The 144,179-nt window shown below is 44.1% G+C and overlaps 1 protein-coding gene across 1 annotated transcript; it reads left to right on the plus strand.

Moving 5' to 3' along the window:
- Positions 1-51,941: 51,941 nt before the first annotated feature.
- On the plus strand, positions 51,942-118,138 carry ELOVL5 (ELOVL fatty acid elongase 5). The gene is made up of 8 exons (XM_043449412.1): positions 51,942-52,213; positions 91,644-91,709; positions 94,561-94,748; positions 109,685-109,762; positions 110,527-110,698; positions 112,538-112,662; positions 114,847-114,981; positions 116,252-118,138. The coding sequence occupies exons 2-8, from the start codon at positions 91,652-91,654 to the stop codon at positions 116,393-116,395; spliced, it is 900 nt and encodes a 299-aa protein (XP_043305347.1). The 5' UTR covers positions 51,942-52,213; positions 91,644-91,651; the 3' UTR covers positions 116,396-118,138.
- The last annotated feature ends 26,041 nt before the right edge of the window (positions 118,139-144,179 follow it).

Here is a 144,179-nt window from a genome sequence, read left to right on the forward strand (position 1 = left end):
ATTGTTATATTTAAAACGGATAAGCAACCAGGACGTACTGTGTAGCACACAGAACTCTGCTCAATGCTATGTGGAAGCCTGGATGAGAGGAAGTTTGGGGGAAGATTGATACACGCATATGTATGGCTGAGTCCCTTTGCTATCTACCTGAAACTACCAAAATGTTGTTAATCTCCAATACAAAATTAATAGTCTAATAAAAAAATAAATTTAAAAAATTATAATTCACCAATTACTATTTAATACCGTGCTGCTCACTTTGGGTTTAAGTGCAAAGCTTCAAGACAAAATGGAACCTCAAACTTATTTTGCAAAGGAGATAAATGACAGAAGACATGTGAATTTTTAAGAACCTAGAAGGCTCATTTCTATTACTCCTAATTCAACTCTCATACTTCACCTGGTGGTGTTCAAGACATTTCTATAAAGAGAAAATATCTCACCATCTTCAGAGACTTCAATATTCTTTTATTCCAGAGAAACCAAAATACTTTCTATTTTTATTAATTGGACATACCTTCCCATTAGCTTATTGTTTGTTTCTGTCTTTGTTTTTCACTGATTGATTTATTGAAACTGGTTTCATAAAATCCTCTGAGCAATAGCCCCAAAATGCAGTGTTGTGTTTAATATATTTCTATGACAAAGTAAACTGCTTTCCTTCATATTTCAAGTGTAAATGTTTTCTTATTGTCTTTATCCCCCATATTCATTTCTGGGATGTTATTACTCATGAAAGCTCTTTCTCATTACAGAAAATGAGAAGCACAAACATCTTGGATCTCCTAAAGTAGAATCATGAGAATGTTCCAGAGTACGTGTGGTTAGATTACAGATAAGTCTTCTACGTGTAAACATACATATTATAAGAAACTGGAATGGGGCTTGAATTTTATTTTCTTCCAGAATTTGTGATCCCATTCTCTGCATTCTTCTATTTCAGAATTTAGAATACTGAGGGAGACCACTCAGTCAGAAACTGAAGGGTTAGAGACTTTACCATATTTGCAAGCTAACTAGTAAGGCTGCTCAGAGAAGGCAATGGCACCCCACTCCAGTACTCTTGCCTGGAAAATCCTGTGGACGGAGGAGCCTAGTAGGCTGCAGTCCACGGGGTCATGAAGAGTTGGACACAACTGAGTGACTTCACTTTCACCTTTCACTTTCATGCATTGGAGAAGGAAATGGCAACCCACTCCAGTGTTCTTGCCTGGAGAATCCCAGGGACAGAGGAGCCTGGTGGCCTGCCATCTATGGGGTTGCACAGAGTCGGACACAACTAGCAGCAGCAGCAGTAAGGCTGCTATGTACGGTTTTATATACAAAGAAAGATAGAGGAGCATACACCCTTTGGACACAGACAAAACTCTTTATTAATAAGAAAGAACGTAAGAAAATGAACATCCAAAGCAATATCTTGCATCAGTTCCTAAAGCCCCAGTCCCCACAAGGTGATACAGTGGGGACCAGGTGTCACATAGGCAGTCACTGGAGTGCATCACAAGAGAGAAATCCCCAAATTAGGAAAAACTGATTTTTTTTTTACTATTTTATTTCTTTTTTAATAACTCGATGGTATTCTTTACTATCTTTACAAAAACAAAAATCTCCAGCAGGAAAAACTGATTTATATAAGGCTTCTGCCGACCTGCCCATTGTCCCCTTCAGAGGAAGAAAGAGGTTTTAGTTTTCCTCTGGAATGTAAGCAAATCACTCCAAGGGGAGGAAGACTTTTTACTAACCTGGAAAGGATCTGGGGAAGGAGACATTTCTAAGCTTTCTTATCTCTAACTTCCAAGGTCATTTGCTCTTCAAACATCCTTGAACAGATGGTCCAAAAAGTATGGGAAATACCACAAAGAACTGCCTTCCAAAACAGACAGGACTGGGGAAAGAAGTAAATATTGCCTCAAGAAAGCAATTCACCCCCAGGAAAGCCCCCAAGTCTCAGGACTCTCTCCCAGAACAGCCCACACCTGCAGGCTCTGGACTCTAGGCTGCAAGTTCACATCCCAACACCAAATCAGGGAGAAGCCAAATCCCAAAACCTGATGGACTTAACAGCTGAAAACCAGAAAAGATCTGGCAGAGAGGGGGAAAATCTAAATACAAAATCAACAGGACAGAAATTAGAAAAAAATCAAATAGTAAGTGGTACTTGGGAGAGAATGGTTATCAGATAATTTTCTAAGCTGATCTGAATGTCTCATTACTTTCTTATAGGAGATGCATGGCCTCAGACAAGGCAGGGATAAAGTGGTTTAAAGTGCCTATCAGTTTAGACAATATCCCTAGAGTATAGAGATTGCTCAAAGAGCCTTCAGGTAAAGCCAAAGGAGAAATAATATTATCCAAGATGGATTCAGAGTGGAAGAGAATTTATCCTGTAGTGTGCCTGTCCACAGACCGTACGGTCAGACTCCTTATTATGTAGACAGATCTTCTGCCAAAAGGAGCTCGCATCAGCAGGCCCCTCCCCAGCACAATTATGATCAACTAAGACACTTCATTAGCATATCTTCATTTCTCAGGGTGAAAAACTGGTCTGAGATGGGACAAGCTATCATTGACACCCCAACGTACCAATCCACGGATTGCTTAGAAACATCAAAGTGGTTCTCTGACAAGAATAGCTTTGAAACTGGGCTATGGTTTCGGCAACAAATCACCGAGTGTTCCTGAAAAATTAAAAGCGCTTGTCTGGGGAAGAGGTATGACTTCTATTTTCTAACTAAGGTATTTTCTGGCGTTCTGGGGGGGCAAACAGCCAAGATGCAGTCTCTTCAGGCTTTCATTTGCTGAGAAAAATGGCCCTTCAGACTCCTTGTGATATTTTGGGAACATTAAGCTGAGTAAAATTTGGGGTCATCTAACAGGTTAATGATCCAAATCATTAAACTGACTACACTAATCTCCCTTCCCATAAGAACAATGTCAGTCGCTTGACTTCTTAAAATGAGGACACTGGGAAAGAGAAGCTGAGATGGGAAAACTGTGGGCAGCTAGTATGCTCTTTAAAGTTCACATACTAATTTAAGAAGAAGAAAGTTTACAGGGGTCTTCTCTCTTCATGCAAGCTACACATTTTTATATCACACATTTTAAAAATTATATATATATATATATGTTTCAGCATAAATATGTATAATTTATAATTTCTGCATAAATTATATATATATATGCAGAAATATATATATATATATATATATATACACACATACATACACACAGTTATATCTGAGTCTTTGCAACCCCATGGACTGTAGCCTGTCAGGCTCCTCTGTCCATGGAATTTTTCAGACAAGAATACTGGAATGGTTATCATTTTCTTCTCCAGGGGATCTTCCAGACCCAGAGATCAAACCTGCATTCCTTGCATCTCCTGCACTGGCAGGCAGATTCTTTACCACTGAGCCACCAGGGAAGCCCCCATACTACACTTGATCTTAGCCAAAAGGTCCAGAAGCTACATATAGATATACAAAACTTTTTGCTTTGCTTTTAGAACACTAGGGCTATAAATTAAGCATCAACTGCTTGGTTTATTGTCCACCTCTCTTGTAGTTAAATTATGCTTTATAGACTCTGATTACATTAAGCTCCCTTGGTAAACCAGCCATTATACCTGTGTTTGTATATCTTTGCTACATACAATGCTGTATTCACAATCTTCCCAGTCTTCTAACCTTTAGAAGTATTTACTGAGCCTTTATATTATTCAGACTCAGGTTTTTCCATGGGTATTGTTCAATCCCGGAGAAGGCAATGGCACCCCGCTCCAGTACTCTTACCTGGAAAATCCCATGGACAGAGGAGCCTGGTAGGCTGTGGTCCATGGGGTTGCTAAGAGTCGGACACGACTGAGCGACCTCACTTTCACTTTTCACTTTCATGCATTGGAGAAAGCAATGGCAACCCACTCCAGTACTCTTGCCTGGAAAATCCCACGGATGGAGGAGCCTGGTGGGCTGAAGTCCATGGGGTCGCATAGAGTCGGACACGACTGAAGCGACTTAGCAGCAGAAGCATTGTTCAATCTTTGAGATCTGGGACAAGGTTAAAAGTGTTAGAAACAATGCTTCTAAGTCCTTACCTTTCCCTATTTCCTATGTGTGTTCAAACCATTAACTCTTAAGAAAATATTTCTCCACTAAAAATAAGATTTCCCCAGATAAGTTCTGATGGTTATTCAAGGTGGACAAACCCAGAGTAGCCACAAGCAGGTCAGTCTTAACACAAAGGACATACCACAAATGAGTGGTGATTCTACCCTGGAAAATAAATTTCTACCAAGAGCAGTGGTACTCAAGCATCATCCAATATTATAAAAGAAGGAAATCCTGTCTCTCTTAAATAAAATCCAGAACCTCTAAAGTTCATAGCTGGGAAGTAAAAATCCAGATAGGAAAGGTCTCGGGGAAAGGGACTTGTGTTATTCCTACTATGTGGTAGGCAGAATCCTAAGATGACCCCTGAACAGTGTGTAATCCCCTCTCCTTGGAGTATGGTAGAATCTGTGAATACGATGAGATATTACTCCTGGGATAAGGTTATATTATATGGCACAGTGGACTTTTTAAAATTATATTACATAAAATTTACCATCTTAACAATTTTCAAGTGAACAGTCCAGTAATGTTAAGTATATAAATGTTGCTGTGCAACAGATCTCCAAAACTTTTTCTTTTGTGTTTCTTTAATATCTATTTATTTGACTGCATTGAGTCTTAGTTGTGGCACGTGAACTTCTCTCCAGGTGTGGCATGCCAGCCCTAGAGCACAGGGCTTAGCTGCCTTAAGGCGTGTGGAGCCTAAGTTCCCTGACCAGGGATCGAACCCATGTCCCCTGCACTGGATGGTGGATTCCTCTGGTGGGCTACCAGAGGAGTCCCCAGTCATCAGCCATCTTGATTTCAACTTCATGAGACCCTCAGCAGAGGACTCAGTCAAAACTTTTCAGACTGCTGACATACAGAAATGGCAAGATAATACATTTTTGCTATTTTGAGCTGCTAAATTCATGATATTTACTACACAGCAAGAGAAAACTAATACACCTTGATCACACCCTCCTCTTTCAATGAGGTCATTCTAATCACTGAGGCCATTAGCCGACTGGACCTCATGGCTCCTTTGTCCTGTCCAAAGTTGAGACTGAATGAAACATTTTTCTCTTTTTCTCTTTTTTTAAATTGCATTTATTTCTTTATTTCTGGCTGCGCTGGGGTCTTTGTTGCTGAACATGGGCTTTCTCTAGTTTCAGCAAGCGGGAGCTACTCTCTAGTTGCAGTGCAGGGGCTTCTCACTGCAGTGACTTCTCTTTTTGTGGAGCACAGTCTCTAAAGCACTCGGGCTTCAGGAGCTGCGGCACATGGGCTCAGCAGTTGTGGCTCACACGTGCTAGAGGGCAGGCTCAGCAGTTGTGGCCCATGTGCTTGGTCTCCCCACCATGTGGAATCTCCCCAGACCAGGGATCAAACCCATGTCCTCCGCATGGACAGGTAGATTCTTAACCACTGGACCACCAGGGGAGTCCTCTCTCTTTACTTATCTTTAGGGAGGAACTTTTAAATCAATCTATAAAGTTTGTGATAGGTAATACGTATACATGGTTCACAAATCAAACTATGTAACAGCACATGTACATCTCTCTCTGCCACTGTTACCCCTCATCGCCCTTTGCAGGTGGTCATCTGCAAACCCTCTCCCCAGGGAGCCATTGCTACTAGTTTCTTAACATCCCTCCTGAGTTATTTTAAATGTACATATGTGACCAAAAAAACTGTTAATTACTCCCAATATCAATTCTGTTCTTCTCAGATAGCAGTAGAATTTTTATTGGAGCAAATGAGTGCCAGGAATAAAAACTACACTGCCCAGGGTTCCATGTAGCTAGGTGTGCCCAGGTGTGGCAGGTTCCAGGAATCTTCTTTGCCCATTGTCCCTTCTTCTTCTCATCTTCCATCCCACTGCCTGAAAGGGGATGCTCCCTTGGACCAAGGACAAGGCCATGCCCCAAGAATGGAGGGCAGGTGAGCTAGAAGGAAACTAGCCCAATGAGTGTATCAAGTAACAGGGCCCTGTCTCCATTCTGGAATACCTTCCTCCAGATATTTACAAGGAGAAATGATTTTTTATCTTTTTTTTTTTTGCCACACTGCAAGGCAAGTGGGATCTTAGTTTCCCAGCCAAGGATCGAAACTGCACCCTCTGCATTGAAAGCACAGAGTCTTAACCACTGGACCACCAGTCCCTCAAATTTTATCTTTTTTAAGCCACTGTTCTTTTTGAGTATTATCACTTGAAGCCAAATCTGCTGCTGCTAAGTTGCTTCAGTCATGTCCGACTCTGTGATCCCATAGACAGCAGCCTACCAGGCTCCCCCGTCCCTGGGATTCTCCAGGCAAGAACACTGGAGTGGGTTGCCATTTCCTTCTCCAATGTGTGAAAGTGAAGTCGCTCAGTCGTGTCCAACTCTTAGCGACCCCATGAACCGCAGCCCACCAGGCTCCTCCATCCATGGGATTTTCCAGGCAAGAGTACTGGAGTGGGGTGCCATTGCCTTAATTCCTAGCTAATACAATATTTTTAAAACTATGAAGATTAAGTCTCCCTTACCCTTTCTGTTACCAAAATAATAGATTACATAATTCAATATCACATTGTTCCGTATTTTGCTTCTTTGACTTAAGGACTTATCTTGTAGGTCTTTCCATTTTGTACTGCCAGGAAAGACAAGAAGTAGATGGAACACTACGAACAGGTGTTTAGGGAAAAATAACAGCACTGTTTATAAAGATTTGGGCAGGCTCGGAGAAGGCAACGGCAACCCACTCCAGGACTCTTGCCTGGAAAATCCCATGGACGGAGGAGCCTGGTAGGCTGCAGTCCATGGGGTCGCAAAGAGTCGGACACCACTGAAGCGACTTAGCAGCAGTAGTAGCAGCAGCAGGAGAAATCAATAAGGGAAGAGGAAGCCATGGTGGGAAGCCACTAGTCAGCTTAGGCCTGAAAAGACAAGTCAAAGGACTGGTTGTAAGAACTCAGATTTATTGCTACAGGACAGGGCTACCCAACAGAAGTATGGCTTTTGATTAAAAAAATAGTTGCTTCCAACCTTCACCTCAGCAGGGAGGGAGCCTGAGGAATATCCTAATTGCTTTCTTCCTATTCTCCAATCTCCTGCTGGTGCCTCCTATTTCCTGAATCCAAGCAAAGCTAGAGGGCCTGGAAGCTTGGTTGATGGGTTTCACAGAGTTCACCGCCCTGGAGCCCAGAGCAATATGGAGAAAGTCAGAGTGCATCAGGAGGGAAAAACAGGAAATATACAGTGCTACTCACCCATGTTACTCCTCAGCAGTGTCTTTTGTTTAGAAGAGAAAAACTGTCCCCAACACGGGGAACATACAAAGTCCCCTCAGCTACCATGTGTTCATAAGGTAATATTATTCAGTCATATTTTAATACATTAAACTTCAGCCACTACATTGCTCTCCTAAATGAGCAATTTAAATAATCCACGGGGTGATCAATGAATTCAATGCAATCTCTATCAAAATTTCAACTGCTTTTTTTTTTTGCAGAAATGGGCATGTTGATCCTGAAGTTCATATGAAAATGCCAAGGATCCCAAAGAGGAAAGAAAACCACTGAAAAAGAAGACTAAAGTTGAAGGACTCACATCTCTTGATTTTAAAACTCATTACCAAGCAATAGTTATCAAAATACTATGCTACTTTCATAAAGACAGGTATATAGACCATATATAGGTCAATGGGATATTAATAGATCAAAAGTCCAGAAATAAACCATACATTTATATTCAATCAATTTTTAACAAAAGTACTAAGACCACTGAATAGGAAAAGAATAGTCTTTTCAAAATGTGATCCTGAGTCAAGTAACTATCCACATGGAAAAAATGAATTTAGACTTTTCCATCACACCATATACAAAAACTAACTCAAAATAGAAAAAAGACCTAAACAAAACAGTTGAACCTATAAAACTCTTAGAATCCTTTTTGTAAATCTCTGAGACTCTGGAGTAAGCCACAGCTTCTTAGATATGACACTAAAAGCACCAGTTTTAGAAAAAATAGATAAATTGAACTTTATCAAAATTTAATTTTGCTGTGTGGCAAACGATACCATCAAGAAACTGGAAAACAAATTCATAGAATGGGAAGCAAGATCTGCAGATCATATTTCAGATAAGGGTCTAGAATCTAAAATACATAAAGAACTCTAATGATACAACAACAAAAAAAACCCAAAAATTCCATTAAAAAAACTGGTAAGAGTGTGAATAGACAATTCAAAGAAGATATACAAGTGGTCAATAAGCACATGGAAAGATGCTCAACAATAGTCATTAGACAGGAAATTTCCTGGTAGTCCGGTGGTTAAGACTTTCACTGTAGCAGGGCCTGGGTATCATCCCTGGTAGAGGAACTAAGATGCTGCATGCCCCACAGCCCAGCCACACACACACACACACACACACACACACAGTATGCAATTCAATGGTTTTTAGTATATTCATGTATTGTACAACCATCACCACTATCTAATTCCAGAACATTTCTATTATCTCAAAAAGAAATCCCATACCTGCTAGCAGTTTCTTCCAATTTCTCCTTTTCCCCAAGCTTTGTCAATCACTACTTTTCATGTAGACAACCCACCTCTATTAATTTGCCTATTCTGGACATTTATATTCATATAAAAGCAATCATATAATATGTGGCCTTTTATGTCTGCCTTATTTTACTTAGAATAACATTTTTAAGGTTCATCCCTGTTGCAGCATGTATCAATATTTCATTCCATTTTAAAGCTGAATAATATTCCATCGCATGACTATACCACATTTTGCTTATCAGTTAATCAATTGATTAAAATTCATATGTTGAAATTCTAAGCTCCAGGGTGACCATCTTGGGAGATGGAGCCTTTAGGAGGTGATTAGGTCACAAGGTGATGAGTACCTTCATAAAAAAGGCACCACAGCGATCTTTCATCCCTTCAACCATGTGAGGACAAAGCAAAAACACTGTGTATGAACCAGAAAGTGGGCCCTCACCAACCTCTGAATATGCTGAGGCCATGATCTTGGCCTTCCTGGCCCCCTAAACTGTGAAAACTAAGCATTCATTGTACAAGCCATCTAGTTCATGGTATTTTTGCTATAGGAGATATAATCTCCTAGCCAAACCTCATTCCTATAGTACTTTGGTCTTTGGGGGTTTTATTTTGATTGACCGCTCAAGTGAATACCCTGGATTTCAAATAGAGTCTCCCTCATCTCCACTGTGTGGCAGCAAACGGCATTCTCATTATTAATTGAGAGTCATCTCCCCAGACAGCAGAGTCACCTCTTCTCTGTCTTTTTGAAATCAAGACATAGCCCAGTTTGACTTTCAAGTAGCCCCATTTGATTATAAACAGGCATAGGGAACATATGTGAATAACAGTAAACAGAAATCAAAAAAATCAAGCATAGACTTTGAATGAAAATCTGTATATTCATTGGAAATTATAGCTGTAACCATTGAGTTGGCTTATTTATTTGATGTTTTGAAAATTCCAGTAATTATTTCTGCAATGAATATGGATACTACATAGAACTTTAGTACTTTGATGTTACCTGGTTTTCTTTTTACTTTTGCAGAATTTATATTTTAATGTGAAACTCTATATAACAGAAGAAAGAGTGCTAATCTCAGTGGCTTTCGTGATTTGCCATGGAGGTAAAATCTTATAAGAAACCCATTTTATTTTCTTTTCCATTTATTTTTATTAGTTGGAGGTTAATTACTTTACAATATTGTAGTGGTTTTTGCCATACATTGACATGAATCAGCCATGAATTTACATGTATTTCCCATCCCAATCCCCTCTCCTGCCTCCCTCCCCACCCCATCCCTCTGGGTCTTCCCAGTGCACCAGCCCCGAGCACTTGTCTCATGCATCCAACCTGGGCTGGTGATCTGTTTCACCCTTGATAATATACATGAAGAAACCCAATTTTAAAAGCAATGTATAAGGACACAAATGAACATATCTATGAAACAGAAACCGACTCACAGACATGAAGAACTGACTTGCGGGCATTTGAGTCAATCCGAATGAGGTGCTTGAACCTACAGCCTATTATTCAGAGTGAAGTAAGAAAGAGAAAAACAAATATTGTATATTGATGCTTATATATGGAATCTAGAAAGATGGTACTGATGAACCCATCTGCGGGGCAGCAATGGAGATGCAAACATAGAGACCAGACTTGTGGACATAATGGGGGAGGGAGAGTGTGGGACAATTTGAGAGAGTAGCATGGAAACATATATATTACCATGTGTAAAACAGATAGCCAGTGGGAATTTGCTGCATGACACAGGGAGCTCAAACCTGGTACTCTGTGACACCCTAGAAGGTTGGGATGGGGTGGGAGGGAGTTTCAAGAGGGAAAGGACATATGTATATCTACAGTTGATTTATGTTGATGTATGACAGAAACCAACACAATATTGTAAAACAATTACCCTCCAATTGAAAATTAATAAATTAAAGAAAAAGGACTGACTTGTGGTCACCAAGTGGGTAAGGGGTAGGAGAGGAAAGTATTGGGAGTCCAGGGTTAGTAGATGTAAATTGGTATATATAGGATGGATAAACAACAAAGTCCTACTGTATAGCACAGGGAACTATATTCAATGTCCTATGATAAGCCATAATGGAAAAGAATATGAAAAAGAGTATATATATATATATATATATATATATATGTATAACTGAGTCACTATATTGTACAGCAGAAATTAACACATTGTAACTGAAATATGCTTCAATAATTTTTTTATAAGCTGAAAACAATGTTTAGTTTTCATGAAAAATTGGAAAAAAATATGCACAGTTTTCATGGTCAAGTAAGATTTATCTCAGGAACCCAAGGTAGATTTAGCACTCAAACATCAATCAATATAGCTAGCATTTCATGATGTTTTCTGTTTTTAAAAAATAAAGTTTTTTGGTTCATTCAGTGAATGATTTATTGAAATTAAAAAAAAAAACCAAACAAAAAACAAAACAGGAGCCAAAAATGGGCCAGAGCGAGGAGGTCTCCATTTTCAGTTTAACAAGACTGCCTGACTATGTGACCTAGAAAAGCATTTCTTCCTCGGATACCTAGGCCTCCAAAATCCTGAGTCTAAGGTTACAGAGATAGAGAAAATTTTGAAAGTGAGTTCTAAGGAATAATGAGAGAGGCCATTTCTATGTCTACCCTTTGGTTCTTTGAGCCCTAGTTTCTGACTATAACGCAGACACCACAGTGGAGTGGTCCCTGGGTCAAGGCGAGTATTCCATACAGCACCTCAACTTTCAGTAGAACTTCTACCATTCTTTCAAGCTATCTGCTCTGGGTGATAGACCACATAAGACCAGCACATTCTGAGAGCATTAGCCCAGTGGGTCACATCTTTGTCTTAAGATGTGACTCAGGTCAGGGTCAGTGCTGAATCAGTACTATGATAACTGATAAAATCTCCTTTCAGCCAAACAAATGCCAGGAGAAGGATTGTGAAAACAGAAAGTAAATCCATAACCTGAATATGTATCTGTTCATTAGGAACAGATTGCTGCCCTCTCTGTGATGAAAGGAGTCTCACGTAATCAGCCTGTACCAGATACCTAGCTGACCCCTCGGGAATGGACCATGTGAGGCGCTCACCTTGGTGTCCGCTATCAAGAGGTTGAGCACTCCAGCCATAGTGACCACGTCACCTGGGTGGGCAACGTCCCCGCTGCCACGGTGGTGTTGTACACTACCCCCTTGAGCAAGAACAGGAGTGACTGGGGAAGGGCGGGTGACAGACCTGCAGAGCAATGAGCATCTCGTCCCCCGGATTATTGAGAAACTCCTCTGCAATGCACGACCTTTGCACAGCTTTCCCTCGGGTCAAAAATAATTTCACATTCTGTGTCCACTCACCCCAGATAACTCTTCCCCTGGATTTCTTTGTCCCCAGTCTTGTTCTTTTTTTTTTTTTTTTAAATTTTTATTTTTTTTTTTTTATTCTTTGAATCAGCCATGGATTTACATGTATTCCCAATCCCGATCCCCCCTCCCACCCCAGTCTTGTTCTTTCCCTGAAAAGCAGACCCATACATTAACCATTGCCTGTAAACTAGGATTGATACAAACCTCAGATCATTTCTCCTCCTGCACCAAGTGGACAACCAAACGTCCACCTGATGTTCCTGTCCACTGGGAAAATTTGCCCTGAGCACACTTTCAGGGCTACCTCTAACCGAGGCTGAGAGAGCAGTGTCTGAATCTGCCGATGTCAGCACACCATGCAGGCCCAGATGTGAAGCCGGCCCGTGTCTTTACTCCTCTGTTCACTGTTCCTAGGGAATCCCCAGGTGGCCTAAGGTATAAGCTGAGTGGGAGCTAGCAACACACTAGTCCAGGCATCGTGGGAGTCTGAGCTGCCTTCCAGACCTCCTCCACCTGGTCTTCCCTATTCCACTCACATTTAACATTGGAAGACTGCTGCACACGTCCAATCTTGTGATTTTGTGGCTCTGACAACAAGCAATCCATGGTAGGTAATCTGGGACACAGTTATCTGCCACAATCAGATAGTCATCCAATCTTTACTAAGACCCAGGAAAAATCCAGGAGCTGCTTCTCAAAGAGGGAACAGTTGTCCAAAGGGACCACACCCCAACCCTGTCACTCTAGGGACCTGGGTTGTGATGCTTTCCCTGGTCCTACCAGAGGCTCACTGCAGTGTCCCCATCTGCCACAGACACTTCCAAAGCCACCAGGTCTGCTGGGTTATAAGGCTCAAGTGGCAGGGCATTGTACACCATAGCCTCGACTTGCTCAAGTCTTCTCATTGAGCGCCACACAAAACTGACCCAGTGTCTAGGTCAGAGCATCACACCCAAAGGTGATAGATGTTGCCTCCAAAATCAACAGGCCCTCAAAGCATGGTGTGAAATTCAAAGTGAAGCAACTTTTCTCTCTCTTTAAGGGGGTTATCTGAGCATGCACCGGTCCCCGGGATGTCCACAGGAGCATCAAGCCCCTTGCTGCATTTATTTCCCATCCTCTGACATGCATGTTCTTTAAAGTGGCATCTAGGGTCCTGGCTAGTGCCTAGATCACCATGTCCAATTAATATAACTTTATCAATATAGCTAACCAGTAAGATGATCAAGTTCTTCCTGGACTGTGTCATGACAGAAACAGAATGGACACAGTCCCTTGGGTAAAACAGTTAAGGCACTAACCTCCCTGCTCCAAGAAGACAAACTATACTCAATTATCTTTGGTGACAGCCATGTGCAAAACATCTATGATAAATATATAGCAAAATAATGGTACTGGGTGGTAAGGTGCTCACCTGTGCCAGGAAAGATGCCATATCCAGAACCTCAACTGAGATTGGCACTACTCCCGAATAAACAACCTACATTCTCCCAGACTCTCTGGCTTTTGTATTGCTCAAACAGGTGAGTTATGTGCAAGATGGTAGGAATTACTCATTCCGTGTTTTTTCAAGTTTTTGATTGAGTTACTCTCCCTCCCCTAGGGATGTGGTACTGCTTTTCAGTTGCTGTCTTCGGTTGGAGGTCAGGATGGGGAGTTCTAGGAGCTTTTATTTGACCCCTTTCTACCTAACGGCCTTCACTCTGTGGGTCAGGGATCCAATATGAGGGTCCATCAATTTTGCCAAATATATCTGTAACCACTCTACCACCTGGGACAAAAGAAATGAGCACAGGATGGGTCCAGGATGCCACTGGGCCCACTTTGCAATGTGTTTGGAACAAGATTTCATTGATCACTGAGACTCTGTAGGTCTCTTCTCAACAGGGGGATCACAATGACATTTTCAGTCTCCAGAAATTAGCCTCATGTTAGAGCCAGTATTTAGTAACCCCAGGAAGGTCTGGGCATAAGCTTTTTCTGTTGCATCATCATCCAATAAATGACTGCAGGTTTCTCCATGGAAGGTTTGTGGCCACATTTCTGAGTCCTTCTGTAATAGGTTTTAGGTCCTTCTCAATCAAGCGGCTCCAAAGCCTGTGGATTGTCTTAGATCTGGAAACTGAACAAAAGACCAGGGCAGATGTCTGCCTACCTTTTCAAGGATTTTTTTTTTTTTATGCACATCAGGTCAAGCAGTACCTTAGAAGTCTGTCCATCTATTTCATTCCTAAGGGTATCACAATTGGCCACTATCACAGATCCCTAGAGGTCCTTATTTCCTGTAAAGAGCCCTCCTGGCTTGTTGTTGTAATGTACCCTCCTTGTCTGTTGTTGCCCCCTTGCCTTCCATGTTCCCAGATTCCATTATCCTCACCGCAACATCTTCTACCCTCATTTCCAGTCCACGGAGAATAGCCGCCTCAGGACTTTTCAGAGATGCTGGTGCTCCTTTCACTAAGAATGTACTTCCTAAAGTCTTAGGAAACAAGCCTTCTGGAGCTCCGGCTGCCTGTGGCTGTGTTTCTCACCCAAAGACCATAGCTCCTACTGGGTAGTGTTCTGGCAACCTTGCCCCCCACCCAGGTCCAGTTGTAGAGGAAGCTGTAAATTTCCTGGGGTATATGATTAACAGGGAGATTCCCGGTTGGCTCAGCAGTAAAGAATCCACCTGTAATGCAGGAGATGCTGGTTCAATCCCTGGGTTGGGAAGATCCCCTAGAGAAGGGCATGGCAACCCACCCCAGTATTTGTGCCTGGAGAATCCCAAGGACTAAACACCCTGGCAAGCTACAGTCCACAGGGCCACAAAGAGTCAGACACAACTGAAGCGGCTGATGAAGCACACATCATTAACAGGTGGCTTTGTAGATTGCACATAAACAATCCATGGAAGCATTTCTCTCTCCGTAAGCCTTGGGGCTCTCTGTACAGAATTCCACAGAAGTTACAACATCTCATTCTCAGTGACTGCGTGTTGTTGATGAGCCTAGACTTCAATAAATGATCACCACACCCCAACGAGGGACGGTGCAGAACACCAAGGCTGGTGACAGTGAGAAGCTTCCTCTACAACTGGACCTGGGAGGGGGGCAATGTTGCCAGAACCCTACCCAGTAAGAGCTATGGTTTTGGGGAGAGGAACACTGCCACTGGCAACCAGAGCTCTAGGGAAGAGAGAGCCAAGGAACTAACGCCTGCTGATAATTCCCCTGGGCCTCAACAACGGAGGGAAAGGGCAATGGGGCCCAGTAGATCCATTCCAAAAAAGGCAGCCTTCCAGGGACCAAAACGAGGCAGAGAGGGTGAATAGTGAATTTGGAGAGGAAAATAGACAATATTGAGTACATGTGTCAATGTACAAAGAACTTCCTTTTTAACAGCTGCATAGAATCTCACTGTAAGAATATACCAGGGAGCTACATGTGGCCAGTCCTCTGCTGATGGATATTTAGGTTGTTTCCAATCTTGTTATTATAAACAATACTGTTATGGATACTGTACCGTAATGTGATGAAACATAAATAGTGGATAATATCATGAGTAACCTTGCACATAGGATTTTTTATTGTGGTAGAATATACCCAACATAAAATTACATTTTAAGTGTATGATTCAGTGACATTAAGTACACTGACATTATTGTGCAACCATTACCACCACCCGTCTCCAGACTGTTTCATTAGCCCAAACTGAAACTCTATACTCATTAAACAGTAACTCCTCATTCCTTCCTCCCCAACAGGCCCTAGTAACCATTATTCTACTTTCCGTCTCTATATACTTGACTACTCTAGGTACCTGATATAATGCTTGTCCTTTTGAACTGTGCCATTTCACTTAGCCATTTATTTACAAGCTGTGTATGTGCATATGCTTAGTCACTCAGCGTGTCCGACTCTTTGCAACCCCATGGACTGTAGCCCGCCAGGCTCCTCTGTCCATGGGATTCTCCAGGCAAAAACACTGGAGTGAGTTGCCATGCCCTTCTCCAGGGGATCTTCCCAACCCAGGGATTAAAACCAGGTCTCCCACATTGCAGGCAGAATCTTTGCCAGCTGAGCTGCCAGGGTAGCCCATTTATAAACTAGTTATGGCTAATGTCACTTACTTCATTGAGCCAGGGTTCATCCATGTCGTAGCATATATCAGAACTTCATTTCTTTTTAAGGCTGAATAGCATTTCATTGTGTATATGAATATGTGATATTTGGCATATATGTTAACAGGCAAATGATAGAACTGAAATGACTGGATTCAAGGATATATACAATCATAATTTTTATATTTATTGCTGAATTACACCCTCCCCCACAATCCACTGAAGAATTTGGACCAATTTATACTCTCATCAGCAATGTAAAAGAGTATCTTATTCCCATATTCTTGCCAACATAGTGTGTTGACTTTTGGATACTTGTTAACTAGATAGATGAAAGAAAATAAAAGATAAAAAGATGGTATTAGAAGTCTCTTACTATCAGTGAAGTTGAGGATGGTATGTTTTAGGTGGGCAGTGGGGGGAACTTTCAAGTACTAAATATTTACCAAATATTAAATAATGCCTAAAGGAAATTAGAAGAGGGCAATAAATATTTTAAAAATTCACCTTAGAGAGCAAAGATTTTATATGCTCCATTTGCAGGCCTCTGATTGTCCTATACTCCAACCCAAAAGGACTGGCACAACCCACAAGGCTTTCACACTGGTCCCTGATGTTCTACGTGGGGGCCTGTCAACAGTGGCAAGTGCCTTCTAGGTGGCCCCCACCAGGAATCCCTCTTTTAGATATCTGACCTTTCTAAGGGAGAATGAGTCTGCTGCTCCTTCCTAAAGCCTTCTGTCATGACTTTGGTTTCTGATCTGAAAAGCACACCATGACCAGGTAATTGATGCCATCAGCCTTCGAGGGAGAGGAGGGGAGTGGTTGGCAGCAGCTTCTGTCACCCCAAGACCACAAGGGTGATACTGCCGATCTAGCTGATAAGATGCTATCATCTTTCTCAGGGCTGCTCACAAATCTGTCCAAAGCTGGGCACGAACTTAGATGCAAGGGGTTAACAGGGTAACCGTGTCTTAGCTGGAATCACAGATAACCCTGGCAGAGCAGTAATTTCATATCCTGTGTTTCCCAAACTTGCTTGATAATGAGAATCACTTGGGACATTTGTTAAAAATCCAGCTTGCCAGCCCCCTTCCTTGCAGATTCTGTTTTAGTAGGTCAGAAAGTGTGAACAGCATGTCCAGGTCACGTGACTGGTGAGTGGCAGGGCCAGGATGCCATGATTCCAAAACCCCACTCTTACACACTCTTACTATCTACATTTACTAACCTATCATTTGTTGTTGTTCAATCACTCAGGGTGTCTGACTCTTTGCAGCCCCATGGACTGCAACATACCAGGCTTCCATGTCCTTCACCATCTCCTGGAGCTTGCTCAAACTCACATCCATTGAGTTGGTGATGCCATCCAATCATCTCATCCTCTGGTCTATCATAGATATCTGCTATCATAGACAGTAATTAGGTAGATAACAAAGTCTATTACTTGCCCAATTACTATCTACATGTGGGCAAGACACTAATAATAACAGCCATTTACAGAGAGCATTATATTTCATGAAACAACTTCACACCCATTATTACTTAATACTTACAACCCTATGAAATTGATAAAATTATTCCCACTTTATAGAGGCTCAGAAAAGTCAGGTGATTGGCTAAAGCAGGGGTCACATATTCAAATGCCTCTAGAGACCAGGCAATTTCATCCAGTTTTTTAATTATTGATTATTTATTCATCTCTTTAGCAAGGAAACATTCACTCATTTATCCATTTAAAAAGTACTTACAGAGTACTGATGACTGGGCACACAGCGGTGAACAGTTTAAAATCTCTGCCCTCATGAAGCTTACATTTTAGGAGTAAAAACAAACAGTAAGCAATAAAGAACAAATAATAGGCTCATTTTAGATTGTGGTAAGTGCTACGAAAGCAATAAAACAGGGCTTTTGAGTTGGAAGGTGGCAGAGGCTTTGCATAGGGTGGTCCGATATAGTTGCCACTAGCTTGTATGTGTCTATTGAGCATTTGAAATATGGCTCAGACATATTAAGATAAGTCATAAGTCAAGATGCACACTGGATTTTGAAGACTTAGTACCAAAAGAGAATGTAACGTATCCTAATCACAATGTTTATCTTGATTACAAGTTTAAGGGATATTTTAGACATACTGGATGAAGTAAAATAGGTTATTAAAATCAATTTGACCTGTTACTTTTGACATTGTTTATATGGCAAGAGAAAAACTTAGAATTACATTTGTGGCTCCCGTCGTAGGTCTTTGGTGCTGACTAGAGGAACCAAGGGAAGCAGCAACACTTGAGCCAAGACCTCTGTGAGGAGGCAGCTGTAAGAACTGAGAGAGGAATCTCTGCAGGGGAAGCTGGTGAAGTCCAGGGGCAAATCTGTAACAACAGGGAGTGAAGGAGTGCAGACAGAGGAGAAAGTGTGTACACCACAGCTGTTCCAACTCAAACTGTGAGACACTGTGACGGACACCAAGGGAGTGGCTGAGTTATTTTCTCCCTGGGCCAGCCTGGTGTTTTTGCTGTTCAGTTGCTAAGTCATGTCCAGCTCTTTTCGAACCCATGGACCACAGCATGCCAGGCTTCCCTGTCCTTCACTATTTCCCAGAGTTTGCTCAAACTCATGTCCATTGATGCCATCCAACCATCTCATCTTCTGTCATCCCCTTCTCCTCTTGCCTTCAGTCTTTCCCAGCATCAGGGTCTTTTCCAATGAGTCAGCTCTTTGCATCAGGTGGCCAAAGTATTGGAACTTCAGCTTTAGCATCAGTCCTTCCAATGGATATTCAGGGTTGATTTCCTTTAGGATTGACTGGTTTGATCTCCTCACAAGCCAAGGGATTCTCAAGAGTCTTCTCCAGCACCACAATTTGAAAGCATCAATTCCTTGGCCTGGAGAATTCTGTGGACAGAGAAGCCTGGTGGGCTACAGTTCATAGGCTCACAAGAAGTCAGACATGACTGAGCCTGGTGTAGGTCATACCTTTCCCATCCTTAAGAGGAGGGAACCAGATCAGCAGGACCAACTCAGTCCACTCTGCTGAGGAGATGGGCAGCAGTCTCCCTCAACTCCATCACTCAGCCAGGAAAGATTTGGGTGGTTTTCTTTTCCTTCCAGATCCCATATTCTTTCCACTTAATCTATTTGGGACAATAGATCCCTTTGAGAATCTGATGAAACCATGGTCCATGTCTTGGAACTATCATGGCACCTGTGGGTGTGTCATTTAGCTTGCTAATGTGTTACAACAAGCATATATTGAGGTTCAGGGTCTTGTGGAAGTTGACATTCAGCCTAAAGCAGTTTTGTCAGGGTTGGAAATCAGTGGTGGGCACCAACATCATTTGAATGACAAGTTTGGTGAGAGTGGAGGGCTAAGGATCACAAAGAAGCAAAGGGAGCGCTGAGACTAGTCTAGATGGTTAGAGAGTCAGTAACCCAAGGAATCAGGTTTCCTGGGTGGTTCAGTAGGTAAAGAATCCACCTGCAATGCAGGAGTTGCAGGGATGTGGGTTTGATCCCTGGGCTGGGAAGATCCCCTGGAGGAGGGCAAGGCAACCCACTCCAATATTCTTGCCTGGAGAATCACATGGACAGAGAAGCCTGGTGGGCTACAGTCCATAAGATCATAAAGAGTCAAACACAACTGAAGTGACTACACATGCAGGCAGGCAATCCAGGGAATCACCTTCTCTGGGTTTAGTCACAGATGGTTAAGTTGCCATTCTTAGTTGCAATGGCCTCTTCTCCAACTTGGCCAAGGAAAGGCTCTGTCCAGTGCAACAAGGGGACTGTGTGCAAACCCCAAAAGACTTTTGTGCATCAGGAAGAGGGGAGTTTAAAAACACTGAATTAGCGTAGCTGGGCTCATCCACATGCCACTTCTGTGTGAGACCCTTGGAACACAAAGGACTTGAATCACTTTGAGGATGAGGGTGGAGGTAGAGATGCACTTTTTTTTTTAACTTTTCAGGGTTTTATGTTATCTTTGGGGGGGGGGGCATTGTGCATATGTTTTTTTGTTGTTCCTCCCCTAGTCTGCCTGGCTAAGACCACAACCTGAAAATTGTGGTCTTGACATTCTCACTGACCCGACAATACAATCTGTAGTTATCTATAAACACTCCTCTGAGCACTTTCCCAAATCCCTGAGTCCTTCCAATCAATTTACTTCTGAGATATCTCTAAACACCTTAGAAGTGTTACTTCATTTCCAGAGATTTCCTAATTCAGATCTCCAGCAACACACACCATAGCCATCAACCTCCAAAGTTTCTTCGTTGTTTCCAGCTCTCCTCTCCATCCAATGTGTCATTCACTTTCTATCAGAATCACCTAAGACACAGATCTGATCTTATCACATCCCCAGTGAAAATCCCTCAGGGTCTCCCCATTTTTTAACTGATAAAGTACTCCAAACCCTCAGCACAGAGGCACAGTCTGCCCCAAGACCTTCTTCTGCCTCCTTCCCTCTCTGGCCGAAGTTCCTGTCCCGCCTTTGAGATGCCAGAGAGTTGTCATGTGTCAACTGTTCTCAGCACTTTTGTTGTTCCATATGGTTATTTGTATGGTTCCCTCTGCATTATGCCTTCAATCCTTACACCTCCATGTCTGACCAGCACTCTTTGCATACTTTCAACTTGAGCTTAACTGCCCCTTCCTCCAGAAACCACGGCAACTTTTCGAGACAAAATAAATCCTTCCCTCTAGTCTGTTCCCTAGGCCCATCCCTCTACCATAATTCACATTGCTTTGGTCTTTATTGAACACTGTAAAGATATCATTTGCTTAAATAGTCATCTGTCCATAGAATTCTCCAGGTGAGAATACTGGAGTGGGTAGCCTTTCCCTTCTCCAGAGGATCTTCTCGACCCAGGGATCAAACCTAGGTCTCCTGCATTACAGGCAGATTCTTTACCATCTAAACCACCAGGAACGCCCTTTATGAGATTATAAAATCCTAATTATGAAGTTACACATATAATTCGACACATAATAATGTACTGCCTCAAACTATTTCCCTTTTTCTTATATCTTCTCCTTCCATCTTAGATTGTAACCTTAAGGAATCAAGTCCTTCTATTCCTCCTTAACTTTTGCAGCTTTTGTGATGAACCTAAGTTATCCTTTTATTTGTAAAGGATTGATTAGATCACCTAATGGGTCCTGTATCTTGATATAACATTTGATCATTCTAAAAACAAACAGGAGGAACCCAAGAAATACTTCATACTGATTATACAAGGGCTGCTTAGGTGGTGTTTATATTTAGGAATTGAATAGTAATTACCTTTTTTAGGCAGGAAAGGGGCATAGAATCAATGAAGATCCTCCTCCTGCATGCTCCTGGTTACCGATGACCTACTAAGTGCCCGACACTGATCTAGGCACCAGGGATACAATAGAAAACAAAGCCACATGAAGGCCTGCCTTCTGTGGAGCCTGCAGTCCAAGTGAGGAGACAGCAAACAAAGATGTATATGGTACCATCAAGTGGCAGTGATGCTAAGAACCAAAGTACCACAGTCCCACAGTAACAATAACAGTGATGATATAAAGCTGGTTAAGGAGCTACAGGGTGATGAAAGACAGTGATATTTAGGAACGACAGTCAGAGAGACCTCTCTAAGGGGTTGTTAATGTGTGCAGGAAACACTGCTGGGGGTCCCCAAGACCATCCTCACCACAGTCTTAAGAGGAAAACTCTACAGTATATGTAGTTAGAGCTCAGAGTATGGCCAAGGACAGGCAGACGAGATTGTATGTCTGATAAAGGGAAAACAGCTAAGAAGGTCAGTGGAGGGAATTCCCTGACTGTCCAGTGGTTAGGACGCTATGCTTGCACTTCAGGGGTACGGGATGAATCTTAACCACTAAGAAGCGAGAGATGTGCGTGCAAGTTTACCACTAGTGCCATCTGGGAAGCCCTCAAGGACTGGAAAGAAAACTCCCCCAATTTTGTCTCTCCTGCAGACGACTCAGAGGCCCAGCTCCTCCCTCCCTCTCCCTTCCCTTCCCTCCTCATCCTCCAGCCTCAGTGCCAACCCAACCACCAGCTGAGTCCCTTTGCACTTTATTACGAAAGATCAGCCAGTGAGAACTGCTGTGTTGCTTCACAATTTTCCTGGCCTTACCCACCCTTTACACCTCACCCTCAAGTCCTGGGAACTGCAATTCCAAATAAAGAGTCAGCACTTTTTTTTTTGCCTCTGACTGCTTTCTAGAGGATCTGGGATAAAATGTATCTTAAAACAAAAAAACAAGCCTTTTTTAAAAAAATAAAACAATTGCCCTGTAAGGTGGTTTTAGGAAGAATTATCAGAAATAGATAAGGTCCTGTGTGTGTATGTGCATGTGTGTGTACATGTATGTGTACACATGCTCACAACACATGAGTGCAACATCAAATTTAATACCTATTTTTCATTAAAAAATAATAAATGCTGGTTATCATTGTTTAAGCAATAAAAGAATCAAGGCTGTAAAAAAAAACCCTTGTACAAACATACGTACATGCACACCTTTCCTTTTGCAGACATATATGTAATTATATACATAATTTTGTGCATGAAATATCCAGAGGATATTAATAGTGAAAATAGTGGGTCAAGAGATAATGCATGTTAGATAAGTGTTACAATAAAAACATGCATATATCTCTTGACCCAATATTTATTTATCCTCTGGGTATTTCCTTGTAGTTCAACTGATAAAGAATCCGCTTGCAATGCAGAAGACCTGGGTTCGATCCCTGGGTTGGGAAGATCCCCTGGAGAAGGGAATAGCTACCCACTCCAGTATTCTGACCTGGAGAATTCCATGGACTGTGTAGTCCATGGGGTCACAAAGAGTCAGACATGACTGAGCGACTTTCACTTCACTCACTATTTCAAAACGTGCACCACCACTCTCACCACTACTATTCAACATAGTGTTGGAAGTTTTGGCCACAGCAATCAGAGCAGAAAAAGAAGTAAAAGGAATCCAGATAGGAAAAGAAGAAGTGAAACTCTTGCTGTTTGCAGATGACATGATCCTCTACATAGAAAACCCTAAAGACTCTACCAGAGAAAATTACTAGAGCTAATCAATGAATATAGTAAAGTTGCAGGATATAAAATTAACACACAGAAATCCCTTGCATTCCTATACACTAACAATGAGAAAACAGAAAGAGAAATTAAGGAAACAGTACCATTCACCATTGCAACAAAAAGAATAAAATACTTAGGAGTATATCTACCTAAAGAAACAAAAGACCTATACATAGAAAACTATAAAACACTGATGAAAGAAATCAAAGAGGACACAAACAGATGGAGAAACATACCGTGTTCATGGATTGGAAGAATCAATATTGTCAAAATGACTATACTACCCAAAGTACCCTATAGATTCAACGCAATCCCTATCAAGCTACCAACGGTATTTTTCACAGAACTAGAACAAATAATTTCACAATTTGTATGGAAATACAAAAAACCTCGAATAGCCAAAGTAATCTTGAGAAAGAAGAATGGAACTGGAGGAATCAGGCTGCCTGACTTCAGACTCTACTACAAAGCCACAGTCATCAAGACAGTATGGTACTGGCACAAAGACAGAAATATAGATCAATGGAACAGACTAGAAAGCCCAGAGATAAATCCATGAACCTATGGACACCTCATCTTTGACAAAGGAGGCAAGAATACACAATGGAAAAAAGACAACCTCTTTAACAAGTGGTGCTGGGAAAACTGGTCAACCACTTGTAAAAGAATGAAGCTAGAACACTTTCTAACACCATACACAAAAATAAACTCAAAATGGATTAATGATCTAAATGTAAGACCAGAGACTATAAAACTCCTAGAGGAAAACATAGACAAACACTCTCCGACATAAATCACAGCAGGATCCTCTATGAGCCACCTCCCAGAATATTAGAAACAAAAGCAAAAATAAACAAATGGGACCTAATGAAACTTAAAAGCTTTTGCACAGCAAAGGAAACTATAAGCAAGGTGAAAAGACAGACCTCAGATTGGGAGAAAATAATAGCAAACGAAGCAACAAAGGATTAATTTCAAAAATATACAAGCAACTCCTGCAGCTCAATTCCAGAAAAATAAATGACCCAATCAAAAAATGGGTCAAAGAACTAAACAGACATTTCTCCAAAGAAGACATACAGATGGCTAACAAACACATGAAAAGATGCTCAACATCACTCATTATCAGAGAAATGCAAATCAAAACCACAATGAGGTACCATTACACGCCAGTCAGGATGGCTGCTATCCAAAAGTCTACAAGCAATAAATGCTGGAGAGGGTGTGGAGAAAAGGGAACCCTCTTACACTGTTGGTGGGAATGCAAACTAGTACAGCCGCTATGGAGAACAGTGTGGAGATTCCTTAAAAAACTGGAAATAGAACTGCCATATGACCCAGCAATCCCACCGCTAGGCATACACACTGAGGAAACCAGATCTGAAAGAGACACATGCACCCCAATGTTCATCACAGCACTGTTTATAATAGGCAGGACATGGAAGCAACCTAGATGCCCATCAGCAGACGAATGGATAAGAAAGCTGTGGTACATATACACCATGGAATATTACTCAACCGTTAAAAAGAATTCATTTGAATCAGTTCTAATGAGATGGGTGAAACTGGAGCCCATTATACAGAGTGAAGTAAGCCAGAAAGATAAAGACCAATACAGTATACTAATGCATATATATGGAATTTAGAAAGATGGTAATGATAACCCTATATGCAAAACAGAAAAAGAGACACAGAAATACAGAGCAGACTTTTGGACTCTGTGGGAGAAGGCGAGGGTGGGATGTTCTGAGAGAACAGCATCGAAACATGTATATTATCAAGGGTGAAACAGATCACCAGCCCAGGTTGGATGCATGAGACAAGTGCTCAGGGCTGGTGCACTGGGAAGACCCAGAGGGATGGGGTGGGGGAGAGAGGTGGGAGGGGGGATTGGGATGGGGAACACATGTAAATCCATGGCTGATTCATGTCAATGTATGACAAAAACCACTACAATATTGTAAAGTAATTAGCCTCCAACTAATAAAAATAAATGAAAAAAATAAATAAATAAAAAATTTAAAACAAATAAACAGGGAAATGAAGTAGATATCCCTTTAAAAAAAAAATAAAATAAAATAAAATACACATCCAAGCTTTTCTGCCTAAATTAGCTATAAGAGTATTTAATGCCTACAACTGACAATTGAATTGACATCGGGTTGGGGGGTGGCTATGGATTTGGCAATTGTGGTAGTTGACATCAGAGTTAATTTCAGCTAATCAGGCTATTCTTTACAGGACAAAAAAAAAAGTCTTTTCTGAAATTTCAGACACTTGTCTTTAATTTTTGACCCACCTTACTTAGTGAATTCCACAGATGTCAGTAAAGTTTAGAAATGATTTTTCCCTCTTCCCAGCTGACTCTGATAAGAACCTATCAGAGTGGCCACTTATATATGGTTTTCTAGAAACACAATTGAAGTTGTAGGTCTGGGTTTCACTGACATGGCCACAAGCAATGTTTCAAAAAAGAAAGAAGGTGAAAGAGATGGTGGGTGATTCACTCTTTTAATTTCCTACTCCCTGAATGCACTAGTCTTTACTCCTAGCTGCAGCCAATCTTGAACCCTAGAAACAGCTGGTTTTATATGAATACGACTGCAGCAACTAGAGATTCTGAGCATTTGACCAAGTGAGGATAAATTCTGTGAAAGTAATTTTTAAGGCCTGCGTAGACCACTGCATGGGTATATTTAATGGGAGGGCCCCAGGTGGGTCCAAGTCTTTTATGAAACAGCTTCTGGCACAACTTAGAATCGCTCATTTCTATCCAGTCTTGCATTAGAATAATCAAACTATACACTAGACTATTGAAATGAATGTATATGCACTAGGATACTCTAGACAAAATTGGAAAAGTGGCATAATTCTCCCTCCTAGGCATCCGCTGTACTTAATGAAATGGGGCCAAAGGTCCCATGCTGACCAGACGCTAGGGTTCTTGTATCAAGTAAATGTGTAACAGAGGGAAACGCAGGCAACTCCAAAGTACAAGGCATTTATTGTTTAAACATTAAAAAAACACAAAATTTGCTGAGCAAAATTACAAAATTACAGTGAAAATTTACTATGTTTTATATTTATAAACATACATACATGGGCTTCCTCAGCAGTAAAGAATTTGCCTGCAATGCAGGAGACCTGAGTTTGATCCCTGGGTTGGGAAGAGCCCCTGGAGAAGGGCATGGCAACTCACTCCAGTAGTCTTGTCTGGGAAATCCCATGGACAGAGGAATCTGGCGGGCTACAGTCCATGGACTTGCAAAGAGTTAGACATGACTGAAGCAACTAAGTATGCATGCATATATATATATATACTTATATATATGTATATATACATACTAAAGTAAATGTGTATAAATTATGTTTTTATAAACAAAAGAAAAAAGACAGGAAGTCAATACAATAAAACATTAATAGTGAATTGTGATAGCATGGGTAGGTTGGGTTATTTTCTTCAAACTTTAACATTCTACAATTCTAGTTTTCTACAATGAATCTGCATTACTTTTATAAACAGATACATACAAAAAGAAAGTAGAACTTTTTTTAAACTTCGATTCTTAAGCCAAAGAGTTGGAACCAGCGTATATTTAAAAGAAAACTCTTATACGCTCTTGATGGGAGTGTAAATTGGTGCAGCCACTATGGAAAAGACAGTAGGGAGTGTCCTCAGAAAGTTAAAAATAGAACTAGCATATCATCTAGCAACCCCACTTCTGGGTATTTATCCCAAGAATACACAAACACTAATTTGAAAATGTATATCACCCCTATGTTCACAGCACCACTATTTGCAATAGCTAAGATATAGAAACAACTGAATGTTCACCGACAGATGAATGGATAAAGAAGCTGTGGTGAAGCGGTGCTCTGTGACATGCTAGAGGGGTGCGATGGGGTGGGAGGTAGAAGGGGGTTCAATAGGGAGGGGACATATGCATACCACGGCTGACTCACGTTGATAAATGGCAGAAACCAACACAATATTGTAAAGCAATGATCCTTTAGTTAAAAATAAATAAAAGTCAAAAAACAACAACAGTAGAATAGAATAAATAGAATCCACTGGCCAAAGCAGGAGACAGGTTTGATCCCTGATCTGGGAAGATCCCACAAGCCTCAAAGCAACTAAACCTGGGCACCACAGTGAAGAGTAGCCCACACAGCAATGAAGGCCCAACACAGCCAAAAATTGATAAATGAATAAATAAGTAAAATTATGAAAAACTTCTAAAAAATCAGCTAAGCAACATTATAGCCCTCAATATAAAAGGAAGACAATGATTCGCTCTCAGTATTATAGATTAACAAATCAAACTGTCCTTTAATATTGATCTTGTACTTTTTTGTCACCCTGCTTATTTAACTTATATGCAGAGTACATCATGAGAAACGCTGGGCTGGATGAAGCATAGGCTGGAATCAAGACTGCTGGAAGAAATATCAATAACCTCAGATATGCAGATGACACCACCCTTATAGCAGAAAGCCAAGAAGAACTAAAGAGCTTCTTGATGAAAGTGAAAGAGGACAGTGAAAAAGTTGGCTTAAAATTCGACATTTAGAAAACTAAGATCATAGCATCTGGTCCAGTCACTTCATGGCAAACAGATGGGAAAACAATGGAAACAGTGACAGACTTTATTTTCTTGGGGTCCAACATTACTGAAGATGGTGACTGTAGCCATGAAATTAAAAGGTGCTTTCTCCTTGGAAGAAAAGTTATGACTAACCTAGACAGCATATTAAAAAGTAGAGGCATTACTTTGTCAACAAAGGTCCGTCTAGTCAAAGCTATGGTTTTTCCAGTAGTCATGTATGGATGTGAGAGTTGGATTATAAAGATAGCTGAGCACCAAAGACTTGATACTTTTGAACCGTGGTGTTGGAGAAGACTCTTGAGAGTCCCTTGGACTACAAGGAGATCCAACCAGTCCATCCTAAAGGAGATCAGTCCTGAATATTCATTGGAAGGACTGATGCTGAAGCTGAAAGTCCAATACTTTGGCCACCTGATGCGAAGAACTGACTCACTAGAAAAAGACCCTGATGCTGGGAAAGACTGAAGGTGGGAGAAGGGGATGACAGAGGATGAGATGGTCGGATGGCATCACTAACTCAATGGATATGAGTTTGAGTAAGCTTGGGGAGTTGGTGATGGACAGGGAAGCCTGACATGCTGCAGTCCACGGGGTTGCACAGAGTCGGACATGACCGAGCAACTAAACTAACTGATCTTATCAATTTGAACATGCTGATCTTGTCAACTTGAACATGCATCCTTTACACAGTTGTGCAATTTTGGTTCCACCTTTCATTTTTGTTTTTTTTGGCCTCGTCACGTGGCATGTAGGATCCTAGTTCCCTGACTAAGGAGTGAACTCGTGCCCCCTGCAGTAGAAGCTCTGAGGCCTAACCACTAGACCTCCAGGGATTTCCCTGGCTCTACTTTTTCTTAACCTTCTAGTTAACAGTAATGTTTTTCCCTTGCTACATTGTCTTTTTATAAAATGTCCGTTAAATGACTGCACCACAACCATTGCCTAAGTCATTGGTGCTCAGTGCAAATTGAACCAAACCTATTGAATTCAAAATACAGCTGACCCTTGAACAGGGAGGGAGGTCAGGCATACTGATGCCCCAAAGTCCAAAATCCAAACATAACTTTACAGTGGGCCCTCTCTAACCAAGCTTCCTCTGCATCCTTGGATTCAACCAACCTCAGATCAATAGTACTGTGGTATTGACAATTGAAAAAAATCTGCCTTTAAGTGGACCCATGCAGTTCAAACCTGTGTTGTTTGAGGGCCACCTACACTGGGAGTTGAGCTCGAGAACCCATTTTTGCTTTACCAAAGGCACTCGCCGAGTTTGGGTATCAGGGAAGGAAACAGACACAAAGGCCTGCCCTTCCAGAATCAAAATGCATCAGCGCCTTTTCGCTTTCTAGGAGTTTGACGCCCCTATGGAGGTATGCCCCGGGCCTGGTGTTAAGTGTCTCTGCTTGTAGCTTCAGTCCTGTCCTCTTACTGTGAAAGAAATGTGTGACCTCTAATAGCTAAAGAAGTTTGACACGGCCCTTCTACCTCTTTCTGTTAAACTTGAGTCTGCATAAATCTGAGCTTCAGAAGAAGTTTTGGAATTTCAGGGAACTAATTAGGGCAACAGAGAATGAAAAAAAGTGTGCAAAATTTTGACAGCAGGGCACTGAGTCATGTGGCCAGAATGAGGCTTGTGGAGCTGAAAGCTGCACATTTAGGCCTGGTTTGAGATCAGAACAGAGGGTTTCAGGAAAGGCCATTTAAGTTTTGGGTAACTGAGAGTGTTTTGAGGTTTTTGAGGAGGAAAAATAAGATTCTACCTGGATTAAGAAGTTACTTTGGCAGTAGTGAGAAGGAATCACCTGATGGGAGGAAGACGAATCAGAGGGTGTTTACACAGGTCCATGGTGAAATTATGGACTCATAGCTGGTAAAAACAGAATGTCGTGGCTGCAGAAGGAGAGAATTCATGAAAGTGATGAGTATCTGGGAAATGTTTGGTAGCATTCATTATCTAAAATTCAGGGCAGGGACTTCCCTTGGTGGTCCAGTAGTGAAGACTCTGTGCTCCCAATGCAGGGGATACAGGTTTGATTCCTGGTTGGGGAACTAAGATCCTGCATGCTGCTTGGCACAGCCAAAACAAAAAAAAAAATTCAGGGCAATAAGCAGGCTTTTGACAGATGTGAAGAACATAATGAAAGCAATTTTGGATATTTTGTACCAGTTATCTAGGACAGCACAACTCATATCATTTATGCCAAGTAATTATGTTCAATTAGCTCAACCTGTATTTCCAGAGGTCCTACCACTTGTTACGTGTTAGAGATGATACAAAGATGAATAAGACAAATCTTGCCTTTAATAGCTTTCATGCTGATGAAGCGAATAAATACAAGCAATGATAAAAGGTGAAATACAGTATTTTATAAGACAGGCACAGGAGCCATCCAGACCTGAAGAAGGCAAAGACTATATAGTCCTTTGGGGGTGAGCCCTAATGGTTAGAATAGGATAGACTAGGAAACTTTTTTTTTAATTAAAAAATGTTTGTTTCTTAAATACCAAAAATATCTATTGAAATCATCAAATTCAGAGACATCTAGGAAGTGTTAACTCAATGTGCACCCAAGTATGATGAATATACTACCAAAATCTTAGTGAATTTATTCCTAGGGAATGACATGAGATGTGTAGGTGAAAATACTTGCCTAAAAACATCGAAGAAAAAGATTGACAAAGATTATTTGGGATACTTGGACATACTGTAGACTATATTTGAAATTCCTAGGTGGCTCAATGGTAAAGAACCCGCCTGACAATGCAGGAGATGTGGGAGACTCAGATTTGATCCCTTGGTCAGGAAGATCCCCTGGGAGGAAGGCATGGCAACCCACCCTGGTATTCTTGTCTGGAAAATCCCATGAACAGAGAAGCCTGGCAGGCTGCAGTCCATGGGTTTGCAAGAATCAGACACGACTGAGTGAATGAGCCACAGACTTTACTTATAGAATGGAGATGTGCACACTTTGGTGATCTCTCATTTCTGCTTCTGAATGACCTGAAATACCAAGTCAGTAGGCTTTCTCTGGCGCAGTCAGTTCCCAGGCAGCTTGCCAGTTGAGGTCAGCTTCTCTCTCTCTCTTTTTTTTTCCCCTTGACTTCACTGCTGGGCATGTGGGGTCTTAGTTCCCTGATCATGGATCACACCCAAAACATGGAGTCTTAACCACTGAACCTCCAGGAAGTCCCCAGGGCAGCTTCTTTAAATGCTTCAGTGACTAATGGGAGCACTTGCACAAATGTCTTTTGCAACTCCTAGATTTTTTAGTACTACTCTTTTTAGTTTATTGCTAAAAACGAATATGCATTTTCTTCCAAACTGTCAGCGGTAAGTTCTCCGATAAGTGGAACGTGAGAGCCAGGCTGTGCAGCAAACTGGTCAGTGTTCATCTCCTCCCACATGCAAATCGTCCTTTTTTTTTTTCCCCTGGAAAGAAGTTCATGCCTGGTGGAGTCTGGTACAATTACAAGTAGTGCATGTTTCTAATTGTAAATGAAAACTTTTTCATTTTTCCTTAGAATATCCGATCATTGCCCCAGAGGAAGCAAATACTCCCCCAGCATCAAGTACTACATCAGCTCCCGCTCTTTCTGACCACAAACGTATGTTTTCAACCACACGCCTTCTTCTCTCCTCATCCTTTTTTGCAGTTTCCCTTTTCTTTGCATAGTAACTAGCTGCTTCCTGTCTCCCAGCTGGGCAGTATTTTTTTTTTTTTTCATATCTCTAGTATCATAAGAGTTAGGACTGTGGCCCATGATTCTGTTGGCTCTTTTTCTTTGTTGTCGATGATAAGCTTTGTCTTGTTTTCATCGTCTGTGCTTTATTTACTAATTCTGAGGTTGGCTTCTAACAGCACATCATCATTAACTGCAGAGTGAGACAGCTCAGGAGGTGTGACTCTGTGTCCCTTCAAGAGAGGTGACGGATCATCGTTTTCAACTTGAGCGTTCTCTGACTCAACAGGAACACCTGTATTCTCCTGCTTTTTCTCAGGATTAGGAGGGTGACTGGAACCGCCAGCCACAGCAGACTTCCCAGCATCTCTCAGCCAAAGCTGCTGCCCTGTCCCAGAGAGGGTGCTCAAGATGACCTAGGATCAGGATGGGATCTGCTCAGCACGGAGTGTTGATGTTGTCTGCTTTTATCTTTAAATTTTTTTATTACAGTCACATTGGCTTATAACATTGGTTTATAACTCAAGTTTCATGTGTACAACATTATATTCCACTTCTGTATGCCCTATAGCATGTTTTCCACCCCAAATTTATTGATAGTTTCCGTCCATCACCCACTGTTGGTAGCCCTCTCACTTGGCCCCCCTCCCCTCCTCCCCTCTGTGCCCCTTCCTATGTTGTAACCACTACTCTATCCTATGTTTGTTGTATTCTATTTTGTTCCTATTAAAGTTCTAATTAACATTACTATGTAAATATTCACATGATTTTAGGAAGATGGCTTCTTGTCAAGAGACAAAGACCAAGAAACAATACAAAACTATAACCATTAAATTTGCTCATAAAAATCAATGACTACAATAACTACTACCATAAGTTTAGAACCCAGAAATGTCCACACGAGGACAATTTAGTGTGCAGACACTGTAATCACATTACATATAATATCACTAGAGCTTTCCCAGAGCCACTCAAAAAGCTAAGGAACCTTGACATTTATATGATGTAGTTATTACTAGAATAAAGGGTTTGGATTATTCCATAGTCCCTTAGTATCTCTTGTTGAAATGTATTCTCTAGCATTAAAAATAAGAAATGAGTCAAGAAACTTGCTAATTTATATAATAGTGATTTTTCATAGTCTCCTGTTTGGTGCCATATCTGTAAGGTTAATCTTAGACAATAGAAGCATTTAATAGGAATGCTTCTTCCCCATGCCTCTTCATTTCCCTATAATGCTCACATTTTCCATTGAAGTGGGAGGTGATGGATGCTAGAATCATTATCAAGTTAAATTAAACCAGTTGTTACTTAAGAGACTCGAGCCAAAGTGGATGCTTCTCTATTTTCAGATAACTACCTCTAATTCCTACATGGTCAAGAGCAAACATAGCCATGAAAGTGAAAGTGTTAGTCACTCAGTTGTGTCTGACTCTTTGTGATCCCATGGACTGCAGCCCACCAGGCTCCTCTGTCCACGGAATCCTCTGTCCAGGCAAGAATACTGGAGTGGGTAGCCACTCCCTTCTCCAGGGGATCTTCCCGATCCAGGGATTGAAACCCCGTCTCCTGCGTTGCAGGCCCGTCTGAGTCACACTCATGGAATGTCTTAAATAAAGGACAGAAATAGCTTTCTTTTCAGAACTGACAAACAGGAATAACTCACATTAGTAACTCAAGGACTTGTGATATCTAAAAACATAATGCTAAGTCCTAGCCATGATCTGACCATTACAATAGAAGTTAAGGATAAAATCCCATCAAAGACACAATTTTCATTGAGATGAGGATGTGGGAATTTGGGTAGTATTGAAAATATACTCCTTACTCACCCCCTCCATACCAGCAACAAAACAACAACGCTATAGATGGTTGGTCCAGGTACTGAATGCTGATAACTATTGAAATAGTCAGACAAGGATATAATCTTAGACCTTACAGAGATCTTTAAAAAGAACCAAGCTACACTAATCTAAAAACAGCAATAAATATAAATAGAGAGGATAAAAACTTATTTGGTACAAACAGTTTAGCATTTACTATGCGTCTGATTTCATTTGCACAGAGAATATCCCTGCATTTTTTTTTTTTTTTGTAGAGTATTGAATTCATATTCTAGGCATAGAGAATGAACTTTTCTTCTGTGAACTTGAGTTTTACCCTTATATTCTCAGGGTTAGAGTCAGTTTCAGCCCAACTCAGATGAAATCTTACTTCTGTAGATGCCTACATCATTCTGCACAGGCTGGACCTGGTGTCCAGCCCCCGTGATGGCCATCCTTCATCTGGGACAAGCTCAAAGACCTGGGCTGTTTCCTAAACTGTGTGGAGGGCTGTAAGGATGTGTTGGTTGTTGCTGCTGTTCAGTCGCTCAGTCCTGTCCAACTGTCTGCAATCCCATGGACTACAGAATGCCAGGCTTCCCTGTTCTTCACCGTCACCCAAAGCTTGCTCAAACTCATGTCCATTGAGTCAGTGATGCCATCCAACCATCACACCCTCTGTCATACCCCTCTCCTCCTGCCTTCAACTTTTCCCAGCATCAGGGTCTTTTCCAATGAGTTGTCTCTTCGCATCAGGTGGCCAAAGTATTGGAGCTTCAGCTCCAGCATCAGTCCTTCCAGTGAATATCAGGGCTGATTTCCTTTAAGATGGACTGGTTGGATCTCCTTGCAGTCCAAGGGACTCTCAGGAACCTTCTCCAACCCCACAGTTCAAAAGCACATGCTGGGGTCAGGCTCAAATCCCTGAGAACCCACAAGATCAGCCCTGCACCAGTTCTGGGTCTTGGGTCTCACACTGGCTTCTGAGTGTCAGACAATGTCCAATAGTGGAATTTGTCTTAACTGGTGTCTCTCCATCTTCTCCCATATGATTTGTCCTCGGGGCTAGTGCACATTCTGTGTTTGGGTCAGTACTTGCCTGGCTTCTGCGTGGTTGAAAACCTCACAAATAGGACAATGTTGGACACATGAAGACAGTCATTCTCCAAGAACATTCTTAAACTTAAAACAGTACAATGTTTTGAAAAGTGGGTTTCTTTTCTCTTTTTATTTTGGCCATGCCACTCAGAAAGCTGGATGTTAATTCACCAACCAGGAGTCAAATCTGTGACCACTGCAGTGGAGTTATGTAGGCGGAACCACTGACCACCAGAGAAGTCTGGAAAAGTGGGTTTCTATAGTTGACTTATCAAGGAGTCATAACAAGTGAAACTTCTCACAGTTTTATGCAAAAGATCAAACATGCAGCACTGGTAGAAACAGCCCCAAAGCTTAAGCTTCTCTCCAGAAGCCAGAACAAATAGAAAGCATCACTATGATCACAGTGAAAAAGAATCTCATGCTTGTGATTAACATTACTTGTGCCTCACCTATATCGCTCACCTCACTTGAGCCTCTTGCCTCAGATTAGAAAGCTCTTTCACACTAGGTACTCATTTGATCCCATAACAATTAAGGAACATTACACTGGGCTTACTGTCAACTTATCCTGTTACACTAAAGGAAATACTATCTGCAGAAGGTTCTCATTTCAGCCACAAAGGAAGCCCCACCTATATTGAATCTTACTGTGCACGCTCTCCTTCCACCCAGGCTTTTCCTCATACACCTTTTTATACATAGCATATTCCACCAAATTCTAAATTCTTGGGTTCATCAGTATCTGCTACCCTCCTGCCCTCCCTGTAAAACAGACGTCCTGGTGTCATGGACATTAGTGAAACCTTCATCGCAGAAATTTACTCATCCTCCCCCAGGGGCTCCCAATTGTTTCACCTAGTGCCATCTAATAGAACATAAGGAGAAAGCCACTTATATAATTTTTAAATTTTCTAGAAGTCATATTCTGTGCGTGTGTGTGTTTTTAAATTTAATTTTAATTGGCGGATAATTGTTTTAGAAGCCATATTTTTAAAAAGTAAAGTCAATTTTTCAAAATTCACTGTGGTAAAGTATACATAAAATTCAAACTTTAACCACTTTTTAACGTACAGTTCAGTGGCATTAAAGTACACAATATTGTGCAACCATCATCACTGTCCATTTCCAGAATGTTTTCATCATCCCAAACAGAAATTCTGTACTCATTAAATACTAACTTCCCATCTCCCTCTTCCCTAGACCCCTATAATCTTCATTCTACTTTCTGTCTCTATAAATTTGACTACTCATGTGAATGAAATCATATATTTTTCCCTTCGTGGCTGGCTTATTTCACTTAGTATAATGTTTTCAAGGTTCATCTCTGTAGTACCCTGTGTCAGAACATTATGACTCTTTGAAGCTGAATAATATTTCATTACATACATCACATTTTGGTTATTGAGTCATCTGTTGATGGAAACTTGGGTGTGACCATCTTTTGGTTATTATGAGTAACGCTGCTATGAACATTGGTATACAAATATCTGTCTGGTCCCATTTTCAATTCTTTAGGCATATTCCAGAATTAGTGAAACCAATTCTAAAAATATATTTTACTTAACCTAATATATCCAAAATATTATGATTTCAACATGTAATCAATAGGAAAAAAGGAGATACTTTACAGTATTTTTGTGTGTGTGAGTTTTCAAAATCCAGGGTATTTACAGTACTTCTCAATTCAGATGATAAAATTTTCAGCAAAAACTGATCTCTGTTTACATTTCATAAAATTTATAGCTGAAAAAGTAAGATTCACATACCCACATTGTTCTAAATATACTTTGTGTGTGTGTTAAGTCACTTCAGTGGTATCCGACTCTTTGCAAACTTATGGGCTGTAGCCCGCCAGGCTCCTCTGTCTAAAGGATTCTCCAGTGGTTAGCTATGACCTCCTCCCGGGGATCTTCTGGACCCAGAGATCAAACATGCATCACTTTACATCTCCTGAGGCAGGCAGGTTCTTTACCACTAGCGCCACCTGGGAAGCCCAAAATATACTTAAGAACATGTAAATTAATTAAAATGAAATAGAATTTAAAATTCAGTTCCTCAGTCACATTTCAAGTGCTCAATACCCACATGTGGCCAATGGCTCCTATACTGAACAGTCGCAGGTCTAATCAACTGAGTAGAAACGCCTCTCTTTGACCCACTCAGTCTGCTCCATCCAACCTTACCCAGCCTCCTTCCCACTATTTCCCAACAACTGACCCTGATCATTAACTCGAGAAATATTTATTGAGCACTGACAATGGGCCAACCATTGTGTTAACCACTGGATATAATGAGAAACAAATTTTCTCCATGTCTGCACAGAGCCCAAAAACAGGTGGGGCCAGCAGACACCAAAAACAAGCTATAGTTATAAGATTTATGGGGGAAAAAAAAAAGGTGTGATGACAGGACAAGCAGATGTCAAGAGAATCACATGAAAAACAATATCTTAAAAGTTTTGATAAATACCTGGAGAAAAAAAAAAGATCTGAAAGGAGTTATAATAGTGGGCTTTATGTAGAAGAGAAGCTTCTCAGAGGAAGAAACTGAATCTGAGAAGGAAGGACAGATGAGTTGGGAACAGGGAAGAGAAGAGGGCAAGGTAGTAAGGTGACAGGCAGGGGGTCAGTATGCGTGAAAGGCCTAGGGTGGAGAGAAAGTTCCAGCTCCGTGAAACAGAGGTGAGTACGGTGCAAGTACAGACTCTGGCCCTGATGCGGAGGTAAGCTCAACCCAGTGAAGACAGTGGGGCGGATGGGCAGGTAAGCAGGACCCAGCTTGTACAGCTCTTTATATCAAAGTAAAGATTTGAGATTTTGTACCAAATGCAATAGGAAAGCTGTTAAAAAAAAAAAAAAAAAAAGAAGTGTTTAAGAATTAGGCCGCATATAAGTTAAATTGTTGGACTGGCATTTCTTTCTATTTTTTTAAGATTTTTTTGGATGCAGACCATTATTAAAGTCTTTATTGAATTTGTTACTATACTGCTTCTGGTCTATGTTTTGATCTTTGGGGCATGAGACATGTATAATGTTAGTTCTTAGCTCCCTGATCCCCCTGCATTGGAAGGTGAACCACTGGACCACCAGGCAAGTTCCTGGCATTTCTTTAAAGCCTGCCCTGACTGTTGGGTGAAGAAAATTCCTGACTCTTCAGCTTGGAGCCTAAAGAACCCTTCTCTCCTTCTTCAACCTTTTGCCCTACAATGCTTGGTCAAAGCTGAACTGTAATTCTTGCCTCATATTTATCTATTGTCATTGTGTGTACTGCCTATGTTTACTGTTACTCATTCATACACTCAGCTCATTAACGCACCTCACTCTAATTGCAGTCTTTCCCAGTTGACAAGAAAAACTTCTCACCCATTTTTTGTGTATCCATAGCCTGGAATGTGGAGCAGTCAGCCCCCACCCTGACAATTGTTAAATCAGATTGAGGTCAAAATTGAATCATAGTTTGCCATTTTCTCCAAAAAGCATTCTGTGACCTAATTAACTCTTTGATCCAACTTTTCTGTACTCCGGTTGCCACAAAGACTGAAGGTCCTGAGCAAGATCTGTGCAGTCCTCCCGCATCCGGGATGGCAATACTTAATTATAAAAAGGGCTTTTGTTTCAAGTCAGGCTAGGATCGTAAAAGGCATCGGCTCACATGTGACCTAGTATTTCAGAGCTTCAAGGAACTCTCCTTCTACATTTCGAAGTTCTGGCACAGAAACTCTGTACTTCACAGAGTTTGCAAGCAATGAAAATCCAACTCTAAGAAGTGCCAGCACTGGACTAGATGTGCCAACCTTAGCTAAGGGCACCAGAAGCGTTAGATTCCTTTCTACCTTCCATTTATTGTGGATTCCATCATCTGGGGGTGAAGAAGTGTGGAAAGAGCCCAGACTTTGTGACATACAAACTGACTTTAGCCAGATTAATATCTGAGCCTGTTTTGATGTCTAAAGCAGGTGATAATATCTATCACTACAGACTGGTTAGGGGGATTAGGTGAGAAGTGAAACTATCTAGTAGCATTTGTGGACAAACTGCTTTCTGTGCCTTAAAGTTTTGGGTGAGGGAGGAGAGAGTGACCTTTGTCACCAACAGAAAAGCCACTAGTTTTCCTCTTAATCCTTCACCTAATGGTGAATAAGACATTACGGTAGATAGTTCAGAAGAAAACCAAAAGCCCATTTATGAAACATACTAGGAGAGATATTGTCAACATCATCAATTTTTGAAGATACAAAAATAAACGTAACTTTACCTGAACAGAAGCAGCCTTTTGTTTTATCCCCACTTTCAGCCGCCTGGACAAGCATTAGCAAAGTCTACGATGCAGGCTAATTCCTGGGTTATAAAAGATGACTGTGAAAGATGCCTAAGGACTTCAAGCTTCTCCGCCAGCCCTTCCCTAGCATCACACTTGGGTTGAGCTGCCCAAAGACACGTTTTCTTGTTCATTCATCTTCCCGTTTTCTCCCACCCCACGCAATTCCACCCAATGGCCCATCTCAGGACTGGGAGCATCCTCTGTGCCAGTCTGGATGTTCCTCAGGGCTCTCTGGGTCCAAGGGGCATGGGACCACTGCAGTCAGGACTGAAGTAAGGAAACAAATGGGACCCTGGGTCGGACAGCTGGTGTTTTGTCAAGTGGAGTAAAACAAACTTTGTTCTCACCCAGATACTCCAAGAACAAAAAGAGTGGCAGAAGCCGAGCTCTGCTGAAGTAAAGAGATAAGATTACCACTCCTGAGGTCAAGGAAAACTTCCTTAGGTGCACATCTGTGGTAAAGCTCCATGGGGATCAAAATGCGAGAGGACACCACCCCATAATAATGGTGGACATACCTTCACAGGCTTCTGTAGTGGGATCCATCTTAGCAAAAAGATGCACACACATGTTGGCAAGTGTCCTAAGACTGGTCACGTGTGAAAAAGAAATGAGATAATTGGTCAAAGGTAAACAAAGACCCAGAAGGATTATGCTATATGAGGGATTTAAACTACCTCTTTATTTTGCTACTGCTGCTAAGTCACTTCAGTCGTGTCCAACTCTGCGCGACCCCATAGACGGCAGTCCACCAGGCTCCCCCGTCCCTGGGATTCTCCAGGCAAGAACACTGGAGTGGGTTGCCATTTCCTTCTCCAATGCATGAAAGTGAAAAGTGAATGTGAAGTCGCTCAGTCGACTGTTAGCAACCCCATGGACCACAGCCTACCAGGTTCCTCCATCCATGGGATTTTCCAGGCAAGAGTACTGGAGTGGGGTGCCATTGCCTCACCTCTTTACGGGACTACCCTAAAGATCCACTAGTTAAGATTCTGAGCTCCCACTGCAGGGGGGCACCGTTCCATCCCTGGACGGGGACTAAGATCTTGCAAACCATGTGTCTCAGCCAAAAAAAAAAAAAAAAAAAAAAGTTTTTTTTTTCAAATGTCTAACTGGGAAAATGAAATCCTTTAAAATAAAAATGAAAATCATCTCTTTACTATGTTCCTCCTCACCAGAGAGGATGCCCACACCCTGTTTCTCGGAGTATGTATTTCTGTCTTGCTTCTGACTTAAATAAATAAACTGCTTGTCTGTGTGGTTTCCCATATGTTGCGCTGTGTCCCTAACAATAAACTTTGTACGTGTGTCTGCCGTGTTTGCCTCTTTGAAACATTTTTTGCTTTGGGGGGGGGGGAGGGTGCGGGGGGACGAGGAGGCGAGGAGAGAGCCAGAGCCACTTTGTTTCTAGCCTCCAGCCCTGGAGGTCCGAGGGCTAGGATTCCTGGCTTTCATCCAGGATGTCCATGTTCAACTCCTAAGAAGGGATCTTAGGGTTTCTCTTGAGGGGCTGGCTGCTGCGAGATGAGGACCACTTTCCATTCTTCCTCCGAGGCCCTGACTACCCTCAGAACCCAAGACCCCGCCTTCCAGGCTGCGCTGCTCTCCGCCCCGTCACCCCAAGCCTCCTCACCCCTACCCAAGTCCCCGCAGGGTCACCGAGGGGCGGAGGCTGGCCACTGCCCGGGAGTGACCCCGGCCTGCGCGAGCCCTGGAGGGGAGAGGACGAGAGCGCGCGCCGGGCGCGGCCCCGCCCACCGCCAGATGCGGCGCCATGGGCGCGCGGTGATTGGCGGGCACGGCCGCTGGATGAATGGGGTGACCGCGGCGGTCGAGCTGGGCGGGTGCTGCGGAGGGCGCCGGGCGGGGGCGGCACCGCCCTGCGCGGCTGCGGGCAGTTAACGGTCCCCACGCCCTGCGAGTGGAGGACGGGTCCGGGACGGGCTCTGGTCCCCGGGCCGGGTGAGGGTGCGGGGGCCCGGAAGTGATGGAGGATCAGGAGGGGTGCGGTCCAGACTCGGGGGCGGGATGTTGGGGTGGGGGAGGAAAAGCCGCGCCCGCCCCTCTGACTGGCGACACAGCGCCTGTCCACCCCCGAGGATCCCTCCTGGAGGCTCGGAGCACGTTGTGTAAAGATGGCTCGGAGCTCTTCGGAGGAAGGGCTACGTTAGGAATCCATGTCCGGACACGCAGCGTTTTTCCATCCCTCCACCAATACCCTGTTTTGACTTCACATTTTACACTGGGTCATCCCGCAAGTGTCTATGGAGCACATACTTTATGCCCGGCACACCCCAGTGAACAAGGCGGACTTGTTTCTGCCATGCCGAAGTTTAAAGGCTAGTTGGGAAGGAAGGGATAAAATTAGTAAGCAGAACGATCGCAGGTTGTGTAAAGTGCTGTGAACTCAGCGTAAACTAGTGGCCGAGGCAAGAGCGACTCCTGAGACGGGACTGATTTTAGCCGGGGTAATAGGAGAGACCTATCTGAAAAAGGGTTTTTTAAGTTGAGACGGGAAAGGCAGAGATGGGCAGTCTTTTAACTACAGCCTTTGCAAAGGCTCTGCTGCCTCAAGACCCTTTTGTCATTCTCTCCAATATCTGAATTTCTGTGGCACCTTTTTAAGCACTTCTTAAGGTACATCATCTTTTATTTTTAACCAAGTATTGTAGTTTTATTATCTCAGTTTTTGGCACACACCATGTCCTCTAAAAACAGTAAGTACCAACGTAGTATCCAGTGACTTTCAGATACCCTGCAAAATGCCCTAGTTAATTTAAAAAGTGAACAGGCTATTCATGAATGTACCTTGAATATTCATTTTTTTCTTTCTTGTGCTATAGCACCCCCTAATCCCTAATCTATGGGAATTTTTCCTGATTTATTTAACTACAACCCAACTTTCCAGGCTTTCATGCTTTCAGAGCTTAGTTACTTCTTAATTGGCTGATCCAGTAAACTGAATGGGTACACTCATTAGTGAATGAAAGTACAATACACTATTCTTACCATATAATGTTTGTGTTTGTGTTTGTGTTTTGATAGTAACCTGTAATGCCTCAATTCAAAGTTGTTGTTCAGTCGCTAAGTCGTGTCCAACTCTGCAACCCCATGAACTGCACCACACCAGGCTTCCCTGTCCTTCACTGTCTCCCAGAATTTGCTCAAACTCATGTCCACTGAGCTGGTGATGCCATTCAACCATCTCCTCCTCTGTCTCCCCCTTCTCTTGTCCTCAGTCTTTCCCAGCATCAAGGTCTTTTCCAATGAGTTGACTCCTCACATCCGGTGGCCAAAGTATTGGAGTTTCAGCTTCAGCATCAGTCCTTCCAGTGGATATTCAGGATTGATTCCTTTAGGATTGACTGGTTTGATCTCCTTGCTGTCCAGGGGACTCTCAAGAGTCTTCTCCAATGCCACAATTCGAATGCATCAATTCTTCCACACTCAGCTTTCTTTATGGTCCAGCTCTCACATCTGCACATGACTACTGGAAAAACCATAGCTTTGACTAAACAGACTTTTGTCAGCAAGATGATGTCTCTGCTTTTTAATATGCTGTCTAGGTTTCTTATAGCTTTTCTTCCAAGGAGCAAGTGTCTTTTAATTTCATGGTTGCAGTCACCATCTGCAGTGATTTTGGAGCCCAAGAAAATAAAATCTGTCACTATTTCCACATTTTCCCCAACTATTTGCCTTGAAGTGATGGGACTGGATGCCATAATCTTAGTTTTCTGAATGTTGAGTTTTAAGCCAGTTTTTTCACTCTCCTGTTTCACTTTCATCAAGAGATTCTTTTGTTCCTCTTTGCTTTCTTTCATTACAGTGGTATCATTTGCACATCTGAGGTTGTTGATATTTCTCCCAGCAATCTTGATTGCATCTTCTGAGTCATCCATCCCAGCATTTCACATGATGTATTCTGCATATAAGTTCAATAAGCAAGGTGACAATATACAGCCTTGACATATTCCTTTCCCAATTTTGAACCAGTCCCTTGTTCCATGTCTGGTTCTAACTGTTGCTTCTTGACCTGCATACAAGTTTCAGAGAAACTTGTATGGTGGTCTGGTATTCCCATCCCATAAGAATTTTCCACAGTTTGTTGTGATCCACACAGTCAAAGGCTTTAGCGTAGCCAATGAGGCAGAAGTAGTTAGGGTTTTTTGCAGTTCCCTTGCTTTTTCTATGATCCAACAGATGTTGGCAATTTGATCTCTGGTTCCTCTGCCTTTTCTAAATCCATCTAGTACATCTGGAAAGTCTCAGTTCAGGTACTGTTGAACCCTAACTTGATGGATTTTGAACATTATCTTGCTAGTATGTGAAATGAGTGCAATTGCACTGTAGTTTGAACATTCCTTGGCATTGCCTTTCTTTGGTATTGGAATAAAAACTAATTCAAAGTAATAAATAAAAATTGGAGGCACTTGACTAACCCCCTGACTTGAAAAAATGTTTATTGATGTCAGAACGAAAATGAGGGTCTCTTTCCAGTAAGCCCTCATTCAGTGCAGTAGCAGTTTAATTTGTTTCCAGGATGGCCTGTCTTGATCGCTATCTCCTCCTTTTCAAATGTGGCAGCCTCTCCCCAAATGTGTAAAATTGTTTTGTGTGATAACAGAAAACCATAATGGGAAAGGCAAGTTCTTGCAGCTGGAATATTGACCTAGTTATCAAAATACTAGGCATACCTAGATTGTTCTGACAAGTAAGGTAAATAGATTTTATTTCAATTCTTCTGCCTCTGATTTCTGTTTTTAAAAGTAAACTACTGATGTTATCTTCATGTGTACGTGCTCAGTTGATTCAGTCGTGTCTGACTCCTTTGCAACCCCATGGACTGTAGCCCGCCAGACTCCTCTGTCCATGGGGAGTCTCCAGACATGAATATTGGAGTGGGTTGCCATGCCCTCCTCCAGGGGATCTTCCCTACCTGTGTCTCATGTCTCCTGCATTGGCAGGCAGATTCTTTACCACTAGCACCACCATAGAATGCATATCTATTGGTTTGTAACAATTATCTCAAAACAGTGGCTTGAAACAACAGTTTTTTGGGTTTTTTTCTTTTTTCTTTTCTGTCAAGCCACTTGGCTTGAGGGATCTTAGTTCCCCAACCAGGGATTGAACCCAGACCAGAGCAGTGAGGCAAAGAGGAAAAGGGGGTGACAGAGGATGAAATTGTTGAATAGCATCATCGACTCAATGGATATGAGTCTGAGCAAACTCTGGACGATGGAGAAGGACAGGGAAGCCTGGCGTACTGCAGTTCATGGGGTCACAAAGAGTTGGACATGACTTAGCAACTGAACAAAAACAACAATATGGCAGTGAAAGCGCCAAGTCCCAACCACTGGACTGCCAGGGAATTCTCACATTTTTAACTCAAAGCTTCTATAGATGAGAAATCAGTGTGTTGCTTACTTAGGTGGGTTCTCTGCTCCAGGGCTTTTCACAGACTATACCCAAGATGCCCACAAGTCAGGATAAAAGATGCCCTCGGGGCCTGTAATCATCTCAAGGCTTCAGTGGGTAAGGATCCACTTCCAAGCTCACCTAAGTGGTTGGTGTCAGGATTCTGTTCCTTGTAGACTGTCACATTGAGGATTCGAGTTCCTAGTTGTCTATTGGCTAGAGGCCACCCTTAGTTTCTTGTTATGTGAGCATTTCCAACATGGTACTTGTTTCAAAAAAGCCTGCAAGTCAAGAAGCTATATTTATTTATTTGGTGGTGCTGGATCAAAGTTGCAGCTCACAGGAGCTTTGATCTTCCTTGCAGCATATGGAATCATTTGGTTTTGGCATGCAAGCTCTTAGTTGTGGAATGTGGGATTTAGTTTCCTGACCAGGGATCAAACCCAGGCCCCCTGCACTGGGAGCTTGGAGTCTTAGCCACCAGACAACTGTGGAAATCCCAGAAGTCACTTTTTTCCTATCTAATCTTGGAAATATCATTCCTTCATTTTTGCCATGTTCTTTCTGTTAGGAGCAAGTTACTAGGTCTAGTCCAGAGACATGAATATCAGGTGCCAGAGATTACTGGAGGCACTTTCAGAAGCTGCGTACTACATTATGAAAGAACATTTAACTGCTGAAATAAACCTGGGCCTTCCCAAAGTCTCTCATGCGTATCCTGAAACAGCCTACTCTGTTTTATTTGATGTCTTTATCAATAAGAAAGTAAACAGTCTTTGGAAACCTTGTTCAGTAAACATTCATTGAATATCTATTATGTTTCTGGCATAGCATAATGCTAGAGGAACAAAAATAAATGACACATCTTCTGGCTTTAAAGAAGAGAAGTATAAGCAAATGATTACAATATTAACATTATAAGTGATAAAACAAAGGCCCGTACAGAATGCTCTGATTACAGGGAGAATAGGAAAGAAACATTTTGTCCTAGGTCACATCAGAAAGTAAAAAGGGTGCAGGAAGTTGCAGAGAAAAATGAAAAGATTAGATACAGATTAAGACTATGTAGAAATTAATCTTACTGATCAGAAAAATACACAAATAACAAGATATTATTGTACTTCTAATTTTCTAGACTTTAAATAACTTTATGTGTATAGGGTATCGATCTGACAATAGGATGTATTCATTCTATTGAAATACATCTGATGCAAGTCAATGCATCATTTAAACATTCAGATCAGAAGACAATACTACAAAACCATTAAACCCGAAAGGGAGTCGACTGAGTAAACTGGACATTAGGGAATATATGAAAAAAAAAATTTTTTAATGTGCTTCACCACCAGACGCCAAGCAATAGTTTGCAGACATAACTGCACAGCAACATACACTTGTAGATTTAATTTGAGACTTAAGATGCCATATTGATTCTTGAGGAAATTTGAGATTGTGAAATGAAATGGCATTGCCAGTTTTTGACATGTAAGAACACATCTAGCTCTGTGGGTACACAAGAGGAATAAATTTTATGATATGTTATGCATAAAACTAATACACTGCATAACCTAGGATAATTAAACCAATTATGGCTAATGTTTGGGAAACTTGTTTTATAAATGTCAGAATTAGAGCAAAGCATATTCTGTACTATATCACCAACATCCAAGCCATCGAGAACACTTCTAGAACCCACTGCTCAAGTAGGACATAGTCCACACAAACATGCTCTTAACAACAGAACCACATCACTGCTCTTTGCCAGTTGCACATAGTTTTTAGCTAGAAGTATGGTTATCATCTGCTTTTGTCTACTTTCTAGAATTCTTTAGCTCTTTCATATGTTGTAGAATGAAATATATCAATTAAGACATTTCTCTTTCAATAACCAGAAAAGTAAAAGACACATTGAGAATCTTTCCTGGTATAAGATCATGTCTTTAGCATAGCTGAGCTTGTAAAGAGGTTGAGGACTGAGACCTGAATTCAATCTTACTTCTGCACTAACTGCCTTTGTAACCTTGGGTGTGTCACTTAAGTCTTTTCTGGCCCAATTTTCTCATCACATTATGGTGCTGAAAGGATAAAAGGAGAGTGTAAATGGAAAAGGTTTTAGAAATGTATGAGTAGTAAAAAGAGAAAGAACTGGTACCCAATTTGACTCATCATCTAAATGATTACCATAACAGTCTCTATTTCAAGAGAAAGTACTTGATATTCAAGATAACTGATACATTTATAGAAGAATCAGTCAGTCAGTTAGTTCAGTCGCTCAGTCGTGTCTGACTCTGTGTCCCCATGGACTGCAGCACGCCAGACTTCCCTGTCCATCACCAACTCCCCGACCTTACTCAAACTCATTTCCATTGAGTCAGTGATGCCATCCAACCATCTCATCCTCTGCTGTCCCCTTCTTCTCCTGGCTTCAATCTTTCCTAGCATCAGGCTCTTTTCCAACGAGTCAGTTCTTTGCATCAGGTGGCCAAAGTATTAGAGCTTCAGCTTCAGCATCAGTCCTTCCAATGAATATTCAGGACTGATTACCTTTAGGAGAGACTGCTTTGATCTCCTTGCAGTCCAAGGGACTCTCAAGAATCTCCAACACCACAGTTAAGACATCCCAAATTCATACCAATTTAAGACAATGGTATGCCTTTTTCATCATAACCAGAGTTACAGTCTTTTATCCTCTTTTAAAACGGTGCTTTTAAAAGGTTAGGTATTCTCTTGGAATGTGTTAACTTTTCAGATTTTTTTAAATTTTATTTATTTACTTATTTCTGGCTGCACTGGGTTTTCATTGCTGCGTGTGGGCTTTTCTCTAGTTGTGGAGAGCCCCAGGGGCTACTCTCTAGTTGTGGTGCTCGGGCTTCTCATCATGGTGGCTTCTCTTATCGTGGAGCACTGGCTGTCGACACGTGGGCTTCAGTAGCTGCGGCTCACGGGCTCTAGAGCACAGGCTCAATAGTTGGGGTGCACGCACAGGCTTAGCTGCTCCGCGTCATGTGGGATCTTCCAGGACCAGGGATTGAATCCATGTCCCCTGCACTGGCAAGCAGATTCTTAACCACTGGACCACCAGGGAAATCCCTAACTTTTCAGATTTTAACATTTCAGAAAGGTGGCAGGAAAAAACAGAACAGAAAAATAATACCCATCAAGAGTAATTTTTTAAATTATTGTACTTGGTATTTTTTTTCTTAGATTTCATTTTTGGCCAAGTGGTACCTAGTACAAACATATCTTATGGATCTGCATTTCAGTTTTCTATTCATTTGTTCCTCAATTTATCCACTGAATAGGTGTAAGTATTACCTGAGGTCCTACCAGGTGCCAAGCAGTGTTCCAAGTGCTGAGGTTTCAAGCAGTGGTGAAGAGAACAGTCTGTGCTCTCAGTAAGTTAATGGCATGAAGATAAATAAATATTAAAAGTGAACCTATGCTATGTCTGATAATAAGTGCTAGGGAGAGGAAAAAAAGAGGAAAAGCTTCCAGAATGGGGGAGGCAAAGAGGGAGATGTTAAAAATTTAGAGAGTGATCAAGGAGAACTCCCCAAAAAGAGGACACTTACAGAGATCAGAGTGAAGTCAGGATGCAAGACTCAGAGATTTCTGGGTTAGATTATTCTGGGGAGGATTTTGCTGATGCATGGAGATAAGATGTGAAAGAGACAGAGGAGTTAAACATAACTCTAAGGTGTTTGTTTTGAGAACACCCCAGGGGGAGCAAGTCTGGGGAAAAACCAAGAGCTCATTTTTTTATTATTCTCAGTTTGAGATACCTTTTAAACAGACACCCAAGAGAAGGAGTCATTAATAGGCAGTTAAGAATATAAGTCTGGAATTCAAGGGAAAGGTCCAGGCTGGAGAAAATACATTTGAGAGTTAGTAGATTATAGATGGAATCTAAAGCCATTAAAGGGGCAGTGATAACATCACCTGGGAAGTAAAGATAAAGATGAGGACACAGATCCTTTCTTTCATTATCCAGTTGCTCCTAGAGAGAGAACTAAATACTCTAAAATGAAGTGGAGAAGACAAGACCAGAGAATCCAGAAATAGTTTAAATTGTTTACATTCGGCAGATATTTATGAGCATCTGCTATTTGCCAGAGGTTCTGCTAGCTGTTGGGTAGCAACATGGTAGCCAGGCATGGGCAGAGCCCTCCAGTAGCTCACATCCATCAAGATGAGAGGACTAGAGATAAATCTGGGTACATGTTGACCAGCAATAAAGAGGAGTGGCAGCAAAGTAACAATGGAAGCATAGAACTAATTCCAGGGTCTGAGAAGGAAAGGAAACTGCCTTTTAATCTCTCTCTCCAGCAAAGACAAAGCAGGCCAATGGGAACCCCAGCAACAAGATAACAGAAAACACAAATTAGAAAAGAAGAAAAAAGTAGAATCACAGGGAAGAAAAACAAAAGGCAGAGATTGAATAGCGTCACCCTTAGCTATAAACTAGCTTACGAAAGTGAAAGGATAGTCACTCAGTCATGTCTGACTCTTTGGGACGCCATGGACTGTACCTTCCAGGTTCCTCTGTTTATGAAATTCTCCAGGCAAGAATACTGGAGTGCGTTGCCATGTCCTCCTTCAGGGGATCTTCCCAAACCAGGAATCAAACCTGGGTCTCCTGCATTGCAGGCAGATTCTTTACCATCTGAGCTACCAGTTAACTAGCTTATACCTGGCCTATATTTTAATCAGAATTCAAATGTCCAGAGGCAAACAGGGGCTTATATTTTATTACAAAGGACAGGTTTCACTGAGTTGTGCAAATACCTTCTCAGCACATATAGTATTTCATCTTTAAATCAAACAACACTCCTTCAAATGGAATGCTGGTGAAACTTTCAATCGTATTTCCTAATTCAACTTCAGATACTGTAACAATAGAAAAACATTTCCAATATTTCTCAATACTGAAGCAACCTTCTGATACAAATGGAAGTGTATGGTTGGAGGAGGTCTGGGATCACTGAAGGGAAAACGTTGCCAGAAGAAAAGCAGGAGGAGGAAGAGGAGAAGGAATAAAATAGTCAACTATTACATGAAGGTAATTCAACGATCACTTTTTGGGGGATTACCATGGATGCTTTATGGAATCAAGCAGGAGTTACAGGGCTTTGTATGGCACCTACTTGGGTTCACTTTTGACAGGTTGGTTGTTAGGTTTGGAATGACTTCACCACAGCGTGTAGGACCCAACTTGGCGAGGAAGTTGATTCTGACACTAACATACTTTTCTTGAACTCTGGCATGGAATCCTAGCCATTCTTTTGATTTTGAAAAAAAAAAAAAATAGCCACGGTTAAGTTGGAGAGCCATTTCTTACAACTTTATCCACGAATATGATGGTGCAACCAGATGGAGTAACTCATACTGAGGTCATGGCAGCCAGTTTACACTGCAGGGTGTGAGATGAGTTAGGTGGGGGCAGAAGTTCCTCCCTGAATTATATATGTATTGGGAACCCTAAGTCTCTGGATGGGGAGAGAATAAGAGCACGACCTTACTAGCTTAAGTTTGAGAGGAGTCAACAGTCTTGGGACATATATATCTGAGAGAGTTTTCGAGTTCTGGAGCAGGAAATGGAAGTACCAGTGTGATGATGGTGAGGCAAGGATAAGAGCTCACATACTTATTAAAACATATTTACTAAGCTCTTATTATTTATCAGGACTGTAATATCTGAGAATAAATAATGATCAAAATTCAACACACAGTAAACTCCCTTCCAATAGACTTTACAATCTAAAGTAGGGGTCTTCAAAGTGGAGGTACAAGCACCCTACAGACTGAACACGATGTGACAGTCAGGAAATTACAATGCAGAGTGAAAAACGCCCTAATGGAAACCGAGATACACAGATAATAACTAAAGCGTCTGTCAAGAGCATGTGAAAAAACATCCTTTGGGAGATAGGAATAAAATTATAATAAACTTTATATTTACTTTTATCTTAAAATGAGAAAAAAATATTTAATATTTAATGTATGATGAAAGTTACATAAGTCCATGTGCATGCATGCTAAATCTCTTCAGTTGTGTCTGACTCGGTGCAACCCTATGGACTGTAAGCACATCAGGCTCCTCCATCCATGGGATTCTCCAGGCAAGAATACTGGAGTGGGTTGCCATGCCCTTCTCCAAGGGATCTTTCCAACCCCACAGATCGAACTCAGGCCTCTTATGTCTCCTGCATTGGCAGGTGGATTCTTTACCACTAGCACCACCCGGGAAGCCCATATAAGTCCATAATTAAAAATAAATATAGATTTGGTGGCTCAGATAGTAAAGAATCTGCCTGCAATGCAGGAGACCTGGGTTCAATTCCTGGCTCAGGAAGATCCCCTGGAGAAGGGAATGGCAACCTACTCCAGTATTCTTGCCTGGAGAATTCCATGGACAGAGGAGCCCGGCATGCTATAGTCCATGGGGTCGCAAAGAGTTGGACACAACTGAAGGACTAACCAACAACAACAGATATTTTGATAGTATGGGTTTAAAACATTTTGATAGGTAAACACAATAAAAACAATTCTGTGTGGTATAAAACTTGAGATTTTTGGAATATCAAGTTACATTTGAAAGTTTTAAAACCTGGAAAGATAGATTTGGATAGGGTGACAGAGTTGAACCAGCTCTGGCCTTGAACTTCCAGCAGAAGAGTAAAGAGTAAGGGAGGCATCTTTGCTCAACTCTTCTATGCCTCTGACAGATGCTTTTTCACATGCCCCTTGACAGAAAGTTATTCATCAATTTATGTATCTTGGCTTCTGTCAAGGCAGTTTACCATTCTGCACAGTAGTTGTTTCCTGACTGTATCATTTTACATGGGGAGGGAATTCTTGCAGTTTTTTACACCAAGCATAATATCGAAAACTGCAGTCAGTGTTGGTGGAGTAGAATGGCAATCAGATATTTAAAAACTCAGTTATTTGTGTATGTTTACATTATCTAATTTGTATATACTTCGAACAAAAATTCTTAAGGCAATGGGCAATGGCCCAGTGCCTGGAACACACCTGGCACATGATAAACATCACATTGTTAAGTATGTAAAATAAATTTGCCTGCATTAAATAGGTGGCTGTGTTGGATCCATGGGCACTGGGTAACAGAAGTACAATTAGAGTGCACTGGGAGAAAGGTTTAATTTCTGAGACCTGATATGAAGAAAGCATAGGATACTAGGATGATGAAGGCCTTAAATTATCCAAATATCAATGAAAAACAGCAAGGATCTACTCATGCCCCGAACACAAAGCACTTTGTCTTTTGTGCTTGTATTTGTCTAGTTGAAACGATGTCACTTACTCCATCACCTTATTTCCTACAAAAAGTCTTGAAGAGAAATGGAGTTGGCAGTGATCACTAAGGGAAAATCAGAATCCCTAATAAAAATCACGGTAAATCTACCAACAGGGAGTTAAGCTATAGCATCAGTTTCCAGCGCTTTTTTTGTTGCTGCCCTATTTCGTTAGCTCTGGTACTCTCCGTAGGCATTTAACCCTTTCACCTGAAATCAAGAACTGGCTCCCTTCCAGAACCCGCGAGGAGACAGCACCACAGTGGGCGTCTGCCGTCCAAACGCAGCCACACAACCCTGCCACGCCTGGCACTGAGAGAGCAGAGTTCAGGGCATCAGGAACTTCACCGGTGCTATTGCGCAGGCTCTGCGTTCCACGCAGGCTTATTAGGAAGAAAGCGGATAAAATCGCCCAGAGACACGTGAACCAGAGGGGACCAACCCGGACCACGGCTCTCCACTGCATCGGATTCTGGAATTTACAATCACGAAAGTTCTATTGTCTCACGATTGGCTCCCAGGCCGCATGACATCATAGCGCTAGATTCGGCCTCCGGACGGCGATTGGCTGGCCGCGCCATTGTGACGTCACGGTCAGCCCACGTTCTGATTGTAGATACCCGGCGCCTTCCTCTTCCCATCGCCGCTGCTCCTGCTGGCCGATACCTCTCTCAAGCCTCCTCCCCGCTCGGCTGGTCCCCGGGCTCCGCCGCCACCGCCGCCTAGCCGCTTCTCCGAGCCGCCGCTGCGCTCGGCCTAAGAGGTAAGCGGGCGGCTCCGGAAAACTTCGGCCGGCCGCCGCTCGGCCATGACACCCGCGCCGGCGCGCGGCCGGGACCGAGGGATGCAACCCGGCGGTTGGGTTCTGAACCGGTGCGCACGAGCTACTGCCGGCCCGGCCCGCGCTGCGACCGCGTGGCGAAGGAGCCCGCCGGACCCGGGTCTCAGGGCGCGACGGCAGGCATCTCGGCCGTTTCGGCGCGATGCTGTCTCACCTGTTCAGCGGTGGAAGCCGCCGGCAGGCGATGTGCCCACTGACTGGCGCGGCGGGAACGCACCCGGTTCGTCTACGGGAGGCAGGGCGGGTGGGCTCTGCGCTCGGGTTCACCCGCCCGGACTAGAGGAACGCGCGGCCGGAGGTCCAGGGAAGAGCCCCGAGAGCGATAGCGCTTCCTCGGAGAACAAAACCCGCGTGAGCCGGGAGAACCACCGCGGGGCCCGGGGGTCGCGGCGCGGGTCGGTCTCCTCGGGCCTTTCGTTTTCTCTCTTGCCCTCCCGCCTCTGCCCCCGCCCCGGAGGCGAGCCCGCTAGCCTGGGAACGCTTCGGTTTTTATTAAAACCAGATAGCCAGCGGTCCTCGGAGAGGATGAGGCCGGTGGGGAAGCGCGGGGGCGGGGACTCGGGAACCACCTGGGCTGCTCTTGAGGGAATCGGGGCGCGAGAGCGGTGGGGTCGCGGGCTGGAGCGGCTCGCGGCCGGGTCGTGTCTGCCGCGAGTAGCAAGGAAAAGTCCTCTTTTATAGTTTAAACGCAGATAAGACTCGCCCCCCACCCTACCCCAGCGTTCACAAGCCCGCCTCGGGGTAGAGGGAGTCGTGCCTGGAGCAAGACTTGCTCTTCAGAACTGTGTCTTGCAACCAACCGTTCCGTGCCCTTGCACTTTTAGGGTGATGGTTTCCCCTGCTCACGACTGTAGTTGAGCTCAGCTCTTGGCTTCTTGATTGCAAATTTGGATGATGCACTTGGCCCACTTTGGGGTGGGGGTGGGGAGTCCCGAATGGAAGAATCCAGTGCATGACCTACGAGCTGGGCTGCGGAACCTAGGGTTGCGACGGGAGAGTGAGCCTTAATTCTTTAATAGCGGGACCGGTGGCAGGAAGTGCTTTCTTTATGGGGTGGCACGGAAGAGCTCGTGTTGCTTGTTAGGTTTTGTAACTTAGGTTTTGTTTCCCTAACCACTCAGTAGATAACCTGTTGGTTTGCACTTGTTTTGCCTGCACCTCTCAGCCAACAGCCGGGCAGAATCTAGAGATACGGACACAACCTGTTTGGCGTTCGGTGGCTGTGGATGAACCCTATAACTTTCCATCCGCGGTGAGGGGACAAGAGCATCACTTTTTCTGTCCGCTTGGATGCTGTTCGCGATTCTCCAGGGAAATCTTGAAAGAGAAATGTCACTCGTGTCCCTTTTACATTCTTACCCTAGATTATAACTTTTCATCGGCAGGAAGTTTTTCTGGACAGATTGTTTTTCGCATTTTTTTTTTTTGTTTGTTTTGTTTTGTTTTGTTTCTAACTGAAAACGAAAGGAGGAATGTTACTGATGGTTACTGATGGCTAGTTTTACAGAATATAGAACAGAACTTAGCTGAAAGTGAAAGTAGAGAATGTATTAAGATTTGATGGTCAGATATTTTTTTCAAGAACAGTACCTCATTACTTCAGATTCTGTCCTCAGCTTCTTGACTCAATTTCGAAATCGTTTCTGTCCACGGGTTTCATGTTGCAGAACTGTTAGGGATTCCATGATATGATACAGTTGAAAGTGCCCAGGATGGGGGCTTGCCAAATAGTGGTTTGATAAATGTTTCTTCTTCACTTATTTTTCTTCTTGGGGAAGGGGAAGTGAGGTTTAGCAGATGTGGCCCGGAATAAAGCTGGAGAATCTCAAATAACTGAGAAAATATTTAAAACTGGGTTTTCACAGACACGTATTCCAGCAAAGCCGCAGTTGAAAATGAGGTGAGTTATCCCTTTCCCTGGGATCAACTGAGCTTTTTCTTTGGGGCCTGGGGGGAGGTGTCAGAATTTTTAATTTGGGGATGTTTGCAAGGATCTCTTTGCTACTACCTCCTTGTTTTCTCTCAGCATAACTGTTGATTGTCCTTCTGTTTGTAGAAGTGAGTATCAGTCCTGGGGTGTCTTATTTCCAACTTAAATTACAGAAATCACGGCAAAGCTGTTTACCATCTTCTAGGGTGACTTTGATGCCTAAGTAGATAGTAGAGAGTATGAATGATGGTTCTACTTTTTACTCAGCCCCTCACTCAGCCACATCCTGTCCCTCTCCCCTAAGAAAAATTCTAATTATTTTTAAGCCCTCCTTTGTGCCTACCAACTCTTATGTTACTGATGGGAACAGTTACTGTTTCCATTAGTGACCCAATGGGTTTGTCTTTGCATACATTCAGTTTCAGGTATTACTGATGTGGGCACCTTCCTATTAATAGTTGCTTTCCATAGATAATTCTTACAGCCTCCCTGTGGGAAGTGATGTCCCCTACCTGTTTTATAAAGAATTGAGAACTGAGGCCCAGAGATGCCAGGTGACTTGTCCAAATCATGTAGATCTGTCTCCTGCAACTTACCTGCCCTGTCCTCTGTCCTTGTGCTGCTTGGATTTGTTCAGTGGGCCCTGCCCTTTCTGTAACTCTGTTACTCTGTAACTTAAAAATCTAACCTCATGATTAAAGGTTCATCTTCAAGCCATCCAAGGTTAACAATTTGCCATCTTTCACATCTGTAAAGTCTGTTCTTTCCTTTTAGCCCACATTTGATTCACTCTATTAATTTATTGGCTTGTCAGTTACTGAGTGTGTGCTGTGTGTGTGTCTTGGGGTTGTATACAAAGCTGAACAACACAGTTTCTGACTCCAAAGGGCTTTCTGAAGTGGCTTATACTTTAATCCTTTTACACTGTACTTAATCTGCACCTTAGACTAGAAGGGGATCAGAAGCAGATTTCTGAGGGGGGGAGGGACTTGTCTTACTGTATCTGGGAAAGCTTTATGGCAGAGCTTGCCAGGTTATCAACACCTCACACTGCCCAGTTGGTTAGGATGCAAGAGACAGAGAACCCAGTGCCAGATGGGCTTAAATGACCACCCGACCTGAGAAGTCCCAGAGGCAGAACTTATGTTCTGTTTCTCTGAAGTCTTCTCAGATGTTTGTTATGTCCATAGGCTGATCTTGCAAGATGACTGCCAGTTACAGTCTAGAACCCCCTGTTACCATATTCACATGTGGGAACTTCCACCACTTTCCAGAGAGGGTCCTTGGCCTTGATTTAGGCCTTGGTTACTTGAAGTAATAACGAGAAGAGTGGAAATCTGATATCCTGGATCCCATCCCAAACTGAGGATGTGGATTTAAGTTTCACCTCACCTACCTGGCTGCTAAACTACACCTTCAGGGAATTTCTCTGTGGATATAGTGGTGTTTGCCAGTATCAGCTATAAGGGCCTCTAAGGATGTCGGGCCCCATCAAAGAGAGGATTCAATTAAATGAAACAGAATGGAATCCACATTTGAATTTCACCTTACCCTTCATAGAGGAATCTTACGGGTGCACAGAGGACGGGCATTCTAGGAGAGAAAGTTTAGAGAGCAGACAAGTGCACCATTGGACATTAAAGCAAGTAGCCCAGATGCATGAAGCTGACAGGCAGAAGTGGAAAGAAAGGTTAGAAGGACAAGTTGTTGATAATAAGGGCTAACTTTTATTAAACTATTACTACGTGTCAGACTCTGCACTGAGCCTTTACATGGATTTTTCTCAAGTACTATTAGTTGGTACTCTAAGCATTCTCACTTTACAGGTGAGGAAATGGAGGCTCAGAAGTTTAGATGCTTGCCCAAGGTCATAAAGCATTCTAGCCTGGGTGGTCTTGCCCTCCTAGCCTATTGTCTTTCCTGAGATGTCACAAGACCACTGAGGCTTTTGGACTGGAAGGAGTGTATCGTGAATGTTGTGCTCCAGGGACGTGAGTATTGTCAGAATGCGTGGGATGGATTGGTGAGGATGGACACAGGGGATATGAGGGCGGACTTGGAGGCTGTTGGAGTAGGCCGGGGCAGCGGTGAGGCCTCGGCTGGAGCCATGGCCACAAGCACAGGCTGGAGTGCGCTAATCTTTTGAGAATGTCTCTAGGAGAAGATCTATGCAACTTGAAGACCAGCTGGATTGAGGGCCAGCAAGAGGAACGGTGCTCTCGGGCGGGCGTGGGGGTTAGAAGAACTGCAGTGTCATAGAGGGAGGGAGAGGAGGCTTTGTTCTGCAGTGGAAGCATCTCAAGGGCCCCTGATCCATCCAGACAGGCCCTTTCTCCCCCTCTGGTCCCCATTCCTCTTTGCAGCCAGTGTCTGTCTGCTACATTCGAAGGACGTGTTTCCACCACATCTCATCAATTTTCAGACAGTTTTTCACATTTTAACATACCTGGCTAGTGATAAAGCTTGTAATCAGTGACATGGTAAAATCACACGAGCCCTCTTTCCCATTTTAATATTGCTGAAATCAACGTGCTTGTGGATGAGAAAAGGAAAGTCTCAGTATTGGTGAACTTGTGGAGTCAGTTGCTGGCAGAGTAAGAACCAAGACCTCTGGGTCCTCTCATCCACTGAATTACCTAAACTCACATAAAATAAACATTGTAATACTGGATTATAGTAAAGCACATGCGTATTCCTTTGTTTATTGTAACGGAAGTAATCTGAGAGGTTTGGAAGGCACAGTGGTTTGGGTAGGGTGCCTCATCCTTGTATAGAACCTGGCTGCCCTGGTTTGTTATCCTAAATCGGCCATCAACCTTAAATCAACTCTGGGCGTTGGCCCTTTACTTTAAAACTAAACAGTTATACCAAGGTGAATTTCAGGATCCTTTCAGAACAAAAATTTTTTATTTTCGCTTTTGCAGAGAGCAAATCCTTTGCTTCTGTTTGATCAGGGATAGAGAATGAAAGTTGAAATCCTTTAGGTCTTTGAAAGGTAGATGTCAGAAATCAGGGGTGGAAATTACAGTTTTCTCTTTAAGAAGTTAAACGTAACCGCTGGAGTTATTCCGGCTTAGCAGAGTTAGTTGTTCAGAAAGGTAGATCCTCCTCATGTTGGGGTTTGTGTCATAGACGCGCCTTCCCATCCCACCCTGATTTCAACCCATAAATGTTACCATTACCAAGCCGCTTGATTCCTTCTGGAATGTTTCCTCCATGAGGATACTTTTATTTGACTCGAATACATTTGCTTTTAAAATTGTGTGGCCCCTGGATTGAAAATAGTCATACTTGCGGAGTTTTTAGGAAGACTGAATCCTGTCCTCCCTGCCCGCACCCCTTCTGGTCCCATTTGAGCGCAGTGGTGTGTGATAACCTCAGTGTTCCTTGTATCTTGTTAGACTTCAGTACCTTTTGTTTGATGTCTTCTTGCTGACTGGGGTTTAGAGAATAGTTTTTCACTTAAGATTTCTAGTGCTGGGACTCTCATGCTTTCTCTGGTTAGAATAACCATTTTCTTGAAACAACTGCAGCTTCAAATGACAGTCCTACTACTAAGTTCACGCCCTCTTGTGAACATATGCTGGTTAGAGGTTCCATCTCTATGTTACAATTCTTCCCCTGTTGTCAACACTTTCACCCTGTCAGAGCTAACCTCTGATACGTGCATACTAAACAGGCCTAATTAGAGCCACACTGGAGAGTTGGCCACTCCGGTCCTTATCTGAGTTATCCTGAATCCTGGAGTACCTGTTCCTTTTGTCTTGGCACGGCACATGCTCCTACAAAGTAATTGTTGTGAATTTCTCCTTCCCCAAAGAATAGTTCTCATGACACCGAATTCAGTAATTATTCATTTGCTTCACTGGGAAGTTTCGCCATGTGCTAATGTCCCTTGTGGGTAGCATTTAGGGTACCTCTGCTTCAGGCTTTGGCAGAAAAAGTACATTACCTTAATATTTATAGGAGCTGTTGACACTTGTGTCTACCCTGTTTTTGAGCTGATGTGTACCTTTGTGAAAGTTTGAGTTTACCTCTTACAAAACTTCCAAATGTTTACTATGGATCTAAAGTGCATTTATTAAAAGTATCTACTACATCTTTTAAAAGTTAGCAGAGCAGTAGGAAGGGGACTGGAGAAGAGGCCTTTCAGGTTAGTAGCTGCATGGAACCAGGGGTCCAGCTGTGCCCTGAGAACTTGGCAGGCATTGGTGGGCCAATCGCTGCACCTCTGAGACATCTGTGCCTACTTTGGGGCGGAGGGGCTGTTGAGACTATCAGTATTATACATAAAAGTTAAGTAGGGGACTGACTGAATTTGGTGAGCATCATTAAAAAAAAAAATCTCTCTATTGACTAGGACGTTCACTGAAGCATTGTTTATGATAGAAGATTGAGTCAGCTAAATAATGTTCTTCAGAAGAATAAGTGATGCTGCAGTTGAGCAGTGTAATACTTTGGGACTTAGGAGGAGGATGAGGCTGATCTGTGGGTGCTAAATATACTACATGTTAGGTACTTTTCTAAGGTACTTCACCACCAAAGCCCCCCCATGAGGTAGGTACCCCCAGTTTTACAGATGAGGAAACTAAGGCACAGAAAGTTAGGTGACTTGTTCAAGGCCTCCCAGCTAGCAGGTGGCAGAGGCAGGGTTCAGATCCAGCCTGGTCGAAGGTGTCCAGCATCAGTTTCCTCGTCTGGCCCCAGGCCCACCTGGGTTTGATCTACAAGTTGTGTAAGACCTGAGCGGTGTGGGCTGGGAGGCAAGGGCACCCTCATCCTCTAGGGAGCCTCCTGCTTTCCCTTGGGTAGAGATGTACATCGTGTGTGTTTTGAGAACATCTAGGTCGTTCTGACACGGGCCTGATTTAAAGGCTGCTTGTTCAGGTTGTTGAGACTAACACCTTCCCCACCCCTTTAGTTCTCCTGGGATTCTTTCTCTTTTAGGACTTCTTAGTTTTCTTTCTGGGTGTGGGTCCCTAGGTCTGACAATATTATGATGGCTCTAAGTACCATAATCCCTAAAATACGAGGATCACAGAATTCAGAATGGTTTATATATTAGCATGGAATGTAACCAGGTGGTAAAATAACTGTTGGCTGTAGAGGAGATGATAGATAATTACTGGGTTGTGTTTGCTTTTAAATATGCCACATGATAGTAGGTTTTTTTCCTTTTTTAAATACATTTTAACTCTGCCTGTTCCTCTTATCACCCCCCTCGCACCCTGCACCTGAGCAATTATAAAATGTGGGGGTTTAGATTGAATTTTTTTTTATAAAAAAGAAATGTGTTTTCCTGTCATATCCTTACTTATGTTACACTGTTTGAATTTAAAATCTAAGACCTTTTCTCTCGAGGGGGTGCGTAACTTATCTCTGTTAATTATGTCCCTCCATTCTCTTTTCATTTCAGCTGAGGCTGTAACACTGCCTTTGTATATTTTGTAATGGGTTATCTTGGAGAACATGATAATTTATTTTGAATATTCAAGGAATCACATCAGTTAAGAGGCTGCAGTCAGATTTAGAATTACAAGCAGCTGCTCACAGCAGATGATGTTGCTTAAAAGCCTCTTAAATGTTTATCTCCCAGCCACTTGCAATTGCAGTCTGATTTGTATGTTAGAAATGGGGTTGAAGTAGAGCTCAGTCTCCTGAAGCCGGGTCTTTAAGGGACCAGTTAAAGACTTGCAGAGGATCGCCTGTCCTCATCAGTGCAGCCGTTGATTGTCTGCAAGTCTGCTTCATCCAAGAAGGTGGTTGCCTTGTGAAACAGGTCAGAGCTTCTCCAAATAAGCCCTTAAATACAGTGTTTCGGGACCTCATGTCCCGGAGAATGCTTTATGTACTGTGCTTGTTATGGCAGCTCCTTCCTGTTTGCTTTGCACGACATGGTAGTTTGGAAGAGGCTCAGTAACCCCAGAGGAAGGTGGCTCTGAATACAGAGTGATGGTGGGTGCCCTACATCCGGCCCTGGTACGGAGCTCCATGCTTGAGTTTACCATCTTTTTACAAATGAGACTGGCATGTTATAAAGGACTTCCAAAATTCAAAATGTAGGTGAATCATTGCAAAGTACTGTTGGAAACCCAATCTCAGTGGGTGATTTCCTTGTCCACAGATTCACGTATCCACCTGCCCACCTGCTGTCCATCTCAGACATTTATTTCTAATCCACTTCTGTCTTCTGAGCTCCAGATTCATCAGAAGCTCCAACTTCTCATCAGCTGATTCACTTGGTCGCCCTCCAAACCTGTCTCCCGTCTGCCGGCACGACCCGAAGCATCCCCGGCACCAGTTTGCCCAGGCCATCAGTGCCAGGGTCCTTCTCCCATCAACCACATCCTTCCTCCTTTCCTCTATCTGTCAGTCACCAAGTGTTGTCCATTCGGGCTCTGCTGTGTCCGCTGCCGCCCTGCCTTCACAGCACGCCAGCCCTTGGCAGCTGGTTTCCCCTGACTCCTTTCTGCCTCTGTGTTCAGGTCCCAACCTGGCTGTCACGGAGATCTTCTGACACGTCAGTGGGATCCACACACTCCATACTGAAAGCTTCGTTTACTTTCCCTTAGGGCCATCCTTGATCCCGCTTCACTTCCTGCCTGCACTTCTCACTCTGAACACCCCACAGACTCACTTCTCCCCACCTGCCCTGTCAGCTCCATCTCTGCTCAGCACTGCTTCCTCGATTGCTCCCCACTGACAAAAACACACGAAAGCAGAGCCAACTAAACAGCAGAAAAGGCCCTGTTCATTGTAAGTCAGATTCACACACCCTGGAACCTTTGATGCTGTTTACTCAGTTAGCTGTTCCTACCCCTTCTGACTCTTGTAACCTTGGTTATAGCCAGCTGACCTCTGTGTGCGTCAGCCTCCTCCTCATCAGGGGAGGACAACGAGTGCTTTCCTCCCCTCTCTGCTCCAGGTCTGGCATGTTCCCTGTGTATCCTTGGTACCTGTGTGCTGTCTGGCATGTGGTAGGTATCTGGCAATTATTTGCATAAATGTTTCTCTGTGTACCTTCTGGGTATAATCAGTTCTGGAATCTGTGCTTATGGCTTTGTGAAGGGTGAGTATGCCTCAATAGCCTGAGGAGTTTGAGAGTTTGTAACACTGCACAGATGAGGAGCCCACCCGGGGAAGCTGGCCCTGGGAGACAGCAGCCTTAGGGGGCTGGAGTCCCTGCTTAGGGTTGCCGTTCCCCCAACCAGGCTGAGGGAATAGAGCAAATTGCTAGACGTCCCCCCGCCGTCTGCCAGGAGCAGAGGTTGCTGTTTCAACGTGCTCTGTTAAAGGGCCTTGCTTATTTTATTTGCATGTTACCTGGTAGGTGGAATGAACCAGGGATTTATTGTGGCACTGTGTCCAAAGAAGGAAGAGAACGCACGCCGGTGTCTAACCTTTCGGCTATTCCCTGGTCAAATAATGGTCGAAACTGACACTCTCTTTTTAACCTAATTTTGGTTGGCCTCAACACTGAGCCAAGTTAAGGTGGCCCATGTAGGTTGGACGGAGCCTGTCTGCTTCAGTTGCCACGTGGTCACTGATTCACTGACCATACGCACTTACTCCCCATCGTGTTCTCTGCTGCCCTCTGCTCTAGTGCTTGGATCCTGCAGAGACACACGACAGTACACCTACTGACAGATCATAACCCAGTGGGAGAGGTGAGGTGTGAAGCTGGCGCAGTAGGTCATTGTTGGTGCTGTGGGGAGGGCTGTGTGTTGCCGCTAGGTTTGAGTGCAAGTGACAGAGACCCCAGAATAATGGCTCCACTGATGGCATCTCAAAACAAGGTGTTAGTTGTATTTTGCACAAAGGGCTGGGGAAAGGGTACAAGGATGACCAGCTGCAGGCTCCTAGCTCACTGTGTGTCGGGCTCAGAGGCAGCAGGATGGAGAAGGAGACACAGTAGAAGGTGCTGAGGATTCAGTCGTGTTTTCTCTTAAGGGAAGTTCCCAGAAACCAACCCTCGACAGTGTTGCTTATGTCTCCGTTAGCCAGGACTTTAAACATGCAGCCTCACGAATCTGCAGACAGACTGAGAAATCTCATCTTGGTTCTGAGTGGCTGTGGGCAGCTCAGAGTCCTGCTGCTGTACCCGGAATCCTGGTGACCGCCCCCCGGCCTGTACTAGGGTGGACGAGAGTGACTGTGCCACCCACGTGGAAGTTGGAGTCTGTGGAAGAGACTGACAGGGAACAGATGCTGGTACCATAGTGACGAGCACTGAGAGCGCAGTGTGGGGTGCTGTGGGCAGACAGGAAGGGACCCCCTAAATCAGACCCAGGGGGCCGGGGAAGGGTGCCAGGAGACTGAGCAGACATCTGCCTGCTGGAGAGCAGAAGCAGGCGTTCAGGCAGAGGCTGTGAAGGAGGAGGCAGGTAGCACATGAGGAACTGATTATAAGGAGAAGCAAAGGAGGATGCAGGGGCCTGAGGCCGCATTGAGGGATCTGAGCATTGTCCTAAGAGCCTTTAACTGGTTTTGAGAGGCGTAACCTGGAAAGATGCTTTTTGGGAAGTGGGAAGCAATGCCAAGACCAGAGGCAGGGACCCTCCATCAGGAGGAAGTGCAGTAGTTCAGCTGATGTGATGCTGACCTTGATTGGATAGTGGCTTTCGGGATGGAGGATTTCCTACAACTGGGAGCAGATTTAGAAATAGTTTGGGCTGCTTTTCACCGGACAGCTGATGAAAGCAAGGCGGAGAGATCAGATGGCGGGGCCGGGCCGCACAGTCAGCTGGCGACAGCGCGGGGGCACCCCCCTGCCTGAACTCTTTGTGTCCCTGCCGAATGGCCAGCTGGGGCCACAGGGCTTTGTTGGGCGTCGGAGAGGGCAGGTGGTGTGTGAGCTGGAGCGTGGAGAGCGTCTGCTGGGGCGAGCGCGGTGCAGGCCCTGGGGTGGCTGTGAGCAGAAGTGGGTGAGCTGGGTGCTCCCAGCTCTGCAGGTTGAGATCAGTACGAGGGGACTTCAGGGAGATAAAGTAAATCCCGCGGGAGTGTTTGGAAATCAAGGAAGGCTTCCCTGTAAGATTAAGTGGTTTAGGCTTAACTCTTTAAGCACTGGGGGCCAATTAACATTTGGTATTAAAGGACTGACTGGAGCTTGACGGCAAAGTCTGCGTTTCATGTTGGCCATGCCCAGGTCCTCATATCAGGTGCTTGTGGGCAGCAGAATAAAGTCCCTCAAAGATGTGTCCCAGTTTCCCATCACTTGTGACTGTGTGGAGCATTAAGGCTGCAGATGGAGTGTCCTAGGTTTTCCAGGTGGGCTCAGTATAACCAACCCCCAAGGGTCCTTAAGGGGCTTCCCTCGTGGCTTAGCTGGTAAAGAATCCACCTGCAAGGCAGGAGACCTGGGTTTGGTCCCTGGGTTGGGAAGATCCCCTGGAGAAGGGAAAGATTACCCACTGCAGTATTCTGGCCTAGAGAATTCCTTGGACTATGTAGTCCATGAGGTCGCAAAGAGTAGGACATGACTGAGCAACTTTCACTTTTCAAGGGTCCTTAAATGTGGAAGAGGGGGGTTGGAAAGAATGAGAAGGATGGGGTGTGAGGAGACTGGGCCCAATGTTGCTGACCTTGAGGACGGAGGAGGTAACTGTGAGTGGAGTGATAGAAGGCAGCCTGTAGAAGCTAGAAAAGGCCAGGAGAAGGATTCTCCCATAAAGCCTCCAAAAAGCAGTCAGGCCCATGCCTTGATTTTAGTCCAGTGAGACCCGTTTTGGACTTCTGACCTATAAGATACACTTGTGTTGTTAAAAGAACTTCTGGGGCTTCCTTGGTGGCTCAGATGGTAAAGAATCTGCCTGCAGTGCGGGAGACCCAGGTTCGATCCTTGGGTCATGAAGATCCCCTGGAGAAAGGAACGGCAACCTGCTGCAGTATTCTTGCCTGGAGAATTCCATGGACAGAGGAGCCTGGTGGGCTGCAGTGCATGGGGTCACACAATTGGACATGACTGAGCGACTAATACAACAACAAGCCACTAAGTTTGTGGTCCTTGGTTACTAGAGACACGGTCAGTAAGTGTGTGCTGAGTGAATGAGTTGAGCTTTAAGAGATCAGTGTGAAAGATGTAAGGATTGGATGCGGGGAGGTTCTGGAGGCCAGGGAGTTGATAGGCAAAGGGAGGTTCTGGCAAAGAGGTGATAGGACAGGATGGGGGTAGGGTGACTGGAGTCACAGGGCTGGCCTGGGATCCATGCAGGGGGGAGCGTGCTTTCAGGACTGGGTTCCTGGAAGGTGATTGGGCAAGAGCAGAATCACCTGGATGGAGTCAGGAGGCAGGGAGGCTTGGCTTGTTGGGTCTGAGGTGCAGACGCACCATGTATATGTCGGTGGCACAAGCGCATGGAAACAGTGCTTGAGTGTGGGCTTGGGGATACAGGACTGGGTGTCATTGGTCATGACTTATCTGTTCCTTTTCTTTAAATTTTTTTATGGTGAAGAAACTCAGCAGCTCTTTTGAAGGATTTAATAGGTCACATTCCTTAACATTAAGAAGTTTTTTCCTAGTGTTTTTTGTCTACATTTTTTTTTCTGCCACTTGAATTCTATGAACCTTTAAAAAAATTTTAGCAAATAAAAATAAGTCAATACTAAATTATTGTTTTAAAAAACTAGAAATAACATAATCTCACGACCCTTGCATAGTTCACCTTGTGTTGCATGTCATCTTCCCAGAAGCCTCTGTGGCTCCCGTTGGTCTGTCAGCCAGCCAGTCACTAGTGGTCACTACCCCCCACCACACATACACACCCTGAGTCCTGACCCTATCAGATCTCACCTACTGAGCTGGGGAGGATGGAGCCTAAACAACACTTGGCTTGTCCTAGCAAAAGGGAAATGGATGGTACTTGCTAGATAATAAAATTTGTTTTTTTAAATATCAGTTTGCCACTGAACTATATATACACTTGTTTTAGACTTGGTTACGTCCTGAAAGTCCTTGGTTTCTGAATTCCTTTGTTCTTTATAATGAACTTGGTTGCAGTGGTTGAAGTGACAAGTGTATCGGCGATGGAGGTGTTTTTCTGTAGCACCACACTCATTGCCTTCCTACTTGTCTGTTGCTGCCGTCTTCCCTCTCTGATCACTGACCTTCTACTTGGTGGCAGTTGCACCATGTAATTTGCATTTACACGTTTTCAGTGAAGATTGTACTAAATTTAACTTTGACAAAAATTTAAAGCCTATAAGATGAGTTGACCGATAATGGTGGTCCTAGTCATAAAGAATCCACCTGCCAGTGCAGGAGACGTAAGAGACACAGGTTTAATCCCTGGGTCCGATCCCTGGGTCGGGAAGATGCCCTGCAGAAGGGCATGGCAACCCACTCCAGTATTCTTGCCGGGAGAATCCCATGGACAGAGGAGCCTGACGGGCTACAGTTCACGGGGTCACAGAGAGTCAGACACGACTGAAGTGAGTTACCATGCACAGTGTCCATAAACCACATGTGAAGAAAATCAGTGTAATTTCAAGGAGTTCCATTTCATTCTCCAGAAAAGGAAATAAGATGATTTCCTTCTTCTTAGAAGGAAGATCCCATTCATTCTAAGTTAACCAACTCAGCTTTCTCTTCTTTCTTCCCTTTGCCCGTTGATTTGGTTAAATAAGACTTATGGGTGCTACCTCGTGCGTCGTCTTTCACATCAGTTGGTACCCCGGTAAGACAGAGCCCCCACAGTATCCAGGAAGTGTAACCAAGTACAGCAGAGTTAAGCCGTGTTGATCAGGAGGTGGGAGAGGACGTGTTGGTCCCATCCCCAGAGCCGCTTCTTGACATTTCAGCTACTGTCCCCTCGAAACAGTCATGATGTTTCTTTTCTCTTGAAATCAAATTGTTTCCCTTAATGAGATGGTCAGCTTGGCGTGCAGTCATTTTCTCTGATGTATTCCAATCTCAGAAAGCAAATAGAAAAACATTTTATAGAGAAACCTGCAAATAGCTGTTCTGTGGCCTTGACCTGAGGTGAATTCAATGCCCTGAGCTCTGGTCTGAAAGCCCTGGGTTTCTTCACAGACAGATGGGAGGGCGTGATGCACCTTTATAGCAACTGAGTGTTCAGCGGCACATGAATTTCCTTCTCTGGTTAGCACTGCTCTCTGTCAAAGGAATAAACGATGGCAGTCATGCTTGGAGCTCTGTAATGTCACTCTCAGATTCTTATTTTGGAGAGAAGGGTGTGGCCTGTAAATGTCTCCCTCTTACTCATATTCATTCTGTCTCTGCTGACCTGCTTTTCTCCATTCAGTGGGGACCCTGCTTTCCTGTTGGTAATTGCATTTCCCAGGTGATGTCAGGGACGTACCTGCCACTGACACACGGTTTAGAGGAAGAAGAAAGTGAACCCCGGACAGGGAAGACAAGCTCCCTTGAGTAGGCTGGGAAACCTCCTGCGTGAAGCTCCCTTGAGCCCGTTAGCATCATGAATCAGAGAACTGAAGACCCGGTGACAATTGGACAACTGAGGTGATAGGCATATGGAAAGTGTGGTTTTTTAAAAGGTATTTTGTTGTGGCAGAAAAATGCTGATTCTGAGCTTTCTCTCTCATATATATATGATAACATGTGTTAGTACTTAAGCTCTTTAGCATCTGTATACTGGCTAATGAGTTAATACATTCTACCTAATGTGACTTCACTACGGGATGCGCAGGTCTTATTTATTACTTAAAACTTTAGGTTTTGGTGAATGAATTTCCATGAAGAGTATCTTCATTGGAAAGGAAAGTTAGTATCATGCTAAAGAAACATTCAGAGGTTTTAGCCCATATGCTAATATGAAAATCAGCCCAGCCTGCTATATACAGTCTGATTTACTGGGAAATCGGTAAGAACTTATTTCACAGAGTGCTGTAAATTATATATATTGTATGTTTTATTCATTGTTGCTCACTGGTGCTTTTTGAGGTATTTGGGAATTTTGCGTATAAGTTGAGAAGCCAAATTTATAATGCCAGTGTAGAGATGAAACCTTACAGAGGAGGAGAAATTCTGTTTGCAATTTTTAATACAGCAGCTCTCAGACTTTTTGTTCTTAGGACTTGCACTTTTAAAAGCTGAGAACCTCAGAGAGCTTTTGTTGTTGTGGCTTTTACCTGTTGACATTCATCCTATTAGACATTGATTTTTAAAATAATTAGCAACATCTAAAAATAGCCGTTGCTCATTATATGGTGACATGATCTATATTTTCATGAAAAAAAATTTTTTTCAAAACTTTAGTGAAAACAGTTTGAGGTTTTTGTCCATCACTTTGGTGTCTGGCTTAATGAAAGACAGCTGGCTCCTCTTCTCTGCTTCTGCATTCAGTCTGCTGAGATATCACACTTCCTGTAGCTTCTAGGTCACTTAATGATGAGATGAGATTGAAAAAGTCATCTCTTGGTAACATTACAAAAATATTCTTGATCTTACAGAACCCCTGAGAAGGACCCAAGAACCCTTGGGTATCTGGCCTACAATTTGAGAACCCCTGTTCTACCTAGACCCTATTTACTGTATTTTAAAATAAGAGCCAACCTTCTACTTGGCTATGAAAACATCCTTGGGGTGGAGGGTGTTATTTCATCAACTCTAGCCTCCTGAATCGTTTGCCTAAGTAAATTTCTTGATTTATGTCACAGGAGGATCTCTGAAGGTCACCTTCATATGTGAACTTCATGGGGTATACTGGTTTTGGTCATTTTAAGGTCTGTAAGTACCACCCTTAGGGTAATATTTAAAAGTAAATTTATGTCCTCTGACAATGCTGATTGCTTGCATAAATGCCATATCATCAGTTTTTAAAATTAAAATCCAGAACGGAAAGGAGTAACTTAAGAAGGTCTCAGTGTGGTGTAAATACCTTTTTAGATGTTCACTTTGTTTTTTAAATCTCATTCTCTTTGCCTTCTGTACATTATTGTATTTGGGCCTTCCGATTGGCTGTCTTTTAGAATCGTTTTCAAAATAGCTAATTTCTTTTTTGTTCATGTCTGTTTGATAGATACTTCTTAACTTTTTTTTTTTTAATTACTGTTGATTTTAACAATGATTTTGCTTACCCTCTGAGCCATCAGGGAAGCCAAGCATCACATCCCCACATCTCCACCTTGTTCTTTGTAACCATTTAAGCTTTATTGTTTTCTTGTGTTACCAGAAGGTCCTTCTGGCCTTTTTGTATGTCTGACCATGTAGCGTTCTGCTTTTGGGAACTGTCAACACGGCATCCGCCTGCCCTATCCTTTACTCTGGGGACTTCTTTCAGGCTGTTTATAACCTCAGTTTCTGTGATGTCTTGAATCAATGAGCCGCTTGCTTCCACGTGCTCAGGTGTTTCTGTGGGATATGTTTTGCATTGTCCAGTATAGTAGTCACCAGTCATGGGTAGTAGTTACTATAGCACTTGGAATATGGCTAATGCAACAGAGTTTTTCCACTTCCTTTTAATTTACCTTTAAATAGCCCTGTGTGGCTCCCGTCTCCCCAGAGGATACAACTCCCAGGGAATCTGAGAACTTCCTTTTACTGACTCATGCCTGCTTCCATCTTGACCTCAGAGTTTCTTGCAAGTTCGCCGATGCATTTTTATAGGAGTTTTGTGTATATCTTACCTGTCACTTTTAGAAGTGTTTGTAGCATGTAGATTTCAGCATCTGTAGACTGTTTTACCACCAGAAACAGAACTAAGAAAGTGAAGGCTGTTTGAAGTTGACTGCTTTTTATGAAATCTTGAGATGGTTCTAGGTGATGTTCAAGGGTAGAATAGAGTTGAGAGAAGGATTTTAGGTTGGGGAGACGCGAACAGACTTATCAGCTAATAAAAAATTGAAGATAAAGGGGGAAGTAGAGTTGAGCAATCAGTTCTTGAAGGAGGCAGGCAAGTAGGAGATGCTGAGCCTCCCTTTATGGATTGGGAGGGGAAAAGTAGCTTTGGTTTGTTTTTTTTTTAAGTATTTGAATTTTTTTTTGAAGCAAAAATCATATAATAGGAAATAAACTTTTTTGAAAAGATTTTTTGGCCTCACAGCATGGCATGCGGGATCTTAGTTCCCAATCAGAGATCAAGCCTGCATTGTGCCCCCTGCAGTGGAAGCTCACAGTCTTAACTACTGGACAGCCAGGAAAGTCCCTGAAATGAACCATTTTAAAGTGGACAATTCAGTGGCATGTAGTTCACCCACACTGTGGCACCCCAGCCACCTCTGTCTAATCCCAGATCATTTTCACCCCCCAGAGGAGACCCTGTGCCCATCAGCCATTCTCTGCCCTGCCCTTCCCCACCCCCAACTTTTGGGCAACTCTGATCTTTCTATCTTTAGACCCTGATGCTGGGAAAGATTGAAGGCAGGAGGAGAAGGGGACGACAGAGGATGAATTGGTTGGATGGCATCACTGACTCGATGGACATGAGTTTGAGCTGCTCTAAGGACAGGGAAGCCTGGCGTGCTACAGTGCATGGGGTTGCAAAGAGTTGGACACAACTGAACAACAAAGTCTGCATATTTTGTATAAAGAGAATCATACAATATGTAGCCTTTGGCATCTTGTTTTCTTTCACTTGGCATAATGTGTGGAGTTTCATCCACCTGTAGCAGGTAACAGGCACTTTGACATTTGAAGGAGAGAGAGTGTTTCAGGGAATTCATACTGACAAGCCTGAATCTCAGTAGAACATGTCAGTTCAGCTAGTTAGATTTGTCCAGGATTAAGGCTCCACAGGGGAGGATGTGGCAGCAAGAGTATCTGTGGGATGGTTGACTGAAGATGCACCCCAGGAGCCAGCACTGGGATGGAGGGGGCAGGCATCGAAGTTCTGGATCTGGTGATGGTAATCGCCACGAGTGAATTGGCTGCCAGCGGGGTAAAGGGGGAAGAGTGGGAGGAGTGTCCTGTTTCTAACTGGGATAAATTTGGGGCCCTGAGTCAGAGCCCCTCTGTAGCGAGGGACCGTCTTTCGCATACAGACCAGGGGCACCGTCCCGCCTGCTGCGTGAACCAGTGGACAGACCGCACTTCCGAGCCAGTGCGGTGGAAGCCATGTCGTCCTGCTGAGCTAGGTGATGAAGCAATCCTGCTGGCCTGGGGGCTTCTCACACGGCCAGAAGCAGGGGGGTGGAAAGCAGACCCAGCCTTTTTTGCTGCTGCCCTTTGATGAAGGTCTTAAAGCTGAGTCAGCTGCCCTGGTTGGTGCTGGGAGCAGTGATGGAGACTGCAGTGTTGCCAGCGAGGCCACGTGGGACCAGGCTGTCTTTGCCTAATGACATAAAGGTCAGAAGACTTTCAAATCTTCCCCATCTTGTGCCCAGTCTGCTCTCCATCCAGCCCAGCGACCGTGCACCACTCATCCATCCCACCTTGTGATGGGCCCAGCGCCAAGCTGTCCGTCCATGTGAACCTTGCCCTTGAGGGCTGATCATATCTGGGATGTGATTCGAGTGTAAACAGAGGAACCTCACCAAGCCTGGGGCTTTGGGGGAGAGGAGTCAGGGGAGATTTCTCTGAGGACCTTTATGCAGAGGTGAGGGCAGGGGGATGAGGGGCACGAGGCAGAGGGAACTTTCCCTGCGCAGGGCCTGCATGCAGAAAGGAGAAGGTGGCAGGAGGTGGGTGTGGTCGGGCTGTGGGCAGGGCAGGGAGGGCAGGCTTGGGCTGGAAGCTGGGGTGAGCCAGTGATGGAGGGGCCCTAAGCAAATGAGGGGTGTGGGTTGTCTGCAGAGAACAAGGAGCACAGAACAAGGAGCACAGTCGTTGAGAGGCTTCAGGCAGTAGTGGGCCTGTCAGTTTTGGTGGCTCTGGTGCAGGGCGGAAATGGGGGGTGGCAGACAGCGGGAACAGGGTGATAGCTGAGACTGGCCATCTGGGGAACCCGGAGGAAGAACGCGGTCAGGGGTGGTGGTGTGGCTGGGAGAGGTGGATGTGTGTGAGGTGCTGCGGGGGATGCATCAGCACACTTAGAGATGGTGCTGTTGCCCAGGTGCACCGCGCTCACCCCCTGTATCCTTCCACGCCTCCTTGCATGCTGTGCTTCAGCCTCAAACAGCCATCCACATTTGGCCTCTTAGGTCTTTGACTTGTTAACCGTTAATAACCTGGCCCCATGCCACCTGTATGAAGTCTGCCCCCATTCCGCTGAGAATCAATTCATTTAACATTTATGGAGTGTTCACATGTTTCAGAATGCTTTAAATCATTGCTGTCAGCTTTCTGGTGAAGGTGGAATCATAGCCCATGTGACCGCTTCATCCTTCTCAGGGCGTGGCAGCCCCCTTTCCCCTTTGCTCTTGGATCGAGTCCTTCCTTTGGCATGAAGAGAGGTGAAGCGTTAGTCACTCAGTTGTGTCCAACTCTTTGCAACCCCATGGTCTGTCCATGGAATTTTCCAGGCAAGAATACTGGAGTATTCTTGCCATATCCCTTCTCCCGGGGATCTTCCCGACTCAGGGATCGAACCCGGGTCTCCTGCATTGCAGGCAGATTCTTTACCATCTGAGCTACCAGGGAAGCCCTTTTCCCAAATCCCTTGGCCTGACCACTCCCACTGCTCTTTTAAGGATGGGCCCCAGCTCCACTCCTCCGGGGAGGTCTCCCTGGGTGCCCCAGCCCCAGATCTCTCCCTCCCCCACTCTGTGTTCGCCCCTTTGGTGCTGCTTTTCTTTTACCAGGTTCCTTGTGGTCTTAATTTTCTACATGCATGTGATTCCAGATAGACTGGACAGTTGGAGATTCCTCCCAGTCCACTCCAACAAGAAGAGTGTATGTAAACGGTTGGAACGGTTGGGACGCTTGTGCATCCACAGCGGGCTCCTATCCTCAGTTCCCGTGGTAGATAAGATGTGGGCACTGGAATAGATAAGGTTTGACACTTGGATGTAAGTATCATGTGCCTGGTTTGTGACACAGTAATGGCTATCTTAACCTAGAATTTGTTCTGAAGAGTAATACCCAAATGATTCTCCAGTGCTGTAGTTTTTCTCCATACATGGTTTTGTTCTTGGACAGGACCCTAAACCCCTGAGGTTGGTCAGGAGTAAACAGAGTGTGGTGCACACGGCATCCTGAAGGACCAGCTGGGCACCAACCTTCCTGACAGAAATCAACCTGCTGCTGGGATCTTTACCTTGGAAACTGGGCCTGGGGGCAGAACAGAGTCAGGAGACCTGGCAACCTTTAGCACAGTGCCTTTCTACCTTTTTCAAGAGAGTGAGGTTATTAGTGTCCAAAAAATAGTCCTTGGCCTCAGGTTAATCTGTACTTCCAGCCTTTGAGGGAGAGTGCTTATTTATGCAATGTCCCCACGGGCCATCTCTGCTGTTTGCACATCTCTGAAAGTTCTTCTGTGTCAAACCTCAAGCTATTTCTACTGTTTCTTGATCCTCTTTGTAGATGGAAACATGCTGATCTGATGATAGAGCATTCCTCAGCTTTTTCTGTTGGTCTAAGACTAGATCATTATCCCAAACGCATTGCTGTAGGTGTCTTTATTTTTTATATCTTTTACCTGTATATCCTTGTTCTAATAGACTGGACAGTTGTGGATTCTAAAAAAATGTATATTTTTCATTACATCAGTTGATGTAATATCTAGAGATAGATCTGTAACTGATTATATGTTCCGTTGTTGTTGTTTGTCGTCCTCCAGTCACTAAGTCAGGCTTCCCTTTTAGCTCAGTCAGTAAAGAATCTGCCTGCAATGCAGGAGACCTGGGTTCAGTTCCTGGGTCAGGAAGATCCCCTGGAGAGGGAAATGGAAACCCACTCCAGTATTCTTGTCTGGAGAATCCCGTGGATGCAGGAGCCTGGCAGGTTACAGTCTGTGGGATTACAAGAGTCGGACATGACTAAGCAACTAAGCATACACAGTCATTAAGTTTTGTCCAGTTCTTTGCATCCCCATGAACTGCAGCACTCCAGGCTTCCCTGTCCTTCACTATCTCCCGGAGTTTGCTCAGATTCATGTCCATTGAGTCGGTGATGCCATCCGACCATCTCATCCTCTGTCGCCCCCCTCTCCTGTTGCCCTCAACCTTTCCCAGCATCAGAGTCTTTTCCATTGAGTCAGCTCTTTACATCAGGTGGCCAAAGTATTGGAGCTTCAGCATCAGTCCTTCCAATGAACACCCAGGACTGATCTCCTTTAGGATGGACTGGTTGGCTCTCCTTGCAGTCCAAGGGACTCTCAAGAGTCTTCTCCAACACCACAGTTCAAAAGCATCAATTCTTCGTTGCTCAGCCTTCTTTATGGTCCAGCTCACATCTGTACCTGACTCCTGGAAAAATATTTTAAAGAAATTTGAGGATTCATTACTCATCTTGGCTCTAGAAACTGACCAGGGCTGCACATGGTAGACACATTTCACATTCCATATCATTTTATCCCGCAGGGGACTCAAACCAGAAGTTTCCATGTGAGATTTTTTTTCAGTCATAGACTCACTGAAATTACGTTATCACCTTTATTTGCTCTTCTATCATTTCTAAGCAGACTTGCTACATGAGATTTAATAGGACCGCACTGATGCTGCGTGCGGACGCCAAACTTCTTTCTGGTTCATTTGAATGGGGAAGAAAAACAAAATGAAGTGTGTCGTAACCATGGGCCCAGGGACATTCTGCTTTGCACACGTCTGTCTTGGTAGTTAGGATGCCTTGGGCATAAATCATTCCTTACAAAACCTTAGTTTGTTAACTTAGAACCCAGCAGTGTGTTACACATATTTGTAGGTGGCTTTGGGATGCGTTTTTGTATTTTCCTGGCAAAGTTAAACTTAGTCTGATTTTAGTTTGAGAAGTAGTTAAGAGCTTAGTTTGTATCCTCTGAAGCAAGTACAGGCTCTGTCATCGTGTATAGTACCTTCCAGGGTGTGAGCCTCCATTCCGTCCTCTGTAAAATGGGCAAAAAACCCTTTACAAGGTTACGAAAGATTTGAAATAAGTGGTGCATGTCAGGGTGCCTGGAGTGACACTTAAACACACTGAGTGTTCAGTGATAGTTACTATTCTCATGGTCATCATTGTGTTCTTTATATTTAATGATCTTATCACCCTGATGGCAGGGATTCTCTAAAGGAAGAACATCACGATTTTTGTAACAAAATCCTCTTAACTCATTAGTGAGGCATTGCAGCCTGTGATGATCCAAGGTTTGTTTGATCCTGGAACGAATCAGGCCAGAGTTAACGCTGTTTCATCCTGTTAGACCTGGGATGGCTTATCCCAGTGCCCGCCTGACATTTTGTGGATTGAGGCTTTCTTTCACTGGGGCTTCCTTTCCCCCAAGGGTGTCCCACTTGTCGTCAGGAGGATTTTTATGATGCAGGTGACAGTTGGTTGATTCTCAATTGAAGCTTTGGGTTCAACTTTTTTTTGTGGGTATGGTGAGAGGACTCCTTGGGGCTTCTCATTTGTATCCTGTGAAATGCATGGGCACTTTCTCTCTGAGCAAGTCAAACTGTTTTTCTGACTGCAGTGCCTCCACATGGGATTCGAAAAAAAAAAAGCTGTTTTATGATGCTTTTTACTGACAATAATACTAATGACATAAACTGAATTTGGCTGGCGTGGCTACTAATGAGCAAACAGTGGCCTGTCCTCTCCAGGATGTTATGTACATAGTTAAAAACCACTTGGAAGCATCATCTTACTTAAAGTTCTTAAACACAGAAAACACTTAGCTTTTTAAAAGCTAGTTTTATGAGCCTCTGTTACTAGAACTGGGTTTACCGGTGTTTTGTGGGGGTCCTTTGTGACTGGGTTTGTAGATTCTGTTTTTTAAGAAACAGCCCATGTTCCTAGGCAAAATAGATACTTAAACACTTGGTGTGTACTTTTTTAAATGCAAGATCACTATTGTGTGTGTAAGATGCATGCTTCTCTGGTTTAAAAATTGTTAGCTAGACTAAATTCCTGGGCTTAGGGGAGGATCTTTGTGGAATGCAGACAGTTCCATTTACTAATAACCTGTGCGAGTTAGTAGTCGTGCCCAACTCTTAGCAACCCCATGGACTGCAGCCCACCAGGCTCCTCTGTCCATGGGATTTTCCAGGCAAGAATACTGGAGTGGGTTGCCATTTCCTTCTCCAGGGAATCTTCCCAACCCAGGGATCGAACCTGGGTCCCTTGCATTGCAGGCAGATTCTTTACCAACTGAGCTACCCGGGAAGCCCAGAAAAACTTTAAGTGACCAATTAAATACCAGTTTATATTCACAAATCAATCTTTCAGAAAATAGATGATACACAGAATTTATTATTCATTTTTCTTTTATAACCATTAGCCAGAAATGACTACATACATATATTTGATATTTATTCAGCTATTGGGCTTTCTGTATGATTTATATTTTTAATAACATAGAACATGTTGTATCAGACTGGAAAAAAACACCTCTTTTTCCTTCATAACATTACCCAGTCCTGGCCAGGATGCAGTTTTATAGACTACTCACAAATTCCCTGCAGGTGGGAACATTAATAGGTGAAAATGTTTTGGAAAGAAATTTTGCAAGATATATTATATGAAGACTCTTTGACATAATTGGCCAACTTCTGGGAATCTCATTCAAGAAAATAATACACAATTAAAGTTTTATGTGCAAAGATGTTCATCACAACCTTAATTAAGAATGCTAAAGATTTGGAAACAGACTAAATGATTAATAACAGAATAATGAAGACATTTATGTAAATATTACTTACTCCAAAGCTCAGATTAGGTTTATGAAGAAAGTAATTGCTGCAGTGTTGAAATGCAAGATTATACAAGTATATGCTTTGTTTAAGCACATAAAAAACTGAAATATATTTCATTTCTATATTTATTATATAGTGTTAGTATCAGTTTAGTCGATCAGTCATGTCCAACTCTTTGCGACCCCATGGATCACAGCACACCAGGCTTCCCTGTCCATCACCAGCTCCCAGAGCTTAGTCAAACTCATGTCCATCAAGTCGGTAATGCCATCCAACTATCTCATCCTCTGTCATCCCCTTCTCATCCCGCCTTCAATCTTTCCCAGCATCAGGGTCTTTTCAAATGAGTCAGTTCTTCGCATCAGGTGGCCAGAGTATTGGAGTTTCAGCTTCAGCATCAGTCCTTCCAATGAATATTCAGGACTGATTTGCTTTAGGATGGACTGGTTGGGTCTCCTTGCAGTCCAAGAGACTCTCAAGAGTCTTCTCCAACACCATAGCTCTGTGCTAAATGCTACACACTAACCATTTCATCCAATTAGGTATTATTTTTACTTCCATTTAAAGGGAATACTTCAGGTGAGCCGATTGAGGCTTTCAGAGGTTGACTTGCCTAAGATCACTGTTTGTAAACAGCAGAAAGAGGATCATAGGTTTTGCCACACTCTCAGAGACTTTTTCTTTCTACTTTAAAATGAACCCCTTCCCCTCCCCCCCAAAAAAAGCCCTCTTCTATTTTTTCAAGTTTCTGTAATAAACATCCCTGTTTTATTTTTACTGTAACATAGGAACTAGAGTGAGTGGTTAAGAGAACAGGCTCTGGAGTCAGTCTGCCTGCTATGGACATGACCTTGCCCCAGTGTACTCCCCTGTGAGAAGGGGATGTGGAAAGGGCTGGTGGAGGTCAAGTGAGGCCATCCTAGTACAATTATAGCAGAACGACTGGCACATAGTAAGGACTGCTAGCTGCCATTAGCATCATCATACTGCTCTTCAGAGAAAAGGGCTTGAAAATAAGAAAAATCATTTTAAAGGTGGGCTGGGCTGTCCTAAGTGGCTTTCAGATTCTTTTGGAGAGATGGGATGGGGGAGTAACTTTGGAAAACTTTTTTCATAGCCGTCATTAGCACACCATTTAGTGGAGTGAAATAGCAATTTGCTAAATATTTCAACCTCCCTGAAGTGTGTAATTTATGTTAGAGCGTAGCTGGCTTGGTGTTTTCTTAGCAAGAGCACAAATCCCTAAACACATGTGTGGCTTAGGTCCTAGCTTATTTAACCTTGAGCTTCTTATACTTAACATGACAGACTCAGTGCCCAGTTCATCTCACAGATTTTTCCCTATAAGAGAACATGTCGTTATAGAGAACATTCACTAGTTTGCACTCCGTAACTCTCAATGCACGGCCTGCCTCCTGACTCAGCAGGCACGATGGGTCTGTGATGAATAAAATTAGTAGCTGGCAGTACATTTCTAACATCCTCAGAACTTTCCCTATCTCCCTTCTCCCCTCCCCATGACGCTATGCTCCCTGACTCATTGACTGTCGTGCCTGTGGGTTGCAGAGTCAGAACGCGTGGGTTTCCTCCTCTCCCTCACCTCACTTTCCCGACATCTCTCCTATGGCCCCTGCCTGATTCCCCCCCCTGCTGTGGCCTCACAGTGCCCTCCATCTCCTGCGTGGACAGTCTTAACAGCCTTGATAATTACCCTCTTTCCAGCCTTCCACCCGCCCCCAGTGTAAAAGCAAACACTAGCGCTCTTATAGGTTTTCACTTTCCTCTCTCCTCCTCCCATCCCATTTCCCACTGGCAAGCCTCACACGTGCCCCTGTGACCCACCGGTCCCTGCGTAGACTCTGCACATCCTTTGTCAGGGCCTCTCCTCCAGTTTGTTCGTTACCACTTCTGTCTCCCTGGTGAGACTCTGACTTCTCTGGAGGCGGCTCTACTGTCCTATGATCCGTGTCCCAGTGCCTCCCACAATGCTGGGAATGTCTGTTTGGTGATCATAAAGACAGCTGCCACGTGTGTCTTGACAGCTTGGAGTTGAATTGAGGTGCCCATGCATTGCCCCCAAGTGTCTCATAAAATCTCACAAGAATCCTGTGGGATGCAGGCATTATTACACATGTTATGGATCAAGAAACTGAAGTCTGTACAACTTACCGAAGATCGCACTGTACTGTGAAAGTGTCAGAACCTGGAAGGTAGTAACTCACATGAGAAACATTACACGAGATTATTTTCTTGTAGGAATAGTTGGCACTTCATTATGAGTTCAGTATTAGTTTAGGGCTCAGCTGGAGATCTGTCAGCCATTTACAGCGAGGGTTCCTAATTTGGGAATTGAGGGTTCCTAGAATGTGGGAGACTGTCAGTTTTACCCAAACTGTCTGTCATCTGGGGATAGAGAGAAGGTCACCTTTTCCTTATTTTTTTTTAACTTTTGCTTTAAATTTTTACAATTGGGGTGGAATCCCCAAAAGGTCTAGAGCTACAAATATCACAATTTCTATGGAAAATAGAATACAGAAAATAGAATTTTCCAAAGGCCAGTTGACTAGTTTATAAATTAGCATCAGGAACACAGGGCTTCCCAGCGTGGCACAGTGGTAAAGAATCCGCCTGCCTATTCAGAGGACGTAAAAGACAGACTGATCCCTGGATTGGGAAGATCCCCTGGAGAAGGAAATGGCAACCCACTTCAGTTTTCTTGCCTGGAAAGTTCCATGAACAGTGGAGCCTGGCAGGCTACAGTCCATGGGGTCTCAGAGAGCTGGACACAACTGAGGATGCACGCAAGAACAGCAACTATCTGGAACGCAGCCCTTTTGTAAAGTAGAGATTATGTGTTTTGATAACTTGAGGGAGTGAATGAATGAAAATGATTCACTTTAGAGGCTAGGTTTTTTAAAAGTAGCAATTTTCTTTAGACTCTGTAAACAGCCATTCCCTTTATCTCTTAAAACCACCTCTTTGTTATTATAGACTGAATGTTTGTATGTCTCCCTTCCACCCCCGCCCTCCCTTCCATGGTTCATATGTTGAAATCCTAGCTCTCAGTCTGATGATCTTTGGAGGTGAGGCCTTTGGGAAGGTTTCAGTGAACCTTGACCTTGGTCTTGCCAGCCCCTCAAACTGTGAGAATTAAAAGGTCTGTTGTTTAAACCACCTGTCTATAGTATTTTTGTTATAGCAGTCTGAGCTGATCAAGACACACTCCCTTCCCTTCTCCAACCTGAGGGCATATATTAAATTGTTCATGTATATGAAGATCATCATTGGAGAAAGCCATAATACATTTACATGTCACTGCTTCTGTAGCCCTATTAATTTTCTTCAAGTGCATTTATTTGGTTCTTTCTAGGAACATGTGATAATCTTCCCAGATCAAAGTAGGATATCATGTATTCTTTTATATCTGTCCTCCCGCCCCCCCCAGTTAAATGTCTTGTCTTGGAACATTTTTGTTTTTAAATGAGCTAAGAATGTTGAATCCCAGCTGGACAATAGCTTGATTTCTGATCAAAGGACCACATTGCCTATCTCTGCCTTTACTGTGATTCCTTAAACACATTTGATGCCCACGAAAGGCCTGTTGCTAAATAGTAATGTGTGCCATTTTACTGCCTAAATTCTTTTCTTGAAATTTCCTGATTGAGCTCTCCTGGAAAGATGTCTTGCAAGTTCTATACGTAAGTATGTTTTTCTCCTCCTTAACTGTGTCCTTCATTTTCACTTTCAGACCTGTTAGTGCCTCTCTTTCCATGTTCTGGCTGTAGGTGGGCACCTAATTGACTTCATGCTAATTCAATCACTGGCTTCTGAATCTTCATTTTTACAGCAAAATGGCTTTTATGACAGCTTGGAGTTGAATGCTGTTACTTGGGGAGAATTGAAATGAAGGGAAAATCTTGTTCTCAGCCAGTCGGAATATTCAGTTACACTCATGTGACTTGCTGAAATACTTGGAGTTCCACTAAAATGGAATCACCTTAGGGCCTCATTCTCTGTATTTCACCTTTAATGGTCGTCAAGGGGGTTTTAAACACAGTGGCACAGTCGTTGAAAGTAGCACTTGGTGGAAAGGAGAAAAGCTTTGCTCAAAAGAGATCTAATCTTGCTGGAGAATTTCCAGAGAGGGTTACAAAAGTCCCCACAGCCCTTGCTGGCCAGTGTCTCTGCTCCGGGCAGCTGTGGGCGTTGAAGCCTCCTTCCCATCCAGGGGCACCAGGGCCCCCTGCAGAACACGACTTGCCACCTACACTGCAACACACCCAGGGAACTGGAATCCCAGAATGGTAGAACTCCTCCACTTTATAAAAGTGCTTCTTCACCTCTGTGTTTTTCATTGGATTGACAAGAAAATGGCCCCAAAGACAGTTTTAAGAAAGAAGTTTTTATTTTTCATGATGGAATAAGCTTTTTATCAAAAAACATCTAGAATGTGACAGCTCAAAACTATTGCTACCTAAAGTTTTCTATGTTCTGTGTAGGAGAATAGAAAGTGGCACAGAAATAACGGAGGACATGAAGTTCTTATTTAAAACCAGACAAGCATAATAGATTTACAGATGTATCCCAGTTATCTGTGCCTGCTCATCCATGGTTCTGTTAGATGGGATGGGGCGTTCAGAATTCTGACTCTGGAACCCTTCAGGATCACAGAATGCCCCCGAATAATCAAAGCTTTGATTTTATTCGGGAAGATTTTATTTGGTATGCTTAATGATTTTCTTACTCTCTGAAAACAAGCCTGTGTGAGAGGTATGGTCCCTTGAAGTTAGTCAAAACATTAGACTGGGGACTTCCCTGGCAGTCCAGTAGTTAAGACTCCATGCATCCACGGCAGGGGGCATAGGTTCAATCCCTGGTCAGGGAAGGAAGATCCCATATGCCTAGAGGCACTGCCCCAAAAAAATTAAAACATTAAACTGCTCAAAGAGTACTCCCATCACCCGAGTAGTTTGGGTAAATCATATTGGAAAGCTAAATTAGACAGATATGAAAATTAAAATAGTGGGAACTCCAACATTTAGGTGAAAGGTTAAGTTTTCATAAATGAGGTCATAGTTCACACTGTTCCCTTCTGGCAGAAACTCTTAGGATGCCAGAAAGTCACAACTCTGTGTCAGTAGGAGGTGCGAGGGAGGTGTTTGAATTTTTTAAAACGTTGGTTGCTTACTGTTGTTTATTGGGGTTTTTTTTTCCCTCACTTTTGTGGATCTTTTTTAAAAAATGTAATTAGTTATTTTGAGGTAATTTCAGGTTGATAAGCAGTTATAAGAAATAACACACAGATCCTAGATCCCAAGTACCCTTTACTTAATTTCTCCTCCCTGGTAACATGATGCAGAACTGTAGTTTGGTACCACAACCTATTGCTGACATTGTTAGAGAAAAGTAGAATGTTTCCATCTGTCCATGTTGCCCTTTTATAGCCACATCACCTTCTTTCTTGCCTTCACTCCATCTCTAACCCTTGGCAACCACTTATCTCTTTTCCATCTCTGTAATTTTGTCATTTTGAAATGTTGTATAAGGGTGTTGGCTTTTTTCCACTCACATTAACTTTCTGGGGATTCATCTGGGTTGTTACATGTATCAGAAATGTGTTCTTTTTGTTGCTGAGAAGTATTCAGTGTTGAGGATGTACCCAGGGTTTGTTAATTACCTTTTGAGGACCACCTTGGGTGTTTCTGATTTGGTGCTGTTATAGATAAAGCTGCTCTGAGCATTCATGTACAGGCTTTTGTGGGAGCGTCAGGCTTTTCTCTGTTATAAATGCCCAGGAGCTTCATTTTATAACAACATACTGCTTAATTGTGTGCCTGTCCCATAATTTAGCAAATTTCTTTTAGATGGATATTTAAAGCCCCCCCCCCATTTTTCTGCTGCTGATATCACTGATGACAATCATATAAGTAAATCCTAATGCACTTCTGCTGTTATTTTATTAGTATAAGGATTTCTACAAGTGAGCTTGAGAATGCAGAATTTTACGGCTTTTTTAAAAAGTATCTCTGGTTTTTTTAATGTTTATTTTTAATTTTAAGTGCATCTAATTCCAGAGCATTTTCATTACCTCAAAAACCCCAACAGGGGCAATTATTTCCCATCCTCCCCTCCCCAGCCCCTGGCAACCACTAATGTACTTTGTGTCTGTATGGATTTGCCGATTCTGGACATTGCCTACAAAATGGAATCGTATAACATGTGACCTTTTGTGTCCGACTTGTGTAATTTAGCATGATGTTTTCAAGGTTCATCTGTGCTGCAGCATGTATCAATACTTCATTCCGTTTTACGGCTGAAAAACATACAATACTGCCTTTTGTTTATTCATCAGTTGGTGGAAATTGGGGTTTCACCTTTTGGGGGAGGCTATGATAAATATCGCTGCTGTGAATATTTGTGTGCAGGGTTTTATGTGGACATCTGTCTTCATTTCTTCTGCACTTATACCTAGGAATAGAATTACTGGGTCATATGGTAGCTCTGTGTTTCACTTTTTAAGGACCTACCAAGCTATTTTCCACAGCAGATGTACGATTTGACAGTCCCAAATGATGTATGAGTGTTCCAGTTTCTCCATGTCCTCACCAACAATTGTGTTTATGATCACAGCATTCTGGTGGGTATTATGTGGATCTTTTTAAAGGTGAAAGGGCCAGAGCTATTGGGATGGTACTACCTTGCTGATAGGTGGGCCCCTGACCTACCACGTAGGGAGATCCCTTGGGCATTGCTAATACAGGACTTCCCAGTGGTGTCAGCAGGCTCTCTCTGGGCTGTATAGAGAAAGAGGAGACTGTGGCCCTGCCTACACCTCATGCCAGAGCACCTGACTTGGTTGCATATCTGCAAGGGCCCAGGAGGCTGGATGGGGTGAGCGGTTGCCCACTCATCCTCTGTGGACCCAATTGCAAAATCTCAGGCTGAAAATTTTCCTTGCTGGCTTTTATCATAACAACAATTGTTTGACTTTTTTGTGGGGGAAAAAGTCTGTCTTGGATCCTGTGAGATTAAAGGCTAGAAAGGCTTGTGGTTTTCATTTTCATTGGTTACATTTCAAAATTCATTGCAGATCACAAGCTGTCAAAATGATAGCTTTTAAAAAGTACTTTAAAAAAAAAATCAGCCGTGTGGTGGTTTGCAGAGAGCACAAGATTCATACAGAGTAGAGTAACCAACTCTTATCCTAAGTGCCTTTTTTTTTCCCCCTCATATTGAGTCCCAGGAAACCAAGTTCCAATAAACCAGGACACTTGGCCGCTTTAAGTCATATAAACCTGCAAATAACTAAATAGATCTGTTTGTTGCTTGGCCAGGTTACTCAAAGTCTCTGAACTTTAATTTCCTCATGTAGAAAATGGGGATAAGTCTCCACTGAGTCTTTGAAAATCTGGGTGTGTAATAGATAATAAATGTTAGATCCCTTGTCTGTCAAGCTTCAGACTAGCAATGAAAGTTTTATACTCTTTTCATAACCAGATTCTATGCTTTAGAGTATACAAGCCTTTTCATTTCCTTCCCAGTTCTAGTTAAATCAAGGTGTGTGAGTGTGTTTTAGGGCCAAGTTTCTAATCAGTGCCTCAGTTGAGTGTGGTAACCAGAAGGAAAATCAGCAAGGGAAAGGGGAGTTGGCTTTGAATCACCCCCTGTAACCCCCACTGACCTGTTCGTTTACTCTATTGCTAAGTAACAGGTTACTGCAGAATGCAGCAGCTTAAAACAGCAGACATTTATTATCCCACGCAGTCTCTGAGGGTCAGGAGGCCCCGAGAAGCTGAGCTGGCTGGTTCTGGCTCAGGCTCTGTGATGAGTTGGCTGTGGGGCCGCAGTCACCGGCAGGCCCAGTCCAGAGGGTCCGCTTCCTTACTTACGAGGCGGTCATTGGCAGAGGCCTCGGTTTCTTTGTGCATGCCCCCCGCCCTGAGTAGAATGGCTCACGACAGGGCAGCTGGCGTCCCCTGGAGCAGCTAGTCATCTTAGACACACACTGACCACGATGCCGGTCACAGTGGCTCTTATAACCTCATCCCAGAAGGGACACCCCATCCCTTTTGCTGTGTTCCGCTGGTCACGCGGAACCTGGTCCAGTGCAGGGGAGGATCGCTGGGGACCATCTTAGGGGCTGCCTTCCGCAGATGCCAAGTTCACGTGAAGACATCTCAGTCCTCTAATCCAGGAAATGAAACCGATCGGAAGTGTCTCAGTATAGGACTGACAGTAACAGAGTCTGAGCCTGCCACTTGGCCAGGGTCCAGATTCTTCCCATTGTCCACCTTGCGTCCTTCCAGGCAGGACGTCTAGTTGGCTGTGGGCAGGTATGTGCCATGAATTCTGGCATTGGAAGCCACTCGGTGGCACCTTTGTATTACCCAGATCAGTGTGACCAGGCACGTGGTTACTGAATCCATCCTGTGCCAAGAACAGCTGCTGGGGGTCACAGGGAGCATGGCAGATGCTCCCTGGCTGAGCTTTGCAGACCTGGCCGCCATTCACACCTGTCAGCCTGGGAAGTGCTGGTTACGGGCTTCCCTGGAGGCTCAGTGGTAAAGAATCTGCCTGCCAGTGCAGGAGAGTTGGGTTCAATCCCTGGATCAGGATGATCCCCTGGAGGAGGAAATGACAACCCACTCCAGTATTCTTGCCTGGGAAATCCCATGGACAAAGGAGCCTGATGGGCTACAGTCCATGGGGTCGCAGACAGTCGAACGTGACTTAGCAACGGAACAACAGCAACAACCAGCTACTACTGGGGAGTATTCTTTATAACAGCATTCCAGAGTGGACACGGATTTTATACTACTTAATACGTGCTGACTATATGGTATATATGCTATGTGATACTATGTTTTAAAAATATAACTGATCTCTAACTTAATGGGCTTAGAGATGACCTCCCCACCCCATCCCCTGCTCCCGCTGGTAGAGCTAGAACAAACAGGGAGTTGTAACTTAATTTGTAAGAATCAAAAACATTTTGTCCTTGACTAGTGTCCTAGTCTAGACTGTCATTGTGATACATAATATGGATACTGCTGCAGATTTCATTAGTGTCCAAAAGCCCAGTTTATATACACAGAAGTGGTTCCCAGAGAAGGTTACTCATCAAAATTACCTAAGGAACTTCAAAAAAAAAAAAAATTTCTCAGTCCCTTGACTGCTAAATCATTTTCTAGAAGTGGGTCCCTGAAAATTTTGTTTTTTAAAGCTTCTGGGTGATTCTGAGATGTGGGTTTGTTCATTCATGTTTTCAGCCAGGAATTAGCAGTTTGTCAGGCATAGCTCCAGGCTCTGAAGATACAAAGGAGAAGGCCAGAGGTTCTGCCCTTGAAGAGCTTGGAGTTTAATGGGGATTGTGAACAAATGAGCACATAATTACAGTGTGACTGACAGTCACAGCACTTTAAACATAAGCCTGTAATTTTATCACTGATTAAGATAGTGAAAGTAATGATGGGTATTTGAAAATGATGCCAAGGTGAATTGCCACCATTTTCCTACTGACTTCCCAAGTAGGTCTTATATCTTAGTCGCTCAGTTGTGTCTGACTCTTTGCAACCCCATGGACTAGCCCTCTAGGCTCCTCTGTCCATGGAATTCTCCAGGCAAGAATACTAGAGTGGGTTGCTATTCCCTTCTCCAGGGGATCTTCCCAGCCTAGGGATCAAACCCAGGTCTCTTGCATTGGCAGGCAGATTCTTTATCGTCTGAGCCACCAGAAATTTCTAGGGTCTCTTATCCAAGCATCATGGGTGAATACACTGCTTACCACTTTGTTTCAGGAGGGCAGAGCGATGTCCATCTCTGCCGTTTTCCTAGCAAGCGTACACTGCCTGGCACACAGTAGGTGCTTGTTAAACATTTGTTAACTTAGTGAGTCAGCTGCCTTTCCAATGACTGGTGATATGAAGGGGAGTCGTTCTCTGCATCACTGCGAGCACAGAAATAAAACCAGTCACCGGACGACCTGATCCCGACACTTGACCTTTTGCCTTGTCTCCCCGCAGCCTTGTGCAGATTGACGAGTTTCTGTTTTCTAAGCTCTTTGGGGGAGCAGAGCTCTCCATCCATCCACAGCAGCCCGGTCTGCATCCACAGGCAAGGGGCTTTCTGTGTCTAGATTTGCTTTGTCTTCTTCGAAATGACAGTGTGCTTCAACCCAAGCCAGATGTCACCTGTCTTATTCTCCTGATTTCAAATGAAAATTAAGTCATCCAAGAGTAATTTTCTACAGTGAACCCTTCTCCAGATGCTTGTGGGGTAAGTGGGTTGGTGTGTGGGGTCTTTAGTAGGAGAAGAACTTGGATGATATGTTGTATTCTTTAGCTGCGAACAAGAATACCCCAGAAGCTACCAGAGGCCAAGGGGAAGTCATTTGACATCTAACCTGGGCCTTGGAAAGAGCATAAACAGAACGGGGAGGAAGGACCACAGATGATTCATTTAAGAACAGAGCCACTGGGTGATCCTCCACCGCTTTAAAAGAATGGAATGTCCTTCTCTGGCAGTGGTTAGAATAGTGCTTTTCAGTTAACTGGTGGCCAGTCAAGGAGCTGGAGACAATGGAGGGGGCTTCCCTTTTAACCTAATTTTTTTTAATTAAAAAAAAAAGTTTTTATATTTATTTACTTATGTGACTTAGATGGGTCTTAGTTGCCGCAGTCGGGATTTTTCCTTGCAGGCTTCTCTAGCTGCCCCGTGGCATGTGGGATTTTAGTTCCCTGACCAGGAATCAAACCCGTGGCCCTGGCATTGGAAGGCAGATTCTTAACCACTGGACCACCGGGGAAGTCCCTAACCTGTCTGATTTTTGTATAAGGGAATACTTGAGTGTGGCAGCACTTAGTTTCCCCTCGATTGTCCATTACACCAGAACGAGGGCCTCAGCCTTCAACCACGGTGCTGACCTGCAGCCGGAATTGGCGGTGCCCCAGCTTTGCAGCGACTTGTCTGAAGCCCAGACAGAGCCATGTCCTTTCTGACGTGTACAGTCAGAGAAAACGATTCCATCAGAGCATTAACAGGAGTTGGGCATGCCCTTAGAACAAGGGTAAGAAAGTATGAGAAGTCTGTGGGAGAAGGAGAAAAGGCATAGATTCCGGAGTTGTCAGAGTGAGGAGGCCACTGTTGATGTGGCAGACAATTTCTTCCAAGCCAAGATGTAATCTGGAGTTAACATCTATTTAAGTGCTGGCTTTGTGAAGGGATTCTGTCATCAACTTGCTTGCCTATCTGGAAGTACTTGGATGTTTTTCCCCCAGAGGGTCTTTAGGATAGCTTTATATTTGAACATTTCTGAGCAGGTGTGGTTAGCTTCCTCCTCTCACTCCTAAGCTGATTTTCTCCAGCTGAGAAAAACCTTTGGAAATTCAAGAAACAGTGTTGTAACTACCAAATTAAAGCACCATTTAATGTTCTGTGGTGTTGGCAGCGACCTGAACAGCATTCCCCTGCCTGCTTGACAGGAGTGGACTGTTAAGGGGGTGAATGGGTCAGAGAACAGAAAGTGGAGGGAGACTTCTCCTGACCCCTGGGAGCTGGAAGCTTGGCTTAGCTGGCTCATTTTTAGCCCGACCGTGAGATTCTAAATGAGTAAACAAATAGAACAGGGCATGATGAGGAAGTTAACAGTAGTTAAGTGTTTGCTGTAAACACACTTTTAAACCGGGAGCAGTGTGACTTGACTGATTTTTACAGGAAAGGGGGCTTTCAAAGCAGACTGCTACCTCTGCCTTGGCAGCAAGAGAAACCAAGCCTTGACCCTGAAAATAAATCTTCACTGCTAAGCTTTAGTGTCAGCAAGAAGCCTAGCTGTGAGTTTATGAAAATTAACCTCCTTTACTATAGTAATTTTTAAAAAATCTTGGTAACTTTTAAAGCAGATTTGCCTTAAGATCATGGTACTTTTCATGTGCTCAGCAGCTTTCTCGCTTTCTCCTGCTCCAGGTATAAATGGCCAAGATGATTAGCATTTGCATTCTACCTGAAACTCATAACTTCATCTCGAGAATTGTGATGGAAGCAGCTCTCTTTAACCCAGCCACCTTCCCTTGTGACCACCCTCTCCGCCTGTTTGCTTGCAGTTTGTTGTCCCTCTCCAGGGCCAAGTGGGAAGGGAGAGGCGGGACTGGTTTGCTGGGAAACTTGTTGTAGTATCTTATTTCAAGCCTCCAGCAAATTCTGTGTGATTCTAGATCATAGTGAAAAAAGAATGCTTGTTCAGCCTCATGCAGGTGACTCACCTGGCATGTCTCCTGGGCACAGCTGACTCCTGGACAAATGGATTGTCCACAGGAACCCGGTTCTCTTTAGGGGGTTCAGGTTTTGGCCTTTTGTACTCTGCTGTCTATTCCAGGTTTTTTAATATTCTGAGCTCTGGCAGTTTCGACACATCTCTTGAAGTTAGGCCCTTATTAAGGCTAACCTCAATCCTGAAATACTTAGCAGGTGTGCCAGGAATTTGCCCGGGGTCACAGAACTAATCCTTGATTTAGGTGAGGGTGCAATGAACTCTCGCATCCTCTTTTTAATACAGAGTAATTCCTAGCCCTAGTTAGTAATTTCTTTTCTTAGTGAGACACATACAGTGAGACACAATTGTAATACAGCCACATGGTTACCAGAAACACTAGAATTTGATAGTGGGGGGTGACGTTCAACAGACAGTGTCTTTTGGAAAATGTGCGTAAGAGGGATTCTTCAAAATCTGTTCTAATGTACCCGCCTCTGTTTCGACCCTTAGTGTGTTTTCCTTGTCCTCGTTTTGTGTGTGTGGCCCTTGACCTGGTGAAGAACTTGGGGATACTGTCGTGGTTAGATTTTTTTTTTTTTCTTTAATGGATCCGACCCCTCCCCATCATGACCTGTGGTTCTGGAAGCCCCCGTAGGTTGGGTGGGTGCCAGAGACTCCTGGTTAAAGAGGGTGGGGAGGTGATGCTTGGCCCGGTGTCAGCATGGCCAGCCTCCTGGGAGGGCTGGCATCCCCTTTTCCCGTCTCAGTGTGGGGAACCAGTCACATCAAAGAATGGCTTATTCTTTGCTGAGCTCGGGACCAGAGCTCCTCTCGCGTGGCCCAGTGCCTGGGCTTGGTCCCTGCCAGTACGATTGTCCAGAGCAGCTGGGTGCCTGCGTGGCCGAGCTCGCCCCGAGCCGCCAGTAGGATGACTCTGGTGGTGAAGTGACGTTCCTGGCCCACGGGTGGCTGAGAAGATGGGAATCTGCCGTGGGTAGGCGGGCCGCAGACCCGGCCATGCACTTGGACATTGTGCAAAGTGGGTCATGCCGTTCCCGTGATCCCCGATCACCAGGCAGCGTGTCAAGGGCTTGGCAGGGCCCCGCGCCTCTCCTCTTCTTTTAGAAAAGTACAAAAGAGTACAGCTCAGCCCACAGGCCGCTCAGCAAGTGCCCAGTTCACCCAGCGGGGCGGGCCACCCGGCGGGAGGAGTTCACTCGCTGGGACCTTTTGTCCTGCTCTGCAGTGGCTGGGCAGCTGGGGAGCTGGCTGCAGGGGGATGTGGGGACAGGCTATGAGCACAGCTAAGGTGCCGCCTCTCCGGCCAGCCTCTGGCCACGTGCTGCCCACGCCTTGGGGTTGATTTCTGTGAACCCTGGTGGGCGGGGGGGGGTGGGGGTGGGGACAGATGTCTCCCGGCCACTGCCCCCAGCCGGCCCTTGAACTGGAGTGCCCTTTCTCTTTGCTCTGTGGTTACCTTCTGCAAGTGGCAACTTCATTTTCCAAAGGAAATTTTTGCTCCACGATCCCATCCCCATTACTGTGCTTTCTTTTTTCATGCCAACATTTACTTTACGTATTTTACACGTGTGTGTTCCTGCCCCAGCCTGGAATTTTTGCCCCCAAGGGGCAATTATTATTTCCCACATGTGGCAGGTAGGAACATGGGAGGGACTTTCTGTGGTGTCTCAGCAGTAAAGAATCCTTCTGCCAGTGCAGGAGATGCAGGCTCAGTCTTTGGGTCAGGAAGATCCCCTGGAGGAGGAAATGGCAACCCACTCCAGTATTCTTGCCTGGAGAATTCCATGGACAGAGGAGCCTGGAGGGCGACAGTCTGTGGGGTTGCAAGAGAGTCAGACACAACTGAGCGACTAAACAGCAGCAGCTAGGAGGTTAAATAACTCCTGTGGTCCCAGGTCATGTTACTGGTAAGTGGAGAAAATGGGTTTCAAACCCAGGTTGTCTGATAAAGAGCCCACATGGAACCGCTTAACCCCCTGCCAGCCTGTCGTGCTTCTGTCTGGTTGTGTAACTGCTGAGGGGCAAAGGTGGCATGTCTAATTGTTGGCATTTCGGTGTGTGGGGAGCTGGTGGCTTCTTGGCTGAAGGGAGTCCGTGACCTCCGGAGTCAACCCCCAGGGAAGGACAGATGTTGGGACAGAACCCGAGTAGCTGTGGCTTTCAAGATGTCATTGATGGCTATGCCCATGCCTCTCACAGCCAGGCTGGGTTGATTCAGTTGTTGTAACTACTAGAATCCATTAGGTAATTCCAAACTAGTTAATCCATGAAATTAGACAAAGGATAAGACATAGGCTTCAGCGTGGCCAGCCAAGGGAGAGACGTTGCATTAAACTGCTAGTTGATGAAACCTATTTTGCCTTTGCCCTTGGAAGGAAAAATACTTGTGGTTATTTCTGTGATAGTAATGACCAAGACAGTTAAACATGTGCCTCCTGACTTTCATATAGAACATATAGTAAATAAATGGCACAGATGAAAAGATGCGTCGCTAACTTTGTAAATGTAAATCTCAAATGGGGGATAAGTAGGGAGCTCTAAAATCTTTGAGGATGGAGGTAGGTCTCTAACCACTGTTACGAGACAATCTCCAAGATGTCGTAATACTTGCAGTACTCAGTGTACGCGTTTTTCCAACTTTTTTCTTTTTGTGCTTACCTCCATAAGAATGTAGTTTACATCATACCCATAAATAAAGGTACAGTAACACTGAAGATTCATGGCAGTATTTACTCATTCTCCTTAAGGAGAGAGCACTCTGATTATTATGATTAGTTTGTTACTTTTAATGCAAAGTTGACTTGATCATGTATCAATTTTAATGGGTTGCAACCAACAATTACAGAAGCTCTGATTCAGCCTGTGTCATCTTTTGTGCATAGAGGAGAGAAACCTCCAGAAGTATACCTAAGAAATGGTACCAGTAAGCTCCTGCTAACAGTGGGTCTGAGGGATTGTGTTGGACCAGAATAATGAGATTTTTCTTACTGCCTCTTTTCATTTTAAATGTTTGCATTTTTTTGCTGTGGACATGAAGTATGTTAGGACAGTAATTAATAAAAACACCCGGCAGAGGAACCATTTTCTCCCCATGGTAGTCGTGTTTGCCATGATGGACTTTCCCCCTTCTGCCCGCTTTCTATCCGGTTCTGTCCTTCTCCCGTCTGAGACTTCAGCTTCACAGAGGGAATTTTTATGCAGCTGAGAAAAGAAGCACAGAAAACTGGCGCTTCACTTATTTAGAAAGTGAATTCACGGGATTGTGTCTTTCCTTTTGCTTTTCAAATGAGAACTTAGCACTTTGTGAGTTTTGTGAGTTTAAAAAAGAAGTTGTTTGAACATGAGGAACTTAATCTTGTCCAGAGTGTCTTCTCTGAAAAGAATTTGTTCATGTTTTATGGGGGGGAAAAAAAAAAAACTACAGAAAGCATTTTGAGTAGAGATTAATCAATGTCTCTTTTTCTTAATAGGTTTTAAAATGGAGCACTTCGATGCATCACTTAGCACCTATTTCCGGGCATGGCTCGGCCCCCGAGGTAAGGTGGTTTTGAGTCTTGCTCTCCCATCCTTCCTCCCACTCCTTGTTAGAGGCAACTTGTGAATATTGCATGAAGACAGTCTAGAAACCATGCGCACTTTCCAGTGATTAGATACCAGGGGCTTGGAGTTCTGAGGTCGTGAACAGGTGCAAGGTCCCCTGACAGCTGGGACAGAGACACAGGTGCTGGGACCCTCTGCTGACCTCAGTGGAGGTCGGATTATGTTGCAAGCTTACAGCCTGAGCATGCCACAGATTTCACCACTGTTGGCACAGGTTGCTCAGTTCTCGTGAGTCTCTAGCTGAATCCGGTTTTCAAAATGCACTGCGGCAATAGGGGTTTAAAACCCTTCCTGTTTTACAGTTCTGAGGGCTTTCTAACGTCTTTTTGTGATACGTCACGTCACTGGATAAGTATATGTGCCTGAGCTCACTTCTTACCCTCCTCATCTTTCATGGTCCTTTAGAACAAGTAAGTCAGCTCCAAATATTACACCTTCTTCTAATGTCATCTCTAACGTCTCACCTGTAAAGAGGGAACTTGGGAGGTTCACAGAAAAATTCATAGGAAAACTCCCAGAGGCTTTTAAACAGATAGAGTCTCCATTTTACTCATGGTTTTTAAAATACAAAGAAAACAATAAAAGGAACTTCTTAAGGCAGAGATGCAATAAGGCTTTTGCCATCTGTGATAATAGGAAGTGGAGAAAGTCTTAACAGGGTAACCTCTCTGAAGGGCAGTTTTGTTTTCTGTTGAAATTAAAATGCACATGCCGTTTGACTCAGCAGAGATATGTATAAAGAGGCTGCTTAGCGGCATTGCTTGTCAAAACTTGTTCCATAGGGGACAAGCTCAGTTACTGTGTGTGGGCCCTGGAAAAGAACAAGCCAGATCCAATCGTCTGTGCTCATGTTGGTATGATGCCTTCTTTCAGTGTTGTGGGATCAAAATTCCAATTTTAAATGGCTGAAACAGTAATAAAAATTATTAGCTTACATTGGAAGGACTGAAGCTGAAGCTCCAACACTTTGACCACCTGATACAAAGAGCCAACTCATTGGAAAAGACCCTGATGCTGGGAATGATTGAGGGCAGGAGGGGAAGGGGATGACAAGATGAGATGGTTGGATGACATCACGGACTCAGTGGACATGAGTTTGAGCTGTTGTAAGGACAGGGAAGCCTGGCACACTGCAGCCCATGGGGTCGCAGAGAGTCAGACACAACTTAGCAACCAAACAACAGCAAGAGCAACATTATGCGATCTGAGTTATTTTAGGGGCTCTATGATGTTACCCAAGGACCCTGTTCTTGTCATTTCCTGCCTTACATCCTCAGAGTGTCAGCAGCTCTGTGCTCAGGTCAGGTCCCCCAATCTCTTGTGGTTGCAGATTGGCTGCTGCAGCTTCAGGCTGCACCTCCAGAGGAGGAGGAAAAAGTCTGATCCTTTGCATGGTTTTAAGAACCAGAAGACTCTTCCCCAGAGCACTTCAAGCTCAGTGGCCACAGTGCTCCACATGCTCTTATCTGAACCAGTCCCCCAGGGGTGAGTTAGGGCTTCATGATTGACTAGCTCCCTAAGGATTTACCACCTGGGGTTGGGACCAGCCACCCAGGAAGTACTTGGATACTTTGTGACGTAGGAAAATGAAGATCTGTTAGAAGATTAAATTTAATTAAAATTAAATTTGCAAGATGCAAAATAGCTTTAAATAAAAGGAAATGGGGGGTTTTCATAGGTGCATTCACTGTGTTTGTGTTATGTACACATAAACGTACATAAGGGTCTGATGTTAGTTGCTAAGTAGGAACTTGTGTTCTCAGAATTGACAGCTTAAGGCCCAGAGCTGAGAACAAAAGGTGTTAAGAATCCTCTTGTTACTGATGAGTTTGCTGGGGCAGCCACTTCCCTACAGGGCTTCTGAGAAGCACTTATCAGTGAAACCACCATCATCATCACCCTAGCATCAGTGGGGAGAGGGTGGAGGGAGTCTCCCTCTGAAGCCAAGAAAAAGAGACACTGGGAGAACTTAGGGTGTCTGCAAGAAAGGAAACTGACAGTGGTTCCCCAAGAGGACGCATGTTCTACTGAGGCTGTGCTTGTCCTGCAAGGTCAAGGGAAAGAGCCCTGGAGAGAGAGTAGCAAGATGACGGAGCCCGGAGGTCAAAGAAGGGGCTGGTCCACTGTCCTTTTCCTCCTCCTTCCTGCCGAGGGGAGGGGAAAGAAAGGGAGGTAGGAGGTCCCTCTGCATCAGTAATGTCCTTGAGTCAATAATGTAGGTCTTCTCTCTCACACTTCTGCTCTTCTCTTATCTAGTCATTGCTGCTTCACTCACTTTTTAAAAGTTATCGCCCCTGCTGCTGTTGACCATGGCACTCCACAAATGAGGCCTGCTGAATCAGGGACAATCTCTGAGCTGGCCAAGTGGCACGTTTTCTGAGTCCGCACATGCTAGGCAGACTGGCTGACAGTGGGCTGACAAGGAGAGCTTCGGAGCTCAAAGATTGCCATTTCTAGGGTTTCCTTGACCCATGCGTAATTTAGCAAGCCTGGTTAATCAATCCAGTTAGTGAAAAATTGAGCTTTCTCATTTTCTTTAAGATTCTTAAGAACAGATTTTATGAGTCATTTAGCAAAGCCCCTGATAATATGCACATTATTATTTAGAACATGAATGAGAGCCTCACCTTGAGCTTACATACTGAAGTCTCAGTTCCTCTTCGAGTTGCTTTTTTGGCTTGGGAACATTGCGGTTAGAGAGAATTTTTTCATGTTCAAAGCACATTGTTTATTATTTTTATATCTACCTTATTATCACTGAATATTTTTTCTTTTACAACTTTCCAGATACTCGAGTAAAAGGATGGTTTCTTCTGGACAATTATGTCCCCACCTTGGTATGCTCCATTCTGTACTTGCTAATCGTGTGGCTGGGACCAAAATATATGAAGACGAGGCAACCGTTCTCCTGCCGGGGGATTTTAGTGGTGTACAACCTCGGACTCACTCTGCTGTCTCTCTATATGTTCTGTGAGGTAAGGCAGAGGCCGGCACGGCTTCCTCTTGCTTCAGGGTAGCTGTGTCACTGCCTGAATCTCAGTCCTAACTGGAGAAGGCCAGCGGTGGGGTGGGGGAGTGGAGGACAGGTACAGGAATGCATTTTGAGGATGTTCTAAAATCAGTTTTTCAAAACACTAGAGTTATTTGTACAGATGTGCCTTCTGAAATATCTAAAATAGAAGCCTTTGCTACTGATTCTTTTGTTATGTATGTTTTGTGTTATACTCAGAATTAAACATTTTCAGAAACGCTCTCATGCAAGCAAAATACAGAGTAGAAATTGAAGAGAATGCACAAAAACAGATCTGTGAGCATTTTATTAGGAAGCATTTAGTAAATGCCTGATTCTTATTGGGAGGCAATGGGGGGAGGAAGTGGGGAGAGTCTGCGTCTGGTGTAATTGTGGTCAGCCCGCCTCTCTCCATCTTGATCTGATCACTGTCAACAGCTTGGAGATTGGATAAGTTATTTTTATAAAGAGCTGAGAAGAGTAGATAGTGAAGTTGGTGTTTAGGGTTTGAATGGTCTGTGTAAGTTCAGGCCAGATTGTTGCTTCTATAAAACAAAGATGTTGAAAACCAAATTTGATGATCTCAAAGGCTTAAGTAAGAGTGAGAGATAACATCAGAATCAGCACTTAGGCCTGCTGTTTTGACAGCACAGTGAGGCTTTAAAGTAGAAGGAGAGGAAAGCTCTCTCTGGGATAAGCACGATTTATATGCATTTTAGAAGCAGAACTACACTGTTTAGGTTTACAGCACAAAACGACTCCTAAATCTCTGGGGCAGAGAATGATGCCATACATAAAACAAACACTTACAAGTACTCCTGTTTAGATTTTTAACCTTTCATGGTGACTTTAATTCTCCAAGGAGAGGAAAAGGAGAGAAATTAATATGAATCTTGCAGTGATTTCCCCACTAGCCTCGAGCTGTGATGGGGGGTCTGCCTGACTGTGTGGGGATGGGCGGGGGTCTGTGATGCAGGAGCTAGGGGGAAGCAAAGTGTCTGATGGTTAGAGACGCTGCCACAGAGGAAGGCCTGGGTCAGGTTCCCCCACGTGAATTTCATAAGGCAAGGTAAAGGTTTTATGATGAAGAGTTTATAGATGCTATTCTCATTGCTTTTATGCCAACAGTCTGTGAAATGCTTACAACTCCCTTTTTTTGCTTCTTTTCTGTCCTGTTCTAGAGCGAAAGCAGTTTAATTAGCCTCCGAGATGGAGATTGCGGGCCTGGAGGCAGGGGCAGTGACAGGCCTGGGCCCAGCCCTGTGCTCATCTCTCTGTTCCAGGAACAAAGCCGCAGTGAGCAGTCAGGTGTCTCAGAGCGAACCGCATGCTTTCCCATACTTGATAGATAAGAGAGCCATTTCCTTATGAAGGCTCTTATAGAGTTAATTATTACACATAGCAATATTCTAGAGAAAAAGTATTTAAGACTGCTAAATCTTATAGAACTTAAGTTATCTGCCTTATATATTTCTCAAACCCTAGAGATATAATCACAACTTCATAATTTAAGCTCCCTAATTGGCTGGTAAAGAGGGGAAGAAAGTGCTGGGTCACATGCCAAGTGCATGTGACTAAATTTGGGGATCTGTTAATAAGAGTGTTGTAATAGGAAGGACCAATTTTTCCTCCGAGACAGCTTGGTGGGAACATTAGAAAACGTTGAGCAGTATCTAAGCTCTGAATGTGGAGATGTAGGAAATATACAAAGGAGGTTAAATGTGTTTAGCTCACAACTTAGAATACATAGAGAGGTAATGGATAAGGGGACAATAATCCTTAAATCAAGTTTATAAAAATAGAGCCAGAGCAGATATTCTCGAGTTGAAAATTAACCCTAGTATCCACATTAGATGATATTTACTTTGGATTTTGTCTGACTTTTTTTTTTCCTGTACTTACATATCAGGAATATCCTGATAACATATCTTTTGTCAACTTCTAAATTTGATCGTAGCTACTGGTTTTTCCCTTTTTTCTTTTCTTAGCACTTAGTCCAGTGAATACTGAAACATAGGACAATTATGGAGTTTTATAACCGAACAAATAAAAGGGATCCCAGCTGGCCCCTCACTTCAGGGAAATGTGCCAAGAGTTGGAGCCATTGCCTGTGGTCACACCATTGGTGTGGTCATGACCATTAGTCTTTATTTACTCTCCTGCTTATCTGTGTTTTTGGGTTTGTAAAGAATTTTAAAAATAAATATGTAACCATTGATATTTTTGTTTGTTTAATCCTGTGGTATGAATTCATACCTGCTTGACAAAGTTCTGGGTTAATATAAATAAAGTTAACTGTTGCAAGTAGACAAGAGAAATCTTATTTGAAAGAGGGAGATAAAAAGAAAATGAAAGGGGAGTCATTGAAGCTTTAAAATGACCTGAAGAAGGAAAATAACCAAATGACTATCTTAAAACCGTGAAATTCAGTTTAAGATATAGTTTATGCATTTGGTAGAAAGAAAATCAAAAGGAGAGACATGGCTTACCTTTTTTTTAATAATTAAATTTATTTATTTTTAATTGAAGGATAATTGTGTTTGTTTCTGCCAAGCATCAACATTAGTCAGCCATAGGTATACCTATGGCTTTACTTCTAATTACCTCATGAACTTGATGTTCATTTCCAGGAAAAAGGTCACAGATCTCTGAATTAGAAGTATTGTATGTTTGAACAATGATATGTTTTAGATTGGGATTAGGTGTTGTCTGAGATCACAGTCAGTGGTAAAGGCTTGAAAATAAAGTGTCAAGTTACAAAAGAGAAACAACTAATTTTGCATTACTTACTCAGCTTTGTAAAACTGTGTGCTCATAGCAGACATAAAAATCTTGCAAGCCTTTCTACCCACCCTACCCCCGAGGGGCAGGGCATGTTTCATCTGAATGAAAGCCCCACTGTGTTTTCAGATCATCCATATGTCTTTCCCCTCCCTCATCCACAAGATCAGAGAATCCCCACCTGCCAGACTGTGACTTTTCTCTCATTATTCAGGGCTGCACTGGACTCGGGTTTCCCCTGTTGTTCTCAGCCAGCAGAATAACTCCTTAGTTAACATCTCAAACACTCAGGTGGCTGCTCTGTCCTGACCTGGGACTTTTCTGGTGTGTCTGCCATGCTCTCCTGGGCTCTGGGCTCTTGTCACCAACGCAGGGAGGATCTAATTGCTTGGTTTGTCACAGTCCAGAGGGGAGCGTCCCGTGCAGGAATTGGACTCGGCACTAGCAGTGGGAAGCAGAGTCAGCGCTTAGACCTTGAACTTGAATGAAGAGAACTGCTGGCTGCCTTCCTGTATCCTGTCCACTCAAACCCCCAAGACCAGGTTCTTCCTTTCTTTGGGTCTCTGCCCCCTAGAAACTCCCAGTTTCTTCAGACCCAAGCCCGCCTCAGTTTGACAGTCCTTGTCTCATTTCTGAGGACCTGTCTCAAGGTCAGTTCCTCTGTGTCCTCTTGAGGGCTTGGCTCTGAAGCAGTGATCCCAGCCTCTCCTGCCTCCTCACGGTCCCAAGGAGCCGGACGCCTTCTCCCCATCACGGTGTCCTGGGGATGTGCCCTCCAGCCTGTGTCCTTCACATGCACCTCACTGACTGTGGTTACAGTGTTCCTTCCGCATCTTTTGTGTCCCATTGTTAGCATGGCTCCAGCATTGAGACAGAAAAAAGCAAATGTTGGAACCATGTTTTATTAATACTGTAACAAAGATAAATCACAGACTAAAAGCACGATTGTTTTTTCAGTGTTTATTCCCTTGCAGTGAGAACTGTGTGTTGGTGAAGTAGTGTGAGAAAATTCAATGACATGAATCAAAGATTCAGAACATTTAAAATGTAATTTTAGAAAATGATTGGTCGCTAACTGGATCGGTGATCTGAATTGGCATAGATTCACAACTAATTTTTTTTCTTTCCTTTTTCAATCTACTTAGAATTGTAAGTTTGAAACTACTTCAGAATATGGAAAATAAAATCACAGAAATATTTATCTAGGTACCTAACAAATATTGACATTACGGGTTTGAATTTTTTGTTTAAAAAGAAAACATAACAAAAAGGTATCAGAAGTGTAGCCCCTTCACAGATGTAACTTTCTTCCGAAGTGCATATTTCTTTCCTGGCTATGTTTCTGTACATTTTCCACATATGTATGTATATATATGTGACAACTTATAGGATATTCGGAGACAGTTTTTTTTTAAACTTACATGAGTGGTATATGGCTTTATATATACTCTTTTTCAAGTAGCTTTTTTCAGTCAGCATTATGTTTTGAGACGATATGTTGACTCTTAGGGATTTCATTCATTAGTTTTAACTCCTCTTTATTACTTAACTGTTAGAATTTATTAAGTCATTTGATCCATTCTTCTTTGGGCGGACATGTAGGTTGTTTCCAGTTTAACAATGTTGAGTTGAGATCCTTGAAGAATCATCTCCCAACACTATCTTTCTCCTTCACAGAAACTTCATTCTTATTTTGCATTTTGTATTTTTTTGATATAGTACATAAGCAGAGTTTTGTTATTTTCTATTTATTCTCCTAGGCTGCGGTTCTCATGTGCTTTACTAGCTAGAAATTATATGTTGGCATTTGAGGTAAAGGGCTTTTGCAGTTAAGAAGGAACTAAAAAGTACTTTTTTTCTCTCTGATCAGAAACCTCCCCCCCAAAAAAAAACAATGCTGCATTGAATGTTCTTGAATGTGTCCCCTGTGCCGATATGAGTGGAGTGAGTGATTTTCACCAGGCATACACTTAGGAGTTAATGATTGAATCTTGACACTTGTAGTGGGGAAATTTTAATCCATTTTCACTTAGTATGCTCATTATTATTTTTAGAATGATTTCTCTCACCTTCTGTGTGTAAGTTTTCTTTGCTCTTTTGCTTTCTTTCCTGCTTTCTGTTGAACTTTTTTTTCATTTTGCTGATTTAAAAGTTACTTACTATTTAGTAGTTATTTGTAAGTTTTCAACATGCACCTTTGACTTAATAAATTCTAAAGTGAATTGCTGTTTCTACTCCTGAACAATGCAAGGATCATAGATGATTTGGGCTTTGAGCCCCCATCATCCATGATATTGTTGTCAGGGTTTCATTCCACCTCTTTCTGAGACCCTAAACAGTCATCATTACAGTCCGTGCTTACTGATTTTTTTTTTTTTTGTACACAGTTCATCTGTGAAACCTCTTCTTTGCTTTGAGCTTCAGTTTTCTTCTGAAATAGTTCCTTTTCTGTGAAAGGTAAACTCTTAGTCCTTGAGTATCATGTCTGTGTATATATACTTGAATATATTTTAGCAGGACATAGAATTCTAAGTTGGCAGTTATTTTCCCCCAGCACATTGCACATTTATTCCAGAGAAGTCTGCCGCAGTCCCATTTTTGTTTGTTTTGTAGGTAACCTTTTTCTTTCAAGATGTTTCTAAACTTGTGTTTAAGAATAAAAACAAAATGTATCTAAATAGTAGTTCACTCTTACTTGTCTCAGGATGGTGTGCATCCAAGCCAAGGATTCATATATTTCTTAATTTTGGAAAGTCCTCAGGCATTGTCTTCTCCATACTTCCCTCTCCTCCTCCATCAGCTCCATCTGGAGCTCCTGTTAGACGTATGCTGGACGTTCTCACACCTGTGTACTCTCTCTCGAGTTTTTTGCATCTTTCTTTCTCTTCTGCATTCCTCTAATTCACTTGTACTCTCAACCATGTCTAATCTGCTATTTCATCCATTTCTAGCTTCAGTTACTATGCATCTTATATCTCTAAAAATTCACTGCTTGTTCTTTTTTCCACTCCATAACCTGGAAACTTTTCTTTTTTATCCGTGGTTGGAGGTGACTGGGTCTCAAACTTAACCATTTGCTGGTGTTGCTTTTAAAAATAGTCTTTAAAAAGTGTTCTTTCAGCTGTATCTGTGAGGTCATGCCTCTGGGACAATTATTATATCTATGTTGACCTTCTTTTTAAAAACAAAAACTGGACGGTTTGTTGGGTGTCCTGTGTAAGCATCTGAAGCCGATATCGGTGGGGTCATCTCAGGTAAATGTATCTGCCCCAGAGAAGAGAGATTTTTTTAAAAGGACTTGAATATAAGCTCACTTCCTCTTTTCTGAGTTCTTTCTCAGGGAAGCAGCACCTTTATATCAGGGCTTCCTTGGTGGCTCAGACAGTAAAGAACCTGCCTGCAATGTGGGAGACGCAGGTTCCATCCTTGAATTGGCAAGATGCCCTGGAGAAGGGAATGGCTACTCACTCCAGTATTCTTGACTGGAGAATTCCATGGACAGAGGAGCCTGGCGGGCCGCAGTCCATGGGGTCGCAAAGATTCAGACACGACTGAGCCGCTGACACTAGACTCCCCTTGCAGTTAGGCATCAGTGGTGCTGGAGCTCCTCTGCTGGTCCCCATGGCATTTGTGCGTTGTGCTCACAGTGGGGGTGATGGTTGTGCTTTAGTCCAGTTGGCTGCACTGCGAGAACAGAAGTCATTTTTTAATTTGAATCTTCTCATCAAAACGTCCGGGACTTCTTTACAGGGAAGATGAAAGACATCGAGCATTTGATGGGACAGGTGTTTTATTTTCCAGCCTGTCTGTAATTTTGGAGGCAGTGCTGTCGACACATCTCCCCAGGCACCTGGCAGCCCTGCCTCCCCGCCTCTGGCTTTGAAGGTCCTCAATAGAGCTGCAGAGCAGTTGCTCTGGAAACATTATATTCTAAACAACCTTGTTTTTCTTTCCCTTCAGGCTTTCCTAAAATAGATAGGTTATTGTGGGAAAAACCGGATTTGGAAAAACACTTAAAAGACCTGGGCAAGTAATTATTGCATTTTATTTTAAAATGATTTTGTTTACAAAAATATTTTGAAAAAGACATTTAGTACTCTTCTGCTTTTGCCTATTGAACAGAGGTATAGAGAGGCTGAAATGTTGGTGATGTTAATACTTACAAGAAAGGCCTGACTGTTGCCTCAAACACTTCTCACACACAGTTCCCTGACAGCTGAAATTCCTTGCTCAGAAAGAAACCTCTCTCGGGGGGAAGCATCGCCTCAGTTACTTGCCCATCCATTCACCTGGCACTGCCCTAGAGAACGCCTGCAGTGGGCACTCAGAGAGAAGGATGCAGCCCAGACAGCCTCTGCCTGAGCCGCACACCCAGGGGACAGGGAGGGAAGGCCTTTCAGTAGAAACGAAGCTTTGGCGTTGGTCCAGAGCCAGGCTAGACTCTTCTTAACTGACCTGCAGACCTTGGTAACCCGGCCTTGCAGCTGGTGTTAACAAGATGGTGGTAGGCTGTTCAGGCACCCAGTCGTTTCCATCTCTCTGCGACCCCATGGACTGTAGCCCGGCAGGCTCCTCTGTCCATGGGATTTCCATGAATCCTGCAGTGGGTTGTCATTTCCTTCTTTAGGGTTGCCATTTCCTTCTCCAAGGGATCTTCCTGACCCAGGGATCGAACCCACATCTCCTGCATTGCAGGCAGATTCTTTACTGTTGACCCACCAGGGAAGCCCGGTATAACAAGGTTCAGTTCAGTTCAGTCGCTCAGTCGTGTCTGACTCTTGGCGACCCCATGAATTGCAGCACACCAGGCCTCCCTGTCCATCACCAACTCCCAGAGTCCACTCAAACTCATGTCCATTGAGTCGGTGATGCTATCCAGCCATCCCATCCTCTGTCGTCCCCTTCTCCTCCTGCCCCCAGCGCCTCCCAGCATCAGGGTCTTTTCCAATGAGTCGACTCTTCGCATGGGGTGGCCAAAGTATTGGAGTTTCAGCTTCAGCATTAGTCCTTCCAGTGAACACCCAGGACTTATCTCCTTTAGGATGGACTGGTTGGATCTCCTTGCAGTCCAAGGGACTCTCAAGGGTCTTCTCCAACACCATAGTTCAAAAGCATCAATTTTTCGGCACTCAGCTTTCTTCACAGTACAACTCTCACATCTATACATGACCACTGGAAAAACCATAGCCTTGACTAGACGGACCTTTGTTGGCAAAATAATGTCTCTGCTTTTTAATATGCTATCTAGGTTGGTCATAACTTTCCTTCCAAGCAGTGAGCGTCTTTTAATTTCATGGCTGCAGTCACCATCTGCAGTGATTTTGGAGCCCTAAAAATAAAGTATAACAAGGTACCAGTCTACAAATGCTCAGCTAAAGCAGACTCAGTTTGCAAAGCAGGAGTCAGTAGGTAAGCTGGAGATCTCTCTTTAAATTACACAGAGGATGCTCTGCTGGGGCTTCTGTATACAGCAGGAGCAGACCTAGTCACGAGCCTTCTAGTATTTGGGCAGGAAGAGCAGACGCTTGTCTGGAATCACAGCAAAGACATATACAGTACCTGCCTTGTGCCTGGTACTGGTCCCACTCACTCGGTGTTCATCACACGGTTACTGACCCCATCCTGCAGAGGCAAAGTCCTGGGTGGACCTGGGATTCGAGTCTGAGATTCAGGCCATTGTGCATCACCTTCTCAGAACACTGTCTCAGCTTGGGTTTTCTCTCCCAGCCCCCAGCAGCCCCATAAAATAATGAGTGTTTTTTGTGGGACGTGTGGAAGCAGCCTACCAGAAACCACCGCTCAGGAGACTGAACAGTGAGAGAAAGAAACTGCAGCATAAAACAGGGCCCGAGGCTGAAGGATGAGTGCCAGACATACCTGTGTCAGGCTGGTCTGGGGACAAGCTGTTTCTTCGTGCTTTGTTCTGAAGCCGCCTCTAGTGCACAGAGCCTGTCCTTATGACGTAACCAAGAGTATTGCAATCAGCTGTAACCCAGGGGTGTTCCTGGTCCTAAGTGGAAAAAAGCACATTTGGAGGTCATGGGTATGAAATTATCTTAGTGGGCATCCTTCTGCTCTGGACAGGAGAGATGTGAAATTCACACCCACATGCTTTGATTTGACCCTTTTCCATAATAGCACTGTCAAGATTGACTAGCTAAACCCTAGAGAAAAGGTACTTTTCCATTGGGAGTAGCTGATGGTTCATTTTATTTTTTTAATTTTTTTAGACTTTTTGTATTGGGGTATAGTTGATTAACAATGTTGTGATAGTTTCAGATGAACAGCGAAGGGACTCAGCCATCCATATACATGCATCCATTCCTCCCCAAACTCCCTTTCCGTCTAGGCTGCCACATAACATTGAGCAGAGTTCCATGTGCTGTACCGGAGGTCGTTGTGGTTATCCATTTTAAATATAGCAGTGTGTATATGTCCATCCCAAACTCCCTGACTATCTCTTTCCCCCCCTCCTTCCCCCCTCCAGCAACCCTAAGTTCATTCTCTAAGTCTGTGAGTCTCTTTCTAAGTTGATTTGTATCATTTCATTTTAGATTCCACATGTAAGGGATGTCATATGATATTTCTCCTTCTGTCTGACTTACTTTACTCAGTATGACAGTCTCTAGGTCTTATGGTTCATTTTAAACCAAGCATCTGCTGAAGGTAAAGATCCAGTGAAAGGTCTGCTTTTTCATAAAATTATTCATGGTTAGCGTATCTCTGTTGCGTTTTCATTAAGAACTCAGAACAGACAAAGAAGGTCAGAGGAGCTTGGAAGTGCTGTTGGAGATTACATTTGAACCCAGAGTCAGGATTTCTCAGGTGCTGATCCCACCAGCGCCATCGAGAAGCTGTGTGACTTCAGACCACACACTTCGGTATTCATCTGTTTCCTTAGTAAAAACATGAACTTGTTCCAGGTCTAACAAGTACATGCTTGTACACGCCCACAGGGACAGTCAAATCTGTGAAGAAGTCAGCCTCACACACTATCGGTGGTGTTGCTTATTTTAGCAAAGTCCCTCGGGTCCTGGGATGGTTGAATTTCAGCATGGTTAGTGTCTGTTCTCTTTACCTTTCATTCCGTTTCTGCTTAGATGGATATAACCACACAGCTCATCAAACTCTCATCACTAAAACCATTAGCCCCTTTTCAAAAGGGATCATCTTGTTGCTCTGAGATCTTGGGATGTCAAGTGAGTGACTGATGAGGGCCACACAGGATGACAGTTTTCTGCTTAAAGTGTTTCGGATGACCTTGTTTTCTTGAGATGCTGTGGTAGTATTTCAGTAAGTGCCATGGAAGTGGTTATCGTAGTACAGGGTATGTGCCCTGTTTGTGGTTAAATTGTGGTATTAGATGAGAAAAGTCATCTCTCTCCTAGAAAATCAACTCGAGGTGGTTCACTCCATGAACTGCATCATCCAGACCCAGTGGTGATGTTCCCCTCAGTTTTCTTCTTTGAAAAGATGCATGAAACCACTTTGCTTATTGAATTTGCCTCATAAGGAGAGAAGAACGCTTCTAGCTGGGCTTTAATTATCGCTCTGCACATGCTCCTGGCCTGACTGAAGTTTGCTTTACTCCAGAGAAGGGGCGTGATGCTTCTCCGCAGTGCTGTGTGTGTCTTGGTTAATTGGGAAAAGCCAGGTGTAGGGTACCTGGAGCTGCCTTGGTTGCTCTTGGAGTGGCCGGCGGGATCAAGGGCTGCGGAGGGTGGTGGCCAGCTGCTCGCTGTGGCCTGCTTCTCCATTGGAGCACAGCCCTGCCCTCTCAGGGTGATCCTCAGAAGTCAAGGCTGAGCCCCGCTGCCCTCACTTCCGGTGCGCACCGCTGGCCCCGCCCCCTGGGCCCTCCCCCAGGCTGCAGTGTGCTGAACCTTCAGGGGCGGACCAGAGCCACTCTTGGGAGGAAGCCAGGCCTGGCGAGAGCATTGTCTCCTCCGAAGCACTCCTCGCAGGCTGGAGGGGAGGCCAGGCCTTGGCTCTGAGAGCCTCTGGGCTGTTACTCAGACACACTGTTTTCTTCTGATGGGAACAGAGACACCAGGGTCCTGATACCGGCCACTTTTACAAAAGGTGGCAGAGACACTTAGACAAGTCAACTCAAACTCCGGTGCTCGATCCCCATGTGTTAAGTTATCCTGCCCCCTGCCCCCCACCGCTCCTTTTTTTATCCTATCTCTTTTGAAGCCAGGGATATTCAAGAATTAAAACTTTCCATGTCCCCGTAGGACATCTGATGAGGACTGATTTTCACCTTGTGAACAGAAGACTTTTTTTTTTTTTCCTGCAAATAAAGCATCAGGTCTAGATTTAAGGAACAAGAAGCAGCACCTTGAACTCTGTGGTTAGTTGGGCAGATATTTGTTCAGCATCTCCTAAGTATGAGTACCCCCTGTGCTGGATTTTGTGGCTGAGGGAGCTGCAGCCAGTGCCGCCAAGAGCTTAAGACAGCATGGCGTAAGACAGAGCCAGTGACACAGGGCTTAAAGATCATATAAGCAGGTAGGTGTAAGTCTTGGAAGGGTAGGCCCGGAGGCAGGAGACCAGGCTTGAGCTGGAGTGCTCACGGGAGCAGTCATGAAGAAAATAGAATTTTAGCAGACCTTTGAAGGATAGAGAAAATTTTGAGAGCTGGAGCCAGAGAGCATTGCAGTTGAAAAGGATAAAGTAATGGTTTCCAGCAGTTACTGTGGTTATCTTTTCTGCCAGGCTGGGTGATATAAGCCTTCCACACTTCATCTCATTAACTTCCCATGACAGGCGGAACAGGAGACAGTCTTTATCCTATTTGAGGAGTGAGGAAACGAAGACCTAAAGAACTGCTGTCTGTTTTTGTAAATAAAGTTTTATTGGTTTCCTGTTTTATGGTATTTTAAGTGCGTGCGCCCCCCACCCCCACCGCCACCGCCATTCGTGATATAAAAGAACTACAAGTTTCTTTTTTCTTTAAGCCTACCTTTATTTGGGGGGCTTCCCAGGTGGTGCAGTGAAAGAATCTGCCAATTCAGGAGACTCAAGTTTGATCCCTGGGTCGGGAAGATCCCCTGGAGGAGGAAATGGCAACCCACTCCAGTATTCTTGCCTGGATAACCCCATGGACAGGGAGCCTAGCAGGCTACAGACCTTGGGGTTGCAAAGAGTCGAACACTACTGAGCCCAAGCACTAACTAACTTATTATTGTTGTTCCTTAAAATTTCTTTGGCTGGGAGAGCTCTTCATTGTAACTTGAGGGCTTAGTTGCCCCACAGCATGTGGGATCTTAATTCCTGGACCAGGGATTGAACCATGTCCCCAGCTTTGGAAGGAGTCTTAACCACTAGACCACCAGGGAGGTCCTTCAAGTTTCTGTTTTTAAGAGAAGGCATCTGTGAACAAAGACTTTACATTCTCTTCTGGTGTATTTGCAAACATTTGCCCCTTCTTACTGTCAAGGGGAAAAATGCACGTACTAAGAGCAGATGCCCAGAAGTGGTGTTGAGTTCGCTTTGAAGTTTCTACACTGTCTACTCTCTGCTCCTGTGATCAGAAACGTCAATTCAGGAAACAGCCCACTGGGCTCAAGGTGCGGCGGAGGTGGGGGTGCGGTGCACTTTTATAGAAGAGAAACAGATTTTGCCGTTGGAGAACGTGTCCCACCTGGAGAGGATCACACCTGTGACCTGGGCTTCTTTGTCTCCATCCTTTAATCCAGTGGAGTTCCAAAAAGTTCTTTTTCCGTACCCTCCAGCACAGAAGATAATTTATCAGTTCCCTCATAGGATAGAAGGAAGGGCAGCAAAGAACACTGAGTTCTATCTCCCCTCAGGTTTCCAGCCTAGCACAAGTGCTACACACACACACACACACTCTCTCTCTGTCTCTGCTTTAGACTCAGGCTTTATTTCATGATTGCTGGGACTTGTAATAGGTCTGTATGCAGTATGCTTAACTGATACGACTTTAGAAAGGGAAAGACCAGAAAGATACTACACCTTCCAATAAATTCTCTGTGGGTCTGGTTTTTCGAAGATAGTAGAGTATAGCTTACATGTGACCTGTTTTCAAAAAATCTTAACATAGTACTGTAAAAAATTAAAACAGAACCTTTGAAAATAATTTAATCCAGCCTCCTCCTCTTAGAGTAAAACATGATCAAGGTCTAGGGGGATTTAGGTGACTTGCTAAATTCTGCTCCCTACTCCTGGATTATTTCCATTATAAAATGGTGTGTTCTGAATCACTGTGCTTGTCTTTGGCCACATAACTCGTGCTTTTTTCAGGTGCAGAAGGTGACAATGCAAAGCAAAAATAATAGAAAGGAAGTTAGTAGAAGGAAAGTCAGATTGAGGCAGGGTGTTGAGAGTGAGCACAGTGGCTACAACCACTACTAGCTTCTATCTTGGAGGTCAGACTGGATGGAAGTTGAACTGTTTGTCCTCAGACCCTTGTGATCAGCTGATGTTCCCTGTATGCAACCCCTGCCCCAAGTCATGCTCTGTGGGAGAACCTTGAGGTTCTCTTGTGTCTCAGTTACTCTTTCTCACAACACTGGTAGGCGAACTGTTTCTTACTGGAATCAGATAACATGGAACCAGTGGCTCCCACTCCTAGTTGCACATTCCAGTTGCCTTGAGTGTGTTGTGAAAGGCCCCACAGTGGCCTGGAGGAGGCCAGGCATTAGTCATTTTTAAAAGTTCCCCCGGTGAGCCTATCATACAGCTGGGATGGGAACCACTGTTTAAAGCCAGTGGTTGTGAAATATCAGTTGCATTGAAAATCACCTAAACAGCCTGTTTTTACACCATGGAATTTCACACCGAACAATGTCTGATTTGGTAGGTCTAGGGTTGGGCCCAAGATTCTATATTTCTAGCAAATTCCTGGGTACTCCTGGGAGAGGCTGCTGTTGGGTGGGAACCACATTTTATAAACCACACTGTTAGATTCTCTGGGGTTTTGGTTCTGACGGTCCAGCTGGGGCCCTGGCATTTGCATGTCACTTGAGTTCCCTTGTGATGCTCATGCAGCTGGACTGGGGAACATGCTAAGAACCACACACTGAGGCCCCGGGGCCGGTTCCTCATGTGGGATCCACGGATGAGCTCAGGCGTGAGGTAGACCACCTCTAATTTCTCCTCCCCTGCCCTGTTGACCACCAGAGGGAGGGCCGCCAGGAACACTTGAGGACGCCAAAGCTTCAGAAGGAGGTGGTGAGCTGCAGTCTACGTGGAGAAAGAGGCACATCTCATGGGTGTCTGGCTGGCTGGAACGTAGTGGATAGACAGTGTGGACATGCACAGGGGCTCGGATCACACGTTCCCTCTGGAACAGGTCCTTAGGTCTCGCCCAGCAGGTAATGACCTGGTGTGGCAGCTGAGGCCCCCGCGGAGAGCTGGTGGCCCTGCACTCTGCCCCCCCAGGTCAGGGTCCTCTCTGTGGCCCCACAGTGCCCACTCTGCTGCAGGTGAATTCTGCATTGTGGGCACAGCTCAGTTCTCGGAGGTCTGAGCCATGAATCTGCAGGTGACGCAGGAAACAGGGAAGAGGCTGAGGCTGGGCTCAGCTGCCCCAGGCTGGCAGCAGTGCTTCTCTTAAGTGAGGGCTCCAGTCCAGCCTGAGGTTCACCTGGGAACCTACGAGAAATGGGAATTCTTGGGCCCCACCCCAGACCTGCTGGACGCCCATCCCATCTGCCTTTCGACATGCCCTTGACTTCATTCTGGGCCTACACATTCAGGTTTGAGAAAGCCAGTGGTTTCCCCCGAGGCTTTGGCAGGGCAAGACCCTGATCTGATCAGAGAGGAGCCCACAGATGTCTGGATCCCTTGGGCCTCAGGACCGGGGAGGTGCTTGTGACGGAGGGTTCTGAAGAAAGGCGGCCTGGCCAAGCAGGGCCTGTGGAGGCGGCTGCCGGGGCTCTGGGCCCGCCCCTCAGGAAACTGAGTCCCTAGTGGACTCGCCCCGGCTCACCCTCCTGTCAGCACGGTTTTCTTGCCCAGAGCACCCTTGACTCCGCACAGCCCACAGTCTGCACAGACTCTCAACCTATGAAGTCTAATTGAACAGGGCGTCTTCTGGTTCTGATTTTGTTGGTGATTGGCTTTTTCTCTCTTTTTTCCTTTTTTCCCCAGTTAGTGACGGGAATATGGGAAGGCCAGTACAACTTCTTCTGTCAGGGCACACGCAGTGGAGGAGAAGCCGACATGAAGGTACTGGCTCTTAGTTTTCTTAATAAAGAAATTGTACAAGAGACAAGATGGCCGTCCAGGTAATCCCTGTGGACATATTTTAGAAAGAATTTTAAAAGCGGTGTGTGCCTGTGGTAAGGGAAATTAAGCAGCCTGGAAAGTATAGGAGGGGAACTAAAATCTCCCTGTCTGCAAAAGTGAGTCCTGTTAACAGCTTCCAGGGAAGACAGCGTGCATGCGCTTACCAGTATTTGCTCTCTGTTTACACAAACAGGTTCATCGGGGTGACGTCTTTAATCATCACCTGAGTGTGATCTGTAGAGTCCAGCTTCCATACTGGAGTATTTTTCAGGGTTTTGTTTTTAATAAAAGGTTGCAGTCTACCCTCAGCCTGGCAGTCACTTCCTCAGAGCCCCCGTGAAGAACCCCCTGTATGGCATTTAACTGGGCAAAACACAGCACTGGATATCTAGATTTCTTTCCGATTCTGCCGTGTGTCCTGTCACCTGCTCCACGCCAGCCCCTGAAATCGGAAGTACCTTTCTCATGGTTTTCCTCCTCCTGATGGCTCCAGAGAGAACAGGCAGCCTACAGGAATTTGTTAAAAGTCGTGAAGGGCATGAAGCCCTTGTAGAGCTTGCCCTGCCTTCACAACCCCCCCAACCCCCCAGGTGTTCTGGTCGAAGGCCCTGCAGAGAGACTAGCTTCAGCGGGGCCAGTGGTGCGGTGAGGTCCTAGGGTGGGCGCACAACCCAGCAGAGACACTGACAGCCCCTTCGTCCTAGATCATCCGCGTGCTGTGGTGGTACTACTTCTCCAAGCTCATCGAGTTCATGGATACCTTCTTCTTCATCCTCCGCAAGAACAACCACCAGATCACCGTCCTGCACGTGTACCACCACGCCAGCATGCTGAACATCTGGTGGTTCGTGATGAACTGGGTCCCCTGCGGCCACTGTGAGTCTGAACGGCTTTGGGGACAGGTGTGAGCAGAGAGGCTGAGTTGAAACTAAGGCTCTGAGAGGAAAGGTGCTGCTTCTGCAGGTTTCTAGGTCAGGCTGTGGTGTCCAGATTTGACTGTGGTGTCCAGATTGCCTTTAATGACACTCCACGTGGCCTGTGCACTCAGCAAGCCAACAGATCCTTTCTCTGATTTGAGGCACATCCTTTGCTGATGTGGCAGGATGAGGAAAGACCAGATTCCCAACCTGGGGCACTTGAACAAATCTGGACAGAATTCTCTGTTCCAGGATGTTCATCCTTGTTTGTGTACACATTTGGAAGGTGTTTGACACGGCAGAGACAGACCAGGAAGATGGAATCGCGCCAAGGAGTGGGTTCCAGAGAACAAACTTTTGCTGCAGTACCTCAGGGCGTCTGCACATCCTCTGACATAGTGACCCTCACGTTTCTGAAACGTGTTTAGCTGGGCAGCTTCTGGGACAAACACCAACATTTGAAGTAAATTCTCTAAGAAGGATGTGGAAAGCTTGTGATCTGGAAGTGTCCCATAGTTGCCTATGATTAAGTTGTCCCCGTCGAGTTCAACCCAGGAGGGCTAATATGGCCCAGTCAGAGTTCCTGATATCCATCACCGACAAACTTGATCCTCTCAGTCTGCTCACATGTTTTCCCGCAGGATAGCACCACCCTTGATTAACTTAGCCCACCAGGATGCACATAGTCAGAGGAATCTAGAACCAGCAAGGGCTTTCCAAGTACAGCTCCTTCCACTTTGGGAGAACCCTGAGACAGTAGAACGGTTGGTAGAGCTCACGCCCCCTGGCTGTAGGTTACCTGCCTTAACTTTCTAATAGAAACGGCACCTGCCCACATTTTAAAGTGTGTTAGTCACCCAGTTTTATCCGACTGCTTGTAACCCCAAGGACTGTAGCCTGCCAGGTTCCTCTGTCCGTGGAGTTTCCCAGGCAAGAATACTGGAGTGGGTAGCCGTTCCCTTTCCCAGGGCGATCTTCCTGGCCCAGGGACTGAACCCGGGTCTCCTGCATTGCAGACAGATTCTTTACCATCCGAGCTACCTGGAAAGCCCCACTGGAAGAAGGCTTTAACTGTCAGATCCCACAGGATGACAAATGAGAAACAAGCAGAGAATGGATGTGACTCATCCAGGGTCACACCCCCAGTTACTGTCATAACCCAGCCTGACCACAGAGGGAGGGGAAAGCTGGTTGCTTTGCTTGGTTGCTGGCTATGGGGGCAGAGGACGGAGAGTCTGAAAAAAGACCGGGTGGTTCTACTGGAAATGACAAATTGTGACGTAAATAACGGGTCTCTCATCTCTAAGGAACTGGGCTCTAGACTCTCTCTTACTGATAAGAATATATGGCCTCTGCACCACAGCCCTCCTCCCCAGACCTCAGCAAATGTGTAGAGACGGCCAGCTTTGAGCATCCCACCCTTTGCGGCCATCTTTCCCAAAGGCTTCACTGCCGTATCGGAGGCACTTGGGCAGCATCCTCTGGGAGTAGGTGGGAGCCTGGCGGCAAAGCCTTTAGCTGCCACAGCGGGATGGGTGGTTCCTGACTCCTGGCTGAATGCCCACCTGGTAGCTGACCCTGGGCTTAAAGCCTCTTGAAGGCTGCCAGCCCAGATGGAAATTGATTTCTGATCACACGCCCATGCAGTGCCAGCTTGCTGGTGCAGTGTTTGCCTGTTCAAAAACATTCTTTTTTTTTTTTTTTCCATTTTTGAATTTAAAAAGAATCTTGGGTTTTGTTACCTGTCACATACGGAACACTGATGTATCCTCCTCACCAATTCCCTCTGTTCCTACAGCTTACTTTGGCGCCACACTTAACAGCTTCATCCATGTCCTCATGTATTCGTACTATGGCCTGTCGTCCATCCCGTCCATGCGGCCGTACCTCTGGTGGAAGAAGTACATCACGCAGGGGCAGCTGGTGAGTAATGCGGCCTCTTTCCGCCAGGACTTGCTGCCTGGGGTACACCCAGCTCTTCCTGGGCTGCCCTTGCTGCCCTCCTGGCTTCAGTGTTGTTGACTAGCTCCTGAGAGGTGCCCTTCCCATCCTCCCTCTCTCTCGATCCAGTTAAACACCTTGAAGTAAGCAGAGCGGGGAATTCCATCCATTTCAGTCGATGGAGACACCACGCCGGTGGGCAGGCATCTGGTTGAATTGGAGAACAAAGACTAAACTTAATTCTCTGACTTTAAGTTCAGCCCTTTCTTCTTAGTTTGTGCACAGAACATCCATGTGTGTCCGTGTTTTCTAATTATAATCTAAATCCAAGGTGCAATCTGTGTACCTGTGTTTCCAGGAGTGCCAGGATTTGCTGGGAGAAGCACAAGTCCAAGGTTTGCTAAGTCGATTCAGTCATGAATTGACTTTTTGCAACCCTGTGGACTGTAGCCCACCAGACGAGCCCAGGGTGCTAGTAGGTTACTAGGCAGCAAGGATGCAGGTGCTGGGTGACCATTCAGCCCGTGTGGTGGCGGGGATGGCACTGCAGTGCCCCAGGTGACAGCCCCCTTCCTGGGCCCATGTCCCAGCAGCTGTTTGTACTTGATGGTTATTTCCCACCGTCCTTGTTAAAGCTTTCCTTGGTTGTCAGTATACTATACAGCCTTTTCCTCCTCTTGTGATTTCTTTCATAAACTGATTAATAATACTATCATTACTGTTCAAATGCTGACCTTCCTTGAGCTTACCGCGTGCTCATGTCAAGTGAGCAGTTTTACAGGAATTGTTCTAGTAGCCTAATTTCATGTTACTATCCCTACTTTATAGAGGAGGATGCGGAGGCGATAGTCTAGGGCTAGCTGACTTGTTGACATTAGATGTTAAACTGTTAGCCCTGGTCTTGCCTTCTTAACACATTCTTTTCTAAGGAAACCAAGCTGATTCAGATCCCTCTGTGTCAGTTGTCAGTCTTCAATATTGAAAAATAACCATCTGGGGAAAAAAGAAAATTTGAGAAGACCTTCTGAGCTGCTTATGTGTTTGGTGTTTCATTAGCACCTCTTTGCCGGCTTCTGGACAGTCCTTGTTATGTCCCCTCACCCACCTGTGAGGAAGGGTCACTGTTCATCAGCCTCCTCCTTACACATGAGAAGTGATGCCAGGGTTGACTTGCTGCCCGTAGTGTGGTTCTGCTGAAGCCACATTTAGAGCAGGCTGGAGAGCCGGTCTCCTGTTGGCCTCTGCCCTTTGAAGTGGAAGATTGCAGCCGGTTTGCCGGTATTTATTCTATGCGCCACTACAGTTACTTCTCAGTCTAGAATACTTACCTTAAAAAAAGGAAACAACAACAAAAAAAAACCAGTTCCCTGCATAGAAACACTGGAAGGTGGCCCGAAATCCAGGGGGCAGAGCCTGGCCCTTCACTGTCACCCCTTAAAGATGCCCGTCCAGCAGCTGTTGCTTATCTTAACCCCTTCTTGCTGTTTCCCTGCTTCCCAAGATGTACCAGTCAGAAACAATCTATGGAATTAGCATTATATCCTAGGAAGAGAGTAAGTCTGTCTCCCAACCCCAGCCTTCACCAAATCAGAAGGTCCACGGATAAGGATGGGGAAAGGGTCCCATGAGATTGCACATCCTGCAGTGAGGTTCCTGGTCCCTCTAAACATACACCCCATGCCCATCCTTCCTTTGTGAAGAATAAACATCTCCTGTACTGCATTCCTGAAGTGTGTGTGTGTGTTGGGTTTTTTAAACATGTTTCCTTTTTTCCTCCTTCCAGCTTCATTGAAAGCTAATTCACATATAATACGGTATAAGTTTACAATGTACAACATAAGGATTTTGATGTGTGTATGTTGTAAATCTACTCCTAGCACTTCCAAATATACAATGAAAGTGTTGCTGGCTATTCCCCGAGCTTTAGAGAAGGTGACTTAAGCAGTTGGAAAGGGAGGAGTGTATACGTAAGACAAATACAGATGCATAACAGCTTTGGGATACGTTTAGCATATGCCTCCTGATTTTGAAATGACCTCTGTACCTACAGAAAGGTTAGTAAGTGTCCATTCCCAAACTCAGGGGTGCAGGGTAGAGCACCCATTTGGCAGACACCTTGACCGTGGGCCATGGCCGCATATTCAGCTATGTCTGCTCCCCACCCAGCTTCAGTTCGTGCTGACCATCATCCAGACCAGCTGTGGGGTCGTCTGGCCGTGCACCTTCCCTCTCGGTTGGTTGTATTTCCAGATCGGATACATGATTTCTCTGATCGCCCTCTTCACAAACTTCTACATTCAGGTAAATCTCACTCTTCTGTGGTGGTTGGGATTTGGGGTCCTTGCAGCCAAGGCCCTCATTCATTCCTTTATTGAGGAGCCCCTGCCTTGGCGGGAGCGGGGTGGAGGTGGGGTCACTGCCACTGTGGAAGGTGCTGAAGTCTGGCCAGACCTTGGAGTTCTGGGGCTTTGGCACAAGAGGCTCCGGGGCCCTGTGGGAAAGCAGAGCTGTCCCATTCTGCTTCCCTGGGGCTGCTGCAGACATGGCATAGTGAGTCTCAATCTCAGTCTCTCAGCCCCACTGCCCTAAACCCCAGGGCTAAATTAAATATCTGAAGAATTTTCCATTACAGTACCCAGCTACAGATAGAAATCAGCCCTTTTCCCCAGTTTTCTTACACTTCCTCTCCCCACTGCTCAGGCTTGGGGGCGCAAATCATTCCCAAGTGCATGATGTGGTATAGGTTTCTGCCCACAGAAGGGTCTGTTTAGGGCTGATACCCTGACCTTGTGTGGTCACTGTTGGCTCTCCTACGTCCCGTTACCCCTGGGTCTCGTGTGTGTCTGCTCAGCAGGGCCTGGCTCCGGGCAGGCACAGGGGCTGAACAGGAGCAAAATAAGAGGCCCTGAGCAGAGGCAGGAAAGCCAGCTCACATGCAGCAGCACCACCCCCCTCCATGCCCGGCCGAGGGGTGCCCAGCACACTTGCCCCTCCCTGCGCCCCCTCCAGACAGACAACTTTTCCCAGACATATCTGGGGTGGCGGCTCTGAGTTGCATCTTCCTCCTGCCTGGCTGGTAGCTCATGCTACACTTCAGGGCAGTGACAGATACAAGGGAGGTTAAAGAAAAGATGGGGTCCAGTGAAGCTGAAGTCACACCTGTTTTGACTGCCATTCATGGCAGAGTGCTTTGTAAGTAAGGGGCCAAGACAGTTGCTGAAGCCATGAGACAGTTTTGAAGGCAGAGGATGTGAGTGACAGCAGGAGACAGCAGGGCAGAGCCGAGTGAAGTGTAAATTGTATTTTCAACCTAATTGTCAAATAGCATCCATACCTCTGCCCATGACTCAGTGAACATACCCAGGCTGAACCTCAGAAAATGAAAGAATGATTGAAACCAGTGGCAAAAAAAAAAAAACACACATTTTCCAGATCACTTGACCACAGACATTGCTTCTTAATATGGTGACACCGGTCCCCAGAGGCTCTAACCCCGGCAGTAGGGATGTGGCTGGGCCCCACCCCGACCCCCATCCCTGCTGTGGCCCCCATCTGCCCTTATGTGTTGCAGACCTACAACAAGAAGGGGGTCTCCCGGAGGAGAGAGCACCAAAAGGACCACCAGAACGGCTCTGTGGCCGCCGTGAACGGCCACACCAGCAGCTTTTCTTCCCTGGAGAACAATGTGAAACAACGGAAGCAGCGGGAGGACTGAGGTCCGAGGGTTGGCAGCCTCTGAACCGCATCATCTGATTGTAAGCACATCTGAGTTGTGCCCGATGCTCGTTAACAGCTGCTGTAACTAGTCAGCCTACAATAGTGACTCACGTAGGACCTCTTCCATCAGTTCCAAACCCCTAGAAAACGTAGACAGATTATCCAATTAGACGTAAGATTTTTTAACATTTCTGGGCTCTCACCGACCCCTGCGCTAGACTGTGGAGGGCGTGTTATTGTAGTACACGACACTGCTGTTGCCTTATTAGTTATAACATGATAGGTGCTGAATTGTGATTCACAATTTAATAACACTGTAATCCAAACTTTTCTTTTTTTTGTTTTTTTACTGTAGATCATGCATGTGATTGTAAATTTGTATAATGTTGTTACAGTAGAGAAACACACATGCCTTAAAATTGAAAAAGCAGGGCCCAAAGCTTATTAGTTCAATTAGGGTATGTTTCAAGTTTTTATTCATTTCTAATAGCTCCGTTCAGAAAAGTCAACAACCGTGATTATGAAACTTAACGTGTGACACAGAACTTCAGGTGACTTGTCCGTGTGAAATCGGCACCTTCAGTTTTTGTAATGTGGCTTTAAATCAGGCAGGTTCAGATCTAGTGGAACAGTCAGTTTAACTTTTTAACAGATCTTATTTTTTTATTTTGAGTGCCACTGTTAATAATGTAAAAAGGGAGGGAGGAGCTAAAGCAGTCTTGATGAAACTTAAATATATATTCTTTGTCTTCAAAATTTCAGGAAGTGTGTAGGATGAGTAGGCCATTTTAAATTTCCAAAGTGTAAGTGTTTTTATACAGGAAACAAAGCCCATTTTGCTTTCCACTTAGAGAAGATGTATACTTTTCAAGAGACATGACTAAACAGTTAACCATTTGACAGAGGCCCGTAGATGAGCAGTGGGGGGACTGGTTGCCAGGGTCCAAATTTGGATTGATTTCTATACTGCTATCTATCTGTTTTGACACAAACTTCCTTTGAAAATGTGCCTAGCTTACCATAATGAATGGGGAGGGGTGGGGTGGGAAGGACCTTAGAAAAATTCAAGGTAAAATTAAGCAGATAGCTGCAGCATGAGAGAACTGGAGAGCTGAGTAGAGATGATTTGGTTAATGTGAATCTAATAGCACCTGTAAGGTTTTTTTTTCCTGCTCCGACTCTATAAAGATTTGTTTAGAAATGCTTGTTTAAAAATAAGACTGCTTATCCTAAAATCATGTCTCATACCCTAGAAGCAGTGGTCAAACAGATAAAGACTGTTGTGTGTGTGTCATTTTAAAGTGTTGAAATTTAGCCTCTGAATACCTTCTCCACTGGAGGAAAAAAACATTCATTGAACCACTCGTGACACATCTGAGAAGGTCATTGACAATGTATAAATGAATGGTTTGATATTTATGTAAATATCAGTTTATCATGCTTTAATTTTGCACATTCATGTTACAGGGAGCCAGTTGGGTTCTCTTAATTAGTCTTGTGGGTTTTCTGTTTGGAAGGAATCACGGCATCTGTTTACATTTACCTTATCAAATCTAGAATGTGTATATTTGTAAATGTATGTCTTCCTAGGTACTAGTTTGAGAATGTCTTTACATATTTCAACACAGAAACTATAACATTCAATAGTGTGCTGTCAAAGTGTGCTTAAGCTCATCTAGATATACCCACAATGTTAAATAATCTCTAAAATTAATCATTAAAACATTTTTGATTACCTGTGCTTGGTTTCACATTGTTAATATGCTACTAATTCTGAAAGACTGGAGAAAAGTCTGTTTTCTTCACCATCTAGGAAGTCACCCGAAAAAATGATGTAAATAATTCAGTTTGGAAGGTTATACTGTGGCTCAGCTCTTATTAGGAGGGATCCCCACATCGTTAGGCATGGTGGTGGCTGCACCCCACTTCCTTCCTCTAAGCCTTCCCTGGTTTCCATACTAAAGACCCCAGCTCTGAGCCCACTCCTTTTTCTTCCCTCCTCTCCCCCTTCCTCTCCCCAAGCTGTTAGAATTACTTCCCTAGATCTAGACCAGAGGTTTGCACATTTTTTCTGTAAAGAGTCAGCTACTGCCTGTTTTAGGCTTTGCTGTCCACACTGCTCAACCACCTTTGGTAGAGCTCAAAAGCAGCCTATTACACAGGTAATTACACAGATAATATGTAAATGGTTGGCCCTGGCTGTGTTCCAGTAGAACTTTATTTGCAAAACAGAAGACCTATGGCTGCAGTTCTGTGACCCCTAGTCTAGAGTAACAAGGGTCCAGCTCTGTCAGTTTCTTTGCCAAAGACCATTTCACATCCCAGGTCCTGCCCCGCACCGCACCCCCCCCACCCCCCACGCCTTCCCCAGTCTGACTTACTGGGTCCGTCCATACCCACAATAGAAGTGAGGAAATGAACAGCCCCTTGTCCCTTCCTCCACTTCATACCACACGGTTCCTAGTGCAGGCCTAACCCTGGCTTTGAGTATGTTCTCGTTTGTTAATATCACCTTCAAAATGTCATCAGAAACTGAATTTAGTATTGGGAATATCACTTGAAAAGTGCAGAGGACTGTTGGGGTTTGGTGGTGATGATTACTTACATCCTTGTCCTTCCCCTCAGACCAGAACAAATTGAAAAGACATCAAAACCAGACTGATGGAAATCAGCATAGCTTATCTGTCACTGAGGAGGCTGGCTGGGGACACACAGACAGCACCAGGGCTCTCCAAATACCCTGTTGACATACCACGGTCAGCTCCAGCTCACTGCTGTTGTGGCTGCCCTAGTCTGTTGGTCTGGTGATGAACTGATGATTAAGATATTTTGAATATCAGCTCTGGAATTTACCCAGCTTTAGCTACAAGCTCCCTTTCTGTGTCAAGTTTTGTGCCCGGATGCCTATGATGCTCAATAGTATCTCCAACTTTGGCAACCAGAAAGTCACCCTCCGCCTTTTAGAGAAGTGAGTGGGTCAGAGGGCAGAGCAGGCCAGATGGTTTCCACCCTTTTCTCTTGTCTGTATGGAAGTGGAAGGGCAAGTTCACACACCTGTATGGAAAAGGGAGGATTCCCACTTCCCCTTCTGAGCAGCCTTGCCATTTACAGGTAAGGCAGTGTAGCCTAATGTGGGAAGCACAGCTCAGAGGCCACACTGCTGGTTGGTATCCTATCACTATGACCTTTAGGCAAATTGCTTTAACTTGGCCTCGGTGTTCCCATCTACCAATTGGGATGATGTCAGTACCTACCCTACAGGCTCATTACAAGGGTCAAATAGATGAACAAAGTATACAAAGCTCTTGGAGCCAAATCCAGCAAAGCGTGAACGCTGTGTTATCTGTTACCTTCAGTCCATACCACTGATCGCTCTAAAGATCAGCTGTTGTTTTACTGTTAGTTCCTTGACTAGTTGTTCTGACAATCCTATCACAAAGGAGAGGAAGTTCTTGGGTAGGATACTTTGTTGAATCAAAAGAGTTGAAAAGTAGACTTCCCTGGTGGCTCAGTGGTGAAGAATCTGCCTTGCAATGCAGGGGACATGGGTTCAATCCCTGGTGTAGGAAGATTCCAATAGGTCTGCATGCCCGCAATGAAGATCTGATGCAGCCAAATAAAAACAATTTTTTTTTTTTTAATTTTTAAAAGTTGAAAAGAAACCAGCAATTGTTAGGAGTATGACTATTATTCCAAATTTTGTGCCAGTTTTACATTACACCACTATTTCGGAATTTCTGGAATCTGCTTTATTCCCTCTTGGGAAAACAGCAGGTTCTTCAACCTCTGGTCTGTCGCATCATTCCTGCAGAGCCCTGCCGGTAGTTCTGTGATCCATCCACAGACATGGGTATATTTCACGTGAACTGATTTTAAACAGATATCTCACACTCTTCCCTTATCAGTCCAGGATTTCAAATACTAATAGCTTCTCCTCTTCAGCATCAATTTGGAGAATAGTGCCCTCGATGGAGATGGCAGCAGAATAGTGTTTGCCTTAGTTTGCTCTCTGCTCTCACTAATTCTCATTCCAGGCATAGATTTAAAACTCATCCATGTCGTCCTTGGTATTTTTATGAGCTTCATTTTCTCTCTTTCCCAACATACTTATGGCACTTAACCAAAGCGAGAAAGTTCCCAGGCTGACTTTTGCCATAGTTGGTGTGGGATGTTGCACCCAGCTTATGAAGACATCTTGGGCTCCGGGACAGAAGTTGTAGGAACGGGCAGAGTGGGACCTCGTGACTGGTGACGTGGTGGTCAGTGGGCATCCACTTCTCAGATCATCCACACTCCTGCCCGTGCTAACCATCCCGTGTGTCTCCCGCGTGTGTGTTTCGTGTTGAGCAGGTGGTTCACCGGGAGAGTGTCTGGTGCAGAGGACTGAGGGGTATTGGGCAAACAGGGATGTGTGAGAAATGCCAGTCCCCAGAGGAGCCGTTTCTGGACTGGGATCAAACATACACACAGATGACTCCCGCACAGGATGGTTTGTGGTGGGAGCATGACGTTGACAAGAACCATAGGAGTCCAGGGAGAGAGAATCCTTCTAGCAAGGTGACTAAGAAAAGCTCGTTCAATCTGAGTCTTCAAAGATGACCTAGATTTCAGTAGATGGTGGCTGAAAGTTGCTAGGGAGACAGCATTCCAAGTTCAGGAAACAAGTACGGAAGAGACACAACACATTTCACAGAACCATTGGATGTGTGGGAGAAACAGCTTATTTTTAAAGTAAGAGGTAAAGTGGGAGGAGAGTGTAAAAATTTGGGTGTTCCCATTGATAAAATGTGCAGAATGTTGCTCAGAGTTCCCAGGGCTCTTTCTCTGGAATTACTCCTTCCTTCCTTGCTAGTAATCAGCCTTAAAAGAACCATCGGTAGCCATGCCTCCTGCCCAGATGCCCACCTCCTCTTCTCCCTTTCGAGCAGAGCTAAGGAGGACAGGAGGGTGGTTACAAGAATTGGCACTCATGTCATAAAATGAAGGGAGTCATGGGACCTCTCCGGTGGTCCAGTGGCTAAGACTCTGCTCTCAATGCATGGGGCCCAGGTTCAATCCCTGGTCAGGGAGCTAGATCCCACATGCCACAACTAAAAAAAAAAAAAAAAAATCCACAACTAAGACCCAGTGCAGCCAAATAAATAAATATTAAAAAAAAAAAAAAAACCTGAAGGAAATCATCAGAGGGAGCAGACTCAAAGAGGACTTGGACCTTCTGAAAAATTCCTCCAAACTAAAGACAGGGCTTTAGAGTCTTAATACTTAGGTCATGGGCCTGATGTTTGGAGACTATATTTGAGAAAGAACTAGCAGTATGTTTTAAATATATCTCAGTACAGAAAAGAATAGATAGGCAGTGGTTTAAATGTGGCCCTTTATGAAAAGAGGTCAAGGATTCAAGTACCTGCCAAGTGTCCACACTGAAACCCAAGATCAAAGTGCATGTGTTTTGTGTCCCAAGACCTGTGGTGGGATCAGTGATGAGGTTTCTGTAGATTCAGAGGCAGGAGAAGAGGAAAGTACAAAGTTCAGATTAAAAAGAAAAAGACTCGTTGATGGAATAAAAGCACCAGAGAAGGAGTGCTGTTCTAGAGGCAGCAGTCTGTCTTCCCATCGGAGCCGAGCAGCCCTGATGCTTCCAAATCACTGAAGGCACACAGCTTGGTTCAGATGTTCTAGAAGGGAGTCAGGTGGGGAGCCCTGCTGTGGTCTGCATGTCTGTGTCCCTGTAAAGTTCATGTGTTGAAACCTAAGGCGGTGGGATTGGGAGGGGATGAGGTCATGAGGGTGGACCCCTTGTGATTGGGATGAGCGCCTTTTATGAAGGAAAGAGGCCCCAGAGAGCTTGAGCATCCCTTCTGCCAGGTGAGGTTATAGGGAGAAGATGACCAAATCTGCACCTTGGTCTCAGCCTTTCCAACCTACAGAACTGCCAGCAATAAATGTTTGTTGTCCTAAGACTCCTGGTCTATGGCGATGTCATGGCAGCACCAACCACCTGAAACTTGCGTCGTGTACCTTGGCTCCACTGAGCATAAGACACACGTGTTTTCCTCCTCGTGTCAGGTAGTGGCGTCTGTCAGCCCCTTTTTACAAACGAGGAAGCTCAGACCCAGAGAGCCTCTGTGACCTGCCCAGGTAAGCATGACATCAGAGCTCTAATGGACCCGCCTGTTCCAGGCTGGTGCACTCACCCTGCAGGGAGCTGCCCGGAAGGCAGCCCCTCGGACCTGCTCCTAAAGCACAGGATTACAGCTGCTTCCCTTCCCACCAGGGTGATCATTTAGCTCCACGCTATGTTGGTGTGACTTTAAATTGTTCGGAACCTGCACATTGTCTAGTGAGAGGTTTCAGTTAATGGATTAGAGATGCTGGGAGAGTTGTACAAAGATCCCCAAATATTAAACTATCTGATTTAAAACTATCTGATTTATGCTTTTTATGTATATTTCTTCCTTCTGTGATGCCATTGAGTAAAGAAAACTGCCAAGTCCTAAAAGATAATAGCAAATCATACCTATAATTTTTAATAAAAGTCAGAAAAAAAATTACATTTTGCATTATTACTGTTTTTTAAAGAACTGACCATAGCATATATTTACTTAGATATCAACACAACACTTATTTCATCAGCATTACCGTAAAACTTTTGAGTCAGTTTCCCAAACACTGAAGACCATTCCAAATTGCTTTAGTCCCTGGTAATAAGTAAATGCCATCTCAGAAATATGCCCTTCCCCCCACCCTTAGTGATGATCCAGCTCTGCTCCGGGCATTTTGCCAGTTGCTGGGGAAACAGCAATGAAAAGATAACCTCATTTTGGAGGAAAGACAAAAACAAGCAAACCGAATAATTACATATTATCGTGACTGTTCTGAAGGACACAAGCAGGGTACTGATGCTGAGAATATCTCGGGTGCTATCATACTTGAGATGGTTTTGAGGCATATGGAAGGATGTTGGGGTGTCTGCTTATGTGTTTAAATTGGTGGTTCTTATTTTCCTGAGCGGAATAAGATATCACTGGAAGTTTCCCGCATTCTCTCAGGAGCCATCTGGAAGGTCTTGACAGAGCTGTCCTCCACCTGAATGGTAGCCCTTGGCGGAGGGGGAGTGAGCCTCGTACTGGGCTCTGACACTTCACTGAACACCCGGGGTTCCTGCTGCTCTCCATGTGATTGGCAGGCTTCCACACTGATACCTTATCATTTCAGCCCTGCACCATACAGTGAGCTCTTGGAAGATTTTTTTAAGTGACAAGGATCCAAATTTAAGCGATATCCAACTGAATTGGTAGTACCAAGGTCATCTGAGGACAAATGGGGCAATGGGTGATTTTCATGCCTGGCAGTGGCCCATCCTGCCTGGCAGCTGCCAGCATCCTTTAAATGAGAAGAATAAAACAAATCTCCATTTCAGAAAATCTAAAATGGTGTATGTGGGTGCATATATGGGTGGTACAGGTTGTGTTATAATCTCACTCCTTTCTGGGAGATGCAGTATGGATTCTGAACAGCCCATTTGATTGTAAGACACTTGAGGACAGGAATTGTCTCTTACTTGTGTCCAATCCCTAGTGTGTGCCTAGCATAGCACCAGGCACAGCAAATGTTCAATCAGTGTTTTGATGAATGAATGGAGGAATCAGAAAGGACTAGACATCATGGTGTATAGTAAGAAAAACAGGCTTTCCAGTCAATTAGATCTGAGTTTACATTATATCATGTGTCATGGACTGAATGTGTGACCCTGAAAAATGCATATGTTGAAACCCTATTCCCCCTACCCCATGTGATGGTTTTAGGAGATGGGCTTTGGGAGGCAATTAAGATAAGATGAGATCCTGAGGGGGAAATCCCCATTTATGGGGTTCATGCCCTTCTAAGAGTCACAGGAGAGCTTGCTTCTCTGCCTTCCATCATATGAGGATGCTAGAAGAAGTTGGCAGTCTGCAGCCCCAAAGAGGGTCTCACCAGAACCCGACCATGCTGGCACCTGATCTCAGACTTCCAGCTTCCAGAACTGTGAGAAATACATGTGCCACCTAGTCTATGGTGGTGTCAGAGCACCCTATGACCTTGTCCAATTACGTAACTTCATATAACTCAGTGTGGCAGTCCGGGATTGGGGAAATCACACAGATCACATGGTCTGCAGGGCAACACTGATACAAATGAGCTTACTTACAAAACAGGGACAGAGGCATAGACATAGAAAGCAAACTTGTTTATCAGGAAGGAAAAGAGGTGGGGGAGGGTAAATTAGGAGGTTGGGATTAGCAGATACACACTCAGTTCAGTTTAGTTGCTCAGTCGCTTTGTGACCCCATGGACTGCAGCATGCCAGGCTTCCCTGTCCATCACTAACTCGCAGAGCTTACCCAAACTCCTGTCCATTGAGTCTGTGATGCCATCCAACCATCTCATCCTCTGTCATCCCCTTCTCTCGCCTTCAATCTTTCTCAGCATCAGAGCCTTTTCAAATGAGTCAGTTCTTCACATCAGGCAGCCAAAGTATTCAGCTTCAACATCAGTCCTCCCAATGAACACTCAGGACTGATCTTTAGAATGGACTGGTTTGATATCCTTGCAGTCCAAGGGACTCTCAAGAGTCTTCTCCAAAACCACAGTTCAAAAGCATCAATTTGGCGCTCAGCTTTCTTACATCCATACATGACTACTGAAAAAACCATAGTCGTGACTCTATGGGCCTTATTGGCAAAGTAATGTCTCTACTTTTTAATATGCTGTCTAGGTTGGTCATAACTTTCCTTCCAAAGAGTAAGAGTCTTTTAATTTCATGGCTTCAATCACCATCTGCAGTGATTTTGGAGCCCCAAAAATAAAATCTGCCACTGTTTCCACTGTTTCCCCATCTATTTGCCATGAATTGATGGGTCTGGATGCCATAATCTTCGTTTTCTGAATGTTGAGCTTTAAGCCAACTTTTTCCACACTCTTCTTTTACTTTCATCAAGAGGCTCTTTAGCTCTTCTACACTTTATGCCATAAGGGTGTCTGAGGTTACTGATATTTCTCCTGGCAATCTTGATTCCAGCATTTCTCATGATGTACTCTGATATACTGATATACTGTATATCAGTATACATGATATACTCTGATATACTGATGTACTCTGATATAAGTTACATAAGCAGGGTGACAATATACAGCCTTGACATATTCCTTTCCCCATTTGGAACCAGTCTGTTGTTCCATGTCCACTTCTAACTGTTGCTTCCTGACCTGCATACAGATTTCCCAAGAGGCAGGTCAGGTGGTCTGGTATTCCTATCTCCTTCAGAATTTTCCACAGTTTATTGTGATCCACACAGTCAAAGGCTTTGGCATAGTCAATAAAGCAGAAATAGATGTTTTTCTGTACACACATTGCCTCTGCTGCTGCTGCTAAGTCGCTTCAGTCGTGTCCGACTCTGTGAGACCCCATAGACGGCAGCCCACCAGGCTCCCCTGTCCCTGGGATTCTCCAGGCAAGAACACTGGAGTGGGTTGCCATTTCCTTCTCCAATGCATGAAAGTGAAAAGTGAAAGTGAAGTCGCTCAGTCGTGTCTGACTCTTAGTGATCCCATGGACCGCAGCCTACCAGGCTCCTCCATCTGTGGGATTTTCCAGGCAAGAGTACTGGGGTGGGGTGCCATTGCCTTCTCCAGTATACACATTACTATATGTAAAATAGATAACAAGGACTTACTGTATAGCACAGGAAACTATATTCAATACCTTGTAATAACCTGTAATGGAAAAGAATAGACACATGTGTATGTTTAACTGGATCGCTTTGCAGTACACTAGAAAGTAGCAACATTGTTAACAACTGTACAGGTCAATTTAAAAAAATAATCGCTAAATGCTCCCAGCTTGTTGGGACCCAAGGTTATCACGGCTGGGTTCAGGGACTCCAGAGTCTGCAGTGAATGGCATTTGGAATATGGCATAGTAGAGCTGACCAAGGTCCCCTCAGGGTCACCATCTTCCCCCTGCCTCAGGGCCACCTCCAAACAATTGCTCGCCAACAATAAAAACCTAGATCTTTCCCATCGCCTGTAGGATCTTTCTGACCTGCCAAACTCCCTCAGACCTCCCGCCACACTCTTGCTCAGGGCTTCGGCCACACTCCACTGGTTCCCTCTCAGAGCCCTTACCATCCTGAGGCCTCGTCCTTGCTTCTTCATCCCCAGATAAGCTATTTCCGTGACTTGATCTTGCCACCTTAAATGCCACTTCCCTAAATTTGGAGGCCTTCTCTAAGTAGTAATTGTTTAGTCACTCAGTCGTATCCGACTCTTTTTGGCCCCATGGACTGTAGCCCACCAGGCTCCTCTGTCCATGGGATTTCCCAGGCAAGAATACTGGAGTGGGTAGCCATCTCTTCTCCAGGAAATCTTTCCAACCCAGGGATCAAACCCAGGTCTCGTGCATTGGCAGGCAGATTCTTTACCACTAAGCCACCAGGGACATCCCCTTCCCTAAGTAGCAGATCTAAAACATCTCCCCCAGACCCACCTCACACACGCCTGTCTCTTACTTGGCTTTATTTTCCCTTGTAAGAGTTTCATTGTTATGTATTTATTTGTCTCCCACCTGGAAGACTGAGGGCTTTTTCTCTTGCCTGGCACATAGGAGAGTCTCAGATGTTTGAATAAATGATTTTGTGAATGAATGGACAGGAGATGATTAGCATGGAGGTCGCTCACACCGTCTCTGAGTGGGGTGGGGGCCTGCAGTAATCTTGTCCTTCACAAGAAGGACACCGTCCTGGAAGAGAATGTAAAAGAAGAATGTCTATATTTATGTATATGTGTAACTGAACCACTATGCTATATACCTGAAACTAACATGACATTGTAAATCAACTATATTTCAATAAAAAAATTTAAAAAGGCACTAACACGTATGCATGGAATCTAGAAAGATGGCACTGATGAATTTATTTTCAGGGCAGCAATGAGAAACAGACATAGAGAACCAGCCTGTGGACACGGGGGGAGGGGAGGGGGGAGAGCATGAGATGTATGGAGAAAGCAATATGGAAACTTACAATACCATATGTAAAACAGATAGCCAATGGGAATTGCTCTGTGACTCGAGGAACTCAAACAGGGCTCCGTTACAACCTAGAGGGGTGGAATGGGGAGGGAGACGAGAGGCAGGTTCCGGAGGGAGGGGACACGGGTGTGCCTATGGCTGATTCTTGTTCATGTTTGACAGAAAACTACAAAATTCTGTAAAGCAATTATCCTTCAATTAAAAAATAAATTTTTAAAATAAATAAAAGTAAATAAAGGGGGAGGTCCCTGAGCTAAACAAATGCAAAAAAAGAAAAAGTTCAGAAAAAAAAAAGGCATTGTGGTTATCAATAAGATATCAATGTCATCTCAGCAAAGTGGGCCCATATGTATTTCAGAATCGAACATATGATGGTAAACAGTCAAATCCCACCACTGTTAAGAATAAATGAGCTGTCTGTTCTCTTATGAACTTAATGGATAAATTCTGCTGCTCAGTGCTGTTCAGATTTAGAAGTGAAGACAAAAATAATTGTGAAGGTGAAGGACAGCGCTGGAAATTATTTTTAGAAGCCTGCAACCCAAGAGATTCTTTTTTTTTTTTTTTTTTAATTTTGAAAGGTGCTCAGTAAAAAAAAAAAAAAAAAGTGCTTAGTTAGGCCTTATTTGATTTTATGACCTCTCTTCAGCTGTTTCTTGAATTACAACCTTGTTATTACAACTCACCAACTAATAGTGCCTGATGAGAAGATGTTAGCCTGGTCCAGCGAGGGAATGAGAGGAAACCCCGAGGTCACCATTGTCAATTACCCCTGGGCTTCCCGCCACTTGCCAGAGTGTCTCTGGCAGAGCAGTGGGCTGCATCCACAGGAAAACCAACCGTACAGTGATTTGCCAAAGAGTTTTGAGCACCTGACTTTAGATACCGTGACAAGGATCCCTCAAGGACGTGCTGCTCTTAGAAATAACTTTTCAAGCACTGAGTTGGGACACAGAAAACATTCATCAACAGCCGGAGAGACCAGGAGGGCTGCGATGAGAGTCATCCCCACCAGGCAGGGACCAGGGGGGAGCAGAGGATGACAGCTGAAAGCAGTGGCAGCTACAGAGGAGGCTGACGTGATGAATAGTGCGAAGGCCACGTTAGAGGAGCAGAATTGAGAGCACATCACAAGGAGGGGACCTTTACAGAGGAGACACTTGAAACCAGTGGCCTCAATTCTCTCCCTCTCCAACCAACAAAAATCAAGCTAATGCCTAATACCTCTCTATCTGCCCCCATTTTAAATTTTTTGCAAACCAACACTCAGACAAATCACTGGGTGGAAACATCACTAAATTTTTTATAAGATCAAGGATGCCCATTGTGGAAGTTTTTTAAAAGGAAAAGAAAAAAAAAGGTAACAATCTAAAAGTCCCTCCAATGGGTTAAATGAATTAGGTACTATCCATTCATAGGATAGTATGCAGTGGATCAAATGTGCTTTGAAAAAAACTGAATCATGTGAGAAAAATGGTCACGGAAATGCTAAATGAAAAAGCAAGTTATTCATCAGTTTATACCACATTTTTTTCAGTTTCTTAAAAGATGGTTCTAGGTGCCTGAAAAAAAAGACAGGAAGGATATCAAAATGTCAATAGCAATTATACTGTTATAATTGTTATAACAAGTATATAACAATTACACCTGAATGGGAAATTACAGGTGATTTTTATCTTCCCCTTGGTGTTTTTCTAAAATTTCCAGAGTTTCTGCAATAAACATTATTTGTAAAATGAGAAAGTCATTAATTTTTTTTTTTTTGACAGAATCAGTCTATCACCCAGAGATTAAACTTCTAACTAAAATGAGTGCTTTGCAACAACAAAAAAAAAGGTGGGGGGGCGGGGAGAAATACTCTTTCCCCTTGAGGATACTTCTTTTGATATTTAAATTGTGATTTTATAGAAAAACAACATTTTGATTTTAGAGGCAGCAAGAAACTATGTGATCTTGCATGAGTCATTAGATAATTTCCAGGTGAATTGACAGTCCCTACTGTGTTAGAAAGACCCGAGTTCAAGGCTCAGATTCCTGCTGGGCCCCTGGAAACCTGGGACATGATGGTCCTTCGTAGCTTCCCCACATATAAACAGAGAGCATGCTTGCTTTTCTGTTCACCTCACAAGATTATTTTTGAGTCCAAACTCCTCACATTACAGGGAAAGTAAGACAGGGCCATTCTCCCAGAAATGCAGTCAGGACTTCTTTCGACACAGGGCATCTCTCACTGGAATGCCAGAGGGGAGGCTGGTTCAGAGAGAGAAATCCCTGCGGAGATAAGCCGTGAGTCACCGGTGAGTCACAGAGGCCAGCAGCAGAGGAGGCAGGACCCACCAAGGTCTGAGGCAGAAATGTAAGTTCGGCCTCTTCCCAAACAGCGTGGGACTCACAGTAAATATTTTGGCTGCTGTACCATCTGGCAGTATCAGTTCTCAGCCAGCCTGGTTCTGAACATCTCTTCTGAGAGATTCTTGGCCATCTCAACAAAGAAGGAGTGAATTGCTTTGAGGTTCTGCTCAGCCCACACTCAGGTTCAGGGTCACAGATACACAAACTGGTCAAGCCACCACCACCTGACACCAGCACCCTCAAATTTCCTGCCTTTATTCTTTCCCCATCTTCCCTTGACCTGTCTGCTTTCTCCGTCTGCCCAGCTTTCCTGTCCACATTCCTGCCTACCTTCCCTCCTCCCCCCAGCCCTGGCTGCCCCCAGGCATGTCCCTTCCCTCTTACCTAACTTCTCTCTGAAGTTGCACAAAGACCCATCACTTTTGCTTGAAGTCTTCCCAATGCAAATGTTCTCCAGAAGAAAACAGCTGTTCATTCTGCTTGAGGGTGGTAATAATACACAGAAGAACTATACAAAAAAAGTCTTAGTGATCTGGATAATCATGATGGTATGATCACTCACCTAGAGCCAAATATTCTGGAGGGTGAAGGCAAGTGGGCCTTAGGAAGCATTACAATGAACAAAGCTAGTAGAGATGATGGAATTCCAAATAAGCTATTTCAAATCTGAAAAGATACTCAATATGATAGCAAATTTGGAAAATTCAGCAGTGGCCACAGGACTGGAAAAGGTTAGTTTTCATTCCAATCCCAAAGAAAATCAATGCCAAAGAATGCTCAAACTACCATACAATTGTGTTCATTTCACATGCTAACAAGATAATGCTGAAAATCCTTCAAGCTAGGTTTCAACAATACGAGAACCAAAAACTTATAGATGTACAAGTTGGATTCAGAAAAGGCAGAGGAATCAGAGATCAAATGGCCAACATCAGTTGGATCATGGAAAAAGCAAGGGAATTAAAAAAAAAAAATCTACTTCTGCTTCATTGTTTACACTAAATCCTTTGACTGTGTGGATCACAATAAACTGTGAAAAATTCTTAGAAATGGGAATACCAGACCACCTTACCTGCCTCTTGAGAAACCAGTATGCAGGTCAAGAAGCAACAGTTAGAACCTTACATGGAACAACTGACTAGTGCAAAATTGGAGAAGGAGTATGTCAAGGCTGTATATCGTCACCCTGCTTACTTATATGCAGAGGAAATCATGCAAAAATGCCTGGCTGGATGAATCACAAGCTGGAATCAAGATTGCTGGGAGACATATCAATAACCTCAGATACGTAGATGATACCACTCTTATGGCAGAAAGCAAAGAGAAACTAAAGAGCTTCTTTATGAGGGTGAAAGAGGAGAGTGAAAAAGCTGCCTTAAAACTCAACATTCAAAAACTAAGGTTATGGCATCTACTCACATCATTTCATAGCAAATAGATGGGTGGAAAGTGGAAACAGTGGGAGATGTTATTTTCTTGGGCTCCAAAATCACTGGAGATGGTGACTGCAGCCATGAAATTTAAAGACACTTGTTCATTGGAAGAAAGACTATGACAAACCTAGACAATGTATTTAAAAGCAGAGTCATCACTTTGCCAACAAAGGTCCATATAGTCAAAGCTGTGGTTTTTCCAGTAGTCATGTATGGATGTGAGATTTGGACCATTAAAGATGGCTGAGGGCTGAAGAACTGATGTTTTTGAATTGTGGTGGTGGAGAAGACTCTTGAGAGTCCCTCAGACTGCAAGAAGATCAAACCAGTCAATCCTAAAGGAAATCAACCCTGAATATTCATTGCAAGGACTGATGCTGAAGCTGAAACTCCAATACATTGGCCACCTGATGTGAAGAACCAGATCATTGGAATAGACCCTGATGCTGGGAAGGATTTAGGGCAAGAGGAGAAGGGGGCAACAGAGGATAAGATGGTTGGATGGCATCACTGACTCAATGGACATGAATTTGAGCAAACTCCAGGAGATGGTGAAGGACAGGGAAGCCTGGAGTGCTGCAGTTTATGGGGTCACAGTCAGACTTGACTTAGCAACTGAACAAAAACATCCTGCTTAATGCAAGTGAATTTATCAGATGCTTTCCTGGAAGCAGGCTTCAGTTTAGAGAAACAAAAGAGGACGGAAGGTCCTGGGGCTGGTGATTGTGTACAAGAACCTCAAACAGAAAAAAAAAAGGGGGGGGGTTCAGAAAGGTAGGATCAAGAGTAAGCTTTCATTTTACGAAACCAGAGCTTCTGTCTGAACTAATGCATCTCATCTCCTGGTTGGCTTAAAGAGTGTGGGCAGCCCCAGCTCTGTCCTTCCCTTTCACCCTCAATCCCTCAAATGCGTCAAGAAGACATTGTTGGTGAGCACAGAAGAGGCTAGGCGAGCATTTCTTTATGGCTCTGAGTATCTGGGTACAGAAGTGACCCAGGCTCAGTCTCTGGGCCTGGCTCTGGACTGGGGTCCCCTCTGCACTCTTCCCCAGGCAGGGCCCTAAGTGGACACCACAGGAATCCCAAAGGATCGAGGCTTACAGAGGCTGAGACCAAGGCTCAAGTTCCCATAATCAAGCAACCTGCTCCTATGGGGCCTCCTGATAGATAGCAGTTTCCTCTGTGCACGACTTAGAGTCTCTGCCTCATATTTGGGTCAGAGCACCAGGAGGGGCACATGACTTGCTTTAAAATTAACCTCAAAACTCATTGTACAACAGCTCCCATTGTCACTAAACAGAAGGCTTCTTGCGAGGATAAGCACCGTGTTTGTAATGAAGTCTGTCTGGAGGAATCATCCGGGAGAAAACTCTTTCGGTTCACCGAGATTCAATGTTTCCACCTGTAAAATGGGATAGCTTTGTATGAAAGAAAAGAAATAAAAGGCAACAAAATAAAAATGACCACTTCATCCAGATTCCCTTCCCCCAAGCGCCACCACCACATATACCCACTCATACACACACACACAGATACTGGGGTCATCAGCTGATAGAGGGAAAAACCTTGTTTAATTCCCAAAAGATAGGGCAAAAGCAGAAAAGGAAAGAAATACTTTCTAAATCATGCCATCAGCAGTGTCCAGTGTTGACATTCTGATAGCATGGCGAGCTCAAAGAATATATTTTAAGTCTTAAGAAAATAAACTTCTCTAACTATGTCTCCTGGGACATGGAAATAGTCTTCGCATGAATTCAAAATCAGCAAAAAGAAACCAACAAGAAACCATCCTGACGGCTGTCCTTCTCCAAGGACAGCTAGTTCCTCCAGATCTCTGATTCATGTTGGCAACATCTGCGAATGAACCCCAATGACCTTGCAGTTAAAGAGGTACAAAGAGCTATGTGTGTGCCTGAAATGTTTCTTTATAACAGGAAACGGTGTTCCCATGATCCACTGAGTTAGCATGATAGCTGGCTGTAATTTACACCCCACTTTGAGGTGGCAACAAAGAGCTTCCGGAGAGGGTTAGGGTTCGGGGAGAGGGTTAGGGTTCGGGGAGAGGGCGCTAAAAGAATTGGGCCTCTTTTTAAGTAAGGAGTCAGGGTGGGTGGTGGGGGAGAATACATGACACTCAACCAGAAGCCACCAGACACAGGGCTTGTCTCCAGGACAGCTGGATGAACCAGGCAAGGAGACTTCTCTGAGTGCTTAAAGGAGGACTTTGGAGTCAGACAGAACTGGGTCCAAACCTAGCTTATAAGCCATGCAGCCTTCGGCAAGCTACTTTGCCTGTTTGAACCTCACTTTCCTCATCTGTAAAATGGGGATAATAAAAGCACATATCTTATGAGGCTTAAATGAGGTAGTGCTGGTTTAAAAAAATAAATGTCTTTTTAAGACATGTGCACCCCAGTGTTCATCGCAGCACTGTTTATAATAGCCAGGACATGGAAGCAACCTAGATGCCCATCAGCAGATGAATGGATAAGGAAGCTGTGGTACATATACACCATGGAATATTACTCAGCCATTAAAAAGAATTCATTTGAATCAGTTCTAATGAGATGGATGAAACTGGAGCCCATTATACAGAGTGAAGTAAGCCAGAAAGATAAAGAACATTACAGCATACTAACACATATATATGGAATTTAGAAAGATGGTAACAATAACCCTATATGCAAAACAGAAAAAGAGACACAGAAGTACAGAACAGACTTTTGAACTCTGTGGGAGAAGGTGAGGGTGGGATGTTTCAAAAGAACAGCATGTATATTATCTATGGTGAAACATCACCAGCCCAGGTGGGTGCATGAGACAAGTGCTCGGGCCTGGTGCACCGGGAAGACCCAGAGGAATCGGGTGGAGAGGGAGGTGGGAGGGGGAATCGGGATGGGGAATAAGTGTAACTCTATGGCTGATTCATATCAATGTATGACAAAACCCACTGAAATGTTGTGAAGTAATTAGCCTCCAACTAATAAAAAAAAAAATTTTTTTAATAAAAAATAAATGTCTCTTTAGCAGAGTGCCTGGCACATAATCAGGCCTAATAAATGTTCAACATTATTAGTAATTGTTGTAATAAGCCCTGATTTCCTGGGGCTGTCATGACAAATTAATACAAATGTGGTGACTTTAAACAATAGGAAGCATTCTCTCCCAGTGCTGGGGCCAGAAGTCTGGAGTCAGGTATGGGCAGGGCGGTGCTGCCTCTGAAGTCTCCAGGGGAAAGTTCTTTCTTGCTCAACCAGCTCCCGATGGCTGCCAGCTTTCCTTGGCTTGTGGTTGCATCACTCTAGCCTCTGGCCTCCCCATCTCCTCCCTCTGTCTCCTCTGTTTGTCTTGTAAGGACCCTTGTCCTCTCTCACCCTAGGCCCTACAAGTGTTGGCAGCTGGCCTGACTGTGCTTCTGAGTCTCCATCTATAACACGGGGAAGCCTCTGCACTTACTGAGAGTTTTCTTGATTTAGAATGTCTTTCTCTGGACCTTTGTCAGAATGATACCTCACTCATCCAAGAAGAGGATTAGCACTTCTGGTTTTCCAGGCTCATCGAAGGAAGTTCACAGAATGCACACAGCTGACCATGGGTAGCTTTGGGGAACATCATCTCTTAAACTCGGACCATCGGAGCTTGAAACTCAGGAGTACCCTCAGTGGTCTGCCCTCACTCATAAAAGTGCACCATATTATACAGAGTGTATTAAGTCAGAAAGAAAAACACCAATACAGTATATTAACGCATATATGTAATTTAGAAAAATGGTAACAACAACCCTATACGCGAGACCACAAAAGAGACATAGATATAAAGAACAGACTTTTGGACTCTGTGGGAGAAAGCGAGGGTGGGATGATTTGAGAGACTAGCATTGAAACATGTACATTACCGTATGTGAAATAGATGACCAGTTCAAGTTTGATGCATGAAATAGGGCAATAAAGCCAGTGAACTAGGACAATCCAGAGGGATGGGATGGGGAGGAAGGTGAGAGGGAGGATCAGGATGGGGGACACATGTATATCCGTGGCTGATTCATGTCAATGTATGGCAAAAACCACCACAATATTGTAATTAGGCTTCAATTAAAATAATTAATAAAAAAAAAAGTGCACCGCTTTCATTCACCTCTGCAGCCTCCTCATCATCTAGGTCCTAAAGTTATAAATGGACAGGTTCATATATAGCCCCTTCTAGCTCTTATTTCTAAACTACCTTTAACTCATTCCTACAGAATCATTGCCTTAGTTTCTGACCATGTATTGTTTGAAATTCTAATTCTGCTGGTATACAGTTGAGGATCTCTCCTAGTTGGAGGCTCCCCAGTGTCCCATCTGAGTCCCAAGGTTTTATGTGTGAAGGTCAGTCTCCTGGGACATGTGGGATGCAGAGTGGGAGGTGGAGCTTGGCTTCCCCATGATGGGCAGCTTTTGGCTGGGCCCCCTGCTGAGAGGGGCCAGGGCTGCAGATCATATACCAGCTGGTCTCCTAGCCCTGCTCCTGACCAGCCCAGAGGGAAACTCTTTTCTAATTCACCCACCAAGGATGCATTCTTTTCGATCTTGACAAACTCATCTGTGTCGGCGTGAGGCAGCCCTGCTTCCATCTAGAGCCTCCATGGTCCTCCTCTCCCTCCTCTACAAACCTGGGGTCAGAAGGGGCTGGCATTTAGCCTAGATGAAGTAAAATAAGATAATAGCTCCCAAGCTGTTTATACTGCAAACAAGCCTGTTACCTTCCCAGGTGAGTTGCCTTTTGAAGCCTGTGCTTCCATAGCGAATGAACAACAGCCAGAGTGCCACCCCTGAACAAATGATCCTAAACTCTCCTGACCTGGAGGCCAACTTAGAGACCAATATGCACACCAGCTGGACGCTCCTGGAGGCTCCTACCAGCCCACAAGCTCCAGCCAGAGGTCGTGGGAAAGACTCCCTCGCAGAGTGTACTGGCAGCCTAAGTTCTCAAAATGCATTTTTTTTTAATAATCTTTCATTGGAGTAGAGTTGATTTCCAATGTTGTGTTAGTTTCAGGTCTACAGCAAAGTGAATCAGTTATGCATATACAGATATCCACTCTTTTTAGATAATTTTCCCATATAGGCCTTTACAGCATATTGAGTAGAGTTCCCTGGGCTATACCGTAGGTCCTTATTAGTTAGCTACTTTTATGTATAGTAATGTGTATATGTCAATCCCAATCTTCCAATTTATTCCTCCCCACTTACCCTCTGGTAACTATAAGTTTATTTTCTATATCTGTAAATCTATTTCTGTTTAGTAGATAAGTTCATTTGGGCCCTTTCTGTTAGAGTCAACAATTAAGTGATGTCATATGATATTTGTCTTTCTCTGTCTGGCTTACTTCAGTTAGTATGATAATCTTTAGGTCCATTCATGTTGCTACAAATGGCATTATTTTATTCTTTTTCTATAGCTGAATAATATTTCACTGTAGGCTTCTCTGGTGGCTCAGGGGTAAAGAGTCTGCCTGCTGATGCAGGGGATGCAGGTTTGATCCTTGGGTTGGGAAGATGCCCTGGAGGAGGACAAGGCAATCCACTCCAGTATTCTTGCCTGGAAAATTACATGGGCAGAGGAGCCTGGTGGGTTGCAGTCCATGGGGTCACAAAGAATGGGACGTGAGTGAGCGACTAAACAACAGCAAGAATATTTCATTGTACATTCGCAGCTTGGGCTTCACCTACTGGCTTACCACTTCTTCTCCCTTTCCCAGTCTGCACCAGTGTTTCTCCACGAGGGCGTTGTTGCCCCCCTGAGGGACATTTGGCAATGCCTGGGGACTCTTGGTTAACCTGAGGAAAGGGTGCTGCTAGCATCAGGTGAGTAGGATGCAAGGATGCAGACAACCTTCCTACAGCACACAGATCCAAATGCCAACAGTGCCAAGGCTGAGCGAGCCTCCTTGTACACCCTGCACTTGGATCCCTCTACTGGAGTTCTGTTCTTCCCATATTACTGATCCCTGATGGACTGACATGTCAGCCACCCTGACACCTGACATGACTTAGCCACCCTTAGTCAAAAGCCCACTCTCAGCTTGGAAGTAAATGCCATGTACCTTTCCATTCCAAAGCCTGAAGCCAATAAACACAGTCGAGGCTGCCCTCATCTCCCGGGTTTCCTATAAATTCTGTCAAATGCTGTCTGGGGCTTTGTGATGACTTCAGACCCTCCTCAGTGACCTTCCACCCCTAAAAGCCAAGCCAGGCTCTGCAAGACTAACTTAATGCTATTAATAATACAGGCTTGCTTTGTAAATGGTGTGAGTTTTAGATATTTAGTTCCGTTTTGTAAAAGGGTGATTCACAATAGAGGAAAAATAATCCTACACTAAGTCTCCCCTCTGCTCAATGCTTCTAACACTGGTAACTGGCATTGTCCTATTTTGGTTAACGTTGTAATTTATCTTCATTCTTGGATTTTTTTTTTTTCACATCAATTCTCCTTACTTCTTTGTACCCCACAAATTAAGCCTAATTTCAATTTTTTTGTGACCTCCTTTAGTTTCTCAACCCATACACTTCTTTAAACAATAGATTTCAACCATGTGGTAGGCAGAAAAATGCCCACCCCCCACTCCCAAAAATGTCCATATCCTCATCCCCGGAACTTGTAATGCATTACCTTACATGGCAAAGGGGACTCAACAAATGTGGTTAAGTTAGGGACACTGAGAGGGGGAGTAATCCTGGAGTGTCTAGCTGGGCCCAACCTAGACACATGTAGTAATCACACAGTTCTTTAAAAGGGGAGACCCTCTCCCAGTTGTGGTCAGAGAGGAAGATGTGACAGAGAGCATAGTCACTGAGATGCAGTGTTTCTTGTTTTGAAAATGGAGGAAGGGGGCCACAAGCCAAGGAATGTGGGCAGCCTTTAGAAACTGGAAAATGCACAAAGTGAATTCTTTTCCAGGGCCTCCAGAAAGGGACACGATCTTGCTGACAACCTTGCTGAGTCCAGTAAGACCCACGTCAGAGCTATGACCTCCAGGACTAGAAGATAATTAAGTTTGTTATTATTTTTAAATTTATTTTATTTATTTGGCTGAGTTAGGCATGTGGGATCTAGTTCCCTGACCAGGGATGAAACCTAGGCCCACTGCACTGGGAGAACAGAGCCTTAGCCATTGGACCACAAGAGAAGTTCCTTGTTGTTGTTTTTAAGCCGCCAAGTTTCTGGCAATTTTTAGGCAGTCATGGGAAACATTTGCCATCCTTCACACTCATTAAGGTATTTTTTTCCTCTTAAAACTATTCTTGACTTTTAAAAGACTTTTCTAGCTTAAGCCTTTTTCTTTCTTAAGCCTTCATCTCCCATTAGCAAAGATTTATTTAGACATCCCTCCCTAATGTTTCTAAGAGCTGTGAAGTTGCAGATTTTTAGTTTGTTGGGATGCAGCCTATTGACAGCCTACAGGTCGCATTTTGCACATAAGAGCAGGAACTTCAGTGAGGGCAAGCTCTTGTCAAGTTCACACAGTTTCCAGACGAACACCACATCCCACGTCCTGACTCACCAACTGCTCTTATTTTCATTTCCTTCCCCTTAGAAAAAATAAAACTATTCCATTGGTTCGAGAAGAGCATGCTTGCTACTTCTGCATAGGGAGGCTCTAAAAATAAACCTACAATTGATACTGTATAGATCACGGTTTCCTGGCAAAAGACTCATGGAAATTGGGTCAGGGAAATACTCCAGGAAAATTGTTTTAAAGCTTCTCTTGTCAAATAGGTTGGGAAGCCCAGCATGTTTAGCCTTGTCTTGGAAAATCAATATGCATAAACATAATAAAACTTCACAGAGTGTTGTAAAAAGAAATCAGTTCTAACCCTTTCATATCTAACCAGTTTACCCTTTCATATCACACTGTTTACCTGCAATGAGAAATTCTCATGTAGGGACACCTGCCTTTGGCCCTTCAGCTATTGCATAGTTGGTTTAACTCAGTATGTGGAAATGGCCTGAATACACAGTGTGGGATCCTTTGGGAGTCAAGCAAGTGAATGCTGAAACAGACTGCTGATTACCTTTTTCCTCATTTTATTGGGGTCAACAAGTATTGAACTAAAACTATTTGATTTCTCAAACTCCTTTGAAGTTAAGTGTGACCATAGACACAGTTCCAGCCAATGAGATGGAAACAGAGTCTATAGAGAGACTGCCAGAAAATCTCCCACATGCGTATTCTCTTTATCTTTCATCTTCTTCCTGCTTAGAGTATAGAGGCAATACCTGGAGTTCCAGCAGCCATCTTGTGACCATGAAGTCAATAGCCATTTACCAAGGGTGGCAAAGAAGAAAGTTAGCAAGAACCTGAGCCCCTGATCATGTGGAATCATCTCACCAGCTTTGGACAGCTTCTGGCCTACTGGAGAATGTGAGAAAATAAGAAACTGTTACCGGGTTAAGCTTCTGTGGTCAAGTTTCTCTTCCATGTAGTCAAGTGTCTTTCTAACTGAAATCAGGTTTCAATATTTATCTCTGAGTCTCATAGAATTTTGCTCTGTGAGTGTTGTGTTGGCTTTCTTTATGAAAGGCAATTAATTACTGAGGAGAGTATAAGAAGCTTACAAAGCAGTCCAGCACCAGTGTCAAGTCACCCAAGTCAGTGGTTCTCAAAGTGCAGCCCAGATGGGCAGCGTTGGCCCCACTTGACCTCTTACTAACCATGCACATTCTTAGGCCCCACCCCAGACCTATTGAGTCAGAGACTCTGGGGACAGGGCCCAGCAATCTATGTTTAGCAAGCCCTCTTAATGATTCCCTGGTGGTTCAGTCAGTAAAGAACGCCACCTGAAATGCAGAAGACCCAGATTTGACCCCTAGGTTGAGAACATCCCCAGGAGAAGGAAATGGCAACCCACTTCAGTAGTCTTGCCTGGGAAATTCCATGGACAGAGGAGCGTGGCAGCCTAGAGTCCACGGGGTCGCAAGAGTCACTGACAAGTTAAATATGATAACTTCAGTGACTTCAAACCCAAGGCAGGAAACACTCTGAACAAAATAGTTGAGTCTGAACAGTAAGAGCCATGCCAACAACTAACAAAGCTCTCTGGGAAGAGGTGTCTTGCGTGCCCTGACAACTCAAACTGAGATAGAAGCAAAGATAATAACAAGAGAAAGCGCCCCCACTTGAGAGTGAGGTTAATCGTGGTTCCTGTCAAGGCTCCACGGAGCCCAGTTGCAATCTGGACAGGAAACCTTCACCTTACTTTCTTCAGTTGGTCACAGTTTGTTCTCTTGCTTCCAGCTATGGTCACAGGGCAACCAGATCAGAGGGGAGATAGGATTTACATTGCTGTTGTTGTTCAGTCGCTCAATCGTGTCTGACTCTTTGCAATGCAACCCCATGGACTGCAGCACGCCAGGCTTCTCTGTCCTTCACCATCAAGCTCAGCAATTTAAAATTTACATATGTATATGAGAGCAGGGGTGGGAGGAAGGTGTGATTAGAAATGATCAGTGTGTCTGGAAATGTCACCAGGATGCTTCAGGATCTAAGATGAGATCACTCTAAACTTGAAATCTCTAAACCCACTCTGTGCCTGCTTTCCCCCTTCAGTTAAATAACCAACAATACTGATCACTCTCAGTTTTCCAAAGACGCATACTCTTGTTTAATGAGAATCTCGGGAGGCTGATCTTTATTGTGGACGTTTGTTGAATTCTTGGAAGCAGAGGGGACAGGAAGTCCCCGTGTGTGGGACTTTCAGGACGCAGAAGTTATTGAGAGTTACTCAGAGTGGCAGTGGGCTAAGTCTCTTCAGTCACATCTGACTCATTACAAGCCCGTGGACTGTAGCCTGCCAGGCTTCTCTGTCCATGGAGATTCTCCAGGCAAGAATATAGGGGTCATGCTCTCCTCCGGGGGATCTTCCTGACCCAGGGATGGGAGCTGCATCTCTTATGTCTCCTGACTGGCAGGAGGGTTCTTTATCATCAGCACCACCTGGGAAGCCCAGAGCAGCAGTGGTGGTGCTGAGAATTCAGCTCTGATAGCAACGCCCAGAGTGCAGTGGAGATGATGTCAATCCATTTCCCAACCAAACACATCCTGAGACTTCAGTCTTGCTTGATGTTGCTTGTTCCCTGACCTCCCTTTATTTCTGCACATTTTATGAGCCTCAGTATGTCAGCCTCCTTTCTATTATGTGAGTTGCCCCCAAATTCATCCAATAAATTCCCCCTTTTGCCTAAGTAAAGCAGAGTCATCTTCTAACACTTGCAACCAGGAAGTGTGACTAATACATTATTACCATCTTTTTCAGCTAAAGAAACTGAGATACGGAGGTTAATCTACTTCTGAATCATGTCGCAACTAACCAGCCTCGAGGATGGTCCAGATGATCCTCACGTCTTGGGTGTTCACACCTTTGTGTAATCTTCTCTTACCCTGAATCAGGACTGGTACGTAGGGCATGTCACAGGTAAGCCTGCTTACCTTAGCTGCCTGTTCCTTCTTGTGGAAACTGCAATAAAAACTCCTGTCCACTTGTCTTGTAGTCTTACAAGAGGAGGAAATCTAAGCCAGACCTGTTCATCCAAGCCACTTGCAAATTTGCTAAAGATAATATGTGGTTGGTGTTTTTAAGTTGCTCAGTTTTGAGATAACTTGTTCCTCAGTAACATCTTACAGGAAGTGAGAGTGGAAACCAGGTCCTCGTGACTCTAAAGCTGGGGCTTTCCTCCTTGCTTCTCCTGGGGGCAGGCATGAGCTACAGTAAGCTACTTTTGATCTCTGATTCAAACCATAAGACAAAGTTTTTACCTCGAATAGCAAGAATTCAAGAGGTAGCGGGGTTCCAAGGTTGATTAAGCAACTCAGCTACATCACCAAGGACCCAGATGACTCTGTCTAATTATCTACACAGCCACCCCGCCCATCAGTTCAGCTTTCTCATCTTCAAAAGATGCCATGTCATCCATGGCATTGCATGCAGACAAGACAACATGTGCTTTCCCAGAAGTCTCTCAACCGACCACCCGCACTGCTTAGAGCTGCAGTACCTGTCCATGCCTGAACCAGTCACCAGTGAGGACAGTAGGAGACAGAAGCAGAGACTGACTCCCAAGCGTTTCTGCTTGAGGCTGAGAGACCTTTGGAGACCTTCACTAAGCCATCTGGGGTCGGGGCCACCCTTGAACAAAACGAGAGTTCTGGCAACAGGGAAGATGTTGCAGAAAGGTTGGAGTGGTGAATGAGTTGGGTACATTATCTTCTATAGAAGCCACCTTGGAGCCAGCTCCACAGAGTTTTAGGTGCTGCATGGAGGATCCGTAGTTACGGCATGGGGGATCTAGTTCCCTGGGAGTCTGGAGTTTTAGCCACTGGGTCACCAGCGAAGTCCCTAATACTGGTTATTACACCCCTGGAAAAATGTTCTATGCTGAATACTATGCCATATCTATAACCTTATTTTCTGAAACACAGAATTGTTTGCTAAAATGTTCTAACAGTCCTTCATGTCTCTTTGGAAATGAGAACTATACTTACTATTGAGACATTTATTTTTAATGTTGTCTAATTAGACTTTCAAATGCGACCCTTAAAACATTTAATCTAGTGTTTACCGAAACAGGTCAAAAGTCCAGCTAATAATATTGTTGTCCACTTAAGTTGCTCTCCAATAAATTACATAGAAAGTTATTGAGAGTAATACTTTTCCAAGTGACAGGCAAAATTAGGGACTTCAAGTCTCCAGTTCAAGAGTTCACTGGACTCATTACTTCAAAGAGAGTATAAATAAGCTTCCTGGGATGATCTTTCTAAAATAACTCTTCTGTCTTAACAGCTGACTTGCAGAACTGACTTTGTACTCAGATCCACATGACTGGGTGTGAGGGACTTAATGGTGTTGGGAGAATATTCCAAGTTTTGTCTTCTTAGACGATTTTCACTCTTGGTTTCTTGTTTTGTTTGAAGAAGTCAAAGGGAAGATTCATATGCCAACTGCATGGGTCTCTTTTCATCATTTTCTGTAACTTTCTTCTATAAGATTCATTATGACTCTGGAAATATGGTAACATCTGTCATAAGGGACTCTAATAAAGACAAAATCTGGTAAGGTGGCTCTAGGGGACTCTGTGTGTGTGTGTATGTGTGTGTGTGTGTGTATTGGGGGTAGGCAGAGTTGGGAAGAAGATAAATTTTGGAGTTGCAATTGGAACAAAAGAGGAGATTTAGTGTACATCCATAATTAATGTGCATCTTCATCATTTTAGGTATTATTCCCATTTAGGTATATTCCCAAGAAGAATAATTTAAAGCATTCAATTCACAGATTAAATAAATGATTCACAGATAAACAAAGGCAGTCTGTCAGTAACTATCATTACTTCCCCTACTAATTTTCAGGTTACCAAATGACTATCAGGAAAAAATTTTTAGTCAACAAACTATGTAAGATTTATTTGTCCTCACCTCATCTAGGCACACAAGTGAATGAGCGAAGGTGGGCTAGAAAGAAGATGAGCAACAAACCCTGATTAAATAATGAATTCATTGGGACTTCCCTGGTGGTCCAGTGGTTAAGACTGTTGGCTCCCAGTGCAAGGGGGCTGAGTTCCATCCTTGGTCAGGGAACTAGATCCCACATCCTGCAACTAAGATCTTGAGGGGCCAAATAAATACTAAAAAAAAAGAAAATTCACTCATCAAATGTACATCAGACATTTGCTTGAGACAGGAATTTTTGCTACTATAAAAGAAACTGTAAGCAGGAAAAGGCAGACTCGATTCAGTCTAACACTGTAGTAGAGCGTGCATGGGAACATACTGGTGAGGTACCAATCATGATTTGAGCAAAGAAATAGTCCCGGGAGAATCTCAGGAGGAGGTGACATTGAGCTAAAGGTGGAGGGATGGGTCAGTGTTAGGCAGACATGAAGGTAAAGGGAGCAGG

The sequence above is a fragment of the Cervus canadensis genome, chromosome 28 (assembly GCF_019320065.1).
Source record: "Cervus canadensis isolate Bull #8, Minnesota chromosome 28, ASM1932006v1, whole genome shotgun sequence".
NCBI classification, from domain to species: domain Eukaryota; kingdom Metazoa; phylum Chordata; class Mammalia; order Artiodactyla; family Cervidae; genus Cervus; species Cervus canadensis.

Coding starts and splice junctions, on each gene's coding strand:
- ELOVL5 (XM_043449412.1), top strand. CDS start 91,652: ATGGAGCACTTCGATGCATCACTTAGCACCTATTTCCGGGCATGGCTC. Junction 91,710..94,560: donor GGCATGGCTCGGCCCCCGAG/GTAAGGTGGTTT, acceptor ACAACTTTCCAG/ATACTCGAGTAAAAGGATGG. Junction 112,663..114,846: donor ACATCACGCAGGGGCAGCTG/GTGAGTAATGCG, acceptor CTCCCCACCCAG/CTTCAGTTCGTGCTGACCAT.